This window comes from Pinus tabuliformis, chromosome 7 (assembly GCF_031772625.1).
Source record: "Pinus tabuliformis cultivar Carrire ecotype Pingquan chromosome 7, CPIR1, whole genome shotgun sequence".
Classification (NCBI taxonomy): domain Eukaryota; kingdom Viridiplantae; phylum Streptophyta; class Pinopsida; order Pinales; family Pinaceae; genus Pinus; species Pinus tabuliformis.
The window spans coordinates 982,800,957-982,945,135 of NC_142293.1; the positions used below are offsets into that span (position 1 = coordinate 982,800,957).

At 36.8% G+C, this 144,179-nt stretch overlaps 1 pseudogene; it reads right to left on the bottom strand.

The window, feature by feature from the left end:
- Positions 1 to 3,967: 3,967 nt before the first annotated feature.
- LOC149250899 (ubiquitin-conjugating enzyme E2 22-like) lies at positions 3,968 to 103,929 on the bottom strand (annotated as a pseudogene).
- Positions 103,930 to 144,179: the final 40,250 nt, after the last annotated feature.

A 144,179-nucleotide genomic window follows, 5' to 3' on the forward strand; every position in this document is an offset into this window, starting at 1 on the left:
GGATTCCAAGAAGGATCCCAAGAAGGATTCCCAGAAGGATCCCAAGAAGGTCATGATAGAACTGGAGGAAACCACTATGCTGGAGATAGAGTGCATAGTCAGCACAGAAACTACCGAGGTGGAAGAGGGTGGCAAAGACCCTTTTGTGGGCACGGAGGACCTTGAGTATTTGTTCATTATCAAGAAGCGACAAAAGTCAAGCACCAGTGGTGTGCAAAAGAAACAAAAATCATACGAGGCCACTAACGTAGATCCATTGGCCCTATATTGATGAAATTGGGGATACTGTTTGATTAGGACTAGAAGACATATGGGTGCACGTAGAAGAGAAATATCAATTCGTAATGAAAAAGGTGAAAAAATACCTTCAAGAATTGTAGGTACAAACAAGTGTCCTACAAGCAATCGTAGGTCAAGTGAGCGTGTGTCAAGCGATCAAGAAGCAAGTGAGTGTGACAACCTTACAAGTAGAAATTAACACAGACCTTCGTGCAGTGCAACTTCTGGAGGGATCATTACATATTGACACATTAGAAGATAGGTTGCACCTCCTACATATGAAGAACTTGAGCCTTAACCTTGTGACGCTCCCCATTCAGACATTGCAGGAGCTGCATCAAGGAGTCCGGATGAGCTCAGGGTCCGGGAAAAATGGGCATTACTGGTTATTAGTGAAGTCAATATTAACAACCAGTAAATGTCTAGGGAAAAGGTACAGGCACTCAAGGAAGGAGAAGAGGTCATTGTGCGTAGCCAGTAACTAGAGGAAGCAATAGTACAGGTTTTCAGTGAGCTTCCAGAGCTACAGATTCTAGAAGAGGCAGCTTCAGCCAAGAAATTACAAAAGCTGGCAACCGCAGTTAAAGAAACTAAGGTTGAGGTAGGAAAGGTGTGGTTTGAGTTGCAGCAAAAAATATTTGATCTTCAAATGAAGCTCTAGCCTACTACACCTCTAGAAGTTCGAGAGTGGCGCAAGGTTGCTATTAAAGATGATATGGAAATTATTGTTGTCGCAGTTAACAACTATAGCCAAATTTTTGAAAGTATAATGGAAATGTAGGCCTTGTTGAAGGAGGACTCACATTTGCAGAAACATGAAGCTGACATCCATGAAAATCAACTGCAGTTTGATGAGATCAGAGCAACAACGCTGACCTTAGCACCTGTGTAGAGGTTCACTAGAATAAAAGAAGGGAAATTCATATAGACTGAGATTGATGAGCTACATCGGAAGGCCTCTATAATTTCAGCAAGGATGCAACCATGGGCCAACAAAGCTATCCAACTATCACAGAAAATCCAGAGAAAATTAAATTCCATAGATGTAGAGGACGATGAGGTTAGTAGTTACAGGACCAACTACAAAAAAGTTGGTTGAATAGGTTCAGTAAATTTCCATGTAGAGTATAGTGGAACATTGAGCCTTGAATTCTAAATTCAGTGGCATCAAAGCATGTGTCAAGGATATACCATCAGAGTGAATCAGGGATGAGTCACATATTTTTGTTGGGGGCCTTTTGGGATGGGGTCCCCTGAGTCAAGTTTTGATAGGATATTGTAAAGTCTCCACATTTTGAGGAGTGGAGTGAAAGTAGCGTAGGTCACTAGGAGTCAAGGGGCTTTAGGAAGGTCAACACCCCTTAGTTTTTGTATTGTTTTGGGATCCATCCATGGTTTGCAAACTATGGTATTGTAATGGGATAAAGTATATAAAAGGGTGCCTTAACAAGTCTAAAGAGATAGATAATTCAGATGTGATATGTTTTGAGTTTGAAAAGGTACGAACTTCTTGTATTTTCTGGTGAAGGGGAAGGCTCCTGTAGCTGAGTGCGTGGAGACCTTGGTAAGTTAGGATCTGAGTGCGTGGGCCCCTACAATTGTGTGTGTAGGATCTAGAAATTTTCTATATGGAATATTGGAAGCAATTTTATGTCCAATTTACATACTTGTGTATTTTCTATATTTATGCGTAATTGAATACCATTTATTTGTATTTTTGTCTTAAGTTCTCCGTGAAGATCTGGATCTACTATTATACATTATTGTATGCATGACTAGACGTTTATGACTCTGTTTAACTGAAGGTCTCTTTAAGTTTTAGATTTCAAGGATAAGGGTTTGTGAAGGTCAAATCAGGCCTAAAACTGAAGAAACACCCTAAAAAAACATCGCATGGACTTCTAGATGAAGAAAAATACTACCTCGGGTGAGACTGTAGCTTGCGCTAAGAGGGTTGCTTCCGTAAGGGCCAGTAGTGTAGGGTTTTGTTGTTTATCACATCTAACTCTGAGCCCAGGTCTAAGCCCCCTCAAGCCAACATAGGTGTGCACACTTCTCGATATTACTTCGTAGATATGGGCACTCATAAGTGGTTCTAGGTTAGATTTCAGGTGACTCCACATTTATTAACATTTTCCATCAAGAAAGAGTAATAAATGCATGCGGTATTGTTTCCAAATTCCATCCTAATACCTTACTCATATATACAAGGAGCTAAGAAATGAAGCATAACAACTAGCAGTTCATGTTGTGAAATTTCACTAGGTTATATATCAAGAGTACATTAAAGGGTCTCTCCCTTCCATGTCCCATATTCCTATTTTGACTCTACGAATAGAAGTGAAGCTATATATTTAAGTAGCACCTCCCAAATACATGTATTATCATGATCTTTTGTTGATTATTTCAGCATAGGGGGTGTTATTTTCACTCAATAAACATCCTTTTTAGAAAAAATATGGATGAAACACTTCATGTAATGTACATCTAATATGATAGAAACTATGGAAAATATGGGACCAGTGAAAAATTACTATTTTACACTCATACATGTTAAAAATCCATATATAGGTACTCCCTCTATAAATAAGTTGATTAAGTTGTTTTCTTTAAGAAACAAGAGCCACATGGCGGAAATGTCACTGCACTTATTTTTCTTTACAGGTGTTTTTTTTTAGCATTGTGCATGGATATCCAACAAGAGCCACGTGGTGGAAATGTCACTTCTTTTTTGTATAAATGTATTTTTTGCATCTAGGTTTGTGACATACAAAAAGTTGTTCTAAATTTTTAATATGAAAGGGGAGAAATTTCATGCCTGACCATCAACCTATAGGTAACTTTGGAGACCCAAAAAAATTTGCAAAACTTGTGATGTACAATCAAGAATAATAGCATACTTGTGATCCTATATGTCACACAGTGTTATGTTCAAATATATAGCCAAAACCTTAACAACTTGAGCAATACATACTAGCTTTGGTTCTCTATGAATCAAATCAGATGAAAAAAATAACAACAGATAAAATTGATTGTGAATTTGAGGAAGAAAATCTTTTTAAATTTGAGAACAACCCACTTTTGATATCAAGTTTAAACATCCTGGTCTAATTAGTGATTATGTTTTATAATTGGAGTAGGTTCTAAGACCAAGCCTTTCAATCCTCTTAATACACATCAAAACCACATAAATGAAAAAAAGCATTATTCAACTAAACACTAATTGTTCTGAAAGGACTAAATTTCAACATTCCCAAAGAAACTCAATATTTCAGGTTGATTCAATGTTTCCATTATGGGTCTGGTTGTTCAAAGTAACAACTTAACACCAACGAAACTACTATTTCGAAAACTACATACAATCATTGAAAATTACATACCATACTAGATTTACATGGAAAAAATCTCATAAAAGAATGAAAAAATACAAAAGTATTTAAGTTGGTTCTAAAAATAATAAATATACATACCAACAGATAAATTTGTAGCAATTTCCGTTAACTATGTCTCAGGTTCCTAATTTTGGGCTCCCAAAAATTCTGAGACAAAACCTTTTCGGCTTCTAAATACATTAGACTCAATCCAGCCTCAAAGGATCAATGCATTTTAATTTCATGGAATATATTAGCTCACCTTTGTAACATGACCAGTTAAAAGACTCAAATAACCGATAAGAAGGGCTAAATTTCTATGATCTTTTAAGACTTTTCTTCCTTACATTGAGATTTTTCTTATCAACATGCACTTTGGTAGAAGATAGATCCTTTTTCTTATGAACTGTTAATGCACCAACTCCTATAGATTCTATTGAAGTGACATTTATGCTTAGATATTGAATATTATTCTCCTTAGATTTGTTGTGCATGGTACAAGTAGGGTATGAGAGATCACAAGGGTATTTTTTGGGCATTCATTTAAAGCAGTAGCCTCTGAAATTGCCACTGTACTCTTCAATTTGGGCTTCAAAGCATGAATTCTTGTATAGAGTCTACAAAATAAACCCATACCAATATATGTTATTTGTAACATAAGCACATTGTACTCTTGGAAACAAATATTTAGAAGGAAGAGAAATAAATTAGGTTATATAGTTAACTAGGCACACATGTTTGTTTGCATTTTTTATGATACCCTTTTTAGAAGAGTTGACTAGATCCACAACATGTCTCAGAAGTTTACATATTACATATTACTAATATTAATACTGGAATATGAAGATTCGTGTAGACAATTACCAAAGGCACACTTGCATAAGAAGACCCATGTAGATGATTACCAAAGGCAAACTCACATAAGAAGATCTAGGTAAACAACTACCAAAGGCATATGTGCAAATATAGGTGTGGGTGTGTGGATCTGGGCCCATTAAGAACCTCTCACACTATTATTTATGTTATTGATAAATAAAAAATTGTCACAAGGAAAACATGTGAATGAGGCTAAAGGCTAGAAAATCCAGTTAACAAGCCTAAGCTAGAAGCTATGGGATACAAGTGAAAACAAGAAAGAAGACCCTAAGAAACGGTGACCCATGAGTGTTAACCCTAGAAAAGGGAGATTTGCTACTTAGCATTAGATAGTGCAGGAAAATATAGATGGAGATGCAGTAGAATACAACCAGTGAATAAGCTAATAAATCTAATGTGTATACAAAACATAAAAGAATGAAATTAAAGGAAAATGTGAAGAATTTCCCAACCCTGCTCACTAGGGGAAATGTTAGTAGAAACTATACTTAAGGCATGGTAAACTTTACACGGGGAAATGTCCAAAATTATGTGAATAACTACAAAATTGAGATTTGAAGATCAATACTCATTTCCTGTGACAGAGGTATGTTCAAATTTTCAGTTATTTACGAGTACTCCAATCACTTTGTTAATATTGAATTTAATATCATTATACTCTTTTCTCAAATGATGAAGAGAAATATTAGGGTTAACCATATATATCCCAAAATTATATGAATAAAATGTAATCATGTAAATACTTTCCAGATATAGATGAAAAAATATAACATACTTGACATGCTTTTCATATGCTTCATAGTGTTCCATGAGCATATTCCGAGCCTATTCATCCAAAGAATACTTCGGGAATGGTTCTATAGTCAGGCATCTTATGACCTACAATAGTAATCCAAAATTTAGAAAGGGAAAGAAATTGTTATTGTTTATGGAAAAAATCATGTACTCTAGTCCTTGTAACTAAGATCCAAGAATGTATACACACTGCATGAATGTCCATTCTAGTTTAATGTTGCAGAGTTGATAAAAAGAGGAGATCAGAAAATAATACAAGCTGTGTTAATTATGCAACAAATAACAATAAAAAATATTCCAACAAATTTCTTCTTCTTCACATGAAGTCCAGTCATTTCTCACTATGTCGTGTGCATAGATCGTTTCAAATGTAACATTTTGAATACATTTTTAAATTTTACTTCTAAATACTAGAACCACAAATAGTTCATCCCTAGGTTTCTTGGTCAATTAATTATAGAAAGTTAAAAATGGCCACTAAAAAATGATCCACAAGTTGAGAAAAATCCATTGAGTTTTGTGCTCATGTGCAGCATTGGTTTTCAAATATCATTTAAGAAGTATGAAACAAGTGCAAATCCTTTAGCTCACATGTATCGAAGAAATTCCATTCAAATAGCTTATGTGCATCTTTAATTTCAAAATATATTTTAAGAAAAAAATATGCAACAAGAACAATTGTGTCCAGCCAAATGTAACACACTACAATGCTTAACAAACATTATGATAAATAAGCTAAATTAGTAATTGGATGAACACATACAAGAAGAACATGTCACAGTCCAAAGGTTGTATTCCAATCCTTCATCAGAGTGTTGACACATATCTCTCCATTTCTTGCAATATTAGGGTGGAATATTTTTGTGACAAAATACCCTGCAGTCCAAGGCAATGATTACAATTGAAATACATAAAAGTTTATTTCTCATTTTTTAGAAGACATGCATCTCCCTTATATACTTGAAGATTTAGATAAGCAGTAAGAAGAAAAATAAAAATAATGTCCTATAGGAAACTAAAAATGTAAAGTAAACATAATATCCATTTAAGAGAATGTAAATGGGATGAAGCATCATTATAAGGATAAAAAATTACCTCTAGGAGGAGAGTTTAGAAAATCAAGAGTTAGAACCAGTTTCATTTTAAAAACATCAAATTCATATGGAGTGCCAGCTACTAGAAAAAGCATCAATAAATGTAAATATAGCTCATGTTCCAAAAATATAGTATTAACCATGAAAAAAAAATGAATTTAGATGCTTTAGTAAATGCAATATGAAAAAATGATCCCTTTCTTAAGCATACAAAATACAAATATGTTACATTGTTCTGGATTATTCTTTTAGAATGTACCTGGTCCTTCAATGTCCGAAATTGTCATTGAAAAGTTGTCATCATTCACCACCACTTTTATACCTACATGAGGTGATTCATTAAGACTCTTCAAATCCTTTTCAATTTAAATTATCACCCTGGGTGGTAGGTTCTTATTTTCTCCTATAACACAAGATATATATGTATTTATGTATGAATATCCACTTCAAAATGGAAAGCATCACAAAATTTTATGCCTGACAGAAACCATATTAACTGATCATGAGCAACTCGAAATAAAACAACCTACATGCAATGTTCACCACTATCTAGGATGTCAGGGTTTTACATTCTGTAAATTCAAGACTAATCAGAACTCTTCACCTTTAATTCTAACATTAAGGAGATGAAAGGAAAAGGGACTTTCTTACAGTGTTGAAGAAACAAAAATATGCCAAAAATATATGTATTGGTAAAGACAACATAAACATTCACAATATACCAATCACTGATAGCTATTTATGTATAGGAAAATGGAAATAGAAAGCACAACAAGCACTAGTAAGAGATGAAAGGCCCCAACTATTTATTGATGTAAGGTTTTTACTTTTGAAAGGAAAAGGGACTTCCTTGCAGTAAAAAATAAACAAATTTATGCCAAAAATCTATGCATGAGGAGAAAAAGGGATAGAAACATTCATAATATGCCAATTTAGTTGTAGGAAAACCTCTACTAGAGATAATTGAGTATCTATAATGAGCTAAAAGGCCCCATCATCCATCAGCAGGGTCAATATTTCTACCATGTCCCACTGATAAAATTTCCTGAAATTCAACTTATAGCAATGGTTGAAAACATGCACTTGTTGATTTGGTATATGGAACCTCCCTATCTAGCAAGTAAGATGGAATTTCACAACTCTCATTTACCTTGAAGGCTTGAGAATGAAAACTTCATTAAGGAATGTGGAAAGAAAAAAGAACAGATAACATAGTCAAGGAATAAAGACCACTGGCCATGACAAGATAAAGGGGCCACATATTCATTTCTCTCCACATTGAACAATTATATCAGGGTGCAAAATGTGCACAATAATAACATAATTTCATGTATTATGACTTGTCACATTGATTGTGAGTTTCCACCTACTGATCTTGGAAGAAAAATAAAACTATAATCTTGCAGGTAAAATCAATTACAACAATTATTTATTAACTTTAAGGTTTCAGCATGAAAGATTCTTCACTAAAGAATATGGAACCAGGAAGCACTAAGAGAAACAAAAAACACAATCAAATGCAACTCGATTATAACAAAATAATTTTCCACCTTGAAAACATAAGGCATACTTTCCTTACCATGAAATCAGAAGCAAAACAATTTATTACAACACATATAATGCTTGTCGAAATTTTTGAAAACCCAAAAATTGGTTTTCCACATATTTGGTTGTCATTTTTACAACAAAAGTACTCTTCTCAGGTTCTCTCTGTCTTCAACTGTATGTACCAGTAGGTGATAAAAAATTGTCCAAAATTGTATCATCATTCACATACATGATCTCTTTCGAGCAGTTGATCTTGCAATCACACTTGATTTTCGATGTAAGGGAATATCTACATATTTTAGAATATATGGCAGAAATTTGTCAAATTTTGAGTCCATGCCCCCAAATAATGACAATCATATAGTCATCTAGTTAATTCATTTCTCCTCTGTTGTTATGTTTTGTTAGCAGAACCATCACTTAATGCCAACATAATCAGGAAATCTAGAACTACCAATTTTCTCATAGGGTTAGTTTCAGTGACACAGTCACAGGGATCTGCAATGTCTTTTGAAGGAATGAATCCAGAAAATTTGAACTCATGTGTACAACTTAACAAAGTGGGTGCAAGGAAGAGCTTTGAGCCTACGACCACCTAGTTAATGCAGGTGATGATTTCACAAGAGTCGAAACCATGACCTTATAGAAAACCCCAAAATAGAACCAATTAAAATTTAAAAGAAATACAATAAGTTGTGCATTCTTCTACTTGTCAGAAATCTAAAGAAAGATAAACTGAATTTATACAAGCACGGATTGTCTTTCTCGAATTTCTCCATCAATGTAAATTTACATTTGTTCATACGAATAATTGACAATACCAGTAATTCACATACTTTAAAAAGCCCTGAACACAAATTTCATAGCACATATTTACAAAGCCCTTAGAGATATGACCCACAAAAGGTATTAGGAATAAATCTCTCTTGTAGACACAAATTCACTAGATCAAATTCTAAATTAAGCAACAATCCAAAAAATCCCTCATCTACCGAATTGAATTCTAAAAGCCTCAATCAACAAAATTAACCAATTCCATGACATAAAATCCTATCCCACGTGAAACCAAGGCAAAAATGACACAAATAGAGTTGATTCAAAGTGTGACAACTTAACCAAACCCCATACCTAAACACCTTGCGAGATGCAAAACAAGATTCATCGGATCCATTGTAGCTTTCACTATGATTGTTTCTGTTGCTTCCACATGCTCCACTAACTGTAAAAAACACCCAAAAAGAACACCATTGTCGACAAGGTGAATCTTTTAATACCTTTCATGGAAGTCAGATCACATTCAAATCAATTAGAGACATTTCAATCATTGTTGCATCATTAACCTATAAACATTGGCCCGTCAATTAATTAGACCTCAAATAATAAAATCCTTTAGCAATGGCATCAAAATAGGTTTCCATGTGGGTGTGCACCAATTTTTTATAATTGATTACATAGTGGTTGTTCCAACATCACCAACAAAATATTTAGCATATGCTACAACATTTGACATGATAGAGATAAATACATCACTAACTGCGTAAATATGTGGCATAATTGATTGATAAAAAAAAATCATGTTCTATGGGAAAGGACAAATGAATAAAACACAAGGTTTTAAACTACCTGTCCATCTACTAAAAGCATATTTTTTGTGGAATTGGTAGGATTCTACCCCTCCAGACCAAAGATTATCTATGCCATTTCTTGGATCCTCATTGTACCTTTCATAGAAGAGCCCCCATCGAGGATCTTTGCAATCTAGGTCGTGTAAAAAAAAACACTCTAAGAAATCCAATGTTTACTCTCATTTTGAATAAACATTTATCAAGCACACTCAATGCAAGAGTCTTACATCAACTTAAGTGTATTCTCAGGTAAAATATAATTTAGTGGTCATGAATTTATAAGATTGAAGTAGGACATGGAAGTATGCTAGTGCCTAACTAAAGATAAGGCAAAGTGTTCAGTGTTATTAAACTGGATCATTTTACTTTTTCTTCAGGCCCTTGATCTCTCCCATGATATTTTTTTTTCCTCAACACTGGCTGGAGACTCCCAATCTTTTGAATATGAAGATTACTATCAAATTTATATTTTTTCATAGAAAAAATTGGTGAATGTCACAGTTTCAAAATTCTTAGATGGATTTTCCATAGCAATAGTGGAACATATGACAACTGAGTACACAACAAAAAAATACAGTTAATGCTTCCCGACATGAAAGTTTCTAAAAACTGTCACTCCCACTCTTGCTTCCTACTTCCAAGTAGCCTTGGGCCAAAGATATAGAAAAAATTTCAATTACAATACCTGATATGGATTGAATTATGAAGCTTACCTATGCAACTATTAAGGAGTTCAACTATCAAATGCCTGAGGTTTTACAACCTCTCGATGTAAAAATGTATCTATATCAAGGTCAATATGTCCATGGACCTCAAAAAATATGTTCTTATTCTTGATAAAATGTTCCACCAGCCAATGCAATATAATAATCTACCCAATACATGCTTTAGGTTCCAGGCCCTTGACCACAATATTTGGAAACATTCCTTTCTATCCAAACCAGGCAACTAGAAACCCTAAGCTCCTTGTGTTCAACCAACCACTCAAAATCTTTGTAAAGGAATGTTGAACACATGTGGGAAGAAATAATTCATAGCATAATAAGGCCTCATCTAGCTAGAAATGTCCATATTCTTAGCCACCATCAAGTTTGCACATGTCATCAGTAGGCTATAAACCTCTTAGAAACAAAACAAAGATCGAACATGGTCTTCTCAAAGACCTTCCTTAACAAATGTAAACAAGAGGTCTTGCTCAAGTCACGCACTCTTTAATTTGTATACCTCACAAGATCCCAAGGAGGCCTTAAAAAACCCAAATATTCCCAGCTTGTATGACTATTTCACTCATTTCTTAAGCAACAGGTTCTAACTCATTTGATGGCCTAGAAAGCATAATAAAATGAAGACAACATCATGGAATATCGACGGGCTAATGGAGCACTAAAAATATACTATGGCTAGAAGAATAGGGCACTTGTTTTGAGAGTTGAATTTTTTTACTTATAAGATGTGAAGATAAATGCTTCCAACATGAAGGTTGTTTTAAATTATATTTATATGAACTATGGTTCTTGGTTTTTTATATGTATATGAAAAGGGGGATCTTTGAAAAGATTGTTTAGCTATAAAATAACATAGATTAGCTTTATATGAGGAGAACACTTGAAGGGCTAAGGAAATGGTGGAACTGGTCAACTATGACATTTGTGGTCCATTGAGGTGACTATAAATATTTGGTGCAATGTACTTTTTTCTCTTTGTAGATGTTTCCTCTAGGAAGATGTGGGTTTACTTTCTTAAATTAAGTCAGATGCATATGTTGAATTTAAGAATATTAAGATAGAAGAAAAGAAAGCAAGTAAATTATAAATATCATTTAGTCTGAGAGTCAATGTTAATTCCACTCTAATGAATTTGTCAATTTTGTAAGGAGGAAGGTATCCAAAGACTTGTTTCTGCAACATATACACCTCAACAAATTAGGGTTGTGAGAAGGAAAAAATAGGATGATCGTTGGGATGTTGCGAAGTTCAAAACAAGTACTGAGTGAAAGGAGTGCACACTGCAATGTACCAGATCAAGAGGAATCCTACCAAATGTAGGATGGAATGTCACACCAATGGAAGCTTAGTGCACAAGAAAACTGCATGGTTGAACCTTGAAATATTTTTACTCCAGTATCATATGTTCTAATCTAATTCTCTATGATGAAATGTCAACTTAGATCCAAAATTCACCAAATTGTTGTTTGTTGAATAGAATGAAAAATTAAAGTCCTATAGCTTGTCATATATTACGTATAAGTTATAACAAGGTGATTATTTCCCACCCAAGAGGATAACCACTAGGAGAAATGTTTTCTCCTAAATTACAACTAATAGCCAACAACCCTAATATGCTTAATCTCCTCCTTTTTTCCCGTCAGAGAAACTGCAGAACGTGAACCAATCTGCATTTGGGCACCAAAATTTTCTAATGAAAACCATCCCTCTGTGTTGAATCCTCCCACCTAGATTATGGGTAGCTTCTTCATTTCCTAAGACATGAACCCAACACTTTCTTGCTAGTCCCAATATCATTTATTTTTATAGGAATAACACCTAAATCATCTGCTAATGATCTTGTTCGCCAATTTCTCTTACAGTACAGAGTTGTACCCCTTATACCCAATTGACATTTCTTGCTTGCATGCTTTTTCCTCCTAGGTAAGAGTAGTCACTTTCAAGAAACTAAATCACTAACATAAATTTCATCAAGTTCATATCTAGTTGCCAAATTGTGCAAAAAAATCTTATAAATATAACTTAGCCAATTATTGTGAAAATAATCAAATCCTGTGCAAACCACTCAAAAATTTGCATTAGTCATAACTTTCACGAAACTAAATCACTCGCATAAATTTCATCAAGTTCATATCCTCTTGACAAATTGTGTAGAACTCCCAATTCATGCAAATAATATAGTTTTTCCATATCATCCACACCCCCAGCAAATTCTTCAGTGTTTTTAGGGTGTGCATTTGAAACATCCACAAACACATTTAAAGGAGAAAATGTTATCATTTTCAACCCAAAAAGGTGCAATTAATGAGATAATTCACATGAGGTGATCCCTTGTCCCTTGGTCCACTTAATCAACCTACTTCAAACTCTCGAGATTTTTAACCTATTGTTATAAGCAGTGATCAAGAGGAAGGTAGTCACATCTCATAGGTAGAGGACCACAAAGGTGAATATTATTTGGATCTCTTTTCTCTTTTTAAAATCCTCTATGTCAAGCAATTCTAAAATTCATGTTACTTGTGAGATTTCTATGATTTATACAGCTCTAGATTTGCAGTTAGAAGAAGTTTATGACTTGATTAATCTATTTGTTGAAGTTGTAAAATATGATCAAACTAGTGATTTAGATGGTTTCCATCCAGACAATAGTGTTCTTTCTTATTCAATTGATAGTAGTTGTCCACATGAAATTTGCGATCTAACTAAATTCTCCAAATGTAGTTATCCAATTTTTCAAATTTTCAAAACTTCTAAGACTTTATGCTTCTGTAAGTCATAAGCTTATAGAAAGTAACCCTATCATGCCTAGGATCTATGGGCTTCCTAAGATTCATAAGGAAGGGGCCCCTCTTAGACCTATTTTCAATACCATAGGTGGGCCTACTTATCTCCTCGCTAAGTATTTAGCTAAGAAGCTTAAACCCTTAGTAGGTAAGTCTAGTTCCTTTGTTAAAGATTCTTTCTCTTTTGTTAATGAGTTGAAAGAAATTGAATTTGATCCTGATGATTTTATGGTAAGTTTTGATATAGTTTCTCTTTACACGAACATCCTGATTAAAGAAGCTATTGAAGTTATCAATCACATTATGGATCTTGATTCTGCTAAGCTTGTTGAGATTTGCCTTACCTTGACCTTCTTTAGTTTTGATGGTGAGTTCTATAAGAAAACGTTTGGAGTAGCGTTGGGTTCTCCCCTCTCTCTTGTGGTTTCCAACCTCTTTAGCTTCTTCTCGCTTTAAACCAAAATGTGGAAAAGATTCGTTGATGATACCTTCAACTTATGGCCCCATGGTAGGGAAAATCTAGTTTCTTTGTTTGAACATCTTAATAACCAATCCGATTCCATTAAATTCACCATGGATTGTGAGGTTAATGGATGCTTGCCCTTTCTTGATGTTCTCATTTCAAGAAAGGATGATGGTTCTTTCTCCCACCAGGTTTTTCGAAAGAAAACCCATACCGAGTAGTATCTTCATGCTAATTCTCATCACTTTCCAACCTAGAAACTAGGTGTTCTCAATACCTTAGCTACTAGGATTATTCGGGTTTCGGATGAAAACCATCTGATGGGTGAGAAAAACCATCTCTTCAATGTCTTCAAGAAGAATGGTTATAGCAAGTTGCAAGGTTTCAAAGCCTTTTTAAAAGCTAGTCGGGGACCTAATCCTAAAAAAGAGGTTAGGGTGGACTCTAATGTTCAGCTTCCCTTTATCCAAGGGACGACTGACAAAATTGCTATAATTCTTAAAAATCAAAAGAACCACTCCACCTTTAGACCTTTTAAAACCATTCATAGATCTTTAAGATCTATCAAAGACCCTATTGATCCCAAATGCATGAAAGGTGTTTATTTAATCCCATGTTCATGTGGAACCCCCTACATAGGTGAGACTGGTCATTCCATTTCACAAAGGATTCAGGAGCACGCAGCAGACCTTAAGCATTGTAGGACCTGCTCATCTACTCTAGCCGAACATGCTGAATTAACGAAGCACCATATTTTCTTAGAGGATTCTAAGGTCCTCGCGAGGGTTGATTATTTCCATCACCAAAAATTAAGAGAAGCCATTGAAATTGAAAAGAGGAAAAAAACTCTTAATAGGGATGATGGATGGAAGTTAAACAACTCGTGGATCCCTTCTCTTTGTTCTCTCCCCGGTTTTTTTTTTTTTTTTTTTTTTATTCCTTTATTTATTTGTAATTTATAAATATATTTATCTAGTTATTCCTTTATTTATTTGAAATTTATAAATATATTTTTATGTCTTTAATTATTATTATTATTACTACTACTACTACTACTACTATTATTTAATCTATCAATTTATCTAGTTATTCTTTTTTGTATTTCAAATTTATAAATATATTTTTGTCTTGATTTTTTATTATTATTCTTTTAACAAAAATTAAAGTCTAATTAAATTAATTAATGAGTTTATTTATATATATATATATATATATATATATATATATATATATATATATATATATATATATATATATATATATATATATATATATATATATATATATATATATATAAGTATGTATGTATGTATGTATGTATGTATGTATGTATGTATATGTATATGTATATGTATATGTATATGTATATGCAAATACAAATACAAATACATATACATATACATATACATATAGTTAGAATATTCTTTTAAAGTTTAAAAATTTATAATAAAATAGACTAAAATAAAATCAAAATTATTTGATTTGACTTTGATCCTGTAACATTCACTTGTTTTATTTAACCATTGGAATTTATTGTTTCATCTCTGAGATCTATAAATTTATGTGAGTTAATCTTCCCCCTCATTCTAGTCTTGATGATGAACCTTGATTTAGGTTTGAAACGCGTCGACCCTTTGTTCTCAGTGTGATTTTTCCGGAAGATATGAACAATATATCATGAATCATAGAAGCAAAAAGTCTGAGAGATAATTCCTTTTTGTTTATAATGATATAATTGTCACAGTAGTCAATTGCTAAAAACCTAGTTATAAACTATTATGCAAGTGTTATGTCAATTAGGTTTAGCTTGCTTGGTTAAGAGAAAAAATTGATATCCTACCAACCCAAATTCAAATCCTTCTTGTGACATGTTTTAGGTTCATGGGCCAATTAGGTCTGGTAAGGTACCTTCTATCTTTCTCACATAAATTCTTGTGAGAGTGAGATGAGATGTTTCCAAACAAAGGAAAGTAGAGGTGAGAATAAATGCAAATACCTCCAAAGATACTCACAGAAATTCAATAAGACAAATCATATATTCATAAATTCAATTCATTCTAAATTTATATAGTAAATGTTAATGAGTTGTAACATCGTGCACTGTAAAATAGATAACTCATTCTAGTCTTTTGGCAAGGTAATTCATCTAATGAGGACTAGTTACAGGATAATTAGGAATGTCAACATCTTTAATTGGTACAAAAGTGTAGTACATTGGTAATGTGTATTGTTGGAACATAAATTTCATAAGTTTCTCCACAAATCCAATCGGTAAAGGAAATACATTACATCATTATAGAAGATCTTTAATACAAAAGACAAAACAAACAAGTTGATAAATAGTAACATTGTCTTACTATTTTCCATTAGTGGTTTGAATTTTAGCTTTCTATCGATTGATCTCTAGAACTTCTCCAAAGATCCAGACCTCTTCATAATATTGCACCCATGTATGAGAACCTACAGTGATGTTAATGGGAGCCTCCTACATTGAGCCAAAACATGCCAATGTCAATTATGAATGAATGACTTAGAATACCTCATTTAAGATAATTCAAAACAAATCCTTAACTAACATGCTTGTAACTTGTTAACCATGCATTGAAGTCCAGTGACAACAGTCTCTAGCTAAGTCCTATAAAGATTATTTGACAATTGCAAAGGGAGTGTGATATCAATAAGGGATATTATTGAGTTTATATTCGACGATGAAAACTTCTCCAAAAAAATTATGTCCATAATTTCCTTCCAATTATAGTCATAACAATGTAGTTAAGATTAATTCAAGACATTTTTCCATTCAAAATTTGCACCTAAATAGGAGGACTTTATCACTATAAAGATGGTTATGTGGGATTATTTTTAGACAAAAGACCTTCAAAATTGTTTTTGTCAAACTTCTCTAAACGCAAACGTACTATTTTGATTAGAGTAATATAGACAAAGTTTCTTATATATGAAACAAGATATTGCCATGTTTCTGCACATTTTCATGTTCGATCAAGTTGTATATAACATATTGAAAGAGGGGAAAACTATGAAAGTTTGAGGGACCTTAACTGAATGGCCTACTAAAGAAATCTAGAAATTAAAATAAGAAATGCAACATAATGCATGTGTTGACCGTTTTCTTTCCTAAATGGATGAATCTTAACCATTTTTGTACAAATTTTATCTAAATTTGACCTGGCTGATTAAATTCATTGGTTCTTGAGATTAAGTGAATTTTGCATTTTTTTTCATATATAAAATGAAAAGTTGCATAAACTAGTTATATCAGTTTGTCAACTACACCCCTCAGTCTAAGGAAGTACAATAACTAGAAACAAATCAAATCTGTAAGAAATCAAGCTTTTGGCCTTGGTTATCCAAGAAATCAAATCTCCTCCTGCCCTTTCAAAGCTGCAAAAAAAAACAGCTTGACCAACCCATAACCACAGTCCAATGGTTCGTCAAACTTCAGTTGAAAAAATACCTACAAATGGAAACATTGAAGGAAGAGTGTGGATCCTTCACTTGCCTTGTAGCTACTCTTGCTATTCAAACATAGAATATTTTAGGAAATACATTGGAGGGATACCCTATAGACTAGAATTTGCAGAGGATGAGCATGTAACAAAAGCATAAAAGAAGTGGAGGTCCATACCTTGACTATATTTTTTTCAAAATGTCAATTATCAGTGGTTCAGTGACTCTATAAATAAATAAAAACACAAATGTTATTAGCTGGCATGCACAACTTCAAAAATATTGTACAAACTTTGGGGAAAAACAAGAGAAAGGAAGCAACCACTAGGATTTATTGGGTTCATTCTTTGTGGAAATCCCCATGGCATCCTTAGAGAGGGATGCAAGCACCTCCCAACACTGTTGCACATTCGTAGTAGAATCTAGAAACTCCAAACCAAAAAACCTTGACCAAAAACAGAGCTACAAAGAAGCCATCTTCTAGGTTAAAGAGTCTTAGTGGATTCTTGCCCAAAATTATAGAGAATACATGTTTTGTTACAACCTTAAAGGAGATTGGTGTAAGATACCAATCAGGAAATTCTCCAAAGGGTCAAGGATTTTATGAGTTTAATAGCTCTCTCCAGTGATGAATTTTTCCAAGCACAAACATATTATTGTAGGTTTATTAAATTAATTTGGTACTGAATATAAACATACAGTGACTAGCTAGCCTCATACCACTGAATGATATTTTATACCATAATCAGGAAATTGACAAGATTCACTGATAAAATTTTATAGCAATTGATGAACTGGAAATAACATGGTCTTCACATTTAACAAAGCTTGAGATACTTACTAGAGGACAAAAATAAACCTAGTCAAATATTGTCATGACACTTCAACTCAAAGATTTATTTTGTAGCGTGTATATATATATATATATATTAGTAGAGAATATTTAATGTCTTCATTCCTTCCACTACTTCGATTTGCTAATCATCAATGGATGACTGGTACCAATCTTATTTTCTTCTGTCATGGATGCAATACACTTTAGTTCAATTCCAAGACTTCCAAGAATACATTTGTCATTCTTCTTATGATGACAATGGTATGCGATGCAAATTTCCATCAATGCTTGTATGGTCTCGGTACTGGGTATTATGGAAACTTTGAATGCAAGCACAATAGGTATTGGAAAGTATGACAGGGGCATCATGAACTCCTACAATGCTCCTCTACCCCTCAAATAGATTTTCACCGAAATAGTCATCGGTGAGGAGAAAGTGATTCATCTCAAAATTGAATACATCAAGCCCTGAAAGGCGTACTTCGGGAATTTGGTATACCTCCACCTCTATGAAACGCATCCTGCAACTCTTGAATGTGTTATCGTTTTGTGATTTTGAAGATTGGAAAGACAAAGATACAAGAGATACATCAAACTACTTAGGATTCTAGGATCTAGCCCTCCTAGACTCAGAGAGGACTCTCTCTGTATATTTATGATTTAGCTTTATTTCCAATGTTTTAATGTGTTAGGCTAGATGTAATAATGAAAGAGATTTATTACTTGATTTCTTGGTTGTTTGTTTGTTTGGTTGGGATAGGTCATATCTGAATCCTTTCTATTGGGCTATGGAGTCAAAGGCTGGGTGGTAACATCAATTTTCCAGATCATTTGCAAGGCAAGCTAATTATATTTACTGGATCTAATAGTAGAATGATAAATGAGATGACAAAATAATGATATCAGTAATGATTAAAAAGCAATTAGTTATTTCTTAATCATACATCAAAGGAAAACATTTAGATTATAAACACAGATAGAAATAAGGTGCTCCAACAACATATCTTAATCTAGAATTTCTGCTTTACAATAAGACTTAATGATGCACAATGAATAAACAACAATACATTCAATCACAGAAAGGAAGACATCACCAGGTTAACATAGTTCAAGTATCTCGCAAACGGTCCTTTTATTGATGCTCCAACTCAAAATTACAATGCTCCAAAAAGAACAAATAGTTCAAATGACTTAGGTCCAACCCCTAATACTTCCAATGCATGAAGTATTTAAAAAAAACCTACAAAGATTGCCTTATACACTTGGAAATTTGTTATTAATTACGCTGAAATAAAATTGACTATTGTAACCACGAAGTGGCCATGATGATAAAACTGGGACATCTAATCATCTTTTTTAGGGATGTTGTTGCTGAGAAATCAATTTTGTTGTAGTGGATCTGCTAACATGGCTGGTGTTGACTCAAATCTACGTTGTCACTTCAATCATCCTTGTTTTTCTCCTCTTGATAATCACACAGGTCACTCCATGCTTCTTCATCTGGAATCTTCATTTTAATTAACCTCCTGTATATTTCATCAGCTTCAATGTATTTTGAAAAATTAGGTTTTACCACAAAGGCATGTTTCAGCTCATGCTCAATCTAAATCAGATTGTTGATAGCTTCCAACAATGCTTTTCCTGTTATGTTGCCTTTAATATTAGAGAGATTCACAACATCCAAGGCTATGCCTTGGAGCCTCTTGAGATAATCTTCTCTGGGCATGCATTTTTTATTGATAACAAACAAAGAAGGGAGACCTTTCTAGGTTAAAGGCTCAATTCTATTAAAAAACATGTTCATTGTTAGCTCCAAACTCTGACATTTTTCTTCTAGTTGTACATTCAGGTTCTTCTTAGTTAACACCTTTTTCACCTGAAGAATAGTTTATGTTATGTCTGCTACTCCAAACTCTTCTAGCTCATACATGTTCCTTGAATTGAGAAATTTGATTATCCTGTTGGTTGTTGCTGGCATGTCTCCCAACTCTAGATTAGTAGTTGAAATAACTTCTTTAGCTTTTTCAACTAACTCCTTCTATTCAAATATAATTTGTATGTTGGGCCAAATTTCATTCATGCCATTGATGATGTTGTTCCAAATGATCTCTTTCACCCTTCCTAGAGTGTTACCAATGGATGATTCTTTTTTAGATTTTTACAACCTTTCAATTAAGGTTCGTGCCCTCTGCGTCTCTACTAGGTGGTCACTTACAGCTTTTTTGATTTGGTCCTGTAGAACACTGACTTGGGTTTCTAATCTCTTGATTTATTCACTCTGAAGATTCATGCCTTCCATGGACCTAGCTAGTTGTTATGTACTGCATCATGTCCTTGTAGCAGCAATTGCTGAAGTGGCTATAGGAATTGTTGTAAGAGGAAGATCCTCCACAGTGGTGTTGGCCATTTGTGTTGTCTTTTCATTCTCTTGCATCATTTTCTCCATCTCTGCTTCCATTTTTTGAATTTGGAGAGATTTCTCTATTATTAACTTCATCATTTCCTCCTTTTGACTCTTTTTTTTCTCTATCTCTTTGGTCAAGGGATCACGTGTAGTGGGCATTTTGAGCTACTTCTTCATAGCTTCCATATCCATCTCCTTTTTCTTAATTATCTCTTTTGTTGCTCTTACATATGAGGGATCATACCCAATTATTACTATTAAGTCTTCCAAAGACTTAATTTTGTTGTCCTTTGACCGAGATGAAATATTTTCCATCTTTAGTTGATATTGGGCATTTGAGAAGACCACCTGGATTTTAAACATACTCATGGAAGTACTTGTTAGAGTAGAGGAAATCATTTCACATGTTTGCATTTCCAGTTGATCAATAGGATGAACATTCTTGACATCAAACTCAAAAGAGGTATGTTTGTAATCTACTAGATTTTTAGGTTCTGTTGTTTGTGTTTCCAAGAATGCCATATGTATTTTTCCATTTTTTGAATCAAAGGCTAAGAGAATTATGCCTTGAGAAGTTTCACTCTATTTCCCAAATTGAGCATAAGTGCTCTTTTTTAATATCTCATTCCTAATTTTAATATCCCTGAAAGCACCAAAGACGGTCTCCTCCTTTTCTCCAGTTACATTGTAGATGTGGAATCTTGAAGAGTCTGTTGTCTTTCTGAAACTGGAGTGGCAGGAAGAGATTGACCTCTAGTTGGGGATGAATCAGGAATATCAATGAGATTGATCACTGTTTTTGGTGGTGATTCCTTGCTTATATCCATGTGTATTCTAGCGCTTTTCCTAAATTTTAATTTGAATTCTCTCGTAGAAGTATCATTCCCTGCTGACTGATCTTCTCTTGGCCTTTTCCCAGTTGCTCCCTCTTCTTGTTCCTTGCTTTGTGTGATATTTATTTTGTCCTTTGTCTTTCCTGCTATCTTGGGGTCTGTGCACTTGAAGAAGAAATTACTTGTTCCTCAACCTCTTGTAGTGTGTCAGGCATCCACTTAATTGGGTTCATAAATTTCTTTATTTTAGGCCTATTAGTGTGAATCTAGGGTGTTGACTTTTTCTCTACCATTGTCTTAGAGATGATGCCCCATGGGTCATAGGATGAAGTAAAACTGTGGGTGAATTTCATTTCCTTCAATCTCTTGTCTGTATTCCTCACCTTCTGCCCTACTGTTGCAAATGAAAGGACCAATCTGAGATTCGATCCTAAATTGCGATTTCTTCTTTTCTACTACAAAATGTTTTTCATCTGCATTGAACATTTGTTTGATATATTCAAGTGCAATTATCCTCATGGGGATGAACTTTGGCATCTTGTAAGGGGCCAACTCACATCCATATACTCTTAGTTAAGTATAATTTTGGTACAAGTACCAATATCCTATTCTTGCTTGATCTGTCAATTGCATGATCCTTTTTGTTTCTTCACTGATTCTGGGTTTAGCAATCCCACTGAGGAGGCTCATAGCTGGATGAACAAACATTTCCACAAATGTCTTGTAGGTGAAGTTCTTTTGATCCTTCATCACTAAGGTGGTCCAGAAAATAACAGATTGGGCTTCACCTTCTTCATTCAACTTGGTCATTGTAAACTGAAACTTGTCTGCCTGAAAATAAACAAACATATATACGAGAACTAAGGAGTACTAAAACACTTCCTTTGTGATGAAATTTACAAATTTCTCATGGATGGCATCTGCTAGAAATTGACTGAAATTAAATAGGACAGAGGGATTTTATTTTGCTGATAATATGGATAGGAAACCTATAATAATTTCATCAAGCCACTGATCTGAATAATATCCTAATAAATAAGAAAAAGTAGTGACTATGTGTCTGGTTCTATTAGCGAAAATAGAGGAGGAATAAGGAGGATTATTCCTTGGCAGTGGGGTTTGCTCAGTCATAAAGAGTTCTAAGGTTTTGGCTCTTTTGGTAAAGTCTAGCCTCTGATACATCTCACTGAGGATATCATGGGAAAAGGGAGTGGTTCCTTCAATGATAGGAGCCTACATCATTTGCATAATAGACTTGGCATCAATGGTAAACAATATGTGTCATGTTGGGGCCATCACTACCCTTTGTTGTGGGTTATAGCATAAGTGGAATTTCCTAATTAATTCTGGGTAGCTATGGGTTTTAGGAAAGATATAGAAGGGTAAATTAGTGTCCCAGAGCCCTATGTCATCCACTCCATCTACGAATTTATCCTCCCACCAGCAGTAGATGTCAAATAAATCAAACTCTGAGAGTGTCTCATGTATTTTGAAGTCTCTGTCTGCAAGGGGTATGTGATCCAAATCCAGTGGTGGGTGCACCATTGGATTAAACACCTCATGTTCTTTCTTCTTTGGTGGCATGGTTGTCTTCTGCAAAAATCCTTTAAACCTATGCTGTGTCGAATTTGCAATTGAACTGCAATAGAAAGGGATGAAAAGAAATGGGAATTTAGAGAGGGAAAAAGAAAAGGGAATGAACAAGAAGTGGGATTCAAGAAGGGGAAAGTTGGATCAATGCAGAAAATGAGGCCTTCTGCAACTGTATTGTTGTATCAATGTGCTCACTGCTTTCTCTTTGTATTCCTGTATGAGTTTTTGAATTGCACTTGTAAGTAGATAGAGCACATTAGAATTTGTAAATGGAGTGAAATGGTGCATTTGTAGTTTTATTGTACTCTTGTTGGATTGGCCTAAAGTGGCGCATCTCCATTGGCTAATGGTCCAACCAAGTGAATTTTCAACGGTGGGAATGGAGGTGATAGGAGAATGGGATGGAATGGCATCGTGAGGTGGCAGGATTGGTGAATGGCCACAACGGTAACGTGGGAGGTGGTTTAGTGAAGGCAGAAACCACTTTTTGAGGGACCCTGGGAGCGGTAAGCAAAACGAGTGGGGGGGGGGTGTGAAATCCCAAGAGTGTGACACGTCAGTGGTTTGAAACCATCGATTTCGTAGAACCCCCCCCCCCCCCCCCCCCCCCCAATATTAATGTTTGGAGGTTGGGGGGGTCAAAAGTGATATGGGTCATCAGATCATATGGTGGGCATGGATATTCGATGAGAGGTGAGGGGTGGGTTATGTTTGATGTGACGGGTACGTGAGTGGTGGGGTAGGAGAATTAATAGGGGGTGGAATATTGAATATAGGGGTATAGAATAAGGTTAGGGAAAATAACATAATACCCCTTTTTAATTTCCTTTCCCGACATTAGGAAAAAACATTGAGATATGTCATAAAACTTTAAAGAACTTTTCATGTCTTTTTCCCTTTGTGATTTTTCTCAACCTACCTACCTTTATCTTTCTAATCTAACATTTTTTCTTTCTTTTTGCATTTGCAAGGTGCATTTGGATTTGCAGACCCTTACACTTTTTATTTTTATTTCTAACCTACTCTATCACTTATTTCTCCCATTGGTCTAGATTGAACAGTTGAACCAATTTCATTTCTACCTAACTACTGATTTTCCAAGCTTAAATTAATTGGAAAACCTTTATTTTCTACCCTGTCAACAGAAATTTTCTACATTCTATGGAAATGTTTAGCAGCTCATTAGTAGAAATTTTCCAGCAAGAACATTAAACATTAATATTAGCCTAGAAGAATTTCAAAAGACACAATTGATAAAGATGCTACAAAAACATCCCTCTGCATATGCATGGGAATATCCTGATATGAATGGAATTGATCCTAACATATGTATGCATAACATTTATATTCAACAAAATTTCAAACCAGTTAGACAACCTCAAAGAGGAATGAATCCCAATATGAGAGAAGTTGTTAAGGAGTAATTATAAAAGTTACTTAATGTGAATTTCATTTATCTGATATCATATAGCTAATGGATTTCACATTAAGTGATTTTTCCAAAGAAGAATAAAAAATGGAGAGTGTGCATTGAATATAGTGAACTTAATAAGGCTACTTTAAAAGGTATTTTTCTACTACCCTTCTTATATCAAATACTAGATACTTTAGCAGGGAAGAAATAGTTTTCATTTCTTGATGGTTTCAGTGGACATTTCCAAATCAAATTGGCACTAGAAATTCAAGAAGAAACAACCTTTACATCTCGATGGGGTAAATATGCTTATAGGGTAGTTCCTTTTGGGTTATGTAATGCACCTACAACATTTCAAAGAGAAGTATTAGGTATCTTTTCTAACATAATTCATGATTGTATAAGTTTACATGGATGATTTCACTGTCTATGGAAATACTTTTGAAGAAGCCCTTGAAAATCTAGAAAAAGTTCTCATTAGGTGTAAGGAAGAAAATATTTAATTAATTCATGAGAAATCTTTTATGATGTTTAATGAAGGAATTGTTTTAGGCCACCATATTTTAGGTGATGGAATTAAGGTGGATACATCCAAAGTCAAAATAATTTCTGAAATTTCAGTTCCTACTTGTCAAAGAGATGTTAGAAGCTTTCCTGGTTTTACGGGATATTATAGAAGATTCAGAGAAAACTTCACAAAAATAACCTCTCCATTTTTAAACTTCTTACAAAAGATTATGGTTTTGTTTGAAATTATGACTGCCAGAATGCATTTGAATCATTGAAGCAAAAAATCACTGAATCACCAATCTTAAGAGGACCTAATTAGTCTTTTTCTTTTCATATTTCCACTGATACTCTGGATACAACTGTAGGAGTTGTATTGGGACAAAAATATCTAACTCCTTATGCTATTTATTACACAAGTAAAAATTTGACTCCTGCGGAGTTAAATTACATCATAACAAAAAATGAGTTTTTAGCTGTTGTGCATGCCATTAATAATTTTCGACACCATATCACTAGTTATGAAACTTTCATTCATATATATCATTTTTCTATTAGATATTTAATGAATAAACCAATTAAAAATGATAGGATTACTATATGGTTGTTGTTATAGGAATTCAATATTACTATTTTGGACAGGCCAATAAAAGACATCACAGTTGCTAATTTCCTTTCTAGAATGTAGAATGATAATAATGATACTCTTGTAAATGATAATTTTCTTGATGAATATCTTTATTCAATGTCTACTCAAGCTCCTTTGTTTGCATATATTGCTAACTATTTGGATACAGGAAAGATGCCCCCATAATTATCAGCTACAGAAAAGCATAAAGTTACCAAATCTAGTGCACCTTACTCTTGGATAGAGGGAAAATTGTATCGAACTGGACCTAACTTAATCATCCAAAGAAGTGTTCGAGAAGATGAAGTACCAGATATATTGAAAGCTTCCCATGATGAACCATGTGGAGGAAAATTTTCCAATAAAATAACTTTTGGAAATAATATTGAGAGGGGGGTGAATCAGTATTATCAGATTAATAATTTTTTATTTCCCAAACACATTTATATATGCTACTTCTGTGGAGTGAACTAGTTTGTACACACTACTATGATTAGTGAAACCACCGTGTACCCAAATAACTTGTGATTTATTTAATTTATCATGTGTTGATCTATAACCATTGCATCAACAACTTATTAAACGGTGTAGTAAAAGAATAGAGTAACTATCACACATAAGTAACACACATGAGCACCAAGATTTAAGGTGGAAATCAAATGTGGGTGAAAATCACCTGTTGTCGTCATCTATGTCTTCTTTTAATAATAATAAAATATTTTAGAATCTTGTACTAGTCTAGACTCATACCAATATGCAAGAACCCACCTGCAAAAGGCTACCACCTTCTCTTGTTTTCCGGCTTCTACTGGAAGGGAGCTACAACCCCCTAGCTCTTGTACTAGCCAATGTGTTTACTAATACGTAGGCATCGGCCTATATAAGGCTACAACCTTCTCTCTTCCTCCAGGGACCATGTTTCATAAATTTTTAGACTGGATTCTCCTGGTTCACAACAATACACATGAAGGCTTCATTTCATCAAATTTTCATGCTCGACCCATCATAAACTTTGAAAGTCAAACTGCATCAACCAATAATCAGTTAATCTGAACAATCAGATAACTGTACCAAAAACATTGTGCTGAACCCAGAAATCTGCATAATCATTCAGAACCAGCTGCAACCTCAAAAATCATGCATCAGAATGTATATGCTACTTTACTGAACCCCTGCATGTATACGATACTTCCTTTAATCAAACCTGCATATACCTTTAAAACTACTAAAACATAAAACTTTTGAATCAAGTCTGTACCACCCAACAATATATTGAACATCTACTATCAATTTAAAGAGCCTTACACTAGCAGTAGTAGAGATTACCCTTCTCACTTATACAATCAATCAATTAGATATAAAACTCCTCATGCATTTAGTCTTACATTCAGATCTAAGAAGACTTCATTGGCAGACAATAGTAAAACAACAGTATTTCTCAAATAGACCAGTCATCTCTGAACAACATAGTTTCCTTTTGCATATGCTACTTGGATGAGCTGAACCAACGTGTATATGCTACTTCACCAAAGTGAACTAGCATATAGATCTGCAAATATTAACTCATAATTTTGCTGCTATTTCGGACTTCAGACCAGATCATGACATCCAAAGAATAAAATAAGTGTACACATTTAGATCTGGCCCAACCAATATCAGATCATTCAATGATAAGCCATTTCAGGTCTCATGATCCTGATCCAACATTGAATTTAAGGTTCACAAAATATTTCAGATCAAATCACCAACATAGCCCCTGCAACATAAAATATACTTCAGATAGATGTATTTCTTGCAAACCCTTTTCACTTGCACACATTGGCCTTATGATCTTCTCCTCTTTATATAGCTTTAGGATTTTCTCAATGCCTCAGCCAAAACCACTTAGGACCAGTGGTATTCTTGGGTGGAATCAAATAGTTGTTACTCCACTAAATATTGTGGGTTAATACCATGGTATTGACCCCTTGTATTCTCTACTCTTGAAATTCCTTGATTGTCCAACATGTATGCACGTTTCCTCTTGTGGGAGTGCATGTATACGTATACGCGTGTTTTTTTTTGTTGACTTGCCTGTATATGATTTTTTGACTAAGTGGACCTGCATATACACCTTAAAATGATTTTCACCATCTTTTACCTTCAACTTCTTCATTCTGATTAGTAGACTTTAGTTCCATATTCCTATTCTTCTATATTAATGCCTTGTTACATCTGAATGAATTTGTTACACTTTGGGTTTCCTTTCATCAAAACTGAATCGACTTGTGAGTGAGTTTATATCAGGGACAATGTTATCTCCTAGATTGACCTCAGGCTGAAGGGAGGTAATTCTAGGGTAACCACAAACCACGCTTAACCTGGTAGCTAGCGCTACAAGGTCGGGAGAGGGCTCTCGTTTGATGAATCTCAGTTGGAATGAATGGATTAGGTAAATATTTTAGGCTAGGTATAGTAGTTCAAAATGTTTTGATTGAATTTTATTGGTTTTTGCTGCATCAGATGGAGCTGGGTAATTTGGGTCTAGGAAATTAGGTCAAAATGCAGGGTGTTCTATGGGGAAATGTAGGTATAGGCTTTAGCACTTGAAATTAAGTGAAGTGAGGTGCCTAAAACTGGTGAGGAGCTGAGGAGGGCATGTGACAATCATGGGTCCTTCTCAAACAGCAGAAAACATAGAATACTGAAAGAATTCCCAAGGTAGAGCATTGTAAACAATGGATTCTACCTATCTATCTTGATGTCATTCAATTAGAAGTAGTGAAATAGATGATGGAATACATAAAATATGTGAAAAACTAATAACAAAAGAATAAACTATGATAAAACACCATGCCACAGGGATCCCATAAAAATAGCTACAACTCCTATTAATTTCCTTGCCAAACTTCTTACAATGATGTACAATATAGTTCAGAGCATCCAAGTAAATCCAACCTTTGCTAATGACAAATAAAATATATAATATAGACATCTAAACTACTCATCTTGACCTTCAAGGACCGAATTCATGAGAAGAGGGGCTGTTTCAACCATTTCCCAACAAAGAACTGGAATATAGGCAATCAAACAACCTGCCTCTAAAAGAGCAGAAACAGCTTCATTTGCCTCAAAACCACCTCTAACTAATGAATCTACCCTATAAAACTATTTTACCATTACATTTACATGCCATGTCATCAATTACATCAGTGAAATCATCCATGAAAAGTGATAAATCAAATTCACAATCCAAACAAGCAAAATTTAGTTCCCTCAACAAAATGGCCCTAAGCATAGCGCCATTGGCCAGAATCATAATGCTACTTTCAAGTCACCTTTGGAGGCCTTCCTGGCATCCAAATTGAGCCCATGATAGCTCATTGGAACGGCCTTAAAGTCTAGTTTTTGGAACACCTAGAATGTTTGAATTTGGAGGTCATTATCCCCCTCCAAACGTGAATCTCCCAAGACTTCTTTTGTGTGTCCAAAAAGAGGTAGAAAGGTCATTATTTGGTAGTTTTTGGACCTTTTGGTGAACCAGATCTACTCCAAAACTTTTGAAAAATTCTAGGGTGCATGTTCTCATCATTCGGAATCCAAAAATGTCAACCTTTTCTCCAATGGATGCCTCATGAAAAAGCGCAACGCAGGTGGCACTACGCTTCTTGACTAATTTTCTGTGTTAAGAATTTCAAATTTTCAAAAATGCAAAAAATCCTCAAGATTTGCCCAAATTTGGCATGGAGCACCACCATCAAGTGCTTTGGTTGGAAAACGAGGCTTCAACCAACATCTTCAACCTATCTTGCTCTTTCTTGCCCTCTAAGGCTCTCCTCAACCTAGCTTTTAACTTCCTGATCCTCACATTACAAATTTTGTTACAAGCCATGTAATGGTATGTCATGTGTCAGAGCATTTTCTTATCCCTATTGGCCTTCTCAATGAGCCCTTCAAGATGTAGGTTGACTCTTTCAAGCCAGTTTCCCCTATCTTGTTCAATTTCTTGCTCAATGGGAGTCAAAGTGAAATAAGCCTCTTTGTCACTTTGCCTCTTTATCTTCAGTAGCTCAAGTTCCATGAGGACCTGTTTATGACTTAGTTGTTTGTTTTCTATCTCTAGGTAAGTGATGACAAACTTAGCTCTCTCTAAGTTGTTTGTCAAAGCTTGTATTTGGGCATCTTTCTCTTGAATAATGACATCTTTGACATTTTCCCTCTCTTAAGTCTCTAGATCAATGATCTCAGTTTCATGCTCATTGGGCTCATCATCATGCTTCTCCAATTGAGATTCCCTTTCTTGGTCATCATCCGAGTCATGTTCTTGTACCTTTTCCTTGCCTTTGTGTTAACGGGAAAAGTGTCTACTCAGAACACCCCTATCCCACTAAGGTGTGACAGTACCTTAGAAACAAACAGAGAAAACTACTTTCGTATTCTTCTTATGAACTATAAACGAAGAGGAATAGGATGAACCAACCTGTGTCTTGCGCTAGTCCTTTGATCCAATCTCTCTCCTCTTTGACAGCTTCCAGCTACCTACTCCCTTACTTGCCCAGCTTCACCAAGTTCCTGCAAGATCACAGAAGAGGAAAACTACACAAAGACATGGATTTATATTCATAAATAACTTAGGATCAGATTTAAGCTAAACATGCAAATATAACAAAACATCATTGATACACAAGCATGTAGGAGAAACTCAAATAGTCTTATTGATATAACAAAAAGGTCCAAGAGGAGTTACAACCAATGATTCTTGATCCAGCATCAACCCCCCAGCAAAGGAATCCCCTCTTCACCTCCAACAAAGCATAAATCACCCAATACTCTGATCTCTATCTCAAAACCAACAACAATTCTTTGCAATGTACAAAATTCCAGCGTCTGGATCTCTTGGTGAGGGATCCATATATAGATGTATGCAAAGAGGATGAGTCAGCTCATGAATTGATTAGTGGCTTCTCTCTGTCAGTTCTTGCTTCCACTTGGAGACTGAGAGCCTCTTACTCATCACTGGTCGAATTCAGTGAGGCAAGTGTCATTGGAGAAGATTCTGGAAGCTTCCATTGTCTCTCCACCTCGTGGAATGACTATGCCACTTTTCATTTCCCGCTCAATGCACCCTAGTAGTGCATTCAAGTGCGTTTCAATGCACCTAGCTAGTGTATTTGGGTGCTTTGAAACGCAGCTAGCTAGTGGAGCAGCTGAAATGATCCTGATTTGACTAGTTCTGAGCAGTTTCTGGTGGAGAACTTCTAGGAGAAGCTGTAATTTGTTGATCTTGTTTCTTTAGGAGTTGGAACAACACTTTTAGAAACTTAGGATCCCTTGGTTTATGGACATTTCATGCTTAGAGCTGTAAGGCACAAAAATGTCTATAACAGTTTCCCCCTAAAGTATGAGGGCGTTTATCAGGTGAAATGCTTTATTAGGAGGATCCGAAGTTCTTTCAATGCTGGGAGGAGACCTGTAATAAGATACAATACAATACATTATCTTCATATTGTTTTCATGATCTAGCTGAGGCGGGCATTCCCATGCTCAGCTTTATAAATTCATTTTCATGTACATAGGACAGACAATCGTCTGATGGTAGACTGATGAAGTCATCATCCTTTTGGTAGGATGATTATCTGTGCTGCAATGCTGTACATTTCAATGTCTTTATTTTTCCTGAATATATATCACAGCCCGGATGGATGAGACTAGATCCGGGGTCTTCAATCTCGTCCGATCTTCACTCGAAGTACAAGTCGATCGATGTGAGAAATGTTTTGAAGTCGAACATGGAAAGACATCGCTTGATTACCAGTCAATGATGTAAACTGCTAACAAGCATGAGAGGAATCACCGATAATGATAATGACCCTCAAGGTACTGTAGTACAATTCATGTGGTGTGAATAAAGGACTTGGCGTCGAACACCACGCAAAATATTTCGGTCGAAGGTCATTGATGTATACCTGTCGCCGGAAGTGAGAAACTTGCCATTGAGGCATGCAAGCTTCAAAGTACTGAATGGGGTGTTCCTAGATCAACTTCTTGGATAATGAGCTGATGTTGACAAGAAGCGATCCGTCAAAGGAGGGCCTTGATGAATCCCACATCAATGACATAGAACGGAGCAAATGATTTTGATGGAGGTGAAAATGGATTGATGATATATGGTTCAGGATGGTGGTCATGAAAGAATGAAGTATAATGTATAGTAGTGGATGGGACACGGATGACTTCTCTTGAACATGTCGGAGACACTTATGTGATGGATTGGTAGCATTTACCCCAAATGTGGATGGCATGGCGTGACCATGGTGATGTGACCGGTGAATGAAACAACCCAACCCGACTCAGGCACGGAGTGGAAGTGTCATGTTCAAGAGCGACTTGCTACCAATAAAGATTCTTTGAGTTTCTTCCCAATTTTTCCCCACTCATTGCTAACCAGTACCTCTTTATTTTTGTCAAGCTTGAGGAGGATAACATGTGCTTGTTCTATAATTTTCCCTTCGGGCAAACCCATCGCTATGTTTTAACGAGCCTAGCGATAGTGAAACTCGTTCTCGTCTAAAGACAAGTTTGTCGCTATTAATCTTTTTAACGAGTTTAACGACAAATATAACTCGGTCCTTTTCATTTTTAGAGAGTCTGAAAAGGTACGTAAAGGTAACTCTGAAATTCCTTTTTCGTCATCTAATCCCTTAAGTCCGAAAAAGTATAAAACAATACAGAAGGGATGAATTTTCGATAGTTTTAACAAGCCGAACAAAACAAGCGCTTGATATTTTTGTGCAATAATCCCTCAGGTCCAAAAAGATTAAAATCTAGAGGAGGGATAGCACTTCCGGTCGCTTTGACGAGCTGGAAGGGAAAAACTCGGCAATCTTTTCATATTTTATGAGTCAGTTGAAAAGAGCTTAAAGAAGACTCGTCTTTTGAGGAATGAGTGATAAAATGGGTAGCAACTGATTCCAGGTAAGCGTTGGAATTTTCCAATCACGGCAGTGTCACAAGGATGGCTAGTGAAATCACTCTTCGCAGCTGTTCCTCAAAATGGGTAAACAATCAAATGGATGTGAATGATCGGCCAATGAAAAGTGGAGGTGACGGTGCAAACACGACCAAGGCTTTAATGGCTGAAATGCTTCATTCACGGTGGTTATTTACCGGGGAATAGTTCATTTTTTAATGAGCTTAAACGTGGGTGGAAACATTTGCTCATGTCTTATGTTTATTTTTTAACGAGCTTGAACTATGTGCTAAAACTGCTCGATTAATCCAGTCATATGATAAGAATGTCTCATATAAAAAATGGCAACTTTTCGAGTGTTGCTCCACATCCTTTCTTTATGCAGGTTAGGAAACGACCAATCCTACGAGTTTAAAGGGTTAGAGGTCCTATAAATTTAAAAAAATAAATAGTCGCTCTTCGCTTGCACTCCAAAAGGTTTGCATGCCCCCAGGTATAAAACAGAGTTTCAAGGTTACCTCTACTTCTTTCCGCCAAAACATTTGTTTTATCGAGAGAGGCCTACCTCTTACAGGTTACCCAAAGATTGTTCTATTTACGATGTAAACAAAACACTTCTTCGGCGATGTTTCTCGAAATAAACAAAGGTGAGTGATGATGCCCGCCAACTCACATAACTTTGACAAGAGAATCTTATTCTAGAATAACCCCTCTTCCAATCACGGACGAGGTACAGACTAGTCATATTCTCCCGCGGAAACCTACCCTATACCCGAATTTTTCCTGCCGAAGCAGACCAGGATGCATGCCCCCTGGGTTTCAGTCATATCCTTCCGAATTACTCGCGCTCATCGGGAGGACGGACTGGAGAACAAGACATTTCTTGCGTGAAAAGACCATTTAGGGATGGTATATGACTATTTGCTATGCGTGATCCGGGGAATGAAAGCTGGTCCACGAGCTTGACCACTCTTCCTTCGTGCGGAAAACACATTACTCTAAAGAGTGAGGAGACGATGGCTCCCATGCAATAAATATAGTCTCGTCCAAGGAGTAGGTTATAATCCAAGGGTCCTTGAACAACCATTACATTCATTTGAACTGTTTTCCTTCTCAATGTTATGGGCACATCGGGAAGGATCCATAAAGGTCGATTGGTTCCTTTATCAAAGCCTGTCAGATTTCTCATCTTAGGCAACAGCGATGGCGAACCAAGTGCTTTCCAAGCAATAAAGGAAAGGATACTCACACAAGCCCCCTCATCTATGATGGTACCAGCCATGACCATTCTATATATTTGAACGATAATTCAGAATGGTACACTTGCTGGTAGGCGGGGTCTTCCTAGTTGATTCCAATCGAAGGAGACAACTAGGTTTCTTGGAGGTGGGACCGAATAGACGGTCGGGTATGGCTCTGAAAAACTTCCTTCCTGCGGTAAAGGAATGGGTGGATTGCTCCCATGTTCGTCAGAGTCTGTGTTGATGAAGAGAATTTGGACGGTGTCATCCTTGTTCTCTTCAGTGACTGTATCATCCGAAGATAAAACCTCTGAAGGCAAGACCGGGTCAACTGCCGCCTCGACCTTTTGACTTTCGTCTGGTATGGATTCAGTTGGTTTATCTTCAATGATAGGCGCTTCAGCCGACCACTTGAGCAGGCCAGCTGGGTTCTCAACTAGTGACGGACTCGGCAAGAGTTTTTTATATCCAGGAGGAAGTCGTAACGGTGAAACCAGACGATCATCCAAAACTCTTTTAGCCTCGTCTAAGAAGGGACAACGATGGAGGGCATGGTCGCCTTCGCACAGTTTACAAGGAAATCTAGCTTTCCTTCTTTGTCCTGGGGCTTCACTTTCACTAGTTGACGGTGTGCTTTCAACATGTTCTCCAGAGGTTGATGACACCGGATTGTGCAAACGAGGAGACCAGTCCCTTAGTATCCGGGGGATGCAAGGACAATCTCTGTGAAAGTGGTCTCCTCTACAAATGACACATGGCGATTTAGGCCTGGTCGGTGCTGTGTGTGGATTTTCGTTAGACGACACTCGTTTTCCCCCATTTGCCTTTGGCTCCTTCTTCTTTTTTTCTTTCTTCTTCTTTTCCTTCTTCTCCTTAGGAACTTGGCTTTTAGCTTTACCAGTCCTGTCAAGCGAAGAGGAAGGAGGAGACGAAGAATTAGAGGAAGTAGAAGGCTGGTGGGTAACTCTGGACTCGTCTAATTGCTGATTCGATTGTTCAGGAATAGTGGTGTTTTGAACGACATTGGTTGAGAAGAGCCATACTGGCAAGCCAATTGTCAGTCTTGGAAGTGACAATGTGGCCATATGTGGCGTACCAACATTTCCCCAAGAGGAGAAGGGACTAGGATTTCCACCAAGGGGAATTCCTTGGTTGGTAGGCTCCATTTTCTCAACCCAAAGATCAACGTAGGAAAAGGGGATGAATATTCCGTTTAAAATAAATTTTAACACGCTTTGACAAAACTTGTTTTTTTAGTTTTAAAGAGTCGAGAAAAAACAAAAGATGACTCTAGTCTCCTTCGATTTTTAATGAGCCTGAAGTGACAAGTGCTCAGATGGACCTTTTCCGTTAAGGAGTCTGAAAAGGAACGAAAGGGACTGCTCTGGAGGTCTAGGTAGAGGGAGTACCAAACCAATCGCAAAACTGCAGAACAATTTTTACGGTACGACAGTCAATCTTCCCGAATGCTGTGTTCGGTGCATTGCGATCAGTAGGGCGGCCGACACAGCTTCCTATGGATAAAGGTTTTATCCCTATAGGGGTCTCCCAATATATACTCGACGGTACGTGGGAGCACAAGTCCGTACTGGCACTTATCGTCTCAAAGTGGATGAATCACCCAACCATCAGTGAGGACAACAGTTACCAGGCTTTACGACGCCGGAATACGTCTCTAGCCTAGACCTCTAAATGTTGTGCGTTAAGTTACAAAGCGTTGTTAAGTTCATTGAATTTATTTTAGGTTGATCTTTCTTATGAAGTTTGCCTTTTTGGTTCACCACGAGATGTAGATGTAATTCCTAAAATGCAATCTAAAGATGATAAGCAAGCTTTTATCTCTTTTCAGCAATGAAAATCCTAGCTACAAGGGGAAAAGAAAGACACAATCTTTTCTCAAAGAGCAAGGAGCACACTGTAAATGCACTTTTCCTAAATCAAGCCAAACAGACTGTCAATATGCAAATGCACATGTGCATGTATTTGTTTTTCACTTTCTTAATATTGATGCCTAAAAAGAAAGTTGTTGTACAAATTTGAATTCGTTTTCAAGTGAAAAACACAAACAAGCTTCTTTTCGAAATCAAAAGGTAGAGACGATTACGAAACTTTATGATTTTGAAATAAACACTTGTTTCAACACTAGAAATTCACAAATTGAAGCCAAAGGAAAAAGTAAAAGCATAATCAACTGTCAACAGCAAATAAACTTTCTCCTAAGATCAAAATCGACACTTACGACAGATCTAAATCAAAGGATGACAGTATGACTATTCTACTTTTGCAATGGGAAACTGTAAATGATGCAACAAACACACAAAAACAAATACAATTTCTTTTATACAACTAAGGCGGAATTAAGGCAAAGAAAAGGGGTTTTTAAACATACACACACTGATCACAGGCTGCAAAAATCAGAGATAAAACTGAAAAAATGAAGCAAAGAACCTCAGCTGCACATGGCTAGGTTGATCAGCGCACCTGTTACACAGAGAAACTGGATTGCAGCGCAGGTAGCCCTCTCGGGAACTGCGTTGAAATGCAGAATCTCTTCACAGTGCCTGCGCTGGGGCAGAAACGAGAATTATATCTGGGTTCTGGGTCACGGTTTGCAGTTTAATCTATGGTTTTTGGCCGAGTAAAAGTAATCAGTAATGCACAATCAGAGGGTGGATTTAAAGGAGGTCTAAGAGCTATCACAAAGGGTAATCAGATCATTTGTGAATCAGCTGTTCAAATCATAAACAAATCTAGTGAATGGATTGAAGTAGCATGTATCTATTTTGCATTTGATAATGGCAAATGCAGTTCGATTGCTACTTCCGTGTTTATGAAACAAACAACAAGAGAAACACAAACAAACTAACTAGACACGATCCCTAGTGGAGTCGCGATTTTGTTAACGGGAAAAGTGTCTACTCAGAACGCCCCTATCCCACTAAGGTGTGACAGTACCTTAGAAACAAACAGAGAAAACTACTTTCGTATTCTTCTTTATGAACTATAAACGAAGAGGAATAGGATGAACCAACCTGTGTCTTGCGCTAGTCCTTTGATCCAATCTCTCTCCTCTTTGACAGCTTCCAGCTACCTACTCCCTTACTTTCCCAGCTTCACCAAGTTCTTGCATGATCACAGAAGAGGAAAACTACACAATGACATGGATTTAGATTCATAAATAGCTTAGGATCAGATTTAAGCTAAACATGCAAATATAAAAAAACATCATTGATACACAAGCATGTAGGAGAAACTCAAATAGTTTTATTGATATAACAAGAAGGTCCAGGAGGAGTTACAACCAATGATTCCTGATCCAGCATCAACCCCCCAGCAAAGGAATCCCCTCTTCACCTCCAACAAAGCATAAATCACCCAATACTCTGATCTCTATCTCAAAACCAACAGCAATTCTCTGCAATGTACAAAATTCCAGCGTCTGGATCTCTTGGTGAGGGATCCATATATGGATGTATGCAAAGAGGATGAGTCAGCTCATGAATTGATTAGTGGCCTCTCTTTGTCAGTTCTTGCTTCCACTTGGAGACTGAGAGCCTCTTACTCATCACTGGTCGAATTCAGTGAGGCAAGTGTCATTGGAGAAGATTCTGGAAGCTTCCATTGTCTCTCCACCTCGTGGAATGACTCTGCCACTTGTCATTTCCCGCTCAACGCACCCTGGTAGTGCATTCAAGTGCATTGCAATGCACCTAGCCAGTGTATTTGGGTGCTTTGCAACGCAGCTAGCTAGTGGAGCAGCTGAAATGATCTTGATTTGACTAGTTCTGAGCAGTTTCTGGTGGAGAACTTCTGGGAGAAGCTATAATTTGTTGACCTTGTTTCTTTAGGAGCTGGAAAAACACTTTTAGGAACTTAGGATCCCTTGGTTTATGGACATTTCATGCTTATAGCTGTAAGGCACAAAAATGTCTATAACACTTTGCTCAGCTGCTCAACCTGTACCTGTTTTGTCGATGTAGAAGGAAAAGCCCCTTCCACACCTTGTGGAGATAACATTTGCCTATGGACTGATGAAGAAGGCAAGGTCCCTTCCACTTCCCATGGAGCAAACACTTGCCTAGTAGCTGCAAAAAACTTCCTTGACTTTCTCTGATATGTCAAGAACGTTGGTATCTCAGCGATTCTAGTCTCTTTGGCCTTCTCATCTATCTTCACCTAACCACTACTGGAAGGTCTTCCTTTTCCATGTTTGCTAGGTTTTGAAGTTATGTGCCCCTAGAGAATGTATGGAAGGAGAGAGGGGATGGGAGATGACCTTATGGGCTGGAAAATGAATGAGGGAGTAGGAATGATAAAAATTAAAGGGATGGTTTGTTTTGTTTGAGAAATTTCCCTTTAGGAAGAGGGATAAAGGGATAGGGAAAGAGTTTAGAGTTGTAGTGATAGGTGATAGGAGGAACAATGAGGGTTTAGGGTTTTAGGCATACTAGGGGCAAATTTAGGTTTTCATATTTACCATGGGAATGATGCTTAAAAGTTTTATTTGCAAACCAAAACTGAAGTAAGGGGGGTAAAATTACTTGCAATGAAGGTAAGAGAGAGAAATTTTGTATTTTCTTGAAGTTTTGAGGGTTTTTAAGCTCCCCTGCCAAAAGCACATCGCCACTGTCAAAAGCGCAATGCCAGCCTGCCAAAAGCATAGCACCACCTTCAAGACAACTTTTTACTACTTTCATAGTGTCCAAATTAGGCATGGGATAGCTCGTTGGAAATATTGTCGAGTCTACTTTCTAGAACATCTTTCTTTTGTCAATTTGGAGTTCATTTTCCTATCAAAAGTGCAATCTCCCAAGGCTGGTCAAAATGTGCAGAATGAGGCTGCCAAAATGCATAGTGTTGTTGCAGTCACTTTTTGAAGATCTTCCTCAACTCCAAATGGAGCTCATGATAGCTCATTTGAAATATCTTTGTGTCCCCTTATCATTTGACACATCATGCAAGTCATTTGGTCATTCAATATAGGAGAAAAATTGATTTTACCAAGGTCATTCCAGAGGTGCATTAACCCTCCTGAGGGAAATGATGTTTTCGACATTTCTCCCAAACCATGAAACCTGTGTAAAAACTGAAAGAGGTTTTTCTTCTTGGGTCAATGATGGACAAAAAAACCTCTCTATTTTGTCAAATTCATCTTTTCTTGCTTAGAAACACAGTTTGAAGAAAAATCGTCCCTTATGTGTGGTGAATGGCTTGTTCCTTGGAATGAATTCTCAACAAATGATGGAGACCTAATGTTTGATGATATGAAATGGCCTCATATCTTGTGATATCCCTTATGCCTCTTTTGATCAGATATCTCTGATCCCATAGCCAACCCTAGCTCAGTGGGAGAGGAATTTAGGGTTTTCGTGCTTGTTTCTCTTTTGCTTTTGTAGGTGAATTGGTGCTCATCATGACTTGATTTTTGCAGTGGCAGGTGCTTGGAAACATCATCAGATGCTTAGGAGTAGCTAGGAACCAATATTACATATGGAAACATAAAATTACATAAGAAATGAAGATAAAAACAAAATACTTTGTTTTCACCTCAAAACAAGTTTTGAGGTGAGAACTACATTAGGCTTTCAAAATGACAAATTATGGCTTTGCTAATCATTATTGGCCTCTTCATGTCTTTGTTGACCATTATTGGCATGTAACTATTGGATTTGACCATGGTGGGACCATAAAACCTAATGAGACCAAACCCTAAGACCTAATGAAATGAATTTCAAAGTGAACATGAGCCATGACCAAAATATATGAAAGAGGATCAGCAAGTACAGATCATGAGGGAAAAATTTGAAGAAAACCCTACCATCCTTGAATCCATGACCTAATGTAACTCATCAGTATGGGACTCCTACTATGAAATGCAAAAGAGTAGCTTTTGATCACTGATGACCATGTGAAGACACTGACACTAACATTGGCTCCAATGGGGATGGTAGGTCCTTGAGGTACCAAGAACACCGTAGACCTAGTAGCCTTATCCATTGGGAAAATAAGTCAAAACTTTTCAAAAATTGAATACTGACACAATTTAAACTGAGACTGACTCATGACTAGAACACAACTGACAAATTGGAAAAGATGCTCAAAATGGAGCTTATTCATTAAAACCTACTCTAACTATTTCATTCATCACATGATCAAGTGAAATGAAACAACCAATGCAACCAAGTAAGCATTCTAGCTACTATTTGAATTCTCCGCAAGTGCTTTCTTATGAACAACAAAAGAGAACTACTAAAAGGAAACTCCAATGAAAACTTGTAAACAGATTCGTTGAATAATATGGATTCTCTATCCGACTCCAAAAATACTGCATAAGGATCTTGAAATTCATGTGCACTGGGACCTAGCCCATCCAATGGATTACTTTGCTTCTCCTCATACCATGAATGCAAACATTCATCTAAGCTTTGAGACGAGACTCCTACTGAAAATGGCAAAGAAACCGGCTGTTGGATCAAGTTTGTATCAGTACTTTTTTCAAGCTCATAGTTAGCTAATGGAGAAGTACTTTGACTGTAGAAATCATCCAACACATCAGCTATTAGATCATGAAAAACTTGAAAAGATCGTTGCAACCCACTTTCTATTGGTTCTAATGAGATTGCATGATTTTCTACATCTTGCTCATTTGAAGATATACTATGCAAAATTCCCTTCAAAAAGTGAAATGATTCAAAATAGAATGGTGTGGAATCATCTTGCATCATTTGATCATATGTTCCAGCTTCCAAGTCTTCATCTGCAACTTGACAATCAATGGCATTTGGTGGCTGCAAATCTAGATATGAGAAGTCTTGAACAAGGATTTCATTGGCCTCTAGATGGTCCAGATCAAAACTTGTCAATAGTTGATTTCTGATTTCACAAAAGTTGTGTCTGATGAACTGAAACGAAGTAAAACAAAAAGGCAAAGATCCTTCACTTACTTCAAAATTTTCTACACTTTCCTCCTCACTTCCATAGCTGATATGAAATGGCTAATCACTATATTCAAGCTGTTGAAAGTGAACTTCTTACTTCCACAAACCAGTTGTTGATTTGTCTGCAAGACTAGCTTCTGTTTGGAGAACATAATCATCATCATACTGATCAAACTAAGAAAATCATCAGTATAAAACACATCATCAAGCATACATGCCATATCAATAGATCTCTCTTCTCCAAGATGATCTATAAAACAATCACTATCAGATCTATGACAATTGGGATAAGAAAGGAAATGTTTTGGATCAGCCACTTGTTCTTCTTCAATCAGCGAGCCATGGTCTTGAAAATCATACTCATTCCTTATGGTGATCTTTTGCATCATCTCTTCCACTTCACTTACCAAAATGTCGAGCTTTACCTCTAAAGATGTCAATTCTTTTGGATCTATGTTCTTCCTCTCTTCTTCCTTCAACTTTCCCCTTCTGATCAGCAAATTAGCCTCTACATCTACTACACTATTTTGCATCTCTTCAAGTGTTGCATGGTTCCTTTCCCTCAGCTGAAACTCCATTTCTGGATCAATAGCTTCTGGGTAGCGCAAAAGAGCAGATCCAGGAGGAGGTCTTATATTAACCGGCATCGAAAAATAGACTTGGTTAAACTTGGCAGAAAATTGTTGTATTGTCTCCCATGGTAGTCTTTTCAGCTGGTTATACTCCTCTAGAATCAAGAAAGGGTTTTTTTTTACCACTCACTTGTCGAGGAAAACTTTGACGAACTACTGGAAATTTGAGATGCTCACATCAGGCAGGGCTTTGAACCAACTCTTGACTTTGCTTTGCAAAGAAAGAGCAAATTTAAAGCCTAATATTGAGATATTCTTCATCAACTTCAAAAAGGTCAAGAAAAGACTCAAAACTCAGTACATGTCTCTCAGCAATGATGTTGTCACATTCACCATCAAATCTTGGTAGATATAGGTAATGACTGGTGAATGATTTCAGCCTTCCGGTGTTTGATTGTTGTCCACCATCAACAATCATATCTAAACTTGATACATTTTACTGAGGAACATAAAACTATGATCCCTAGTATGGTCGCCACTACGTTATCGCCTAGATTGATCTCACGCTGAAGGGAGGCAATTCTAGGGTAACCAAAAACCGTGCTTAACTTGGTATCTAGCCCTACCAGGTCGAGAGAGGGCTCTCTCTTGATGAATCTCAGTCGGAATGACTGTATTACTTAAAGATTTTAGGCTAGGTATAGTAGCTCAAAAGGTTTTGATTGAATTTTGTTGGTTTTCCCTGGATCAGATGGTGCTAGGCAATTTGGGTCTGGGAAATTAGGTCAGAATGTAGGGTGTTCTATAGGGCAAGGTAGGTATAGGATTTAGCACTTAAATTAAGTGAGGTGAGGTGTCTAAGACTGGTGACGAGGTAAGGAAGGCATGTGACAGTCATGGGTCCTTCTCAAATAGCAGAAAACATAGAATATTGAATGATTTCCCAAGGTAGAGCATTGCAAACAATGGATTCTACCTATCTATATTGATATCATTCAATTAGAAGTAACAAAATATATGAGGGAATACATAAAACATGTGAACAAATGATAAAAAATAAGAAACTATTCTAAAACACCATACCACAGGGATCCCATAAAAATAGCTGCAACTCCTATTAATTTCCTTGCCAAACTGCTTACAATGATGTACAATATAGTTCAAAGCATCCAAGTGAATCCAACCTTTGCTAATGACAAAGAAAATACATAATATATACATCTAAACTACTCATCCTGACCTTCAGGGGTTGAATCCATGAGAAGAGGAGTTGTTTCAACCATTTCCCAACAAAGAACTGGAATATAGGTAATCAAACAACCTGCCTGTAAAAGAGTGGAAACAATTCATTTGCCTCAAAACCACCTATAGCTAATGAATCTACCCTTTAACACTATTTTACCATTACATTTACATTCCATGTCATCAATTACATCAGTTAAATCATCCATGAAAAGAGAGAAATAAAATTCACAATCAAAACAGGCGAAATTTAGTTCCCTGAGAAAAATGGCCCTAAGCACAATGCCACTGGCCAGAAGCATAGCACTACTTTTAGGTCACTTTTGGAGGCCTTCCAAAAATCCAAATTGATCTCATGATAGCTCATTGGAATGGTATTCAAGTTTAATTTCTAGAACACCTATAATGTTTGAATTTGGAGGTAATTTCCCCTTCAAAACTTGAATCTCCCAAGATTGCTTCTATGTGTCCAAAAAGAGGTAGAAAGGTCATTGTTTGGTAGTTTTTGGACCTTTTTGTGAACCCATTCTACTCCAAAACTTCTGAAAATTTCTAGGATGGATGTCCTCATCATTTGGAATCCAAAAATGTCAACCTTTTCTCCAATGGATGCCTCAAGAAAAGGAGAAACACGCAAATTTTCTATGCTAAGAATTTCAAAATTTCAAAAATGCAAAAACTCCTCAAAATTTTCCCAAATTTGGCATGGAGCACCACCATCAAGTTCTTTGGTTGGCAAAGGAGGATACAACCAACATCTTCAACCTATCTTGCTCTTTCTTTCCCTCTAAGGCTCACCTCAACCTAGCTTTTAGCTTCCTGATCCTCACGTTACAAATTTTGTTACGAGCCATGTAATGGTATGCCATGTGTCAGAGCATTTTCTTATCCCTATTGGCCTTGTCAATGAGCCCTTCAAGATGTAGGTTGACTCTTTCAAGGCAATTTTCCCTATATTGTTCAATTTCTTGCTCAATGGGAGTCAAAATGACATGAACCTCTTTTTCACTTTGCCTCTTCATCTTCAGCAGCTCAAGTTCCATGAGGACCTGTTTATGACTTAGTTGTTTGTTTTGCTACTCTAGGTAAGTGATGACAAACTTAGCTCTCTCTAAGTTGTCTGTCAAAGCTTGTATTTGGGCTTATTTCTCTTGAATAATTACATCTTTGACATTTTCCCTCTCTTGAGCCTCTAGATCAATGATCTCAGTGTCATGCTCCTTAGGCTCATCATCATGCTTCTCCAACTAAAATTCCTTTCTTGGTCATCATCCAAGTGATCTTCTTGTACCTTTTCCTTGCGTTTGCTCAACTACTCAACCTGTACCTGTTTTGTCGATGTAGAAGGAAAACCCCCTTCCACACCTTGTGGAGATAACATTTTCCTGTGGATTGATGAAGAAGGCAAGGTCCCTTCCACTTCCCATGGAGTAAACACTTGCCTAGCAGCTCCAAACAACTTCCTTGACTTTCTCTGATATGTCAAGAACACCGATATCTGAACAGTTCTAATCTCTTTGGCCTTCTCATTTGTCTTCACCTGAGCACTACTAGAAGGTCTTCCTTGTCCATTTTTGCTAATTTTTGAAGTTATGTGCCCCTAGAGAAGGTATGGAAGGAGTAATTATGGGTGATTTAGGAGTGAGGGGATGGGAGATGACCTTATGGGCTAGAAAATAAATGAGGGAGTAGGAATGATAAAAATGAATGGGAGGTTTGTTTTGTTTGAGAAATTGCCCTTTGGGAAGAGAGATAAATGGATAGGGAAAGAGTTTAGAGTTGTAGTGATAGGTGATAAGAGGAACAATGAGGGTTTAGGGTTTTAGGCATACTAGGGGAAAATTTAGGGTTTCATATTTACCATGGGAGATGATGCTTAAAAGTTTGATTTGCAAACCAAAACTTAAGTGAGGGAGGTAAAATTTCTTGCAATGAATGTAAGAGAGATAAATTTTGAAGTTTCTTGAATTTTTATGGTTTTTAAGCTCTCCTGCCAAAAGCACAGCGCCACTACCAAAAGTGCAGTGCCACTGTCAAAAGCGCAGCGCCACCCTGCCAAAAGCGTAGCACCACCTTAAATAAAACTTTTGAATATCTTCCCTGTGTCCAAATTAGGCATGGGATAGCTCATTGGAAATGTTGTCACGTCTTCTTTCCATAACATCTTGAATGTTTCCATTTGGAGTTAATTTTTCCAATCAAAAGCTCAATCTCCCAAGACTGGTTAAAATGTGCAGAATGAGGCTGCCAAAATGCATAGTGATGTTGCAATAAACATTTGAAGGTCTTCCTCAACTTAAAATTGAGCTCATGATAGCTCATTGGAAAGATATTGGTGTCTACTTATCATTTGATTCATCATGCGAGTCATTTGGTCATTCCATCTAGGAGAAAAATTGATTTTACCAAGGTCACTCTAGAGGTGCATCAACCCTCTTAAGGTAAATGATGTTTTTGACATTTCGCCCAAACCGTGAAACCTCTGTAAAACATGAAAGAGGCTTTTCTTCTTGGGTCAATGATGGAAAAAAACCTCTCTTAGTTTTTTCAAATTCATCTTTTCGTGCTCAAAAACATAGTTTGAAGAAAAATTGTCCCTTATGTGTGGTGAATGGCTTGTTCCTTGGAATGACTTCTCGACAAATGATGGAGACATGATGTTTGTTGATATGAAATGGCCTCATATCTTTTGATATCCCTTATGACTCCTCTTCTCAAATATCTCTGATCCCATAGCCAACCCTAGCTCAGTGGGAGAGGAATTTAGGGTTTTAGTGCTTGTTTCTCTTTTGCATTTCAGGTGAATCAGTGCTCATGATGACTTGATTTTTGCAGTGGAAAGTGCCTGGAAACATCATCAGATTCTTAGGAGCATATAGGAACGAATATTACGTATGGAAACATAAAAATACATAAGAAATGAAGATGAAGATAAAACCAAAATACGTTGTTTTCACCTCAAAACAAGTTTTGAGGTGAGAACTACATTAGGCTTTCAAAATGATAAAGTTTGGCTTTCCTAATCATTATTGGCCTCCTCATGTCTTTGCTGATCATTATTGGCATGTAACTATTGGATTTGACCATGGTGGGACCCTAAAACCTAATGAGACCAAACCCTAAGACCTAATGAAATGAACTGCAAAGTGAACATGAGCCATGACTGAAATATATGAAAGAGGATCAACAAGTACAGATCATGAGGGAAAAATTTGAAGAAAACCCTACCATCAGTGAATCCATGACCTAATGGAATGCAAACTCATCAATATGGGACTCCTACTATGAAATTCAAAAGAGAAGATTTTGATCACTGATGGTCACGAGAAGACACTGACACTAATAGACAACACTTATATCATAATGCCAACAATCTCCCCCTTTAGACTTGATGGAAACCATGTTGGTGTTGATTATTGCAAGCCGTAGAAACTATTAGAGATAACAAGCAACACAAAATACTCTCGCCCTTTGACATCAAGGGAAAAGGGTGAACCACGTTATTCTCCCCCTTTGATATACATTATGTTGTCCATGCTCCCCCTGAGCACATGTTGAGTCTGCAGAGATATGTTTCAAAAGAATAACATGACTCTATAACTTAACTAAGTGAGTATGAACTTCTTATGACCAGTGACTCATACATACATCAATCACCCAACCAAGTGGGGATATGCCATATTTGACTCATCCACCCGACCGAGTGGGGATATACCAATTTTTTATACATGACAGTAATTATTACATCATCCATCCCATGCAAAGTCGGGATACAAATTACATCATATGTCCAATAGGACTCATTGAAATATAGACCATGATAGAAGAAATCATATCACACCCTAGATCTTTACATGACTTATGTAACAAATGATATAAGTATCTAAAGCCATAGCTAAACTCAACGACCATGATGCCAACAATGTTGAATGTGTGTGAGGGCTAATGCTCCCCCTGAACCTATGCTACCAATGCATTGTCAAGAAGTACCTGTTAGATAAAGCAAAATTCCAATCATAGATATATAAGTTGGTTGGTTTACTACTGGTGGTTCATCGTTAGAACTAAGACTGCATCCTGTTACCATTGGAGTACATACTGGTTTAGAATTTTCCATTCTGTACTTCTTCAAGATTTGCTTGAGATATTTGGTTTGTGAAATAAAGATACCATATTTTGTTTGTTGTACTTGTAGACCAAGAAAATAAGTAAGTTCACCAAGTAAGGAAATTTCAAATTCTTTCTTCCTTACTGAAGCAAAATTGTGACTCATGGATTCTTCATTGCTACCAAAGATGATATCATCAACATAAACAACAATAATTAGTAGTTTATCATTTTCAACCTTTGTGTATAAATTGCTATCTGCAGAACCTTTTGTGAAACCTTGTTGTTGTAGATATTTGTCAAGGCAGTAATATGAAGCCCTTGTAGCCTGTTTCAGACCATAGAGAGACTTTTTAAGCTTGCATATGAATTTTTCATCATTTCCAAGAATGAATCCTTCTGGCTGTTCAATATAAACTTATCCTTCTAAATCTCCATTAAGGAAGGCTAAGTTTACATCCATTTGATATACTTTGAATTTTAGAAAACTAGAAAGAGCAAGAAACATCCTTATGGCTTCAAGTCTGGAAAAAGGTGCAAAAGTTTCTTAAAAATATATACCTTCTTGTTGAGCATACCCTTTACGAACAAGTCTAGCCTTGTTTCTAATAACTTCTCCATTTGCATTCAGCTTGTTCTTAAATCTCCATTTTGTTCCTATAACATTTTTATCATGAGGTCTAGGAACTAAATCCTAAGTTTCATTCTTTTCAATTTGGTCAAATTCTTCATCCATGGCCTTGACCCAAAATTCATATTTGTAGGCTTCATTTACATTCTGAGGTTTGGTGGAGGATAGTAGTGTTAGATAGCTTGAGGTCCCTGTAAGAGTTATTCTTGTCTATACTCCAGCCCCCTTTTCTCCTAGAATTTGAGATTTTGGATGATTCTTCTGAACATACCTGGATGAAGTATTTTCCCTGTCTATTGTATCTTACTCTAGTGTTGCATTGGTTTCTTCTTCTATATCATTTTGATTTGACGCGGGAAAGCAATCCCCAACTTCCTCACTATCATATTCCTCTGCTGATTTCATTTTCTATGGATTTCTGCATGCTTCATCAATTACAACATCAATGCTTTCAGCAATTTTACGAAGTATTTTATTATAACATTTGTATCCTTTACTTCTAGATGAATAACCAAGAAGAATTCCTTCATCTCTCTGGGTTCAAACTTACCATGTTTTTCATCAGTAATTTTAATGAAACTTTTGCTTCCAAACACTCTAAAGTGTTTTACAGTAGGAGGCTTACTATACCAAAGTTCATATGGAGTTTGATTGCTATTTATCCAAACATTTGATTTGTTGAGAATAGTCACGACAGCAAATGTAGCTTCACCTATAAGGTTCCAGGAGTTCCAGATTCATCAAGCATTGCTCAAGCCATTTGTTGCGCTGTTATGTTCATTCTTTCCACCACGCCATTTTTCTGAGGAGTTATTGTGATAGAGAATTACCTCTTTATTCCATGTTGTTTACAAAAGTCAAATAAATCATCTGATGCGAATTCTCCCCCTCGATCAGATCTGAGACATTTTATTTTTTGATATGATTTATTTTCAACTAAAGCTTTAAAAGCTTTAAAATTTTCAAATGATTCATGTTTATGCTTTAGTGGACCTATCCAACACATCCTGGAAAAAACATCAATAAATAAAATAAATTATTCTTCTCCACGAGGTGACTTTTTCCTTGATGGTCCACATAAATCAACATGGATGAGTTCAAGAGGCTTAATTGCTAATCCTTCTTTTTCATTGAAGTGAAATCTGGTTTGCTTACTGACTTGACATGGTTTCCATATGGTATTTTCTGGGATGTTGATATCTAGAAGATCAAAAACTGCTTTGAGCCTGCATGCTTTTCTTATTTGAGAAAAGCTTAGATGTCTCAATCTTCTATGCCATAGCCAGTTTTCATCAGTTTTGCTTAGATAGGATTGTTTTTTTCCTACTTTGAGTATGTATAAGTTTTTTGGATTTCTTGTTCCTTTGATCACGGTCTTTCTTGTATCAAGCTCACGAACCACACATCTGTTTGATCGAAACACAACTTCATTTCCTTGATCACACATTTGACTGACACTCAACATGTTATGCTTTAAACCATCTACATACATGATATTTCCAGCTTTAACCTTTTCTTTGAAGAAGAAAAAACCTTTACCTTTAATGACAGCTGGTGTGTCATTTCCAAATGAAACATTCTTTTCTTTTTCTACAACATTATATGAATGAAGTTTCTCTTTATCACCTGTCATTTTTTTGGAGCATCCGCTGTCGATGTACCATTGATTGCCTTTTCCTTCTGAATACAAAGTTATGCCACATCTTTCTGATTGAGATTCCTTCTTTCTCCATATCTTGGTATTTAATGATGTTTGCTCACTTTGAAGTGATGGTTGAAATTTTCTCCTGCATTCAGATTCTTGATGACAAAAGTTGTTACAAATTGAACATTCTACTTCATTTTCAAGAGGAGAAAAGTTATTATAGGAACTTTTCTTGATTCGTGTTACACTCTTTTGATTTCATGTTTCTCTAGTCATGATGGTTTTGTAAGCAACACATTGAGCAACCTTATGCCCAAAGTTATGACATGAAAATCATTGCCAATTAAAGAAGTTTTTGTGATCATAGAATATTTTGGCATTGTTTACCTATTAGTTGAAGCTTCTACTGGTATTCATCCTTGGAGTAAATTGGGTACGATTTACCTGATGATTAATTTTAGGCCTTTGCTAACGATTGACATATTGTTCACTGGGCTTTGTTGCATCAAGATAGCTTCTGGTGTCGGCTGACAAATTCTGTGATTGAGATGATTCTTCAGTATATCTATGACCTATCTTTATCAAAGGAGAACATTGAACTTTAATGATTTCATTTAAAGTTTCATATCCTTTAGAAAATCTAAGATTAAGAGATTTTGTCTTCTCAAGTTATTTTCATAGACCCACAATTTCACATTCTAGATTTTCATTGTGTTTTTCTCTTTCACTGAGTTGGTGAGTCAACGTATTGATGATCATATTCTTTTCTTATAAACAGATTTTGAGTTTAGTAATTTCTTCAAGAAATTATTCCTCTTCTGAGGCATCCAAGAAATCGTCATTGTCATAAGCCATGAGTAGTCTATAATCTTGGTGAGTTTCATCTTCATCACTATTGGATAAGCCATCACTATCTTCATTCGTATAGTAACTCCTATTCACCACCTGTTTTCTATTTCCTTTTGCATATTCCTTTCCTTTCTCATATTTAGCTTTATGAGGACATTTGGCAGCATAATGGCTGACTCTACCACAAGCAAAGCATTTGAAACGTATCTTACCTGTGAATCTTTCGGAACCCCGTTGAAGCTTCTTAACAAAATTTACCTCATCTTCTTCTTTTGAAATTTATTTTGATTCATTATTCTCTTCCTTTTATTTTTCCTTTGCTAACGCTTTAAAAGTGGCTTCTCTCATATCCGATGGACCTCCTTTTATCATTTCAAAGGCATTTAGAATTCCATGGAGTTGAGTCACAGTAATAGTTTGAATATCCTATTTTCCTTCTATGGAAGACACTTTTAGCTCAAATTTAGAAGACAAAGATCTCAAAATTTTCTCAACTAAAGTAGCTTCCTTTATCTCTTCACCCAAAATCTTCATACAATTAACGATCTCATCTATACGTAAAAACTAACTAGCAACACTCTCATCACTATGCATCTTAAGTGTTTCATACTGAATTCTGAGAGTTTTAAGCTTAGCACATTTTACTTGAGAGTCTCCATCGTAGCTCTGGATGATTTTGTCCCATATTTCTTTGGCTGGCTTGAGCTACATGACTTTGAAAAATTATGATTCTAACAGACTTCCAAATAACATATTGACAGCTTTGGCATTGGTTTCGTATAACTTCTTACCTGCAAAGTCTATAAGAATTACTATTGGAAATTGATATCCTCCTTCCACAATTTCCCAAACATAGGCTCCAAGCAATTGTAGATAAGCTCTGGTTCTTATTTTCAAATATACTAAGTCACTCCCATTGAAGATTGGTGATCTGATGGATCCCATGCCTTCGTGATTATTCATCTTCAAAGATCTTTCCTCAAGAGATCCAGCTTCCTCTAAAGGACCTTCTCTGATACCAATTGTTGGAAATAATACTGAAAGGGGGGCGAATCAGTATTATCAAATCAATAATTTTTCATTTCCCAAACAGATTTATATATGCTACTTTTGTGAAGTAAACTAGTGTGTACACGCTAGTGTGATTAGTGAAACCAACGTATACCCAGAGAACTTGTGATTTAGATAATTTATCATGTGTTGATCTATAACCAGTGCATCAGTAACTTCTTAAACAATGCAGTAAAAAAATAGAATAACCATCACACATAAGTAACACACATGAACACCAAGATTTAAGGTGGAAACCCAATGTGGGTGAAAACAACCTGTTGTTGTCGTCTCTGTCTTCTTTTAATAATAAGAAAATCTATTTACAATCTTGTACTAGTGTAGACTCATACCAGTACACAGGTACCCACCTGTGGAAGGCTACAACCTTCTCTCATTTTCCAGCTTCTACTGGAAGGGAGATACAACCCCCTAACTCTTGTACTAGCCAATGTGTTTACTAGTATGTAGGTGTCAACCTACACAAGGCTACAACCTTCTCTCTTCCTCCAGGTACCATGTTTCATAAATTTTCAGACTGGATGCTCCCGATTCAAAAAAAATACACATGAAGGCCTCATTTCATCATATTTTCATACTGGACCCATCAGAAACTTTGAAACTCAAACTCAATCAACCAAAAATCAGTAATCTAAACAATCAGATCATTGTACCAAAAACATTGCAATGAACCCAGAAACCTACATCATCATCAATGAACCAGCTGCAACCTCAAAAATCATGCATTAGAATGCATACTCTACTTTACTAAACCCAACCTGCATGTATAGGCTACTTCCTTTAATCAAACCTGCATATACCTTTAAAACTTCTGAAACATAAATCTTTTGAATCAAGTCTGTACCAACCAGCAATATACTAAACATCTATTGACAATTTTCAAAGCCTTACAATGGCAGTAGTAGAGATTACCCTTCTCACTTATACAATCAATCAATCAAATGTCAAACTCCTCATGCATTATGTTTTACATTCAAATCTAAGAAGACTTCATTGATAGACAATAGTAAAGCAACAATATTGATCAAATAGATCAGTCATCTCTAAAAACATACTTTTCTTTTACATACGCTACTTGGATGAGCCAAACTGGCGTGTATGCACTACTTCACCAAAGAGAACCAACCTACAGATCTGCAAATATTAACTCATAACTTTGTTGCTATTTCAGACTTCGGATAAACCCAGATCATGATATTCAAAGAATAAAATAGGTGTACACAATTAGAACTGCCCAACCAATATTAGACCATTAAATGATAAGTCATTTCAGGTCTCATGATCCTGATCCAACATTGAATTCAAGGTGCAAAAAATATTTCAGATCAAATCACCAACATAGCCCCTACAACATAAACTATACTTCAAATATAAGTATTCCTTAGAAACTCTTTTCACTTGCACACACTCTCCTTATGACCTTCTCCTCCTTATATAGTTTTAGGATTTTCTCAATACCTCAGACCAAAACCACTTAGGACCTGTGGTATTATTGAGTGGTATCAAATAGTCATTACTCCACTCAATATTGTGGACTAATACCATGGTATTGACCCCTAGTATTCTATACTCTTGAAATTCCTTGATTTTCCAACCTGTATGTGCTTCTCCTCTTAACACATATTTCATTAAATTTGGAATTAATTAGTGGATTTAGAATTTCAAAAAAAAAAAAAAAATCAATTCTAGTGATGTCCTTGTATTAAAATTTTTCCAATTTTAATGAAATATATGTTTCTTGCAGGAGTGCATGTATACGTATACACGTTTTTTGTTCTGTGGACCTCCTTGTATACATTGTTTTTACTAAGTGGTCCTGCACATACATCTTAAACTTTTTTTCACCATCCTTTACCTTCAACTTCTTCATTTCAATTAGTAGACCTTAGTTCCATTTTCCTATTCTTCTGTACTAATGTCTTGTTACATCTGAATGGATCTGTTACATTGTGGGTTGCCTTTCTTCAAAACTGAACTGACCTGTGAGTGAGTTGCCATCAAGGAAAACACTTGTATCATAATGCCAACAAAAACTACTTGTAAAGTCATTATTTTGGGATATTATTGGCCTTCTCTTTTTAAATATTGTGTTGGGACACGAATATCTATCTCCTTATGCTATTTATTACATAAGTAAAAAAGTGACTACTGCGGAGTTAAATTACATCATAACAAAAAGTCAGTTTTTAGTTGTTGTGCATGCCACTAATAAGTTTCGATGCCATATCACTAGTTATGAAACTTTCATTCATACAAATCATTTTTCTATTAGATATTTACTGAATAAACCAATTAACAATGATAGGATTACTAGATAGTTCTTATTGTTACAAGAATTCAATATTATTGTTTTTGATAGGCCAAGAAAAGAGAACACACTTGCTAATTTCCTTTCTATAATGCAAAATGATAATAATGGTACTCATGTAAATGATAATTTTCCAGACGAATATATTTCTTCAATGTCTACTAAAACTCCTTGGTTTGTAGATATTGCTAACTATTTGGATACAGGAAAGTTGCCCCCATAATTATCAACTAAAGAAAAGCATAAAGTTACCAAATATAGTGCACCTTACTCTTGGATAGAGGGAAAATTGTATCAGACTTGACCTAACTTAATCATCCAAAGATGTGTTCGAGAAGATGAAGTACTAGATATATTGAAATCTTGCCATGATGAACCATGTGGAGGACACTTTGCCAATAAAATATCTACTTACAAAGTCCTTATTTTTGGATATTATTGGCCTTGTCTTGTTAAATATGCCAAGAAATGTGTCAAACGATGTGATAGCTACCAAAGAATGTGAAAACTCATTCCATCAGATGAGATCCCTCTACAACCTTAGGTACTTGTAGAGCCTTTTGAATAATGGGCTTTAGATTTCATTTGTCCAATCAATCCTCCATCTAAGCAAAAAAAATATATACTTGTTTGTACAAATTATGTTACAAAATGGGTAGAAGCTAAACCGCCTCCTTTTTCTATTGAAAATGTTTTAGCTACATTTCTTTTTGAGAATATGTTTACTTGTTTGATGTCCCAAGAGAAATTGTGATAGATTAAGGTACTCAATTCACATCCAAGTTGGTGCAAAAAATAATGGACAATTACAAGATAAAACATCAGAAGTCTACTCCATATCATCCAAAAGTCAATGGGCAAGTGAAATTTACCAATAAGGTACTTGAACCAAATCTAACCAAGACTTTGCATTTGCATAAAAGGGATTGGGAAGAAAGGCTTCTAGATGTTCTTTGGGCATACTGTTCCACATGGAGGAATACTACTAGACATCATCCTTATCAGCTTGTCTATGGGAAGCAATTTTTGCTTCCAATTGAATTCCAAGTGGAGACTTTAAAAAAAACAACAAAATTGGGTTTCGATTTATATGAAGCTCAAAAGTAAATGTTAGAACAATTGAATGAGCTAGATGAAATCCTAAAAGATTCTATCCAAAGAACCAACATAGTCCAACATCAAAGATCAAGATGGCATGAAAAAATCATCATAGTTAAGAAATCCAAGATAGGTGACTGGGCTCTTCTTTTTTACTCTAAATTCAATATCTTCAATGAAAATTTCAAACTTACTGGCTTGGTCCTTATGAGATAGATATTTTCTTTGATAATAGAGCAGTTAAAATCAAGACTATTGATGAAATCAAGATTACCTTCCTTGTTAATGGCCATAGACTAAGGATATATCACAACCCTTTGAAAAAAGAGGAATTTGTCAAATATTTACAAAATAATTATGATTTCAAGTTGGTTGAGAAAAGAAATTCTTCTCCTAATCCTACAACCAAATTGTAATTTTCTTTCATCGATTAAAAAAAAATAAGAAGTAATAAAAATAATGAGTATAGACATGAAAACAAATAATGTTGGCATGTATATATAGAAAATCTTAACTAAAAAGCAAGAATTCTTGGTGGCTTAGATTTTCACATTCCTTTTCTTTTACCACTTCCTTGTTATTTCCCTTTCTCTTCTAATAAACTTTGAGGTCTAAAAAAAAAAATAAAAAAATTAAGACCTGGTTTTCTTCATGCATCATCAAAAGAGAGTAGTGGTAATAAAGTTCCATTCCATCAACAACAAAAAAATTTCAAAATAAAAATTTTTGAATGACATTATGTAGCCTACTTCAAATTGTGTAGCTTATATCAATCTATGCATAAGAAAGCATTAGAGCACTTTAGATCTGTAGAAAAGGAAAATACATCAACTATCAAAAGAGATATGTGCCAAGGTATGCAAATAGAATGTGAGAATATATTTCATTTAAGGGAATTTAGGTTTATAAGCTCAACGAATGATTATTATACATATATTATAAAGATTGAGCAAACCTTAGATCTTGTAACACTCCCTATAATTATAGCCTTATTTTGTCATCATATCTCTATACATCACACCAAAATCTATCCATTGCATACACAATCACCTAGATTCTAACGATCCCCTAAAAAAGGATCTAAGGATCGTGGAAAATCATTTATACAAGAGGAGAAGTTTAATTATGAATTGAATACCGTCATAAGTGATCTATTTCACTTTTGCCTAACCTTTACAACCATCAAACCATTCAGACCTACTAACTACCCCACCATCACCCTTGCAAAGAGAAGTAATTCAATATTGAAACTCCTTCTTCGCCATGGGTTCCATTGTCAGATCTGAGCCCAATGGAGTTAAGTTTCTTCAAGAATATCCATGGGTCAAAGATCAATTGCAGAAAGTGGGTTGCCTTGATTTATTTGAGAAATTTGATGGACGTGAGGCATAGGTTACAAAGGCGTTTTCACGAGCATTTGATGGAGTAGAGGTGGAAATTGGATACATTATGCTGATAATTACAAAATCCATAATGGTAGAGGCAATAAGATTACCTAGAAATAGAGAGATTTAGTTCAAAAAAGGAAAATTAAAGAAAAAGAATGGAAATTATTCCTCCAAACCCCAAGTATGGATACTTCCATCTACAAAAAAAGGATACTAGTAACTACATTAAAAACCAAGTGAATAAATATGTTGCTAGTCATTAAAAAAAAAAAAAAAACTTTTGAAGGACGATATGGTACAATGTTTTTCTACCATGTTCAACTCTTAATGCACTTCATTGATGGAAATGAGTTGAATTTACCATATTTTCCACTTTGTAGTCTCAACAAAATGGTTTATAGTGTACAAAGGGATTCTAAAACCCTTGATAGTGCCTTGTATCATAATGCATTAATTAAAATTGTTATTGAAACATATTTGAGGACTAAGGGATATAATTAGCAAAGATTTTAGTCAAAAACCATTTTGTAGAGGCTCCAGAAGAGTAAGTAATAACAAAAACTTAAAGAAGTTGACACAGAAAAGTTTTAAACCCTAACCCTAAGCCTATCAATGATTAATATGGTTTGACTATCAATGAAACAAAACCGATGGAAGCTTCACCAGAGGAATAAGAGGACAATGCCCTCCTTTTTCAATTTTTGGACAAAATTAAGCAGAATAATGAGAAAAAAAGTGTTAGAAGAAAGGAATCCAGCTCAATTATTAAGTAGTATGGAGTAATGGACAAGGAACAAGGAAAAATTAGGAAGTTAGGTAACAAGATAAAGAATATCCAAAAGACAGAGGAACTAGAACTAAAGCTGAGGATGAGTAAAAACATCTGTAAGCATTTAAATATACAACCACCTCAAATATTTAGCCTCGAGGAGGAAGATCATAGTACGAATGAAGAAGTAGGAGCATCACCATTTTATCAAGCCCCAAGTCCAACCAAGAAGACTCTTGAAATTGATATTTTCCAACAACAAATCTATGACTACGTGGAAACACTGGAGCAGAGAGCACAACATAAGGTAAATTCTCCTCTACAAAGTGAATATGAATACACTTCTAATGAAAAGGGTCCCTTGATTGATGAAATTCTTCAAAAATAAAACGATATTGAAGATGCTCTCAAGCAAGATATATATGAGTTAGAAATATTAAACAAGCATCTCAAAGAAGAAAATGAGGCAATAAAAATACAAAATGAAATTTTGAGGACTCAAGATGATATTATGTTGTTGAAATTATGCCACTAGTATAACAAAAACAAGAAACTCAAGGAAAACAATAGGATTCTTAGAAACAAATTCAGAGGATAGCAAAGAAAGATCTTAATGAGGAAACCAAGACTGGCACTTAATGTTAAGAGTTGAAAAGGAGGCATTAGTTTGGATGTTCTAATCCAAGATTCATAAATAGTGTAGTGAACATATAACTTTACCAATTTTTAAGTTTTGGTGCATGAGGAAATGAAAAATCCTTAGTGTGGGAGAATGTTAAAGTCTTGAATTGTCTTATTTTTTATACCTTTTACCTTCATTTCTATCCTTTTCATGATAATTTTTTCCACATTTTTAAGTCGAAAGGTCACCTCAGATATGCTTAGACATGATAAAAGGTATCATTCATTCATGGTTTACAATCTTTTGTTTCTTTATGAAATTTGATCAAAACATCTCTATAGCTACAGAAATGGACTCATTCTATAGCTAAATAAAGATTCTGTAGCTACATCCATGGTTAGACAGGTTCCTACACGTTTGAGGAGGAATAAAGGATATACGTAGATGGAAAATGTTTGACATATGGAAATCCACCTATTACATCGATGTGGAAACTCAAAGGGTTGGAGAAATTTGATGGTCAAACCAGAAGTCAACTCTGGTTATAATACTTTAGCCTTGTGCATAATTTAAAAGAATATCGTGGCATTGTCCAGAAAATGTGGGATTGAACAAGAAAAATTTGGAATCAAATATTATGATATATCAAGTCGAGATCTTCTGATGATTTTGTTGTTCCATTAGAAAATCATGAGAAGCATGACTCCTATTCTGATTTACTTACTTAGTTGGAAAATATAAACTAGCTTCTTGGCTTATAACTTGTTAGAGTCGGTCTTGTAGCCCTCCATCAGTGATCAAAGCTCTTTGCATTTGCATAAGTAGGTGTCTCATCAGTGTCAATTTTTGCATCCCATTAGGCATGCCATAACCCTGATGGAGGAGCTGGTGTCTTTCTCCCCCTCTTGACATTGCTGGATTAAGTCATTTCAGTCCTTAGTTACTTTGAAGCTTGTCTTGAGGTCAAATTCCTAGGTTTAGGGTTTTGGTCAAGTTTGTTTACAAGGTCATGACTCTGAAGGTCAATAAGTGCCCAGCAAGCCAGAGGGATGATTTCAAAGGTGTTTCTTCGCAAATTCTATCTTGAACAGTAAATTTTCACCTTGGATTTAAAAACTCTGTTAGGTCATTTTTCAAATTTTTGTAAAAAGTGATGAAATTTCAAAAAGCTTCCAAGGACAGCATGTAACCCTGGTTCCTTTGCCAAGATCCCTCAGATGATGTCCCTGAAAAAAGTATCGAGCAAAAGCATTTAATGAGTCAATTTCAGGACAAAGGAAACCAAGAAAAGTCAATTTTATAAAGTGTCAAAGAAAAACATTATAAAGTGGGTTTGGGCATGAAATTATTTCAAATCAAAGCTATAAAGGCCCAATCTCCCTCCATCGACCCTCATTGTGCATCTAACTCACTTGCAAGAGAGATTGGGCGAGTGTTTGAGCGAATTTGAGAGCTGGACAGGCGTGCGACCCGTCAGGCAGAGGCGCGCGACCCGTCAGGCAAACTTCTCCAAATTTCAGTGTACAGCTCAGAAAAACGCAATTTGACCCTGTTTGACTTTTTGGGGTGGATTATTATGCTCTTTGATGTAATTAATGTACTTTTATGACACTTTTACTCTTATGTACCCCTTCTAGAAGATTCATTCATGAAAAAGGTGAAAATTAAATGAATGAATTGGTTTCCTAGCTTATAGAGGCAAGTTGTTTTGACTGCCTAGTTTGTAGTGCTTAGTTTAGAAGTGGTTGAAACAGCTCCTAGAAGGATGAGATCAACCCATATAGGCAAGGAAAGGTGTTAGCTTGCCTATATTATGTATTTTCTTAGTCATTTTCAGAGGTTGGAAGGTTGGACTCTTGAGGGATAAGCTATCATTGTATTATTCACTGTATCTCTGCAATTTTTGGCTAAGGAAGACCAGGGTTTTGCAGTCCTTTTTGGGATTCTTGTGGTTACATGTATTGATGGTGTGTTTCTCTATGTACTTGTAAGTGTGTTATGTGAATCATTTCCTTACTTTTCCTTCTGCATATTAAACAAATGAAGTGTTAAAGTAGAATTCATGACTGTCATGCTCTGCTTTTAAGTTTGTTTAATTTCAATGTTTTCTGTTGTTTAAGGAGAATTCAAAGTTATTTTTTGCTCTCCTTAGCTCCTCACCTGTCTTTCTCATCCATTCACCTCAATCTAAGGCATCAATACTGTATCCTATCTCGCCCCAAAGAACCCCCTGCAGAAACTGTGTCCAATCCCCGCACCCAAAATTACCATTTCCCCAATTTTCCACCAAAAACCCTAAAAACTCCAAATCAACCTTTTTGATCAGTTTACTAGCCTAAAATCAGTGTTACCCTATTGGTCATCTCACCCATTGAAAATCTTTACCGAGATAGACCGGAGAGAGCCCTCTCCTGCCCCGTAGGGCTAGCTACGAGGCTAAGTGGTTTGATGTTGCCTTGAGGTTTACCTTTCTCAGCCTGAGGTGAAATTTCAAGCGCTAACATATTGGCGACCATACTGGGGAAGAAAAAACTTGTTTGTGGATTGATGTGTTGGTTTCATAAGTCTTAGATGGAGCCTGAAGTTATGCCAGGTAGCCTTCGAAATGCTTTTGCTTTGCATTAGCGGAAGTAGATAAACGCTGCCTCAGTCAATCTCCGTGAGCTTGTGAATATGACCACTTCATTTGCATTTTACCCCAGTACATGTATCAAGTTTAGATCTGATTGTTGATGGTGGAAAACGATCAGACACTTGAAAGGCTGAAATCATTCACCTGGCGACTTCATTCACTGAAAACTCCAAAGATCAATGCTTCATGGTGACTTCACTGCAGGAAGATCAGTGGCTTTGAGATTTTCAAGATGGATCGGATCGCAAGAAGATATGCTCCCTTGAGCCGAGATCACATCCCTGGTTTTCCAAATAAAATTCCAAAGGTAGATTGGTCAAGGAATTTTCCTATATTTAATGATGATGGTAAGAAGGATGCTGCTTTACATCTAGTTAGATTTCATATGCACATTCGCAAGTTGAAGGTGGATTTTCCTGAAGATTGCTTGATGAAGATATTCTTGGCCACTCTGGAAGGTGAAGCCCAATCTTGGTATGAAAGTTTGCCGCCTTCTTGTATTTACTGTTTAAAGGGTTTTCATGCCTTGTTTATTGAAAGATATCAAGCATCTTATCCATCATTAAATTTGGTTCATGACTGTTGCAAGAATGCTTATAGTTTTATTGAAAGCCTTGAGAAATATTATGAAGATGATAATTTTATGGATGTTGATATCATGGAGGCTCTGTATGAGAATCCATTTCAGCAACATGAAGAGAACCTAGTGGATACCCATCAAGATGATCAGGAAATTTTGCAGCAGAATCAAGATCAGCAGCTTGAAGATGGCCATATGGATGAAAATGATGAAAGAGAGGGTCCTATTTCAGATCTGCCCACTAAAGAAGACAGCGTGCAGGGTAGTCAAGATTCAATTTCAGAATGTGATGCAGTCAAGTCAACTATTTCAGATCAACATTCAGATCATGATGACCAAGAATACCTTGTGCTAAATCCTAAAAAGGAGAATTTTGTTGTTGAGATCATAGACAGCGGTATGGATTCAAATGTTCTCAGTCGTGCTGCCAGTCTGTCATTAGAACCGAGTCTTCATGAGGAGGTCATTCAGTCAGCTCATGAACAACAAGAATATCAGAGCATACAGGATTACCTTTCAGATTCTTCATATGTCTCATGTGTTGAAATGTTTTTCCAAGAAGAGATCTGCTCATCCATCTGTTCAGAGTTTTTTGAAGCCCAGGAACATACTCTTTCCGAAGCACATGATGAAGGCAGATCAGAATTTGAAGCAAAGGATACCTTGTTCTTTCAAGAGGAGGTGACAATGTCAAGTCTTCATGTTTTCCAGGATCCAATGGCAGATTTGTTACAGTCAGCAGTGAAAGTGATTATTGTTGTGTTCAGTGATGAAGGAGAATATGGTCAACTATGTTTTTGGATGCCCAATGATAGGTTTGTACTGTTGACCATAAGATCAAATCAGGAGAATCAATCAAGAAGGCATCTGCTTGATTGGTTGCATTGGAATTTTGATATAGTTTGATGTATATTGTCTTGTAAGAAACACAGGTAGTTGTCATCATGATTTCAAATCTTGATGGACTGCTACCATTCAATAAGCTTTGTAAGATCTTGTTTTAGTTAAGTCAGTCATGAGTAATTTGTGAGTCAGTTTTCAGTCATGTAGATTTCATAATTGAGTCGGTTTGTGTCAAAGTTAGTTTAAATTTCAGTCAATTGTCCAAATCAATAAAGTTGTCCAACTTTGGGTCACATGTGTAAATATCGACTCCATTGCCCAATGATGATAAAGCACTGGTCTGCTCTCCCAGTGGTCTAAGGTTCTTGGTACCTCCAAGGAGCTACCATCCCCATTGGAGCCAATGTTAGAGTCGGTCTTGTAGCCCTCCATCAGTGATCAAATCTCTTTGCATTTGCATAAGTAGGTGTCTCATCAGTGTCAATTTTTGCATCCCATTATGCATGCCATAACCCTGATGGAGGAGCTGGTGTCTTTCTCCCCCTCTTGGCATTGCTGGATTAAGTCATTTCAGTCCTTAGTTACTTTCAAGCTTGTCTTGTCTTGTCTTGAGGTCAAATTCCTAGGTCTAGGGTTTTGGTCAAGTTTGTTTACAAGGTCATGTCTCTGAAGGTCAATAAGTGCCCAGCAAGCCAGAGGGATGATTTCAAAGGTGTTTCTTCGCAAATTTCTATCTTGAACAGTAAATTTTCACCTTGGATTTAAAAACTCTGTTTTTAAAGCCAAGGTCATTTTTCAAATTTTTGTAAAAAGTGATGAAATTTCAAAAAGCTTCCAAGGACAGCATGTAACCCTGGTTCCTTTGCCAAGATCCCTCAGATGATGTCCCTGCAAAAAGTATCGAGCAAAAGCATTTAATGAGTCAATTTCAGGACAAAGGAAACCAAGAAAAGTCAATTTTATAAAGTGTCAAAGAAAAACATTATAAAGTGGGTTTGGGCATGAAATTATTTCAAATCAAAGCTATAAAGGCCCAATCTCCCTCCATCAACCCTCATTGTGCATCTAACTCACTTGCAAGAGAGATTGGGCGAGTGTTTGAGCGAATTTGAGAGCTGGACAGGCACGCGACCCATTAGGCAGAGGCGCGCGACCCGTCAGGCAAACTTCTCCAAATTTCAGTGTACAGCTCAGAAAAACGCAGTTTGACCCTGTTTGACTTTTTGGGGTGGATTATTATGCTCTTTGATGTAATTAATGTACTTTTATGACACTTTTACTCTTATGTACCCCTTCTAGAAGATTCATTCATGAAAAAGGTGAAAATTAAATGAATGAATTGGTTTCCTAGCTTATAGAGGCAAGTTGTTTTGACTGCCTAGTTTGTAGTGCTTAGTTTAGAAGTGGTTGAAACAGCTCCTAGAAGGATGAGCTCGACCCCTAGAGGCAAGGAAAGGTGTTAGCTTGCCTATATTATGTATTTTCTTAGTCATTTTCAGAGGTTGGAAGGTTGGACTCTTGAGGGATAAGCTATCATTGTATTATTCACTGTATCTCTGCAATTTTTGGCTAAGGAAGACCAGGGTTTTGCAGTCCTTTTTGGGATTCTTGTGGTTACATGTATTGATGGTGTGTTTCTCTATGTACTTGTAAGTGTGTTATGTGAATCATTTCCTTACTTTTCCTTCTACATATTAAACAAATGAAGTGTTAAAGTAGAATTCATGATTGTCATGCTCTGCTTTTAAGTTTGTTTAATTTCAATGTTTTCCAGCTGTTTAAGGAGAATTCAAAGTTATTGTTTGCTCTCCTTAGCTCCTCACCTGTCTTTCTCATCCATTCACCTCAATCTAAGGCATCAATACTGTATCCTATCTCGCCCCAAAGAACCCCCTGCAGAAACTGTGTCCAATCCCTGCACCCAAAATTGCCATTTCCCCAATTTTCCACCAAAAACCCTAAAAACCCCAAATCAACCTTTTTGATCAGTTTACTAGCCTAAAATTAGTGTTACCCTATTGGTCATCTCACCCATTGAAAATCTTTACCGAGATAGACTGGAGAGAGCCCTCTCCTGCCCCGTAGGGCTAGCTACGAGGCTAAGTGGTTTGATGTTGCCTTGAGGTTTACCTTTCTCAGCCTGAGGTGAAATTTCAAGCGCTAACATAACTCTTCAAACTTTTATTCGAAAGATGATTATAAATAGCCTTGGGGTGAGGCAATGGATGTCTTAAGTTCTCCAATCATTTTCCATCTAAGACTTATTTTAATGCAATTACTTTATTCCTGTGAATAACTCATTAATTTAAGTCTTTTCATGCTTACGCTCAACAGGAGGGCCCCTTGAAGAGTTGTAAGTTGGTTTAGTTGCTGATTTATTTCATGTGTAGTCTCTTTTCCATTACAAATAATTAGATGGTGTTTATTAGTACTTTGATTTTCATGATTTGACATTGATTGGTTTGCATAGGTCAAGTGCTCACATATGATAAAAAGATAATAAATGTTTCCTTTCTTAATTTTATCATTTCAATTGTTTTGTTTTATTTTAGACTTACAAGTTAATGACCATATTGATTCTGTTAGAGTCGGTTTGGTCAGCCCTCCGTCAGAGATCAAAACTCTTTGTGCATTTCAATTTTAGGTGTCCCGCTCCATTCACTCAGCTGCATTTCACTAGGGGCATGCCATGATCTGACGGAGAAAGTCATGCTAATCATTTCCCCTCATGTCTGGCTCCTGTTGGCTCAGGTCTTTTGTCAATAATCACCAAAGTCCATGACAGTCAAGGTCTGGTCCTTTATAGGACAAAAGTCATTTTCTATGTTTGGGTCTAGGAATTCATCAATTTGGTCTTTGAAACATGTATAGTAAAGCCATGCAGGCCAGAAGGAGGCCCTTACACAGCTATGGTTCAGAGAGCTTCATCGTCATGTGGATAGACTTCGACTCTTCTTCAAAACATCGTTTTGAAGAAAAGTCAAACACTGTCATTTATGACCAAATTTTCCAAAAAATCGCCAGTTGACTTTTTCAGATGTAGTCATGGTTTCCGTGGCCAAATTCCCTGTCATACAGTCCCTGCAAAGATGTGCCGAAAATTTCATCATTTGAGCCAAAATTTCAAAGGGAAAGTGAAAATCAGTGTGTTTTAAAGTCAGTGAAAAAATGCAAAACACAACATTAGAAAAATGGGTTTTCAAGGAAGAAAAAATTAAACCCATCTCTTCCAAGGCTATATATACATGTTTTTATCCAAATCAAGGGCATTGTGCTATTTCAAGCCTTGGAGAGACATTGCAAAGGTGGAGTGAGAAATCGTGAAGTGTTTGAGTGAGTGGGTGTTGGTTTTAGAGGGCGCAGCGCACATACCCAGGAGCGCGGCGCACTCACCGGGTGCAGCACACAGAGCCAGCCCACAGTTGAAAGTTTCCACAGGCGCGGCGCATACCCAACGCGCGACGCACTGGGTTTTGCGTGCGACGCACATAGACCAGAGGCCGAAAAACATTGCCAAACCACTCCAAATTTTGGTGAATGCTATCAAATCGAGAGGTAGGCCTTACGACATCACCTTTTCGTCAAATTTTATCAATGATATGGTGTTTATAGATACGTTTGAATGTCACCAAAATGCATAAGGTCAACCATAAGAAATCACCAAGAAAATGATGGCTAGGGTTGTTAAAATGTTTTGTTAGTGCCAAGGTTTCACTCCACTCACCTTTTCCCCTCACCTATCATTTTTCCCATCTCCCCTTGATCATTTTTCCTAAAACCCTGCCCTAAATTACTAGCAAACCCTCTCCCTATCCCTCCACTATTCGGTCAACACAAAATCACTATAAGACCAGCTCATTGCGCAAGCAAGGCTGTGGAAGAGAGGTGCATGGTTGAAGAGTTGAAGAGTCAAACGATTAGGAGAAATTTAGGGTGATCTCATAGTTCGCGGTGCACACACAAAGGATCACGGCGCACTCATTGGGTGTGACCCACATAGAGCCCGTCCACAGTGTAAATCCGCCACTGGCACGACGCACTCAGAGCGTGCGACGCACTGGCCACTGCGCGCGGCGGACAGGGATATAAAGCCCAAAAACCAACTAATTCGCCCAAACGTTTTGTGGATGCTCATCAAATTTGAAAGGTAGGCAACCTACATCCACTCTTGCATCAAACTTGAAAGTAATAGCATGGTTTTAGGAGTATAAATCAAATGCAAAATTTTTTATAAAGCAAACAAAAGAAGACATAAAGAAACCATGATCCTAGGGTTTGTGCCACAATAACAGTGCTGCCAAGGTGTTTCAAACCCTACCCCATCAACACTATACCCAAAATACTCCCAAGACCCTGACAAATCTCTCCCTTTAACCCCTATTCCCATTACACCATTCCCTTCCTAATATTCCCTTTATTTTCCCCTTGGTGGCATATTGTCAAAGCAACTACCAACTTCATTGGAATCAAAGGGCAGCATAAAACTCAGGGTACAAACAGCAGTAATGGTATCCAAAGTTTCATCAGAATACGGGGAGGAGACCCACAGTGACACAGCTTCAGGAGAAAGGGCCCACATGAGACATCACCGGAGTGGCAGACATCTTATAGATGAGCCAAACACCCTCACAGAGTTGCAGGCATGTCCTCTTGCTATGTCTTGTTTCCAGCACTTAGCATGTTTTGAATTTTGTCAGAGGGTGGAAAATGTCAGAGTTCATCATGAGTTGGCTCGTCTTTTTGCACTTCACCTACATGGAGAACAGTCTATCTTGGCTGGGGTCACTTTCACATTGACACCCAAAACCATATCAGTGGCAACAGGCATACCAAACATTGGAGAGCAGTGGCATAAGAAAAAGAAGGTAGAGAGGCATCATTATGAGCCTTACATCAAAGACAGTTGTTTGAGCCACCTCACGAGAGTTTTTCCATTCAGATTTTTGAGAAATGAGTATGCCCCGCTCATGAAATTGATCATGAAGTATTTCAGTTGTGAGGGGAGGTTTTCTTGCCTTTATGCCTATCACATCAGGTTGCTCATGCACTTTACCAGGGTGCAGATGATGAACCTCACATTTTTCATCTACGGGAACATAGAGAGGATGAAGAATTTCATGCAGCACAAGACCCCTTGACAGCAGCTCAACAGTGTTTATCACTTTGCCCTTATCTGGATTTTGGTGGACCATCAGTTAAGGTTGCAGGGTATTGCTTGGGAGGAATTCATCTCCCGTGACTTCTTCAGCACTCCACAGGTGGTTTCAGAGGCAGAGCATGAGATAGGGGGCCCATCTCATCAGTATGAGCGACATGAGACTGCTACTATGGCAGTATACATCACCTATCAGAGAGGCAGTAGACCCTTATTTGCAGCAGCAAAGCGAGTGTTATCTCCACTCGAGGTGGAAGGGGCCTCGCTTCCAACATCAGCACCACAGGAGCAGGGTAAGGGTAAGGAGCCATTGCAGGAGGAAGGGCCATCAGGTGAGTGAGAGACTGAGTTTGTTCTCCTCCAGGATAATGAGACAGACGTAGAACCAACAAATGCGGAGCTTACAGAGATCATCCAGGAGCAGCAGTTAGTGATTGAGTCCTTATCCCTTGACTTGGAGAGGGCCAAGCGGAACATGAAGTACCTGGAGCAGAGAAACAAGTAGCTTGAGGAACAATAGACGATCATGGAGCTGCAAAACATTCGTGAGCATCGCCAAGCTGCTCAAAGAAGAAGGGTTGCGCTCACAACTTTGGAGCAAGCAATCAATGAAGATTGGGAGGCCAACCTTGAGAGGGTCAACATGCATTTGGAGAGGCTGTTGGACAAGGTTGACCAGGACCTTGCTCTACTGAGACATATGGCTTTCCATTACAGGGTGCAAAACATGAGTGCACAGGGAACTTGAAGGCAAAATTGAGGAAAGCAACAAGCAGGGCAAAAAGGGAAAAGAGCATGATCGGCTTCAGATCTTGGCTGAGGCTTCCTTGGCCCATCATAACACCCCGTAGAGATCCTCCAACCCAAATTTCAAAAAATTTGGGTAAATTTTGGTCACTTGGTAATTTTTTGGGTAAAAAACAGGGATTTTCTCCCTGTGTGCCGCGCCACTGGCGCGACGCTAAAATTATAGAGCTCCAAATGAGGAATGGCTTGCATTTTTGGATTCAGCATGGAAAATCACAACTACTAGTGTCTGGGCAAGAAATTTTGACAAGATCTGAGTCTCCTAAAGGTCAAAAAACACCCAAAAATGGCCTCTCTGCCACTTTGTTGACACACAGAAAGCAGTCTTGGGAGAATGGAGATTTGGAGGGGCAAATGAGCACCAAATTTGAAAATTCCAATTGGGTTAGAAAGTAGACAGGATTGGCTTTCCAGCAAAACCACTTGGGAACATTTTGGACACCTACAAGTGCACCAAAACAGGCCCCAAAGTAGCGCAATGCACAAAGAAAATAGCGCGGCGCACAGAGGAAAAATTGCCCAATTTTCTTCCGTTTCACGAAATTTCGGTTTGCGACTTCTCCAAGTGAGCCCGCTCATCTACACTTCAGTTTTTTGGCACCAAAGGCAGAATTTAAAGAGTTTTTTCTCCAGATTGGCTTCTATCCAAGTGGCGAAGGAAGGCAAACGGTCACCCAAAGCCAAATGTCATGTTTGTAGCGCTGCACCTATAACTGATGGTTGGCTTTCCATCTCCATTTTGCAGTGATTCGAGTAACTTCCCAACCCTTGGGCATTCTATCTCTTCCTCACACATTCTATATCTTGTATGCAAGTTATTGGTAAAAGGTTGGTTGGCTTGTAACTTCTGGGAGACTGTGGGAAAGAAACTTTGTTTCTTCACTGTGTATTTTTGACAGAAAATTAATGAAAGGCAGCGGCTCTGTTTCATGAGATTCTTGTGGTTGTGAGTGTACCAAATGTGTCTCTTATGTTTTCATTTGTATTTCGTTATGTTTCATAATTCAATTCATGTTCATTTCCAATGAAATTTTCTGAGTGAGATTAGGTAGAATTCAATTTTATTTCTCTGCCTGTGGGAAAATTTCATGTTCATTGCTTTTCTTCTGTTGAAAAGGATTCATGTCACTATGCCCTTTTCACTTTCTTCAACAATCTATTCATGCTGCGGTACCTCAAACTAAATTGTTACATTTTCCGCCTACCTTGCCTCTTGGAATAATCTGTGCCTTTGTATTAAATTCTTTGTTCTTTGCTGAGCGTTGGTCCCATACCATCCTGGAAGCTCGGTCATTCATGAAAATTGTTTCCCGAATTCCTATTCACTTACTAGCCTAAGGTAAATATTTCATTGTAAGTCATCTCAGACCGTTTCGATTATCTATTCATTGAGTGTGACTTGGAGAGAGCCCTCTCCTGCTCTGGTAGGGCTAGCTACCAGACTGAGCGTGGTTTGTGGTTACCCTAATTTTTGCCTTCCTTCAACCTAAGGCAGATTTAGGTGCTAAGATAGTGGCGACTCCACTAGGGACAAACTAAAATCAAATCCCCTTGTTTCATAATAATTCTAAGCTTCCGGATGATGAGCTTGTGATTGGAAAGGCTGAGTAAGTTGGTTGTGTCCTGTGATTTTTCTCAATAGCACGCTAGCTTCGAGACGATATACCAGAGCCAATCCAGACCCGGATCCTCCTCATATCTACGAAAACCCCAATTTGATCCCAAGACTCCTTCGTCAAGAAAGCACCATAACTCCTGTGTTTAAATCCCATTCATGTCCCAACATTTTTGAGTATCCTGAAGAGCTTGAGTTTGATGAACGATTTGAGATATCATTGTTTGAGTCTATATCCGAAAGGGATGTTGACTACACTGTCCCTAATCCGTAATTTCTTGTAGACTTGGAAACAGAAAGAGCTAATAGGTTAATTTATAATTACATTGCAACACAGCCCCAAAATCCAACTTCAAGCCCCTTGCAAACTGTGCACACTCCTCCAACACCTCCAAGGCCAAATACACCAAGAATGATGGCTGCCCGTTTTGCTCCCCTTGTTCTGCCCCAAGTTCTAGATGACATGCCAACGGATTATCAAAGTAAAATCCTGTTTTTTGAAGGTGCTCCTAACAACATTACTGCTCAACAACATGTAGACAAAATGGCAGACTTCTCATGAGATCGATGCAGAGAACGTGGCAATGAGGCTCTTTGTACAGACATTTGCAGGTGATGTGAGGAAATGGTTCAGAGGTTTGCTGGCAGCAAGTATCACTACTTTGGCTGAACTACAAAGAAAATTTCTGAACCGGTGGGAAGTGAAAAAGAATCCCCTTCAAATTCTGGCCGAATATGAACAAATCAAATGGAACGTTGGTGGGTCGATTCAAGACTATTGTGTTAGATTTAATGCAGTCTATAACGAAATTCCAGATCATCTAAAGCCACCTGTGGGACTGGCAATGATGAAGTTTCCATATGGTTTTGATGCTGACATGGCATACCAATTAAGAGAGATGGAACCAGCCACAATGGAAGATATGCAGAAAATCACGGTCAGCGTTGAAGCAAATCTATTGTCCAAAAGAGCTAAAGCAAAAGCGGAAAAGAAAATCACTGTAAAAGAAGAGTCTTCTTCCATGGACCAACTACTCAAAAAGGTAGAGTAGATGCTTGAAAGGGTAAAAATTGACAAGCCTGAGCCACAAGTTAGGAATCCTAACTTCCGTGGCCAGCAGCAGCCACAATACAGAATAAGACAGAGAGATCAGTGAACTCAAGAGCAGACAGCGCAACAGCCGGTACAAACACCTTTGCAGCAAAATTTTGTGCATGGACTGGAGTCAGATGAGGACGGGAATGTAATAGGTGAAGAAACCCACCTATTTACTCCAGATGGGCTACATACTTACATTACCGAAGAAGAAGAATGTGTAGTGAATTCAGCTGCACACCAAGACATAGATTTTATTCTAGCTAGCAACACTGTTTTGGAAGAAGAATCAGAAGAATATCAAAGGGGATATATGAATGCTTTGTTTGCACAACAACAGTGATATTCACTTAGAAACAGAGATGTGCCAACCAAACCAATTCAGAAAAAGAAGGAGGTTGAAGCAGCAAATAACGATTCATCAGCTACACAAAGAAAAGGAAAGGAGGCAGTTGGTCCGGAGAGCAGCAAGTCAAAATTAGCAGAAAAATCACAGCAGCAAGCTACATCAAGAGAAAAGGAAAAGAAAGAGATCCCAGTCAAAGAGGTAGAAACGACTCCTGCTTTTAGCTTAGAGAATGAGATTTATAAGTTAAAGGTATCCATCCCCTTGACTGAAATAATGAAGAACAACAGTTATAGAGGACAGATTTCTAAAATGTTAAATTTGGACCCAATGTCCAACATGGTAAATGTAGAAGATGATCAGCCTGAAATGATTTTTGGACCAGCATCAAATGGTGAGTCTCCCGATAGCGATGTGCCACCCTTCTATATCAGTTTACGATTGCATGATTTTGTGTTACACAACGCCATGTTCGATTCTAGAGCTTTTCACAATCTCATGCCCAAGGCTATCATGGATAAGCTTGGTCTGGACATCACCCGGCAATATCATGATCTCTATTCATTCAATTCCAGCAGAGTAAGATGTATAGGACTCATCAAAGACTTGGTTGTGAGTTTGGATTAGCTTCCTATGAAAAATGTTTTGATGGATGTGGTGGTAGCAAATATTCCTCCAAGGTTTGGCATGCTTCTTTCCAGGTCTTGGGTAGTGAAATTGAAAGGGACACTACAGCTGGATTTCTCCTATGCAACAATCTCGGTGTTTGGACAAATGAGGAAGTTATATCTGGAACAAAAAATGAAATATATGATCACAAGCAAGGAGAAACCTATAAATCATCCTATTAACTATGTACATACAGATTTAGAGTCTTTTGTTTTGTTTTCAGATAGTTTAAATGAGATAGATAGTTAGATAGTATAAGCAGATGACATTCCGAAAATAACATAAAATTTTAGAGAAATTTTGAAGAAAGAAAGACAAGAAAAGTAGGAAAATGTTGGGCAATCAGTTGAAAGTAATGGATAGCAAGAAGACAAGGCATGGCAAACAGATTTCCAGCACTTACAAGAGGAGGAAGAAGGCTTGTGGACCATGGATTTCAATGGAGCAGTAGGAAATGATGGCACTGGAATTGGAATTTGGGTACGCAGTCCTTTCTCCGCCCCAAATAAAGTGCCTAGCAGTGTGAGGGTTTTCTCTTACAAGCTGGCCTTTGAGTGTTCAAACAATGAAGCTGAGTATGAAGCTCTGATTGCGGGCCTGAAGATTCTTAGAAAGCTGAATGCAAATAGGATTTCGGTATATGGCAACTCCGAAATGGTAATAAATCAGGTAAGATGTGAGTATCAAGCTAAACATCCTAGGATGCGGGCCTATCGTAATGTAGTTTTAGACATCTTGAAGTTATTTCAGAATACACCTTGACATGTGTGCCTCGTATACAAAACAGTATTGTTGATGCTCTTGCCAAGGCAGCAAGCAGTTTGAAGATCCCCATGAACTCCAACAATAAATTTGAAATCCATGTCAAGCATCGTCCAACCATTCCAGACAATCAGCGATATTGGAAAGTATTTCAAGATGATGAGGAGATTAAGGATTTTCTGCTAAACAAAGGCAAGTTCAAAGAAACCTCCATTGATGTAGAAAATGACGAAGGCAAAAGGATGGTACAGATGAAGTGCAGATCAATGAAATGGATGTATTATAGCTGAAGAATAACATCATTCCTAAAGGCTTGATACCTCTGGAGGAACTTTTTGATCAGGATGATGTAGCCCACAAGCCAACATTGCAACCAACAGAGAAGGGTGTAGAAGAGGTCAACATCGGTACAACTGCCAATCCAAAGTTGGTAAAATTGTCTAAAGCATTACCGCCAAAGATCAAGGACAAATACATTAGTTTGATGGCTTCGTTTGCATATGTGTTTGCTTGGGACTATTCTGATTTAAAGACCTATGATACCAATATTATTCAGCACACGATACCCATCAAGCCCAATTAAAAACCATTTAGACAGAAGCTGAGAAGGATAAATCCAAAGTTGCTGCCATCTATCGAAAAGGAGGTAAACATGTTGTACAAGTCTGGTATCATTGTGCCCATCAAATTTTCAGATTGGATATCTAACTTAGTGCCTGTACGCAAGAAGACTGGTGAGATCCGCCTATGCATTGATTTCAGAAATCTAAATAAAGTCTCATTGAAGGACAACTATCCACTGCCCAAGATGGACCATATATTCAGCGAGTAGTGGGGGCATCTCGTATGTCACTACTTGATGGTTATTCCGGATATAACCAAATTTTTGTCCATGAAGATGATAGGGACAAGACAACGTTCACCACTCCATGGGGAACCTTTCACTATGCCAAAATGCCCTTCGGTTTAAATAATGCAGGTGCCACATTTTAGCGGGCAATGGACTTGGCTTTTGAAAATGAGAAGGATGTGTTTTTGGTGGTGTACCTGGATTATTTGACGGTATTTTCCAAATTTGATGAAGAGCACATGCATCATCTAAAAATTGTCTTTTAAAAGTGCAGGAAATATGGTCTATCGCTGAATCCTAAGAAGAGATTGTTCGCCATGGAGGAAGGCAAATTACTTGGGCACATCATTTCAAAGGATGGCATTCGTATAGACCCAGCCCGTGTGCAAGCAATTCAGCAAATCAATCTGCCTAGGAACAAAAAAGAGATACAATCATTCAATGGTAAAATGAATTTTCTGCATCGCTTTGTGCGTAATCTTGCAGAACACTTAAGAGAAATGACCAACATGCTTAAGAAGGACAGCCATGTGAAATGGACAGAGGAGGCTGTAAAATCTTTCAACTTGATCAAATTGGCCCTTTCTTCAGCTCCAATTCCAGTCAACCCGAACTACACTCAGGATTTCATATTGTTTTCATTTTCTTCTGAGCACACTATGGCAACGGTATTATTGCAGAAGAGAGATTACCATGAAAGACCCATTGCATTCTTCAACAAGGCTATAAGGGATGCATCTTTAAAGTACAACATCATTGAGAAGCAAGCCTTGGCATTGGCGAAGGCAATGAAGGATTTCCGGGTATATATCCTACATTCTCACATTCTGGCCTATGTTCCTAATACTGTTGTAAATGATTTTTTAGTGCAGACTGATCTGGGAGGAAGAAGAGGCAAATGGATTGCAGCCTTGCTGGAATATGATGTGGAAATAAAGCCCACAAAGCTGGTCAAAGGACAGGGGTTGGCGAAGCTAATGGTCGAACCAAACTTGCATGCCTTGGACATAAATCTGATCACTGCCATGTCCGATGAGAATGAGTAAATATCATCCATTCAGGTATCTGAAATGTTTTCTTTGTCCCCATGGTATTCAGATATAATATATGTGCTGAAAAATCTATCACCATTGCCCGGCATGACTAGAAACAAATCGAGAACACTCAAATTGAAGGCTGCCAAGTTTTGTATTTTGAATTCTTCACTGTATTGGAAAGATCCCTGTGGCATTTTGTTAAATTGTTTGGTGGAAGAGGAGGCAAAGAAAATAATGGAGGATTTCCATGGAGGAGAGTGTGGTGGTCACCTTTTTTGGAAGTCAACAATGAACAAAATTTTGAGAGCAGGGCACTACTAGCCTACTTTGTTTGCTGATGTGTATAAGATGGTCAAGCGCTGTCATAAATGTTAGATTTTCAAAGGAAAACAGAAATTACAGCCTTTGCCACTTAAGCCTATTGAGGTGAGCGCTCCTTTCCAGCAGTGGGGGTTGGATTTCATTGGGGAAATTCATCCCGCCTCTTCCGGAAAACATAGATGGATTCTTACGGCGACAGACTATTTCACAAAATGGATTGAGGCAGCTCCCACCAGACAAGGTATAGACACAGTAATCATTTCAAATCTTGAAAATAATATCTTGTCTCGCTTTGGTTTTCCAAACAAATTAATCACCGGATAATGAAACAGCTTTCAAATCAAAGAGGATGGTAGAATTTTGTCATAAATATCACATCATTTTGGGTCATTCAACTGTCTATCATCCTCAAGGCAATGGATTGGTGGAATCTTCGAATAAATCATTGGTCAACATCATCAAGAAGCTGCTAGAAATAAATAAAAAGAGCTGGAATAAGAGGTTGGTCCATGCGGTTTGGGCAGATTGGATCAGTCATAAAAAGTCCATTGGTATGTCACCGTTTGAGCTTGTTTATGGAGTTGACATAGTATTTCCCGCCTCTCTTACTGCCCGGTAGTCAGACTTCTTCAGGAGGCCGGCAGTGAAGAAGATCCCATTCATAGAAGGTTGAATCAAATGATCCACTTGCAGCAAGCAAGAGAAGAAGTTTTCAAGAACACATCCAAATTACAGGAGAAATATAGAAAATATATGACAGAAAAGAAAAAGCAGATAAATTTCAGTTAGATGATGTGGTGCTGAAGTGGGATGCAAGGAATGAAGAGAAAGGCAAACACGGAAAGTTCGAAAATCTTTGGAAAGGCCCTTTCAAGATTGCAGCATATAGGGGTCAGAATGCCTTTCTTCTGAAGGAAATGAACGAGGAAGATTGTCTAGGAGGGCCGAGCAATGGTCGGATGCTCAAGTGGTATCACTGCTGATTTATTAACGCTGCTTCCACTGTCACTGTAAATACCATTTTTATTTCAGTTAGGTTTCAGTCTGTAAAGTGAGTTTTTGAGTTATTTCAATGTCAAGTTTAAGTCAATTTCTCAAGTGGTCATTTCAGTTTCATAAATAAGTTAGAGTCCTGTGCCGTTTATCAAAATGATGACTCCACAGCCCAATGGAAAAAAGGCACTGTCTAGCTCCTCCATAGGTCTGCTGTTCATGGCACCTCCAAGGAGCTACCATCCCCCATTGGAGCCAATGTTAGAGTCGGTCTGGTCAGCCCTCCGTCAGAGATCAAAAATATTTGTGCATTTCAATTTTAGGTGTCCCACTCCATTCACTCAGCTACATTTCGCTAGGGGCATGCCATGATTTGATGGAGAAAGTCATGCTAATCATTTCCCCTCATGTCTAGCTCCTGCTGGCTCAGGTCTTTTCTCAATAATCACCAAAGTCCATGATAGTCAAGGTCTGGTCCTTTACAGGACAAAAGTCATTTTCTATGTTTGGGTCTAGGAATTCATCAATTTTGTCTTTGAAACATGTATAGTAAAGCCATGCAGGCCAGAGGGAGGCCCTTACACAGCTATGGTTCAGAGAGCTTCATCGTCATGTGGATAGACTGCGACTCTTCTTCAAAAATTTGTTTTGAAGAAAAGTCAAACAGTGTCATTTATGACCAAATTTTCCAAAAGACCGCCAATTGACATTTTCAGATGTAGTCATGGTTTCCGTGGCCAAATTCCCTGTCATACAATCCCTGCAAAGATGCGCCGAAAATTTCATCATTTGAGCCAAAATTTGAAAGGGAAAGTGAAAATCAGTGTGTTTTAAAGTCAGTGAAAAAGTGCAAAACACAACATTAGAAAAATGGGTTTTCAAGGAAGCAAAAATTAAAACCATCTCTTCCAAGGCTATATATACATGTTTTTATCCAAATCAAGGGCATTGTGCTATTACAAGCCTTGGAGAGACATTGCAAAGGTGGAGTGTGAAATCGTGAAGCGTTTGAGTGAGTGGGAGCTGGTTTTAGAGGGCGCGGCGCACATACCCAGGAGCGCAGTGCACTCACTGGGCGCGGCGCACACAGAGCCAGCCCATAGTTGAAAGTTTCCACAGGCGTAGTGCATACCCAGCGCATTGCGCACTGGGTTTTTCGCGCGGTGCACACAGACCAGGGGCCGAAAAACATTGCCAAACCACTCCAAATTTTGGTGAATGCTATCAAATCGAGAGGTAGGCCTTACGACATCACCTGTTCGTCAAATTTTATCAATGATATGGTGTTTATAGAGATGTTTGAATGTCACCAAAATGAATAAGGTCAACCATAAGAAATCACCAAGAAAATGATGGCTAGGGTTGTTAAAATGTGTTGTTAGTGCCAAGGTTTCACTCCACTCACCTTTTCCCCTCACCTATCATTTTTCCCATCTCCCCTTGATCAGTTTTCCTAAAACCCCTGCCCTAAATTACTACCAACCCTCTCCCTACCCCTCCACTATTTGGTCAACACAAAATCACCATAAGACCAGCTCATTGTGCAAGCAAGGCGGTGGAAGAGAGGTGCATGGTCGAAGAGTTGAAGAGTCAAACGATTAGGAGCAATTTAGGGTGATCTCAGAGCGCGCAGTGCACACACAAAGGAGCGTGGCACACTCATTGGGTGCGACGCACACAGAGCCCGTCCACAGTGTAAATCCACCACTGGCGCGGCGCACTGGGCACTGCGCACGACGCACAGGGATATAAAGCCCAGAAACCATCTAATTCGCCCAAAACTTTTGTGGATGCTTATCAAATTTGAAAGGTGGGCAACCTACCTCCACTCTTGCATCAAACTTGAAAGGAATAGCATGGTTTTAGGAGTATAAATCAAATGCAAAATTTTTTATAAAGCAAACAAAAGAAGACACAAAGAAACCATGATCCTAGGGTTTGTTCTACAGTAACAGTGCTACCAAGGTGTTTCAAACCCTACCCCATCAACACTATACCCAAAATACTCCCAAGTCCCTGAAAAATCTCTCCCTTTAACCCCTATTCCCATTACATCATTTTTGGGTCCCTATAATACTAGTGATTACCCCATTACTATTGTAGTTATACCCCTTATTTATATTGTTGTGCCCCTATTACCCCCATAGTGTTATTTTTGTGCCCCTTAGAATCCCTCTATTGTTATTTTTGTGGCTTTATATTATTATTGTTAGGTCGGCTGGATTATATTGTGACTCCTTAGACTCCTATATATAGAAAGGAGGTTTTGTCATTTGTATCATCCAAGAATTGTTCATTTATGTAATGTAAAGGAGGTTGCCCCCTCGAAGAGGCTGAATTCTAAGGCGTGGATTTATCTTTTCTAGCTTTTCTTGAGCTGGTTTCATAACATTTGGTATCAGAGCTTTGGATTCTAGGGTTTCGCTGCTCCAAACAGGTCATCGTGGAATTTTCACTATAACTTTTTTCTGTGACGTTTCAAAAGTCGCAAAAAAAACCCCATTTGAGAAGAATTGGCGCTGAACCTTGGGTCCGAATTTCAGAGCTTTTTGCGTGATATTTTCGGAGATATGATCTGAGGAAGTTGGCCTTTTTGCAGACTCCTGAATTACATTCAAAACAGGTGACCTGGGGAAAATCGTCATAACTCTATCTCTGAGGATCGGATTGAAATTTCATAAAACGGTACAAAAAGAGGACGGACTGTAGTTTCTTGTATGTGTGTTTCAGATTCAAAGGTTGAAACAGTGACTCGTGGCACGTCGTACAAGTTCGCTCTACTGAACCAGTCTAAAAGCAAGTCACTGTGGGAGATTTCACATAACTCTTCCTTGGAGAATCCAATTTGGCTCAGACTTGTGGCATTCGAAAGAGGACGCAGAAGGCTACTGCAGGTAGCAATTTTAGAACTGGATGATTCGAAATTACAGAGATACATCAGATTCAATATCAGCCTTCTATAAAGTGAAAAAAAGGTGTGTAGTTTTTTTTTATAATTTTTGGTGTAAGCTTGGTTTAACGGAATTCAAAGGGCATAGTAAAGCATTATTATCGGTAATTGATGCCCCGAAGAAAGAAAATGCAAACACCTAGTAAGGAACCTGAAAGCTCTAGCATGACTCATGAAGAAGAGAAGAAATGCTACATGATATATCAAAATTACAAGAACAAGTGCAACAAATGTCACGCTCACAAAAGCTAACAGAAGCTAAGATAAGTGGCGTGGAATCTAAGATAAAGGGCATGGAAGCTAAGATGGATGATTTGAAGACAGATTTGAAGAGAGACATGGCAGATTTGAAGATAGATTTGAAGACAGATATGGAAGAATTGAAGAAGTTGCTACAAGAAAGTGTCACTAATGGTGAAAAGGTAGTAAAGGAAACTCATGATGAGAACAAAAGAAATGTTAATCATGATACCATAGACGCTAATGTTGGATCGAAGACTCACCATGTTCCAAAAATCGATGTGAGGAAGTTTGATGGCAAGGATCCCGCCACATGGATATTACAGATGGAGCAATTCTTCGATCTCAATAATGTGCAAAACACAAAAAAGGTACGTATGGCAACTTTATATTTGGAGTCAAATCAATTTGTATGGTATCAATGGCTTTGTTCTCATAAACAATTTATCACTTGGGCAATTTTTACGGAAGAATTGATAGCACATTATGAGGATACAAAAAGCAACACTTTTTTTAGCCAATTGATAAGTCTCAAACAAAAGGGTTCAATAATGGAGCACATTGAGGAGTTCCAAAAATTGAACATAAGGGTAAAAGATATTCCAGAGGAGCATAGGATTGATGTGTTCATAGGGTCTTTAAAGGATAATATCCAACATGATGTGCGCCTTTGGGAACCTGATTCATTAGAGAAGGCATTTAGGTTAGCAAGAAAAATGGAAAGCAAAATTATGGCAACTAGGAAGCATACCATTCACAACTATAAAGACGGAAGTGTTGTTGCCCATAGTCTTCCACAACCTACAAGGTTGACACCACAACAATTGGAAGAAAAAAGAGCAAAAGGGCTTTGTTACAATTGTGATAGCAAATACACAAAAGGTCATAAGTGTGCTGAGAAGAAATTATTCTACATAGATTGTGAAGAGGAAGAAGAAAAGGAGCAAGAAAGGTCAAAAGAAGAGGATATATTCCAGGAACAAAGCCTATATGAAGAACAAATAAATCCGACCATATCTTGTAATGCATTGGTGGGAATTACCACTCCTCAAACCATCAAGATAGAAGGACAAATCAAGAAGAAAAAGGTAATAGTGTTGATTGATTCAGGAAGCACCCACAATTTTATTCATTGTAGGGTAGCAAAAGAATTGAATTGCTTCCTATATCCAGCACCAGAGTGTCAAGTGATGATTGCAAATGGAGGAACAATAAATTGTTCTGGGAAGTGCCATAATATCAAGCTATCCATGGGAGAATATGTATTGACTAGCCCAATGCTTTCCATTCCAATGGGAGGTGCTGATGTTGTACTAGGAGTCCAATGGCTACAATCCTTGGGTACAATAGCTTTTAATTTTCAAGAACTTTTCATGAAATTTTCTGTGGAAGGAAAGGAAGTTGAATTAAGGGGTATTGCAGGGAAACCAGGAAAGATAATCAGCTCTAATGGCATGACAAAGCTTCTAAAAAAGGAGAAAAGAGGTTTAATTGCACAATTATGTTCGCTAGATGTTTCCACATTGGAATCATCTATTTCTCCAGATCTCCAAAAAGTCCTGGACAATCATTCCAAGGTATTTGAGACTCCCAAAGGTCTCCCACCTATGCGTGATCATGATCATGCTATTCATCTGATTCCAGGAAGTGTTCCTCCAAACATCAGGCCGTACAGATATCCATATGTCCAAAAAAGTGAAATTGAACGTATGGTTGCAGAAATGCTAGAGGCTGGTATAATTCAACCGAGTCAAAGTTCTTTCTCAGCTCCAGTAGTATTGGTGCACAAGAAGGATGGATCATGGCGCATGTGTCCAGATTATAGGGAGCTCAACAAGCTCACTATTAAAGATAAGTTCCCCATTCCTGTCATTGATGAATTACTGGATGAATTGCATGGATCAATTTACTTCACCAAGTTGGATCTTCATTCGAGATATCATCAAATCAGAATGAAGATTGAAGACATTCCGAAAATGGCATTTAGAACTCATGAGGGTCATTATGAATTTTTGGTCATGCCTTTTGGCCTTACCAATGCACCTTCAACATTTCAAGGTTTGATGAATTCAATTTTCAAACCATTCCTTAGAAAATTTGTGTTAGTATTTTTTGATGATATACTAATCTACAACAAGTCTTGGAAGGAGCATGTTGAACATGTTGACAAGGTGCTACAACTATTGGAGGAGAAACAATTATATGCAAAAAGATCCAAATGTTTCTTTGGAGTCCAGGAGGTGGAATATTTGGGTCATATTGTATCTCATGAAGGAGTTAAGGTAGACCCTAGCAAAATTAAAGCCATTAAGGAATGGAAAATTCCCACATCCATAAAGCATCTGCGAGGATTTCTTGGGTTGACAGGGTATTATCGCAAGTTCGTTAAGAATTATGGGAGAATAGCAGCACCTCTAACAACATTATTGAAGAAAGATTCATTTTCATGGACTCCGGAAGCAACAAAGGCCTTTAAACATCTTAAAGAGGCAATGTGCCAAGCACCGGTCTTAGCTACACCGGACTTCACAAAAACCTTTATTGTGGAATGTGATGCTTCAGGAAATGGAATTGGTGCTGTTTTAATGCAAGATGAAAGACCCATTGCTTTTGAAAGTCGTCCAATCAAGGGAAAGTTTTTAAGCAAAGCTATTTATGAGAAGGAAATGTTGGCAATACTCCATGCACTTAAGAAATGGCGACCCTACCTAATGGAAAGACACTTCAAGGTAAAAATGGATCATGATAGCCTTAAATACTTCTTAGAACAAAGATTATCCTCTAAAGAGCAACAAAAGTGGGTCACAAAGATGTTGGGTTATGACTTTGAAATCATCTACAAAAAAGGGAAGCAAAATGTGGTGGCAGATGCACTCTCAAGAAAGGATGAGGATATGGAAGCATTGTTGTGTGCCATTTCTATTATCCAACCAGATTGGATAAACGAAGCAAAGGAGGAATGGAAGAATGACGAAGAAGTGTGGGCACTTATTCGAAAGCTACAACAAGATTCCAGTACTTCTCATACATTTAGCTGGAAAAATGATTCGTTATGGTACAAAGATCGCTTATACCTCTGTAAGAATTCCCAGCTAAAACAAAAGATTCTTATGGAATTGCACACTTCTCCCTTAGGAGGGCACTCGGGATTTTTAAAAACTTACCACAGGGTTAAGAAGGAATTTTTTTGGGATGGCCTTAAATCAGATATTCAAAAGTTTGTGGCAGAATGTTTGGTTTTCCAACAAAATAAAGTTGAAACAATTAAGACACCGGGTCTATTACAACCTTTATCCATTCCAAGCCAATGTTGGGAGGAGGTTTCAATGGATTTTATCACAGGTTTACCCAAGTCTGAGGGAAAGAGTGTCATCATGGTGGTAGTTGACAGACTTACCAAGTATGCACACTTTTGTGCATTATCACATCCATTTAAAGCCAGTACAGTTTCTACTGCATTTATGGAAACAGTTCAAAAGCTACATGGAAACCCAAAGATTATTGTAAGTGACAGAGATCCCATTTTCACTGGAAATTTTTGGACAGAATTATTTTCTTGTCTTGGTACTCAGTTAGCTCATAGCTCATCTTATCATCCTCAATCTGATGGGCAAACTGAGATAGTAAACAAATGTTTGGAAGGATATCTTCGTTGCTTTGTATCTGATAAACAGACACAATGGGTCAAATGGTTGCCTCTGGCTGAATGGTGGTATAACACTTCCTTCCATACAGCAACAAAAATGACCCCATTTATGGCACTTTATGGGTACCAACCACCATCAATCACATCATATTTAAGAGAAAATTCTAAGGTTCAGGCAGTGGAACATCACATCGAACATCAACAACAAGTCCTCCAACTCTTAAAGGATAACCTCGTGTTGGCACAAAATAGAATGAAACAACAGGCAGATCAACATCGCAGTGAAAGAAGTTTTGATGTAGGTGATTGGGTATTCCTACGGCTACAACCATATAAGCAAATGTCCCTAAAGCAAGCTAAGAAGGATAATAAATTATCACCAAAGTATTATGGTTCGTACAAGGTGTTGGAAAAGATTGGTACTATGGCATACAAATTGGAGCTTCCTGCAGCTTCTCGATTGCACCTAGTTTTCCATGTTTCATGTTTAAAGAAGGTTATAGGTGACAAGCTCCCAGTTCAAACAATATTTCCAGAACTTGACGAGGAAGGAAAAATTATATTGGAACCGGAAGCAGTCACAGAAAAAAAAACTCGACAGCTACGAAATCGATCAATTTCAGAGTATCTTATCAAGTGGAAGAACTTATCCACTGAAGATTCCACATGGGAGGATGAGAATTTTATGCATAAGTATCCAGAACTGCTCAAGCATTGAGGACAACACTTTTTTGAAGGAGAGGGGCATGTTGGGTCCCTATAATACTAGTGATTACCCCATTACTATTGTAGTTATACCCCTTATTTATATTGTTGTGCCCCTAATACCCCCATATTGTTATTTCTGTGCCCCTTAGAATCCCTCTATTGTTATTTTTGTGGCTTTATATTATTATTGTTAGGTCAACTGGATTATATTGTGACTCCTTAGACTCCTATATATAGAAAGGAGGTTTTGTCATTTGTATCATCCAAGAATTGTTCATTTATGTAATGTAAAGGAGGTTGCCCCCTCGAAGAGGCTGAATTCTAAGGCGTGGATTTATCTTTTCTATCTTTTCTTGAGCTGGTTTCATAACAATCATTCCCTTCCTAATATTCCCTGTTTTATTGTCCCCTTGGGGGCAGATTGTCAGAGCAACTACCAGCTTCATTGGAATCAAAGGGCAGCATAAAACTCAGGGTACAAACAACAGTAATGGCATCCGAAGTTTCATCAGAATACGAGGAGGAGACCCACAGTGACACAACTTCAGGAGAAAGGGCCCACAGGAGACATCACCGGAGTGGCAGACATCTTAGAGATGAGCCAAACACCCTCACCGAGTTGCAGGCATGCCCTCTTGCTATGTCTTGTTTCCAGCACTTAGCATGTTTTGAATTTTGTCAGAGGGTGGCAAATGTCAGAGTTCATCATGAGTTGGCTCGTCTTTTTTCACTTCAGCTACATGGAGAACAATCTATCTTGGCTGGGGTCACTTTCACATTGACACCCGAAACCATATCAGTGGCAACAGGCATACCAAACATTGGAGAGTAGTGGCATAAGAAAAAGAAGGTAGAGAGGCATCATTATGAGCCTTACATCAAAGACAGCTGTTTGAGCCACCTCACGAGAGTTTTTCCATTCAGATTTTTGAGAGATGAGTATGCCCCGCTCATGAAATTGATCATGAAGTATTTCAGTTGTGAGGGGAGGTTTTCTCGCCTTTATGCCTATCACATCAGGTTGCTCATGCACTTTACCAGGGTGCGGATGATGAACCTCCCATTTTTCATCTGCGGGAACATAGAGAGGATGAAGAATTTCATGCAGCACAAGACCCCTTGACAGCAGCTCAACAGTGTTTATCACTTTGCCCTTATCTGGATTTTGGTGGACCATCAGTTGGGATTGCAGGGTATTTCTTGGGAGGACTTCATCTCCCGTGACTTCTTCAGTGCTCCACAGGTGGTTTCAGAGGCAGAGCATGAGATAGGGGGCCCATCTCATCAGTATGAGCGACATGAGACTGCTACTATGGCAGTATACATCACCTATCAGAGAGGCAATAGACCCTTATTTGAAGCAGCAAAGCGAGTGTTATCTCCATTATGGGTGGAAGGGGCCTCGCTTCCAACATCAGCATCACAGGAGAAGGGTAAGGGTAAGGAGCCAGTGCATGAGGAAGGGCAATTAGGTGAGCGAGAGACCGAGTTTGTTCTCCTCCAGGATGATGAGACAGATGCAGAACCAACAAATGCTAAGCTTACAAAGATCATCCAGGAGCAACAGTCAGTGATTGAGTCCTTATCCCTTGACTTGGAGAGGGCCAAGTGGAACATGAAGTACCTAGAGTAGAGAAACAAGCAGCTTGAGGACCAACAGACGATCATGGAGCTGCAAAACATTCGTGAGCATCGCCAAGCTGCTCAAAGAAGAAGGGTTGCGCTCACATATTTGGAGCAAGCAATCAATGAGGATTGGGAGACCAACCTTGAGAGGGTCAACATGCATTTGGAGAGGCTACCGAAAAAGGCCGACCAGGACCTTGCTCTATTGAGACATATGGCTTTCCGTTACAGGGTGCAAAACATGAGTGCACATGGAACTTGAAGGCAAAATTGAGGAAAGCAACAAGAAGGGCAAAAAGGGAAAAGGAGCAAGATCAGCTTCGGATCTTGGCTGAGGCTTCCTTGGCCCATCATAATACCCCATAGAGATCCTCCAGCCCAAATTTCAAAAAATTTGGGTAAATTTTGGTCACTTGGTAATTTTTTGGGTAAAAAACAGGGATTTTCTCCCTGTGCATTGCGCCACTGGCGCGACGCTAAACTTCTAGAGCTCCAAATGAGGAATGGCTTCCATTTTTGGATTCAACATGGAAAATCATGACTACTGGTGTCCGGGCAAGAAATTTTGACAAGATCTGAGTCTCCTAAAGGTCAAAAAACACCAAAAAAATGGCCTCTCTGCCACTTTGTTGACACACAGAAAGAAGTCTTGGGAGAATGGAGATTTGGAGGGGAAAATGAGCACCAAATTTGAAAATTCTAGCTGGGTTAGAAAGTTAACAGGACAGGCTTTCCAGAAAGCCCACTTGGGAACATTTTGGACACCTTCAAGTGCCCCAAAACAGGCCCCAAAGTAGCGCAACGCATAGAGGAAAAATTGCCCAATTTGCTTCCGTTTCGCGAAATTTCGGTTCGCGACTTCTCCAAGTGGGCCCGCTCATCTACACTTCAGTTTTTTGGCACCAAAGGTGGCATTTAAAGACTTTTTTCTCCAGATTGGCTTCTATCCAAGTCGAGAAGGAAGGAAAATGGTCACCCAAAGCCAAATGTCATGTTTGTAGCGCTGCACCTGTAGCTGATGGTTGGCTCTCCATCTCCATTTCGAAATGATTCGAGTAACTCCCCAACCCTTGGGCGTTCTATCTCTTCCTCACACATTCTATATATTGTATGCAAGTTATTTGCAAAGGATTGGTTGGCTTGTAACTTCTGGGAGACTGTGGGAAAGAAACTTTTTTTCTTCACTGTGTATTTTTGATAGAGAATTAATGAAAGGCAGTGGCTCTGTTTCATGATATTCTTATGGTTGTGAGTGTAGCAAATGTGTCTCTCATGTTTTCATATGTATTTCGTTATGTTTCATAATTCAATTCATGTTCATTTCCAGTGAAATTTTCTGAGTGAGATTAGGTAGAATTCAATTTTATTGCTCTGCCTATGGGAAAATTTCATGTTCAGTGTTTTTCTTCTGTTGAAAATGATTCATGTCACTATGCCCTTTTCACTTTCTTCAGCAATTTATTCATGCCGCAGTACCTCAAACTAAATTGTTACATTTTCCGCCTACCTTGCCTCACGGAATAATTTGTGCCTTTGTATTAAATTCTCTGTTCTTTGCTGAGCGTTGGTCCCATACCATCCCAGAAGCTCGGTCATTCATGAAAATTGTTTCCCGCATTCCTATTCACTTACTAGCCTAAGGTAAATATTTCATTGTAAGTCATCTCAGATTGTTTCCGATTATCTATTCACTGAGTGTGACTCGGAGAGAGCCCTCTCCTGCTCTGGTAGGGCTAGCTACCAGACTGAGCGTGGTTTGTGGTTACCCTAATCTTTTCCTTCCTTCAGCGTAAGGCAAATTTATGTGCTAATAGATTCCATTCACAACTACCCACACTAGTAGTTCCTCAGTGTTGTATTTTATATCATCACTTTCAATTTATGTTTCTTAATACAATTCAAAATCTGGGAAATTTGTAAAGAACTTACATTAAAGATTTATTTCCATTGAATAGAGTAAAGACTTCAAGTATAGAAATAGGCATAGCATTTCAATTCATTGCAGTAGAATAGGGTTTCAATTTTGTTCATTAGAATAATATTTCAATTCAGTTCAATAGAATAAAATTTTAATTCTTGTCAAGTAAAGTAATTTTAAATTCAACTTAGTAACATAAAACTTTCAAATGGTTTCACCTTTATGATTAGTTTTCTTTATAAAGAACAATTTTGATGGAAAAGAACATGTGCATAGGAATGCTATGATTTAATCTTGTTGATCAGAATCACACTTTGCTTCAATAGATTTAAAACTACATTTCAGTGTCATCTTTTAATAAAAATTAGAATTTCTAACATATATTGTGTACATGCACTTCATAAGTACATGAACCTTGGTTGATAATTAATGAATCAATTTAATCACCAATAAAATTACCCAACAACCTCTTTGACCCTTTCCTTGGTGTCAAACTCACAAGTTCTTACAGCTACCAAGTATGCTAATTGTAGAATTTTGTGGTCTATATTTGCTACCTTGTTTTCCTTTCCCTTAATATGTTTTATTTCAAAATCCAATTCACTAATTAAAGCCAATCATCTAGCTTGGATAGAATGTAACTTAGGATGATCAAACAAATATATCAACCCTTTGTGATTTGACATCAATTCATATATTTTTCCAAGAAAGTAGTGTCTCCACATCATTAAGGCATGAACAATGGGTGCCAACTCCTAGCCATGAGTGACATATTTATTCTCATGCTTTTTTAATTTCCTTAACCCATAGCCAATAAAATTCCCATATTACATAAGGAATCCACCTATTCCTTCCTTACACATATTTATCCAGAGTATGAAGTACATTTCTCGATATGCTATCCACAAAATAGGTGCATGTGTGATCAATATATTGATTTTTAAAATCTTCTTGTGCACTCTAATGTCCATTGAAATTTGACTCCTTTCCTTTGTAGGGGTGTGATTGGATTCCAAATATTTGAAAAATATTGAATGAATCATCGATAATATCTATCCAATCCCACAAAGGATATAACCTTCATGGTATTTTGACAAGTGGGACACTCTACTATAGCCTTAATCTTTTCAAGATCCACAACCACTCCTCCTCTTGAAATGACATGTCACAAATATTTTACATGTGATTAGAAGAAGTCGAATTTGTTGAGTTTGGAATATATATTTTGTTCCCTCGGTGACTGCAACACTTCAGTTTTTCTTCATGTTCTTCCTTGGTTTTTGAGTAAATCAAGGTATCATTCAAAAAAACCAATCAAATCCTATCCAAATATGAGCTGTGGATGTTTTTCATGATGCACATAAATGTGATCAATCCATTTGTGAGACCAAATGGCACTACCACAAACTCGTAGTGTCCATATATCATCCTGAACATTGTTTTCTGTATGCCTTTGTCTTTAATTCATACTTTATGATAACCCAATCTCAAATCTATTTTAGAGAACACTGCAATCTATCTTAGTTGATCAAATAGATGATCAATTCTGGTAAACATATATTTATCTTTCACTATATATTTATTTAGCTATTGATCTTCAATGCATAGCTACAACATGCCTTCCTTATTCTTTACAAACAATAATGGGGCTCCCCAAGGTGATACATTGGGTCTGATATACCCCTTTTTCAACATATCCTACAGTTGCAACTATAGTTCTACCAATTTTTGCATGCTCATATGATATGGAGCTTTTGAAATTGGTGTTGCGCCATGAATCAATTTAATGGAGAATTGAACTTCTTTCTTTTGTTGTAATCCTAGCAATACTTCGAGGAATACATCATTGTATTGCTTCAAGAGAGGGTGATCTTCAATTCTAATTTTTTTATTTTTTTTTGTCACATTGATTACTTATATCATGACCATGGAACATGCCTTCTGGTTGCATTTATTTACTTACAATGCTAAAATTTATCTACCTAATACATGCTTTCTCTTTCCTTGTAGCATCTCTTCCTTGCCTTCATCATTGAGGCACTTTAGTAACTTATTATATTAGTGCACCTTGGTTCAGTGGGCTACTAGCCCATCCATGCTAAATAAAGTGCCATATTATCCCAACGTTAGTATGTTGAGGGTAGTTTTTGAGGCCATCTTGCCTAACTTGAGTGGTCATGATTCCACAAATTATATTAGCCGATTTTTTTCTCTAGTGGCGGGTTGGAGCAGCCACAACTTTGCATGGAGCTTTCTTTGAAAATTCTATATATCTACAACAATTGGGCTAATATAGCTAAAACTAGAACCAATATCAATTAAATTGAAATAGGCTAGTTGATAGGCATACCTTCCATCACAGTCACCAAGGCTTGATGATCTTCTTACCTATTCTCCAATCTCACGTAAATTTGAGCTATTCTATGAGATACATCTTTCACCATCACTGCTTCTTGGAAATTATACAACTTCTTGCAATTTTTTTGTTCGAGAGGACAATCGCTCTACTTTTTGTTCTCTCCACATCCCCAACTTTGTAACAACCTTCCCTTGGACTCCTCAATCTCTTCTCTCAATGATTTAGCAGGCTGGTCTCTACTGGTAACAATGAAATGCTGGTCTCTACCGGTAACAATGAAATTCCATTGGAATTCACCCTTGTAAAGAGTGGTGAACTTAACAATTTTCCCTCCTTTCTTATGTCCTAAGAAATTTGGTGCTTTTCTTTTGAAACTGCTTCTATCCTTCTTGTTCTAGTCTAATCGGAATCCAACCCTATGCTTATAATGATCATATAAATACTTATCTTTTATGATGGTTCCTCCAGTGCCCTTGGCTCATTGGGCTCAATCCTATCTTGATAGGAATGTAGTAACTCGCATAGGTATCTCTATATATTCACCTTATTGTCCTTAATATATGGAAAATACCTCAATATATCCAAAAATATTTTGGTACACGCATCCAAGGTAATATTACCTAGCTTATATTCATGTAACTCTTTAATTTTGTTGTCATACTACCTCTCAGACAAGTACTTCTCACAAAAAGGTTTTTTAAATGTCCTCCATGATAGTTCATTTTATCTAATTCCCTTAACATTTCTCAAGTATTCCCACCATATATCAAAATTCCCCTTCAAGTTGAAAATAGCCATTCTAGTTGTTTTTAGACTAATCACGGATGTTGAAGTATTTCTTCATTCCCAATACCTAGGTTTCTACCTCTTCAACTTTCTTTATTTCTCCATAAAAGGTAGGGGTATTTGCGTTCTTAAACTATTTAGGCATTGAGCTCTTCTCACTTCTCCTTTGTTGGTGGTGGATTCTAGTTGCAACACTAGACAAATGGTCATGGATTCTTGCCTCTCTTTAAATAGTGTTGAGTGAGATTTCTCCTCTCAATGTGTCTTCACTTGCCTATGCCTTTTTGTTGACTTTCTCCCTTCTACCATATTTGTTTCCAATTCTTTATTTTAGACCTCCAATGGGCATTACTTAGATTTGTGCCTACCTAGATACTTGGAACCAAGCTCATGTTGATTTTATATTTGCATATCTAATCAGATATGCAAAATCAATGCATTCACCTCTTCTTGCCTTTCTTGTTCTCTTATGACCTTTTTATGATTATCTACCATGCAACCTCTCAATTCATCACTTAAATGTTTAAGGGTATCCATCTAATCAGGAGAATTTTCCTTTAACCTCTTCCCAATTAAGTCCTCTTCTTAGTTATGATGGGATCTATCCATGGTGTACTATACCATTTTTCAGTTCATTCCTCTATTTATTTTTTGAATTAGTGTCTTCTTATGTGCTATCATAGACACAGATTTTTTAGCTAAATCTTGCATGAATATAGTAATGTATCACATTGGTCTGTTAAAATTAAGAATGCTAATATTATGATGTTCACAAATCAAAACCATGTCAATTATACATGTTAGAGAAAAAAACATATTAATATTCTATCAAGGTTATAAATCACATCAAGTATAAACCAAAAATTAGCATATTCAATGATTAAATTGTCATATTAAATTCTATCATTTGTGCATGAGCCTCTTCAATTCCAGTGTTGAAACTTTGTTCTTATACCACTATGTGACCACCTCCCACCCCTTGATGCCATCTTAGGTTGTGGGAGTGCTACTTTTTTATTTTAACCCAACCTCCAAGATTTATTATGAAGATAAAGTTAGCCAAAAATGTCATTTTTTCAGGTATACATAATTTAATTATGATACCACATTTTGATCAACTTACTGAGAGATTTCCAGTGATATAAATTTATCTCAATCTAAGTCCCATATCAAATGTTATGATTTTTAGAAGTTTTTTCTTATTAAAGGAATCTATGTTATCACAAGGGAACCACATCGGCTCCATCTAGCCTTGGTGGCACAAACACATCATCACTTCATGGTCCTTGCCAAAGCGACCACTATTGGACATGCCCACCATCTACAAACTAACATGATACACAAATTAGTTGTGGGAGGTTTGCTAATGGGAAGGGTTTCCACATTGGAATCATGGTGAGACTTGGATGGAAACCACTTCAACCAAACCAACAATATTGTGGGCCCTTACCGGTGGTATCAAATATGAGAAAGAGGGGGCTCCATAATTTTTCACAACTATTTATCAGATATGGGAGGATTGGAACTAATCCCAACTATAACCACCCTTCCCTTTAAACGATGATCAAGAAGGAGAGTTAGAAAATTATATATTATAGAGCAATGGAACACATAAAATATTGCAGAAATATAAACATAGAAAACACATAAAACAAGAGACACAAATATACGTGGTTCACCCAATTTGGGCTACGTCCATGGAGAAACAACCACTCCTTCCTTTTATATTATCCAACAAAATGAAGAGATATAACCTACATAAGATCTATTGTAATTCCCTCTTCACTCTCACATAATCTCCTCTCTCTTTCTCGCTCAGAATACACATCTACAAAGCCGCAATGAAATTCCCTCATATATAGCAAGGGGTTGCCTTCTAGGGGAAAAAGCCTTAAATTAAACATAAATTCTCCCATTAAAAACCCTAGCAGCACACATAAATAGGAGGCATTTCCACCACATTAAGAAACGGGGTCCAATGTGATACCTCTGAATAAAGAAGATAATCAGGCTCCACACCCAACACGGAGTACCCCTCAATCGATATCAATTGTTGATCTCGATCACATAGAGATTTCACCCACTTAACTCATAGAAAGTTTAACACAAATTCCATGGGTGAAAAGGTGATACCATTGTACAAACCCACGGTTAAAATTTCATGTAATGAAGTTAATAAAGGTAAAATAAGACCAACATCATGGGACATGTATTCCAACTTGAATGTTGGGAAGATCATCCTAGTGGGCATCACTTGTTGTTTATTATGGCTAAGGGGAAATTGGAATTTTATTTATGAAAATAAAGGAAAATGGGAGAAAAGGGAGGTGAAATATCACATATTTCATGTGAGGAGGAAATTGAAGGAAAATTGAAGAAATTAGAGGCATCAATGATAAAACTGATTCAGAGCATGAGTTTAGGGCCTTTTCTCATTTTTGTTTTGGAATTAGTATCAAAGAGGAGAAGGGCACCAAGAGGACAAGGAAAGAAATAAATCAAAGGAAGGATAAGGATAACAAAGGAAAGTAAAGGAAGGACAAGGAGGGAAAAGGAAAGAAAAGGAAATAAAAGGAAAGAAAGGATCAAGCAATGAAAGGTTGGATCAAGTGACTTCAACAGGAATACTTGTAGGTAATAGGTTTCATGTATGATTTCCTAGCTAGTTTTGGCATGCATGGTATATGCATGTCAGTATTTGGTTCATTTTTTGTCCTTGGAATGGGTTTTGTCAAGTTTCAACAGTGGTTTTAGCCTTACCTTTCCATTTCTGGATAGCCATAGTGTGATGGGATTCATTCTTGGTTGAGCTTTGGATTGTCGAAAGGTTTTAGATCTAGGTGTGGTAGTCCTAGGAAAATTCCAAGGGTTTGGGGTGGAGATGGTTTTCTCCTGGAATCCCTCAATAGGTGGGTGGAGAAAGGAAATTCCTCAAGGGATGGTGAAAGAATTATAAGGCATCCAAGCTGTTTGGTTTTGTGATCTTGGGACTGCTTTAGGTGAGAACAGGGTAGCGTGAGGGTGGAGGTGGTTTAACCTATGGATTCCCTTATTTCTTTATGCATTGGTTTATCCAATGAGATCCACATTCATGCTTGGAATATGGCACGAGGGTGATTGATTTGAAAGATTTCATTTAGCCCAATCTATGGTTTGGTGGTACTTGGAAGCCCTTGACTTGGTTTCTTTCTCATATGTCAATAAGAGCTAAGTTCTTCATTGTATTTTATGACTAAATATACTTTTTATTATGTGGCTTTAATGTTTTCTCTATCATTTTTATTTGTTTGGTTATATGTTGGTTATAAGTATGGTTTTATGACAGATCCAAGTGTTGGCTTATTGGGGCCTAACCTAGGTTCAGAGTTAATTAGCCAAACAAATCCCTGTACTACTGGCCCTTTTAGCAATAGTCTGTGGAGCGTGGACTAGGGTCTCACCCAAAATAGTATGGGGGGGTGTTGGAACCAAGTTTCTGCACCCTTGAGATGTCTGAGAGGTTGAACTGGTCCAACTGTTAGTCCCTTTATGCAGGTTTCTTTGCGCACTTTCGGGGCCTTCATACCCTGATATACTTGCCTTCATGCAGCCCTAACTAGGGGTTATGGGGCTTCCGCACTGCTGGAGCAGTGCTCTGCGATATTCCCCTAAGTCGCACCTGAGATCTTACTTATCTTCCTATTCCACCCAATTATCTTCATGTAAATGGATGTCTTACATTATATTTAGTTATACAACACATTCATATGAGTTCGTGAAGAAAATAAACAGTAAACTTGCAATTTGTACCCAATCATACATTAAAACACGAAAATATACACAGAAATATGGTAAACTTATCTTTATTAATTCTTCCAATGGTTACAGACTTGACCTACCCCGCACACTTAGCTGCAGGGTTTTGAACACTCAGCTGTGGACTACTAGGCCTCTACGCACTCAACTACAGAGCCTTTTCCTACTCTACAACCCAAAGACACACTTTAAACTTCGACTCAATCTCTTGGACTCATCATGCTTCCATTCTATTAGCTATGTTTTAGGTTCTCTCTTCTACACTTAGAGCCTCGCTAGACTATTTATACAATCCCATGGTCCGCGGACCATGGGTAGGTCTATCAAGCTAACATTGTATTACAAAAACAAGGGTAGACAACCCTGTGACTTTATTATGACTTCGCACTCCGCGCCCATAATTCATAGAGCTTTTATAAAGGACTTGGTAAAAACATGGGCTTTAAGCCCCAAAACATGCCTTGGGGGGATTCCATACCCAACACCAAGTGATGGTTATTATAATGTTTGATTAATAAATGAAAGGTTATTGAATGAAATACCTAATAGATGTTATTACAGATATTGTGAGAGGGAATTTGTCCTTCTTGGTAAACCTCAGATAATTTTTAGATCTCTATGTTCAAATATGCATTCATGACCTATAGATCTTATGTTATCAATGTTTTTGGAGGAATTACTATCATGGTTAGACTAGGCTAGGTTAAGTCCTTGATCAAGATTTGTGTTAAAGGTTTTGTCTCTATGTTATTTATCATTTCTGGGAGTTTCATTAAGTTCTGGGTAGAGGTCTTGATCCTAACCTTGAAAAAGTGGCTCGAATGTCAGGGTCACTAGCACAAAATTGGGTGAAAAAGACTGCAGTCACTGGGAGGTGGGCCTGTGGCAGCAACTAGATGGTTCCAATCACATGGAGGCCTTGGCCTAGAGGAACTGCTCCGAGATGGTTAAGATCTGGGGGAACTGTTCCGGGCATAAAAGGATCAGGAGAGATACCAGCAAAAGGAAATGGTCCCTAAGGAGTAGTACCAGAAGGCTGGGTTGAGTTGGGAACAGTGGGTTGTAGAGGGGCTTGCTACTATGAAGGCATACTAAATCATTTGTGGGTGTCCCGTGATGCTTCGAGCATGAAAACACTGGATGAGATTGGCTCAAAAGGAGTAGGTGGTGGACCATAATAAGCACTAATAAAAGTAGAATCATTGTAGATACCAGGAGAGACATTGATGAGGTATGAGACAGTCTTATTTTCAGTCATGAATCAGATGTTGGACTAAGGTGAATTATAGGATTTTGGATCATAGTATGTCAATTGATTGACAGGTACGATATTTTCATTATGGAGAAATAACATCTTAAGGTGAACAACATATGCGATGACTGACATAACATAGGTATAACTATGACCCAAAAGGATGTTATAGTCTAAGGGAGCATCAATGACTTCAATGTTAATAGAGATAGTCTTATTGGAAACAATGATACAATAGTTGCAATATAAGCCAAGGGGTTGTGAGGGATGACCATCCCAAGCACAAAGAGTGATGGTGGATTGGCACAGGTCTAGTGAACTAAGTCACTTCAAAACAATAGAAATCATCACATAGGTGGAGGCGCCTTCGTCTATAATACACTGTTGAATAGTGGCATTTTGAATGGAGACTGGTATTTCAAATGAAATGGATGAAGGTAGGGAAGGATTTTCCGACTTGCCAATGTGAAAGACAATAATATGATCACCTTGGGGATCCACAACACCCAAAATAGAGAGTATATCTTTCCATTGGGATGGGCACATTTGGACAACTTCCAACATTGACATGGTAGTAGGAGATTGTGAAAATTCATTTACTATGTTATAGGTATGGGCAGCTTTAGTGGAAGCAGTGTTTCAATGTAATGGACCTTTTGGGATATTGGGAATAACCTCTACCTTAGGCAGAGGGATCTGTAAGGTACCGTTGGATGACAACATAGTCTCAATGGAAACTTGGGGTTCGAAATCGGTCACTGATTTAGCGGGTGGTTTGTCATATTGGTGCAGTCAAGTCTGGAGATTGACTTGAGTAGAATTAAACTCTTCAGAATTCATCATAAGAATTTGATGACCATGGTGAACAGATGGTGGAACTGGCAGAGATTCCTGACCTTGTGTAGGTTGGAAAGCAAGATATCCTTGGTGAGGAAAAGGATTAATAAGCACCATCAATTGAGATGAAGCAAGAGGGGGAGGAGGAGTGATGGGTTGTAGTCCCTGAGAAGCAATTTCTTGAGCTCCCATACTTGATGCATATTAGGTAAAAGGGGACACTCATGAATATAATGGCCATATATTTCGTAACAGGCACAAGGTTTTTTTGTACGAAGACCCTTATTTTTCTTGGGTTGTTTTCCTAGTTGCAGGGTTGGGGGATTAGTTCGGGGTCCATGAGGTGCATTGAGTTGTGGACCCTGGCTACCTTGATTACCTTAATATTTTTGGTTCTAATTACCTTTCCCCTTGTTCATTTTCTTGGGGTCAGGGGGATTGGTCTCGCTTTGTTGAGCATACACTTGACCTTGTGGAGGAGGTTGTTTTTGTGGACAAGGTGGATTAGGCATGGGGGGCTAGGGTGCTGGTGTTGGAGGGGAGAGAGTGTTAGGTGGTGCATATGGATAATAATGAGATGTGGAAATGTTGGGATAAATAGGTGGTGCAATAACTAGCCCTGACATCTGGTGATGCGAATGGGATATGTGTGTCACGTGCTAGGACCTGGATAAGAGTTTCCATGTGGAAGATTGGGTGAGGGATAAATGTAAAATGAATTGGTCCCTCCCTAAGGTTGAAAATAACTCATCGAAGGTGGAGCATATGGTTGAGGGTGTGAAATGGTTTCAACTATTCCATTTGCGACATAAAGTGCCCTCGGTGCATTAGCAGCACCAGTCTGAGGCATATTAGGGATGACAATATAGAAATAATCTGATTAGGCATAGATAAGATCCAATTTTAAGTCTACTTGGAGCACATATTCCTCAGACTGGGGGAAGTGTGATGTGACATCTTTAGCAGTGGGGGACAAAAGTAATCTAAGGAACCAATCCATATAGATGTGGTCTCCAAATTTAGGAGCTCTATAAATGCTCCTCCTTCTACACAATTCCTAAAAATGGTCGGATAGGTGAGTGGTAGAAGTTTGACAAAAAGAAGTCAATAGTTTGATATCCGTGTAATAATAGAGCGGTAACTAGAAATAGGTAAGAAAATCTTTGGAAAAAGTTGAAAAATTGGAATGAGCAGCTCTCCGTTTATCGACATACCACTTAGTAGTAGCTCTAGTAAGAGTACCTTGGAAGAGATGAAGATGAATGGAGTCTTCAGGGATATAATTGGATGAACACCACATATAGAATGATTGAACATGATTAGTGGGATCTTATCCAAGATTAACTTCAAACATTGGGTTGTCTAAAGGGAGTTTAGTAGGCATAGCTGGACAATTAGGATCGTGGAGAAGAGGATCCTTGATGAGTTGGTTGAAATCAGGGAGACTTAAACTAGCCATAAAAGGAAGCAATGGAGGAGGAGTGACCACACCGATGGGGGTTCCGTTGGTGGGGCTACCCTGGTTGGTACTTGGTTTACCGCCTTAGTTTCTCACACCCATGTTAGTGCCTGAAATGGTGGTGCTATGGGGTTGAGAAGACGCAGAAAAAAAACAATAACTGGATGAATCAGTAGAATCAGAGTCAGAATGATGACTCGATGGAGGACTGGGAGGATGTACTCTAACTCGACGGGGAGGAATAATATGTCCTAACTAGAACTAAAGGTGAAGGCCTCGAAGTCTCCATCACAAACACCTAAGGGGCACAATTATGTGAAGACAATGGCAACTCTAAGGACTAAAGGGTGATGATAGGAATAAAATAGCAACAAATAACAAGCCAACACCTAGTGTAGTGATGCCGAGTGTAAACTAACTATATTAATGATGTTACTCTAATACAAGAAAACATGTCCTATCAAAGAAAAATACCTCTAGCCTATAGGTGGTCTAAATCCTCAAAAAATCCTAAATATATTGTTTTATATGGCCTTCCAAAGAACTTCTTACTTGACAGAATCTCATCCCCACAAGAAGATTTGTCTAGAGAATGGTAGGGTAGAGAGTCAATCCTATAGGAGGTGTTTCCTAAGATTGGTCACTATGGTTACCTTTGTCCCATGGGGATGGTCGAGTCTTGAGCTTCTTCGTAGTCAAGAAATGCGTGAGATTCCCTGCCACATGTTGGGTAACCTTGAGGAGAACTGCTCATATGATGACCTAGCCTAACCCCCTCTGAATTGGGTTTATGATGTATTCTCTCTTTGGACATGGGATAGTGCATGATTTCAAGCTTGCTATTGTGTTAACTTCTATGTCTCAATGAAAGTGATCAATGGGTGTTATTGGAAGTTTATCCCACCGATCCTAAAGGTAAATTACAAAGATTATTTTTCCCTGGTGCCCAAGTGGACTTAATCTATGTAGTTTGAATTATTAAGGTGTAGTGTTTCAATTCTTGGATTGGTGCAGTTAATCAAGCTCATGTTCGCTTAGGGTGTGAGTGTGAAAATAATGTGTCAAGTGGATGAGTTAATTGAGCATGTTTTATGATGCCATGTGCTACTGAAAATAAAGTGTTGAAATATTGTAAATAATGTTGAAAATGACAGAAAAATAAACAACCAATCAAGCACACAAAACCCCACCCAAAAAGGCTATCAAGCAGCTAAGCAAGAGAGGGAAAACAAGCTACTCAAAGACACATAAAATTCCTAAAATACCTAATGTCAAAGGGACTGAGATCTAGAGGCACTAATCTATTATAAATGGTGTAGACAAACAATAAAAATTAGAGGTGAAAAATGTTGCAAAGGATAGGTGTGAAGCTCCAAAACCTAGGATGCTCAAGGGGATCCTAAGGGGGAAAAGGAAAAACCCAAACTCTAAAGGGAGAAAAGGTAAAATAAACCTATCCAAAATTGCTAAAAAGTAATGGATCAGACTCTGAAAATCAATGGCTAAAAATGTTGAAACCATAAACTCCTCACTGAGCCAGTCTCTTCCTAACAATGTGGAGGTGTACTTAAACTCTGGGGGACTTTTTCCTTCCTAAAAGAGAAAAAATAAGAGAATATAAGCCTAGGGGAGACTAAAAACAAAGATTAATTAATCTTCCCAGTCTACACAGAGAACTCTTGGAAAATCTGAAAATTTTCTGAAACATTTCCATAAAAAATTCAAAACGCATGTACTGACCTGAAACAATGGAAAATGCAGTTTTTGGGCTAAAAATTGGTTTCTGGAATGCAGATCTAGGGGTGAAAAGTGTGATTTTCTCTCAGGACTCTCAATCATCATATCTCACATAGATTTTGTCATCTCCTACTCGATTAGTACTTGTGACATACGGAAAGAACAAGAAAACCACCAGAATCTGAAAATTTGACAAAAAAGGAAATAATACTATAAATAGAAATTGAGAGGTTAAAAATAGTTGTAGAAAACCATGAAATTTACTAAATCTTTAGTCACCCAAGAATGTTGTTATTACACCAGTGGAGTCGTCATTTGTTGACAACAAATGTAGCTTAAATCCCGACTGGAGTCATCATTTGTTAGCGTAAAATTTCTTGGAAGGTTTTCCAAAAACACTTCACTTAAGTCACTATGTGACACGTGACCCTAACAACAATTTGTGGCCACTTACACTACATATATGTGATAAAACATGGAAAACCCACAACAAAAATAACATATACGATCCAAAACAGCAAACAAGAATATAGATATCTAATGCAATAACCCAAATGGAAACACTTTAAAATGAATAAATATTTTATTGATAACACTTGGTGAAGGCGATATAAAACAGGGACTGCAAAGCCCCCTCTGTGGGATGGGTCCTTTGGTTTCCTTGATGCTTCAATAATTGATCTTCTCTCTCAATATGTGAAAAAACCTGAACAATGTGGAGAACTCAAATGAGAGCTCAAAAGAAAAGAGACGATATTGGTGATGATGATAATGATCATGGTGAAGAACGAATGGAAAACCATCCTATTTATAACAAAGTATTGAGTTAATCTCAAAAATGGATAATAATAAAATTATATTGACCAAATTAAGATCTAATCTCTAGGAATACTTTATTATATTTTTTGGAGAGGGAAAAGATATTTAAAATGGTAAAATATCTTTATTATAAATAATTAACAAATAAATTATTTATTAATTATTTCGCTAGGATTAAGAATGGTGTGAAATTGAAATAATCATTAAAAATTGATTTAACAACTATTCCAATAATGGAAATAATGAATAGTAAATAAATAGTGATTTATTTAATTATTCCTAGGAGATTTAGTCAAATGTCACAAGGAATATTGATCAAACAATGATTTAATGATTATTCATAGAGAAAATTAAATAAATAATTATTTATTCAATTATTCTCATGGGGTTTTTTTATTTTAGTCAGAAAATAATTTAATAAAAATGTTAACTAAATTATTTCCCACGGTGAAAGTGATTTTACTATGGTGAAATTAATCTTACATGGTGTATTTCGATCTGCCTAGTTAGAAATAGCCAGGTGTTTATTTTTTTGGTGATAACATATTGCCTTTATTTACCCATAAAAATCATGAGGGAAATATTTTAAAATCACCATTCATACCTTCAAATAACCTAAACAATATATATAAAACCATTTAAACCCTAATCTTGCACGCAACTAGATGCACCAATATGTTACGAGTAGACCATGGAGAGAGTTTATTGCATATCCTATTAAGCTCTTTTACAGAATTTGGTTACAAAACAATCTTGTGACCTTGCTTGAGATATGGTGTTGAGTTGTAAGCTACCATAGCATTCATAATGATATATAGCCCTAATACTGAAAATAAAAATGGTAGAAACATAGTCAAGCTACATTATGAGGTGGTAAATCGAATTCAAATGATCACTGGCACAAGCTACTTTTGATCATATTCTTGGTAACTTTCGACCTATCGTGGAAAACACACATAAAATATTAGTTGGCATTCATGCAAGAAAAATATTCAAAAAGTGGTTTCCTTCCATTGCAACCTATAAATGTTGTTACAAGTGTTAGATATTTTGACAGGCGTCCATATGCTATGGTGAATATGTATTACTTAATTTTTAATATTAAATTTATTGTTTTAAAATAAATAATAATGTGTGACTTTATATATATATATATATATTAATTATTTAGTGTATTTTAATTTATTCACTAATTTAATTTTAATATATTCAAAAAAATTGGATACGTTTCCTACATTTCTTTTACACCCGATATGTTAAAATTGATAAGTTATTTTGTTAAGATAAACTATGTTGATAAGTTATTTAGTTATTGACAAATAAATTTAATTTCTAATGCAATTTAGCTAGAGATCCCAAATGAAGAATTGCCGTGGAAATCATCCCAGTCCATTGCCATGGAAGCAACGTTTTCCAGGTTGCATCTGCTGCACTTGAAGAAGAATATCATAAATCCCAACAGTGCAATATTAGGGTAAAAGGAATATTGGTAACCATTTGTTTGAATCCATCGGGTACCACATTAGAAAGAAAAACATTGAAGAATCGTTGTCCTTTGCAATAGAGAAAAACATTCACCTTATATGCAATGAAATATATTCAAGATCGGTATTCCTACCTCTTAATTTCGTAACTATTGTAGAAGCTCTAGAGGCTAGTGGAAGGCCAAATGAATTAGACCGAATCCATATTGTGTATAGCTTTTCTAAATACCTCAACCTTCTAGGGTACAAAGTTGGTGCAATATACTCTTATAACAATACCATCATAATTATTTCTAGAAGAATGTCAAGTTTCAACTTAGTGTCTGGAAAGAAAAAAAATATGGTTGCATATTCGACCTTATAACCATGATACCTAAGTGAGAAAATTAGGACAACCTTCAACCAAAGAAGATTGGTACATAGTTGACCTTATAGCCATGATACATTATTTGACTTTATAACCATGATACCTATGCCAACAAAATAGGACAGCCTTCAACCATATTAGAAAATGATCTTTTATAAATAAATTAATTTGAATGCGTGAGAATTTCATGCGAAAAATTCACCAAATAATCTTATTTTTAAAAATTAAACAAAGCGATGTCCATGGGTCTTGGATAGATGGTGATCTGGTGCTCTGTTAAGGTACTCATTGATGTGAAGTTATTGGTTCAATTCCCCGCCCCGATTGGGGTGATATATTGGACATGATGAAGATGTAGTCCTGCCAAGCTTACAAACAAACAAAAAATCAACAAAGAAATTCAATTGTTAGAATTATATTTACCATAATAAACGTATAGCAAAGCTTAATTAATTCAAGTTTCTCTTCCATGTCTAAGACATGCATTGAAGTTGTATCAATAGGTTACTGAAATGCTCAACCAACTTTGTAGATGTGTTGGAGCTTGTGACTAAGAAAAGGAGTGACAACGTTCCTTGTTTTGTTCTTTTCCATATCAAACCTATCACAAATGTTAATTAATTAAAATTGGTTTACCACATCTAAGAGAAGGATTGAAGTTGTATTAGTAGGTTACTGAAATGTTGAACCAACGTTGGAGATGCATTGGAGCTTAGGAGTAAGAAAATGAGTGATAATGTTCCTCATTTTGTGGTTAACATCATTCATGGTGTTGATCCATGCACATTATGACATTGGAGACAATAGATTTGGAACAACTATCCTCACCTTCACCATTCATATTATCCAAATACTTCAATACCATTATAACTAGGTTATTTATTCAAACCTTCCCAATTTTACTCTTACTCCAACCCTAATTATTAGTATGAAGTTTCTTAGCAAGTGTACCAAATATGCTTCACTTAAGTTTCTAGTGACAAGAAACCATAACAACAAAAATGATTGTTAAGGTATTATTTAAACCTACAAAACAAGTGTTAAAACCCTGTAACAAATGATGCAAATCGAAAGATACATACAACAACAAGATAACAGTGTAACAACCCAATGGAAATAAGATAAAATAAATATCTATTTAGTAAATTGTTAAAGTAATTGACAAATAAAAAATGATTTATTAATTACTTTATGGTGATTAAGTCAAATTTGAATTAGAAACAATTATTAAATAATGATTTAATATTTATTTTGAGAGAATATTAAATAAATAATTATTTATTTAATTATTCTCATAGGATTTTCTCAGATTTTAACGAGAAAAAATTTAGGAAAATGGTTCACTAAATTATTTCCTAAGGTGAAAGTGGGTTTTAATGTTTAAAAACCCGTCCTACATGGTGTATTTTGATCAACCTAGTAAGAAATGGCTAGGTGATCATCTTTTGGGTGATAACAGTATTCATTATATATTTTTAAAACTATTAAAAAATAATGGTTATCCCAGCTTTTTCATTACATAATTTAACAATTATTTCTCAATAACCCTTTTTATTATAACCATTTTTATCATATTCTTTAAATTTTGAAACGTATGTCTATTTACATTATGAAATGTATGTATGGATATCATGGATGTGTTGGAAACCTTGAGTACCACTGAGAGGGGGTGTGAATCAGTAGTGTGATATATATACAATTTTTACCAATTTTAACTTCTCAAATGGATCACACATGTTATTGCAGCATATCATAATATATTAGCAGTCAATGCATGTGACTAAATAATAAACATATAACCATGTAAGCAGCTAAAACTAGAAAAACCATGAGAAAATTAATGAACAACAAATCAAAGCACAAGCGCGTCATCACACATGAGACACAAGATATCAGTGGAAACCCTTTCAGGATAAACATCACCCTTGTTGTTGTTACGTTACTCTAAATCTCTATTATGTCAAGCAATTGGTATTTTACGTAGATAGCTAACTCCCATCAGCCTCCCATCAGCCAATATACTTGACCTCATATATTATAAGCTGACCCCCATCATCCAAAAGACTCAATTCTATTGATTAGCTCAAAAGGCTATGTTCTCACACGGATCTATAGACAACCATCTACTGAAAGCCACCATGATCAATGATCCTCATCCAACTCCATTTGGACTATCCAACTTTAATTCGATGGAGAAACTATTCCTTTTCACCAATGATATGGAATCACTACTCCACTCTCATGAAGACACTTCTCCTCTACTCTATGTGGGTGTCGTTTCATATATTTTCAGATTGGATCTCAACACTCTCTACTCAACTTGATTCATCTCTTCAATATGATCTCAGCAACAATACTCTCTACAACAACTGATCAAAAACACCACAAAAAAACATGCAATCTACTTAAGAAAATAGTAACCACAATACAATAATCAAATATGCATAGTATAATCACCAGTAGAAAAACTCACAACCATCATCAATGCTCTCAACACAATCTCTACTCCAACAACTATAAATCTGATATATTCTGCAACATGCTTCAAATCTACTCATTTTGTGGCAATCTTCACTCATACACTGATGTATCTCCACACTCTATTATGTATAAAGCATTCTCCTCTTCTGTAGCTCTTTCAACCACACTCTCACTCGCTACTACATTGAACAAACTATCACTCAGCTCCAAAGTGAAGAATATAAAACAAGCAGAGTGAATTGCAATTTTGGACTAGGTTCAAGAGTGTGAAAAGTTGACAAAATCCAACCACTATCAGTACTACTTGTGCACTAAATGTGTTCACACTTACTAGAGTACTTTCTCAACCAATTTCAACCTTATATCATTAAATTAAAATATTCCCTAAACATACAATTCAAAATAATTTGGAAGTGCGTGAGGAATGTGGAGAAAATTTCATTCTAAGCCTCAACCACACCAACATATCTAGCATATTTCAGTTGTAACCACACTCACAAACCTATCATATTTCAGTTGGATCCTTCCAACCGCATGCATGATCCTATCTCCCATCAGTTGGGGAAGAGCATAAGAAAAAACACAAAAACATGTGCTCAGAAACTCTGCCACCTAAATGGTCACCTTCTCTAGCTCCTGTACATGCCTCCAACCCACTCCTAAGAATTACGAAACTTCTATAAATATATCAAACATGTTTTCTAATTACCACTACCAAGTTCAGTTGAAGGCCTACAATCAAGAGTTGACATTAATTCCAACAATTCCTCTACTTTCCTCTGGTACCTACACAAGCTGCAATACATTTGTAACACACTAAAGCGTAGCTCCATCATCATCATCAGACCATCACACTGTTGCAAAACTTCATCCTCCAGTTCCTGCACTAGGTCATGAACAAGAAAATAAATAGCACTAACACATAAGGAACCATTAACATGAAGCACATGTCCATCACCTGTAGCAGCATCTCCAATGCCTCCAATCAATTCATAACAAGGCATCATAAAGTTTAAATCAATGCAATATGAAGCCAACACAAGGTTGAAATCAATGCCAACACACCAAAATTTCTTTGTGAACACCATACTTCTATCAATATACATCATCAAAAAGTTGACATCACAAGGTTTACATCAAAGCCAACATAACCATCTCAATGCCAATTCAACCAGCTGCATCCATACTACAAGAATGGAATCAATACAACAACTAGGCTACTTAGGGTTGACATCAATGCCAACATGAGATAGCTACCAACATGAAACCAATGCCAAACATTATCTAGCTTGAACCATGAACACCATAATGCCAACGATCTCTCCCTTTGGCATTGATGGAAACCACACACAATCTCCAGACCAATCACTTCTTTTATCACTCCTGCTTTGACATCAATGGAAAAGGGTCAACTCCATCTAATAATGCATCCAAATCAGAAGCACAAATACTCGAGCATTTGATGTGTACATGGTTGAATAGTAGTGAAAATAAACAAGCATCTATGCCTCTCACATCAGTAGCAAGAAATAAATAAACCAATCAACATTTAGAGTAGTATATCCAACAAAACAACCTCTATAAGTAGTAAAAATATGCACATAAATAAATCATACAAGCAACAATGAGCAACATCAAATAAACAGCAATATGTAGCAACATCCACATGAGGCACCAACCAACAGTCTTCATAGAAACCATATATTAGCAACATCGATATCCAACATCAACCTCTCTTCTCATAACAAGAGGCCAAGAACCCCAACAACAAAGTATAGCATGAGGTACACCATAAACACCTCCAAGCAGACCATAATGCCAACAATGATGGTTGAAGTAAACCAGAGTGAATAGATGCTTCCCTTGAGCACATGCCATCTCCAAGCTATAATGATCGCTTCCATTGCAAACAATGCTTCCTTTCCACAAATAGAAGCACCATATGGACCAAGACTCCACATGACTATGGCTATATGACATATAACAATGAAAATACATGGTTGTAGCAATGACATTAGACCTCATACAATGACTCATACAATGACCTCATGACTCATGACTAGATGACCCAATGATACATAAAATACAAGTACATGGATTCATGAGCATTTTACATGGATATATCAATAAATACATGGCTTCTATAATCATCTCCTATGGACCAACAACTCAAATACACTACATATTATGGATGTTACAAAATCATTAGCCCATATATGTGACTACAAAATAAACTCATGATATTTCTCCATAACATGCCTATAACCAATATGACTCATCTCACTAATGATTTGACTTCAACCAACATAAAATGATGATTTAATAACAAATAAATGGATGTAATGATAATCATATAATAGATCATACATAGATGGTCCATTTCTCATGTCATCTCTATGAATCTTGTGTCAATATCTCATTCTATTCATGGTTGTACAACTTTTCAACCAACTACCAATGAAGAACAAAGGCATATATGTGGCTAAAAAATGTATCGATTTCACTTGAGGAAACATGTATATAAATGTTTCAAATAATTAAGTAAAAATAATTAAGATGATGTCAAATAAACATGTAAAACTCATAGCATGGATAGCTCCCCCTAAGCTCAATATACCTCCAATTGGCAGGATGATCCTGCTGATCTGAAAATTCATAAGACTAAAGTGAACTCATCATACATTGTTGCACCAAATTGTACTCATCAAAATATCACACTGCTACCATACACTTCCCCTGAGGTTTTTCACTTTTCATAAATTTTGCAGTCATATAAAAATATGCATGATGTAACCATGGACTACAGAGGAGGATGCTCTTCACTATTTGAAGAACGATTGATCCTTCTTTCTCCACACAGCCTTTGAATGCTTATTTTCTTCCTTCACTAGTTTTTTGCTACCTCTACTCTGTTTCAATTACTCTTAACCACTTTTCCTTGAATAATGGGCCATCATGTAGTCTCTTACCATATGGTAAAAATTATGTCATGTATAGGACTCCACATTGCCAAGATATGAAGCAAAAGAAGAAAATATCTTGTTGCTCATTCCAGATCTATACCTTGTATGCAATGTCGTTATCCTCCATTGGTTAGATATGCAATCAATTTCCTTGTGGCCAAAAAAGTTACATGAGCAACAATAACCATAAAAAGAATGATTATACCTGATGGCCAATCTCCTTGGTTGTCTATACCGCTGCAAGATCTGACAATTAAATCTATACATTCTTCTCCTGCAGTTAGCTACAACATGTCCAACTTGTGACAATTGTAACACTCTACCTTATGCATCAAAGAAATGAAGGGACTTTGATTCCTATGAAATCTTACAGATTTGTTACCATTCACTCTTAGAGTAAAGGGTCTTCTAAATGTAGGTGCTCCTTGAGGTTTTTCTCTCTATTTTTGTTGGCTCTGCTTCTTGTTTCCTTTGTTTCTGGTATTTCCACTGGTATTGTTCGCTACAGGCTTCTTTGGTTCTTCCTTGTTATTTTTCCCTACATGCAAAATAGACTCACCCTTTTGAAATCCAAGACCATATTTATCAAATGGTGATCTCTGGATCTCAAGAAAATTTCCCAAGGCTATGGTTCTCTCCTCCATCTTTAGTTGTTTTCTCAAGGACATCACTTCAACTTCTATTCTCTCACACTCATCTTACTGCTCTTTATAATTCTTCCTCATGCCTTCCTCAACTCTTTTTGATTCTTCCAATTTAATATTTAAGATGACAATCTGCTACTTGACCTTGGCATCCTTATAGTCACAGATATGAAATATTGTTTCTTGATCCTTTCATGTAGTTGTTAGTCTACTATTTTCATCTCTAAGAACCTTAATATTATTCTCATCTTCACTGGTCACATCAGCATGATCAAAATCTGAATCATCAAAATTGTAACTCCAAAGAAAATCATTACCATCTATACCTTTGGACTCATTTTGTTGCAATACCTTTGGTTCTTTATCTTCTAATTTTTTCACATTATTAGCTAAACCATTTGCACTAGGAAGATGAGACTTTTGTGACTAAGCTTCTTGATTTTGAAGATCTTTATTCTTGTTCTTATTCTTGTTTCTCTTTTTCTCATTTTCCTTATTGTTGTTGGTACCATCTCAAAATATGGATTCTAGCTTGTCCTACATTTCTTTAATGTATTTCAAACCTACTAGCTTCTTCAAATCATCATCAAGAATATTTCAATCGATTATGTATAATTCTTGAGCATCCTGCTACAAAATTTTAGGTGTGTTGGATCCTTGCCACATCCTTCATTTATTAGTCTCCAAAGGTTAGGTCCACAATATAATCATTGATGTTTAACATTCTTATTCCATACCTTGAAATTTGTGGCAGTGAGGACAGACCCTCCTTGAGAAGTCATTTTGAAAAAAACTCAAATTTTCTACCAACAAACCCCAGATCTACTCTCCAACAATCAAGTTGCAACCAAGAGCCCTGCTCTGATACCAATTATTGGAAAATTTTATCACTACTGAGAGGAGGGGTGAATCATTAGTTTGATCTATATAAAACATTTACCAACTTTAACTCCTCAACCGAATCACACATGTTATTGTAGCATCTCAAAATATTTTAGAAGCTAATGGATGTGGCTAAAAAATAAACATATAACTATGTAAGAAACAAAACCAAAACAACCATGAGAGCAATAATGAAAAACAAATCAAAGAACAAACACATCATCACACGTAAGACACAAGATATCTAGTGGAAACCCTTCCGAGAGAAAAACCACCCTTGCCGGTGTTGCACTACTTGAATCTATATTATGTCAAGAAATTGGTATTTTACATAGATAGCTAACTCCCATCAACTAGGAGACTTGACCTCATATACTATCAGCTAATCCCCATCATACAAGAGACACAATTCTATTGATTATATCAAAAGACTATGTTCTCATGCATATCTATGGACAACCATCTACTGAAATCCACCACGACCAATGATCATTGCCCAACTCCAATTGGACTATCCAACTTTGATTCGATGGAGAAAATGTTCCTTTCGCCAATTTTACAAAATCACTGCTCCCCTCTCAGGAATTCACTACTCCTATACTCTGTGCAGGCCTCATTTCATATATTTTCAGACTGGATCCAAAGACTCACTACTGAACTTGATTCAAATCTGCAATACGATCGTAGCAGCAAGACTCTCCGCAACAATAATAAAAAACGCCACCAAAAAAACATGCTCTCTACTCAATAGAATAGTGGACACAATACATTCATCAAATCTAGACAATAAAATCACCAACATCAAAACTCTTAGTGATCAACAATTCTCTCAACACAATATTTTCTTAAGAAACTATAAACCTGATCTATTCTGCAACATGCTTCAGATCTACTCATTTTGCAGCAATTTGCATGCATACACTGATGTATTTTTTCACTCTAGTGCATCTAAAGCATTCTCCTTCTCTGTAGCTCTCTCAACCACACTCTCACTTACTACTACACTGAACAAACCATCACTCGACTCCAAAGAAAAGAATATAAAACATGCAAGGCAAATTTCACTTTAGGACTAGGATCAAGAGTGCGCAAAGTTGAGAAAATATAACCACTATCACCACTATTTGTGCACTAAATGAATTCACACTTAATGGAGGATGTTCTCAACCAATTTTGACCTTATATCATTAATTTAGAATCCTCCCTAGACAAAAAAGTACAAATAATAAGGAAGTGTGCGAGGATTGTGGAGGAAATTTCATTCTAAGCCACAACTGCACCCACAAAATGAACATATTTATGTTGTAACAACACTCACAATCCTGTTAGATTTTTGTTGGAGTATTTCAATGACATGCATGAGCTTTTCTCCTAGAGGTTGGGGAAAAGCATAAGGAAAAACACAAAACCTCTGCTCAAAAACTATACCACTTGAATGGTCACCTTCTCTATCTCTTGCACATGCCTCCAAACCACTGCTAAGCATTGTGACACTTCTACAAATAGATCAAATAGGTATTCCAAGTGCCACTACCAGTTAAATTGAAGGTCAACAATCAAGGGTTGAAATGACTTCCAACAAGTCCTCTACTCTTCTCTAGTACCTCCACAAGATGCAACACATATGTAACACAATAAAACACATCTTCTTCATCATCATCAGGCCATCACACTGCTACACCAACTCATCTTATAGTTCCTACACTAGGTTCCTGCGCTAGGTCATGAATAAGAACATAACACCACTAGAACATGACGAACCATTAACATGAAGCACATATCCATCACATGTAGCAACATCTCGAATGCCTCCAATCAATGCTAACAAGGCATCACAAAGTTGACGTCAATGCACTGTGAAGCCAACATAAGGTTGACATCAATGCTAACACATGCCAACTCAAGACAACTCCTCCATGAAACCATACTTCCAACAAGAAACATATTCTAAAGGTTGACATCATAAGGCTGACATCGATTCCAACTCAACCAACTGCAACCATATTATAAGAATGGCATCAATACAACAACCATACTACAAGAATGGCATCAATACAAGAACTACGCTACATAGGGTTGAAATCAATGCCAACATGAGCTAGCTACCAACATGTAACCAATTCCAAACATCATTTAGTTGGAACCATGAACACCAAAATGCCAACAACTTGAATAAATGGCAACATGGAGGAATAAATTATACAATTTCATGCTCTAGAGTGGCTTGATTATATGACTCCCCACTAATATTATCCTTGTATCCCCATGTGCTAGTTGTTATTTATTGAAGAGAAATTGATTTGATACTATCATGTTACTTTATGCATCTTTTGACTTAAGGCTATGCTAAACTGAATTCAAGATTCTTTAACATGAACAGTAGTTTTAATGCCGAGACGAGCAACTTAAGTCACTGTATAGAGTTGATAGTCTAAAATGGCATTATTTATTTATGAGATGATGAAAAATTGCATACACAGAGAAATTTATGGTATAACAATAGTAATCAGCCATCTTATACTTCCATTCCCATGTGGTAGCTTCTGTGTTCAGCATCATCTCCTATTCATATCAACCATGTTAATAGTAACACAATATAATACTAGATATATTATATACATGTGGTGGTTAAAATAAAGGGGAGAGATTCCAGAGTTGGTTGGCTTGCTTGTTCCATTTCCAGAGAAAAATACGAGTTCCAAATTTGAAGCCTCCTCTCCTCCTATCACAGTGGATTTCCTCCTCTCCTCCTATCACAGTGGAATGCATCCAAGTTAAGGACAATTTTTTTATCCATCCTTATCGTATGATACACACATCCCATGTCCTCACTCTCACTCCACAGTATGTTCTCATCATAAGTGGAGGGGCCCTCATACTGAGTGAGCAGCACCTCCTGACATTCAGCAATGGCATGGCGAAGAGCTTGACCAGTGGCTTTGTTCACCAAAGAAAAGTTAGTATGGCCCACTTGGTCCCTCACTTGGTTACCCAAACTTTCTCCCTTCACCCCATATATATATATATATATATATATATATATATATATATATATATATAAACATGAATCAAGAAAATATATATTAACAGAGTCTTTGCATGAATTTAATGAATATGAGTGTGAGGTTTTCTAAAGTAGTTTTCTAGAAATACTTTGAAGTCCCACATAATAAGGCATGTCCCATAGAGTAAGGTTGAGTGCTTGAGGAGATAGAAACTAATCCATTTAGTTTTTGTTTCATTGAGAATTGCAATGAAATCATGTTCACTATGAATTTCCAACACTCTAGCTTTTATTTGGTTTTATTTTCATTCATTGAATTGCAAGAATGAACTTGTTTCATTGACAACTACGAACACACAACCATAATTCACTTACAATTTCAAACACACAGGTATTTACCTTACCCTAACCAACCTTCAGGGATAGATTAAAGAAATGATCATCATCACTAGTATACCTCAATAATACAAATAATATTAAATTCAAGATACAGTCATAAATATTTAATTCAAGTATTTTTTGTTTGATTTCATTGGCAGAGAATTTTTGCTTCACAACTTCCCTTGTTTTCCTTTCAATTTACAGAGATGTCGTGGCTCATTAATCCTTTTATTTGGTAATATAAATATGCTTCTTTTTTCTAGGAATAAACCTTCCATAAAATCCAAAACCATTCATTAATTAACTGGAATTTCCTCCTTTTAAATATAAATCAAATTTAAGTAATCTCTACTATAATTTATAAAATAAATAAAATTGACTAATAATAAAGGGATAACCTAACAAACTAATTATGGAAACTTGGGACTAGTTAACAAGTGTAAATATAATGGGTGTAATAAACCTTTACATAAATGTAAATGCATGGTAATATGAGTGTGAATATTTGTAATTCTAATTTTATGAGTATTTACATTGGGATTGATCGCTCTTAAAATTTCTCAAAATATTTAAGTGTGAGTCACATAATCTACCTTGAAATAATATCAGAATTATTCATAACCCAATGCCCTTCCTCCTGTAAAAATGATCATACTAATAACCAAGGGGAATTTAAACCTAAAAGGTATACATCTCACAGAAAAAAATGAACTCAAGAGTCAATGAATCAAACAATTATAAACATATCCAAACAATATGAAATAAAGCAACCAAATATTATTAATCAAATTAGCTACAATCAAAGAATCATTCTAATGGAACATTGTTGTAGACACATTTTGAAAACAAACATCATCAATCCTTATATAAGATAAGTTTTCAGAGAGAAATAATCTTGAAGTTTTATTGTGGTTTTTATTTATCTGTCAAGTAGGTTGATAATATTGTGTTGATTTAGGTTTAATTGATTTAAGAGTAAATAAAAGCATTTTAAGTTATCCATCATAATGCATTAGGGTCGTTTTCTTATTCCAACTAAATCACTTAAACAAAATATATCATTACAAACTAAGAAGTGGAAAATCTCATCACAATCAATCATTTAATCAAAGTAATGAAATTTACAAAATGATGGTGTTCTTCAAATGTTATTATTTAACCTTTATGACCACTGATTCACATAAAGCTAAGTGTATATTCTAGTTGGGGTTTGTTCTCATGCTAATAATGTGATTATAATTACCATGTGAAACATTTTGGTCATTTAATGTTTTTCTATGTTAACATTAGGAAGAAGAAAAATCATTTGCAAGAATCATTTTGTCATGAAAGTAAGACCTTTTGTAAAAATTGGTGATTCGCTTAAATTGGAGGTGCTGGTAGATTTCCAAGTAGTAGTCTGAGAAAAAGACCTGATACTGAGAATGTCAATAATTTCATCATCTTACAAAATTTATTCCCTCGGTAACATCTATTTATTAGATCGGGGTGTAGCTGGGAGTGAAGAAATGATCTTGTTTTACCAAGGTCCTAGTAACCTAATAGAAAAAAAAAAACAAAAGTGATGGGAGGTATGTTACAGGCCATTTTGTCTCATCTATTCAATAGGATTGAAAACTATATCAATCAACATCCTTGAAAACTTGTTCATGATCCCTTCACAAAGACCTAAGCATCACTTCTAAAATATGTTTGAGTTTCTGCGAAAAATTGCACAAAAACACTATTTTTAGCCCTAGTGCAAATTGCCTGCTTGGTCACCTATGTTCAGTACATGTTTCATGTTTTGGCACCAGATTTGGTCAGCACATATTTCTTCCTTTTGCAGGTGCATTGGTTCTAGAAATTTGGGAAAAACAAAAATATCTCTGAAGTTTCCTCTTCTAGAATCTTCCAAGATGGTTTTAACTATTTACCATTGATAGATAGCTTGAACTCCTATCTAATCCTACTCTAATGAACCTATCTCTTATCCCTTAAGCTCATCCTCCCATCATATGTGGATCTCAAGCCTAGAATGGTAAATCCTAAACTACCACTCTTACCCTATATATTTATTGGCCTCCATAGCCTCAAGGTTGGCTTTTGGAGATTGACAATGCCCTCATGTTGCTGCCTTGAGACTAAAGGAGTCACCATATTCATGATTTATGGTTGATGTTGAGGTGTGTTTTGTGGTAAAGAAGGATAAGTCAACTTGGGGAGACATATACAAAGTCAAACATCTATTTATGCTTGTAAATTTTCTCCTATATTTGTTAATACAAAAAGTATCTTGTTTACCTATATTTGGTGTGTTATGTTTTCACTCGTGTATTTCAATGCCATGTTGACTCATTGAATAGATATTTTAGATTACGCTACATGGATGTTATGGATCCTTTGATTTTTTAATAATGTGTGTAGATTTTAATTATAGCACTCGGAGCTAGAATTGGAGCTTACAAACTAGGAGGAAATGAAATCTTACTCCAGATTCTAAGTAGGATTCTTTCCCATTTTCTAATTTCTCTAAGGGAAAATTGATCTTTTTTGTCTTCTGTTGTTCTACATCATACCAATATATCTAGGGAATTCACCTTTGTCCATAATAGTCAAAAACTTTCATAAAAATTTGGTAACCATGCTAGGGAGTGATTCTTCCCTAAGTGGTTTCCTTGACCTTAGCATATTTTTGACCTCTTAAAATGATCTTGATTTACTCACTTAGACATTGATTGACCTTAGGAAAACACATTTTGAGCTTTCTTTTATTTTTTGTGTTGTTCTTTGGCTGAAATAGCCCCAACGCATTCCTTGATCTAGAGACAGAGCGCTTCAACGCACTTCCTCCCCTTTGTACCTATGTTGCAGTGCACTTGTGTATGTTTTGCAACTCCATTGATTCTTAGAAGATGAAAATAATTGCTTTTCTCTTCCTTTCTCTCTAATTTTCTTTGGTCCAACAAGTTTTCCTTATGTATATGATTTTGTCCTATTTTATGAAAAGCCTACATTATGTTTTATTTTGGTTTCAGAAGCCTTTGATAAGAATTTCTTTGTCTTGTCAATTAGTTATTTTCCAACAAAATTGCTTAATCATTGATTGGTTTGAAGAAATTGATATTAAAGTGATAATTTTGAGTGATTTATCTATTAGAAAATTATATATTACAATCAATGGAACATAAAATATTGCAGAAATATAAACACAGAAAATGCATAAAACAAGAGAGACATAGATATACGTGGTTCACCCAGTTTGGGCTATGCCCACGGAGAAACAACCACTCCTTCCTTTTATATTATCCAACAAACTAAAGAGATACAACCTACAGCAGATCCGCTGTAACATCCTCTTCGCTCTCAATCTCCTCTCTCTTCCTCACTTAGAATATAGATATACATAGACGCAATACAATTCCCTCATATATAGTGAGGAGTTGCCTTCTAGGGAAAAAAAACCCTAAATTAAACATAACTTCTACCGTCAGATCATCTGCCTAATGAATAGCCTAGATTGACTAGAAATTACTAGACTTTTACAAGGCATTTTTACATCTATTTTTAGCTTTGGGAGCACTGCACCTGCACCCCCGCCGGGGGATAGTTGGCCCCCAAACCCCTAGCCGGGGGGGACTAGCCCCCTTGGACCCCCGCGGGGGGGACAAGCCCCCCACCACACCCCCCACGTGGAGAGGTGTACAGTCTCCCTCAGGTATACATCCGGTTGAATTCTTTGAATACAGAAGATAATCGGGCTCCACACCCAACAATATCCCAATTGGAGACTGATTATAGCAACTCCACCACTGCTTCATTTGCTAGATAATGACTCCACTTTGGACCTGACTGTTTCTCATCTTCTTCATCATACTTGAAGACCAATTGAAACTGAGCAGATTCTCAGTTTCTCCCTGGTTACAACTTTTGTTAACATATCTGCAGGATTCTGGCTAGTGTGTATCTTTTCCAACTTCAACTATCCATCTTCCAATGTTGACCATATGAAATAGTACTTGAACTATATATGTTTAGTCTTGGAATGAAATGCAGAGTTCTTTGCAAGATGTATCGCACTTTGGCTGTCACTGTATAACTTGCCCAACTCCAGCTTTTTACCCAATTCATCCAGAAACCTTTGTAACCAAATAATTTCTTTACTAGCCTCTACAGTAGCAATATACTCTGCTTCTGTTGTTGAAAGTGCAACAACACTTTGGATTTTTGAAACCCAACTGAAATTTTTCCACCCACAGTAAACACATACCCTGTTGTGCTCCTCCTGTTATCTCTATCACCCGCCATATCTGCATCAAGATATCCCTATAAAGAAATGTTTTAACCACCAAAGCATAATGCTTGATCTGTGGTACCTCTCAAATACCTAAGAATCCACTTCACCACCATCCAATGTTCTTTTCCTGGATTTTTCATATCACTACTTACAACTCCCACTGCATGTGCAATATTAGGCCTTGTGCAAACCATTGCATCCATTAAGCTTCCAACTGCTGATGCATATGGAACTTTACACATATGAGCCATTCCTTCCCAAGTCTTGGGACACTCCCCCTTACTTAATTTGAAATGGCTAGTTAAAGGTATACTAATTGGTTTTGCATTCTGCATATTAAACCTTTTCAGCACCTTTTCTATGTACTCACTTTGAGACAATGTTAATTTGTGATTCTTCTTGTCTCTAGTTATTCTCATACCAAGGATTTGTTTTGTAGCACCAAATCCTTCATTGCAAATGAGTTTGCCAATTTCCTTTTGAGCACATTTATTTCCTGCATGTTAGAACCTGCAACAAGCATGTCATCTACATACAATAACAATATAATATAGCTGCCATCATTTTGCCTTTTGAGATAAACACAATGATCACTGTGACATCTAGTATAACCTTATTCAGACATAAACCTGTCAAATATTAGATACCATTGCCTTGGAGCCTGTTTTAAGACATACAAGCTCTTCTTCAACCTGCACACTATTTTCTCCTTCCCTTTTACCTCATATCCTTATGGCTGCTTCATATATATCTCTTCCTCCAAATTTCCATGGAGAAAGGCTGTCTTTACATCTAACTGCTCAAGATGCAAATATTCAACTACTATTATACTTCAAATAGTTTTGATTGAAGTCATTTTAACAACAGGAGAAAATATTTCATCAAAATCAATACCTTTCTTTTCTACAAACCCCTTCACCACAAGTCTAGCTTTGTACCTCTGTTTTCCTCCATCTTCTTCCTTCAACTTGTAAACCCATTTATTTTGCAATGTTGTTTTACCTGCAGGAAACTTGACCAAGTCCCAAGTTTGGTTATGTGTTAAGGAGTCCATCTCTTCTTTCATGGCTTGCTCCCACTTCTTCCTGGTTTTTACCTGCACTACTTCTTCATAACATTTTGGTTCACCATAATCAATCAACAATACATAATATAATGAAGGAGAGTATTGTTCAGGGGGTCTACTTATCCTAGTAGATCTTCTAACACCACTTTCAAGTGTTTGAGGTGCTTGTTGCTGTTGTGGTTGTTGTTCTAGCTGTTGATCATTATGATTTTCAGGCACCATCACTTTTCCTGTGATATCGTCAATCACTATGTGTTCTTTGTTTTCTTTTTCCTATTTCTTTTCCTACAATTGATTCTTATACAAGACCTTTTCATTGAATATTACATCTCTGCTCCTAATGATTTTGTGATTTTCATAACCATATAAGCAATAAACAAAAATATTAACACCATATCCAATAAAGGTACATTTCTTTGATTTTGCCTCAAGCTTTGTTCTATTTTCTTTATTAATGTGGACAAAGGCTTCGCAACCAAAAGTGTTTAAAAATGAGTAGTTTACCCTTTTACTTGTCCATGCCTCCTCTGGAATACCACCATCCAAGGACCTTGAAGGCCCTCTGTTTATTAGATAAACAACAATGTCTACAGCATCTACCCAAAATTGTAAAGGCAATCCTGCATGCAATCTCATGCACATTGCACGCTCCATGATTGTCCTGTTCATCCTTTCTGACACACCATTTTATTTTGGTGTTCCTGGAACTGTCTTCTCTCTATGAATTCCATTCTCTGAACAATACCTATCAAACTCTTTGCTGCAACATTCACCTCCATTATCTAATCTGAGACACTTCAACCTTTTCCTTGTCTCATTTTCAACCAAAGCTTTCCATTTCTTGAAAGCATAAAATACATCAGATTTATTACGAATACGATAAATCTAGGTTTTTCAGGTTGCATCATTAATAAATGTAACATAAAAATGAGAGCCACCAAGAGATTATACCTGAGAAAATCCCCATACATCTGTATGCACAAGCTCTAATTTTTTGCTCTTCTTTTCTTTCCCATCTCTAAGGAATCTGACTCTCTTATGTTTTCCATAAACACAATTCTCACAGAATTTTAAATCAACATGCTTCAAACCTGGCAACAAATTTCTTGAGTGAAGAATCTGCATCCCCTTCTCACTCATGTGCCCAAGCCTATGATGCCAAAATGTCATATCTTCTCCTGTAGAGGTTAAAGCATTAATAGAATTAGAAATACCATTACATAAATACAATTTACCAACCTTTCCTCCTTTCGCTATTACCAAGGATCCCTTAGTGACATTCCAGGTTTTATATGTGAAAGTACTTACGAAAACTTCACCTCCCAACTGCCCTGTTAAAATCAGATTTTTCTTTAGATCTGGAACATGAATACCTCCTTCAATAGCCATTGATTTCAATTCTGTTGTTTTATGAAAATTGTACCCATTCCAACGATTTTACAGGGTTTATCATCACCTAATTGAACCAGTCCAAAATCTCCTTGAGCATAATCATGAAAATGTTTCTTATCAGGTGTGGCATGGAATGAGGCCCTTGAATCTACCACCCAGGCATCAATAATATTTTCTAATGAAAGAATCAAAGCATCTTGCAACACATCACTTGTTACATTTGCTTCATGATTAGTTTCTTGTTGCACGTCTCCTTCTTTTCCCTTCTGAGACTTGCAATCTTTCTTCAGGTGTCCTTTCTTCCCACATTTCTAGCACACTATCCCTGATCTGGACTTGGATTTGCCTTTTCTTGACTTACTATGATATCTTGGGATCTTTCCTCTTTCCATTTTTCTTCCCCTAGTCTCTGCAGTCAAAGCATTTCCTAATGTCTCACCAGAGCTTTTCCATCGCATTTCCTCGCTAAGGATTGCACCGACAACAACATCAAACTTTAAAGTACTAGATCCAGAGACAAAGTTACTAATGGCCATGACTAAGCCATTCCAAATTTCTGGCAATGAGCACAGAAATAACAGAGCCCTAACTTCATCATCAAAATTTACCCCTACATAACTTAATTTACTTGTAACTGTATTAAAATCATTTAAATGGTTTGCAACAGATCCACCTTCTAACATCTTCATATTAAATAAACGCTTCATAAGAAATACCTTATTTGAGGCCGGGGGTTTTTCATATAGTTTGGCCAATGACGACATTAAACCCTTTGTTGTCGTTTCCTTTGAGATATTAAATTCTACTGATGTCATTAGGCATAGCCGTATTGCTCCAAGTGCCTTTCTGTTGAGAATATCCCATTCTGTGTCTATCATACTCGTCAACTTCTTTGTCTTTCCACTCAATGGTAGGTATAGATCTCTCTGATACAGATAATCTTCCATCTGCATCTTCCACAGTTGGTAGTTTTGGCCATTTAATTTTTTGACCCTAAACCTACCATCTTCCGCCATTGCTCCCACTCGAACCAGGAACCCTTCTCTCCTGTGAGTTAATCAGCTAAATAGACCTTCGGCTCTGATACTATTTGTTAGAAAATTATTTATTACAGATCAATGGAACACATAAAATATTGCAGAAATATAAACACAGAAAATGCATAAAACAAGAGAGACACAAATATACGTGGTTCACCCAGTTTGGGCTACGTCCACGGAGAAACAACTAGTCCTTCCTTTTATACTATCCAGCAAACTAAAGAGATACAACCTACAGCAAATTTGTTGTAACACCCTCTTCACTCTCAATCTCCTCTCTCTTCCTCACTCATAATACAGATATACATAGACGCAATACAATTCCCTCATATATAGTGAGGGGTTGCCTTCTAGGGAAAAAAAACCCTAAATTAAACATAACTTCTACCGTCAGATAGTATTCCTAATGAATGGCCCAGATTGACTAGAAATTACTAGAATTTTATAAGGAAATTTTACATCTATTTTTAGCTTTGGGGGTGTTGCGCCTGAACCCCTGCAGGGGGACCGCTGGCCCCCGGACCCCCCAGCTAGGGGGGGATTGGACCCCCATGGGGGGGACAAGTCCCCCCCGCGTGGAGGGGTGTACAGTATTCCTGGGGTATACATCCAGCTGAAACCTTTGAATATAGAAGATAATTAGGCTCCACACCCAACATTATCTTATCATTGATCTAGCAGCATCTTAGTTTTCGTTGCATTCAAAAATTAAGAAGAAATAAAAGAAAAAAATTTCATTATTTGCATTTATGGTTTTGAGTGAAATTTGGAAATTGGAACTATTGCATTAGGGAAATCTAGTTACAAAACTTTGTTTGCTGCATTTTGTGTGTTACATTACTCTTTATTTCATTCCTCCCCTAGATATATTTTCATTGAAAAGAATAGGTTTCCTATTACCATGATCGATTACATTACAGGGATTTTGGTGAGCCTTGAAAACGAAAACTTAATTACAGATAAAATCTAAAATTTATTTAATCAATCCTAAGGAGAATTCGGAACATTAATGAAAACATCTAAAGGTCTAGGCTAGAGACGTGTTCTGGTGCCTTTAAACATAGGAGTTCTCATTTTTTGTTAGCATTACATTTTGGGGGTGATATCTCGCTCCATGTAAGTGTAGAGGATCATTCTCCATGTGTCATAGGGCATATCAGATGGCACTCCATGCATGAAATGTATATGGGAATGCTCTCATTGAAAACATTTACAGATGAGAAAACACTACTACAAACTATGCTTCCACATACCTTCAAGTATATTTTGGAAGTCCCCACTAGGTTGTTATCATGCCATAGCTAATTGAGTCAGGTGCCTTACACACTATGATACACCGAACACAAGATTCGGGGAGATTACATGCCCGTACATAAATTGTTGGTTCACCAAGGTGGTATATTGCAGTTCAAAGTGACTTGGTAAACCCTTTTTCCTAGTTATCTTTTTTATTTATTTATTTTTGTTTCTAATTTCTTAAATTTATTAACCATCATGGAAGAAAACCCCAAAAACCTTGTATTTTTCATAGGATGCAAATATTTCCTCCTCTTTCTCCAAAGAAAACTCCTAGTTATAAAAATAACAAAAAGACAAAAAATATCAAATCAGGTACTTTGGAAGTTACCAATTTTGGACCTAAATCTGAAATTGACCAACCAGAATTATCTCTTCTTGTGAGTATTGAACCCAAGATCACTTCTCTACTAGCTGGTGAGTATGACACAGTCGGAACATAAACAATTGAAACTTTATTACATGAGGTTATTGAACCTGAAGTTTTTGAATCGGACACATTGCAACCTAAGGTTATACAACCTAAGGAACCTCAATTAACTAAACCTATTACTTCAGGTCCTTCCTCTTCTCTTCCTTTGTCCTTGACCCAACTGAAATCTTGGACCCAATGGTGAATAACTTCCACCTGGTCTTCTGAGTAATTAGGAAACTCCTCAAGAAGAGTATTGAACTTCTTATCTGTTATATACCTAGGGGGATAATATGGGGTACCAAGGGTGGTACCCAAGGTAATAATGTAATGGGATGGGCCATAGTAATAAATAAGGTGGTTAACCCATGTCATGTAAGGGACCACAAGTAGTTAATAATAATGTAATGGGCCCATGGTATTAGTTGATGGTATGAGGGAACCATGGTAATGACCCATGGTATTGCATGTATGAGACCTATATAGAGGCTAGAGACTCCACAGGGAGAGATATGAAGATGAAGAGAAGTATTATTGTATGAACAGGCATATGGCTTGTGGAGTGCTCTCCTTCCTTAAGGAGTGAATGTATGGTGTTGCCCTACCATAAGGGTTTTGATAATAAAGAAGCATTTTATCTATATTTGATCTTGTGATTCTTGGGTTTATTTCTATTCTCTTATATTTCTGGGTTAGATCTACAACAAGTGGTATCAGAGATACAACAATTGGTATCAGAGTTACAACAATTGGTATCAGAGCTACAACAAGTGGTATCAGAGCTATTTCATATCAGATCTATAATATTTCTAGGTTAGATCTACAACATTATCCTATTCATTTAAGAGGGATTCATATCTATAAAGTCCCTACTCCTCATACTTTGATACAAGATCCTTTTTCTAATTCTTCTCTTTTCAACTCACCTTTCAGTTTCCCTCGACAATCCTCTTTGGGAAATTTAACCATGACTGAGTCTGTTATGGTTTTCTAGCCCGCATATACCACTATGAGCGAGACAACCAATATTGTTGCTACTTCCATGTTTGCAACATGACCAAAAACACATTTATATGGTGGACCATTTGTTTCGCTTGGTTACCAATCATTATTTGGTACCTTTTCTAGTGCAACATCAGTCCATGGACTTCACCTTTGTCATCCTCTTATGGAATGCCGTCTGGTACTTCTTTGATGAGCACCACACAATCTACTCCACCTCCTCCATCCTAACCTTCAGTGGAGCAGCAATATGGTTCATATGTCAGTGGATATGGATATCTACAACAACCCACTCCACCATACACTAGGTACCCTCCTCCAAGAGGGAATTTGCCTCCATATTCCCCTTATCTTATAGTAGGAGGGAAACGTTTTGTTGGAGTATTCCAATATCCTGATCAAATACCACAAGATGGCACTCTAGCCTATTCAAGTCCCCCATTTACAGGAATGGTTTCCAACCCTTGGCATCCTACATTTCTTGTACAACTTGGCTCGTATGTAAATCAAATTCAAACTTCTCAACCTATTCCACCTACATCCCAAGTTCCTACTTACCAATTTATTTCTCAACTTGTTCAAGACTTATCTCAACTAATTCAAGCTATATAGGATGCACCTCTAACTCAACCTATTCCACCAATATTTGGTACCTCCCAAGTCCCACTTAACCATCCTTTTCAAGGTGCCTTACAACCTCCATTGCTTCATCAAGATTTTCCTCAAATACAAGTGAATCAACCTGTACATGGAATTTCATAGGCACAAACAATCCAACCTTACGTAGGGATGAGGCAAAACTCCTTAGGGAAACCATACCAAGGTATTCCTAAAATTCCTTAGCAAGGTCAAAAATTTCAAACCCTGCCATTTTAACCCTTCAAAGGTTATCGTGGAACTAGGAAGTAGGGTTACCTTAATCTAGGTACCAAAATCCTCCTTATCTAGGAGGACATATAGCTATTTCTAAATCCATTCCATCTTACCCAGGATACCCTCCACTAAATTTTAATATACACTTATCATTTGCAGAAACCCTTGCATTTTAAGATCTAACTTGGCTTACAAATGATCCCATTTTTCACTCTCCTAGGTGGTTGGTCATTCCTACAAAATTGTTGAGCGATATCCCAAACTTTAATGGAAATCCTAGAGAAGACATGTCTACACATGTTATGACATATCATTTACGGTGTTCGTTGAACTCTTTAAATGATTATTCTATCCATTTACATATTTTCTAGCAAACACTTATTGGTACGACAGTAAAGTGGTATATTGAATTTCCATGAGATTCATTCAAAAATTTTATTGCCTTAGAAATCACGTTCTTAACCGAATTTCATTTTCCCATTCGTTATGAAACTAGAACCCAAATTTTGACCAATTTCAAATAGTCTGACTTCACCACATTTGTGATCATATTCACCAGTGGTGACTTCACTGTAATTTGGTCAAAACCTTCATTCCTAATCAATTATTAGTTGAATGGTTCACTAAGTCTTTGTTAGCACCCAAAATTGAAGACATTGATAAAGGCAGAGTTGTTACCAAAGAGAAAGTTATTTCTCTTGCTTGATACCTTGATCTCATTTACACTCAATCCAGCAAACTCTACGATAAAATACCTAATGCTCTAAGACCTCAAAAAAAAAATTCCCCCACCTCCTGGTAAAGAATAGCATGTTGCTAATGGTGTGATTAGTTTTTCTAGCCAACAATCAGTGAGTAAACTATATGGTTCTTCTCCTTCCGTGGTTGCTCAAAACCCATCCTTCACTACTCTTGCAACTACTACTTCCAAGATTAATGTTTTCCAATCCATGAAAGGAAAATATCAACAACTAGGAAGCAAGAAGAAAGGAAAAGGAAAAAAGAAGAAAGATCATCCCCCGCGCGACAAAAAAAATAAGCAATCTCCTTACAAAATGTGGAAACCTTGTTATCCTTGCTTAATCTGTAATGAGGAACATTTTACTGAGGAATGTTGACGTTGGGTGGAAGTAAATCAATTCCTTAATTTAGTTTCCACACTTGTTGTGTTAATAGATCCCTTTCATAATCAGGAGACAAGCATGGTTACTCGAGATCCAACTTCCTCTTCCTCGATTATGATGCTTTCATCCACCAAACACAAAAATGAAGTTATGGTGGCTACAATAAATAAGGAATATGATAACATGAATCCCTTAGTTGTTAAGGCTACTAATAAACCTTCCATTTCCACCTCATACACTTCATATCCTTCTCCAAATGTGGTACCAACTGAATTAACTATTAGACCTCCCAAGGGAATTATTCAAAAATCAACATTCAATCCTCGTGTGAGAGCTACACAGACCTATAACATAGTTAAGGATTTGGCTCAAGCTCCTTCAACTATGTCAACTCGAGGTTTTGCTAAATTTTCCCACCTAGAAGAAGGCTTTACTTGATATAATTAAGGGCATCGATCCTTTGGATTCTAGTCTGCTAGTCATTAATCATCATAATCATACACCCAAACTTCCACCACAACTAGATTTTATGATTTAGGTTGTTGTTAGAAGTAAGACCATCCATTGGAAAATTTTGAACAAAAGAGCTTTGACATGAATCATGTCCCTTTCTTATTGGAAGGCTATTGGTTCTCCTCAACTCAAACAGTCACCCACTACTCTCAAAACCTTTGATGGAATAGGCTTCATGCCTTACGAAGTTTTGAATTCATTACAAGTGGAACTAGCAAGCAAAAGAGTGTCAGTAGAAGTTGAAGTTATAAACAAACCATTAGATTATAACCTTTTACTGGGCCATACATGGATTTATGCCATGGTCATTGTCATTTCAACTTGTTTTAGAATGACTTCTTTCCCTCACCAGAGGGGTATTGTGGCCATTAATTACCAATAATTCTCAAGTTACTAGAAGCATCCCTCTTGTGGTGGAATGCCCACATTCTTATCAACATGTCAGAGTTGGAATGCTTAAAGATTCCACTTTGATGGGAACTTTTTCCCTTCCTCCTCTTGACAACCTGAACCCAGTTTCCTTTATCAACATTATCTCTTATTGTACTATTAAATATGATCCTTATATAGTACTAAATACTTTTAATATTGATACATTTTGTGACCACGTGCCAGTCTGTCCTCTTGAGCTCGAATATGAATCTATCTATTCAGCCTGTTCGGCACATTCTGATTTCTCCTCCTTGATAAATTGCATTGATCATTCCCGATATTATGGTTCATCTTCTAATCCTTTCTCTAGTACATTATGTACTGATGAAATCATCATGGAATTCATGATTTCAGATGATGCATCCTGGGACGATAATCATCATCGTTCCTCCTTACTCGATACCTCTAAGGATAATCTTGGTGATATTTATTCACCCAATATCATTGACGTATCTATGAATTCCCTATCTATTCATGACATTGATTCTGAAAATAATGTATCAAATATTGAAGAGATTGTTCCTCTTGATATTTTAATTAAATCTGGAATTGTCAAAAATGTGCATATTGCGACATCTTTCTCTCCCGACAAGATCAAGATCTCTAAAGCCTTTTTCTAGGAATTTTGAGACATTTTTGCCAGGTCATATGAAGAGATGTCAGGTATTGATCCAAATATTGGTGTACATGAGACAAAAACATATCGATATGTTAAGCTAGTTCAACAGCGCTTATCTTTAGCCCATCCTAAGAAAGTTGTTTCTATTAAAGAAGAGGTTGAAAAAAAATTACGTACTAGTTTCATTTACCCAGTTCCTCTTACTAATTGGGTCTTGAACATTTTTTTATGTAACAAAAAATCACACTTTCCAGATGCAAGGATTGGCATATCATCCTTTATACAACTTTTTGGACATTTCAAACCTCTATTTGGACTATAACTAGATTCACACTCTTTCAATTAATGTATGGCCTAGAGGAAATCCTTCCCATCGAATGTGAGATTCCATCATTAAAACTTCTTGTTGATCTTCTCCCCACCACTTCCATAGAAGAATAGTGTCTCTTGCATCTAGCACACTTAGATGAAACCTGATACAATGACGCGATGGCCAATGAGGTCCATAAGAAACACGTTAAATCAAAATATGACAAGAATGTTAAACCTTGTGCCTTCTCAGAAGGTGACCGGGTCCTGTTATATGGTCAGGAAGACAACAATTTAGGGGCTGGAAATTTTGAGCCGATGTCACTAGGCCCATATATAGTTAAATGTGTTCTTGCAAAAGGGGCTTATGAGCTTATTAATTTTGATGGAATTCCATTGGCGCAGCACAAAAATGGGTTGTACCTCAAAAAATACTATGCTTAAATCATTTTTATATAGTCACTGTGTACATACTGTGTATAGGTGTGTTGACTGTGTTTGCAATGTGTTCCCTTTGGTAGTTCATACCATCTTTGTTACTCTTGTTTTGCATTTTTTTTTCATATGTCAATGTTCCTTTAGCCATATGTTGGTTATATTGATGGTGCTAGCCATAGTACTCAGAACCTTTCCTCCACAACATGAGCTATTTTTGCTCTGAATGGTGAGTTAGTGAGTTTATAAAGGATTTGTATTGGTCGCTCTACCATTAACATCACTGAGTATAACATGGTGATCAAGCTATTGTCTAATGTTGTTTCTCATGGCATCTATCGTATGGTAGTCATATTTGAATCACAACTTGTAGTACTACATTTGAACAACGTCTATTTAGTAAGATGTCCAATTATGCTTCGTATGTTTTTAAGGATTCTCCTTCTGGAAAGACATTTGATTGCATCCAATATCAAGACATTCCTAGAAGTATAAACACATTAATTGGTGCATTAGAAAATCATGTTTTAGATAGACATTTGTAGCATATGTAAATAAAATTCAATCCACATCATACAAGGATTGAACAAGATAATAGATAAAATATGAAACACCAATAGGTAGATAAATGTATATAAAGTTTGGTTTTACAAAAAGTTGTGTCTAAGAAACATATGGCCATGTGACCTATCATATCAAAAATACATGTAGTCAAAATATGGATCTAAGGCCTCCTAATAAACCATTTGTTAGGAAAAATACTAAGAAGGGGGGTGAATCAATATTTTACACACTTTCAATTTCAATCTCTTATTCTAAATATTATTCACAGTTGTTGGAAATGAAACTAGTGTATGTCCACAAATGTTACTATAGAAACCCGTCTATATCTAGATAACTTATCTGATCATCTGTACAACATTAATCAATGCATTATTATTCCATTATTCATTAATTAAATAGTAAGTATGAGTAGTTAAGAAGAAGATAAAACATCAACACACAACCATATGAACACCGATAGTTTTAGGTGGAAACCCAATGTTGGAGAAAACCATTGTTTTTGTCATATTTGTCTTCTTCTTTTATTAAAAATAATATTCTTACAATCTTGTACTAGCGTAGAATTTATCCAATACACAGGATCCTACTTGCAGAAGGCTACAACCTTCTCTCATTTTCCAGCTCCTACTGGAAGGGAGCTACAACCCCTTTTGTGAAGACTTTTATCCTCATCTCTTTATGGATCACTTTTCAAAATGTTTCAAACTGGATCCACTTTTAACAACTATGAAATCAACTAATCAAATACTGGATCATCAAATATTCTAATGTAACCAATGCAACTTGATCAATTCAGAATAAACCATACCAATGCATAGTCACTCATTAATATACCAAGTCAAACATTGTTACTCATCACAGAAACCAATTTCTACAACTACAAACCCTAATAAACATGCATCATATTGTATATGCTACTATTATTGATCATACTTGTGTATGTATGTGCTTCTCCTAAAGAATACCGTGTACAGATCTCAAAATATTGATAACTGAATCTGAACCACTGTGTCACCGAATCAATAACCCAAAGAGATACTAAAACCAATCATAAATCACTGGACCAAATACAAATTATCACACAGTTGTATCCTCGCATAGTCAAGTTCTACTTCATAATTAATTCAGCCCAAATGGTACTGTCAAACATAGATTATTGTAAGAGATACTCCATCAACAGAAAGCAATAAACATAATAGAACAAATCAACTATTATCATCAGCTCATCCTGCAAAATCCTATTAGATGTACATGACTCTTTTAATGCACTCATGGGTATGTATGCACCTTTCATACTTGACACATGCGTAAAGATCTATCCATACTGCAGAAAATATATGCGACTATTCAGAAGAATATCCGCATATGTATGCAAAATTTTAGAGGAAAACCAACAGATAGATCTGAAATCACTGAGACATGTTTTTATTGAAATCATAAAATACACTTTTCACCCCTTATTGTCTCATATTGTTGTTAGAGTATCATTAACACCATAGCTCTATCACAGTTAGATATTTTTAATAACCAAATAAAACAAGTACATATTATACCATACTTCAAAATTTTCGTACCTGTGTCCTTTCCCTGCTTCTTGGTGCATACTTGTTTTAGATCAAATCATTCATAGAAGCCACAAAAATTTCACACCTAACACTTTGATCTCCATCTCCTTATATAGCTTAGGCCTTAGCCAATACCTTAGGCCAATCCCTTATTAATGTCGATGGTATTCTTTGACAAGATCAAATATCCATTGTGCTCATTACTATGGGCCAATATTATGGTAAATACCCCTAGTATTGACAATATCATGGTGGGGAAACTATACACGACTTTTATTTACCATACCTACGTATTTATGTGTCCTTTATTCACTAGACCATGTATACCTTCGAAACTTCACTTTTATTATTCTTTTGTCTCTAAACTAATATTCCTTTATCTATATCACCTATAGCATTTGCATAACCATCATTTTGACAACTCTATCAAGTATTTTTCCATCAAGGACAACACATTAGTCATAACACCAACATAAGTCTCGATGGTGATCATAGTAATAGACAATCGCGTGGGAAATATTGCACAACAATTGACTAATGTGGTTTGGAACCCCAATGATGTAACATTGCAGTCTCATAGGGATCTCAATTGATCTTGGTCTCTGGTATTTTATGGGTCAACCCCTCAACATGATGCTCAAACTTTGTAAGAGTCTCATCTGCGTCGAGATCTTACATCTCCTCCTCTTCTCTTGCATCATCGTTAAAGGTAGGATGAGCCTATTGGTTGAACATTTCCAACATCTACATGTTAAATCAATAGTTAATCTTGGATACATAAAAACATAATAACAAAAAATTGTAAAACCCAAAATAAAAAAACATTCAAAATTATTTTGTTTTACCTATGTTACCCATTGCTCACCTTCAAGTAGCACGACTTCTGGGTCTCCATGAAAATCAGCTTCAGCATATGGATAGCCATCAATCATGATGAAATGCATATGCAACCCTCGAAAGAAAAAGACAGTGAAACTCATGGAAGAATGACCCACATGTCGAGACATGAGATCTACTCATTGCCTCATCCATCGAGCCCTGGGATCTGGAAGATCAAGAGAAATATGCTGAGGACAAAATAGTGGAATCCTCTCTAAGGAAAATGATACCAAGATGGAACCGTATCCAAAAAAAATCAGTCACCCATTCTTTGCTTTATTGATTTTTTCCTTCATATTCGCTAACACCCCCTCACTCCAATTGAACAAGGTTGGTTCTATTCATTCTAATGCATATTTCATTTGGGATCTATTATCGAAATGAAAAGTAGCACTACCAAACAATCTATCTATGATGGAAAGGATTGTCGTAAGAGGAAATCATACCACAACCGTAATATCTATCTTCCCATATTTTGTTGGCTAGGAATGAGGACTACATTGTGCAATAATGTAACTTTTTACAGTCTCACTGACCCTTCACATGCCAAATAACAAGGACCTCCCCTCTTCAATAAACCTATCAAGAAATAAATATTCTCTACTTGTATACTAAGGATATGTGCACCAATCCTAAAAGATTATGCATGAATATCCTATGCCTTAACTAGATATTCCAATAATTCCAACTAGGCTCTCATGCCAGGAATCCAAAAGAACTTGATAAGTCCAGAATTTTGCAAAGCCTCAACAGTTGTTGGATCATTATCAGCACAAAGGTCATGGGTCTCATGTTCTCTTTCTCGCAAAATCAAATCCATTTTTTCTCCGGTAGATACTTGCAATACAACAAGAAATCTTTAGAACAAATGCCATGCAAAATATTGAGGAAAATATGAGTTGAAATCATAAAACCCTTTTTTGAAATGTGCCCAACACACCCTGTCTTAAGAGGATATAGTGTTGTAGCACGCCCTCTCTTCTTTGGGAGGTGCATGAATTTCTCTTCCCAATGTTAATTCATAAGGCCTAGCACACCTTTTAACATTGAGAGGGTGTGTTGGAGCTAGGGTGAAAATCTAAAGCCCAAATGTACTTAAAACTTAAAAAAAATAAAAATCATGAAATAAAGAAGAAACCGTGAAAGGAAAGAGAAAGGTAACATATCCTATCTAGAACTGGTGACATTCGAGATGGTCCACCGAATTTCCCACAACAATTCACTAAGTTTGGGGGGAAAATGCACTCAGAGCACACTCTAAAGAGGTAAAAATGAAAATGGTAAAAATGAATTTATTTTTGCCTATTTATGGTCAATTTTATTACTATTTTATTATTTTTACCTAATTTTACCATATCGCATATATTTTCAATCGTTTTGTGGTGTTCTAAGCAAGTTAAAAGTTGTTTTAAGGATTTAATGACATTTTTTAGTTGAAAGAGGTCATTTTGATAAAAGAGCATACTTTGATCACACTTTTTAGGCTTTGTAAATTCACAAAAAAGGAACCCACTAGAGTCCTCTTTCAGCTCTTTTCTGACTCCCTAAATATGAAAAGATTTTCAAGCACTTGTCTTTTCAAACTCATTAAAGTAAATGAAAAGGCATCTACTCAGTATAAGTTTACCCCTTTTCCAGAATGAGATACACTATTTACAAAAAAGGAATCCCTTAGTCCAACATGATTAAGAGGTTCTTCTAGGCATCATTTTCTGCCTTTTCGAACTCAAGAAACAATTTTATAAAAAGGAACATTTGCATTTTTTTCGCCTCTTTTTCAAACTCTGTAAACATGAAAAAGGAGTTGATTTACACCTTTGTTGGACTTAGAAAATCCAAACAATGGTAGACTCATCAAGCATGATGACACTGAACCTCTCCTTCTCCATGTTAGTTAAAAATACTCAAAATAATTCATACAAAGGATGAACTTATAGATCAAGCATATGTTATCCTCCTCAAGGTGTCAAAAATAAAGAGGTAAAGACTAGAAATGGTTGGGGAAATTAAGAAAAAAATATTTCACCTATTAATGGTAGTGAATCGCTCTTGAACATGACAACCTTTCACCTCATCTCCATGAATGTTAGGTTGGGAATCTGACTCTCTTTTGTTTTCCATAAACACAATTCTCACAGAATTTTAAATCAACATGCTTCAAACTTGGCAACAAATTTCTTGAGTGAAGAATCTACATCCCCTTCTCACTCATGTGCTCGAGCCTATGATGCCACAATGTCATATCTTCTCCTGTAGAGGTTAAAGCATTAACAGAATTAGAAATACCATTGCATAAATACAATGTACCAACCTTTCCTCCTTTCGCTATTATCAGGGATCCTATAGTGACCTTCCAAGTTTTATCTATGAAAGTAGTTACGCAACCTTCACCTCCCAACTGCCCTATTGAAATCAGATTTTTCTTCATATCTAGAACATGCCTTACCTCCTTCAATATCCATTGATTTCCATTTTGTTGTTTTATGAAAATTGTACCCATTCCAATGATTTTACACGGTTTATCATCACCCAATCTAACCTGTCCAAAATCTCCTTGAACATAATCATGAAAATGTTTCTTATCAAGTGTGGCATGGAATGAGGCCCCTGAATCTACCACCAAGGCATCAATAATATTTTCTAATGAAAGAATCAAACCATCTTGCAACACATCACCTGTTACATTTGCTTCATGATTAGTTTCTTGTTGCGCGTCTCCTTATTTTCCCTTCTGAGACTGGCAATTTTTCTTGAGGTGTCCTTTCTTCCCTCATTTCCAGCACACTATCCCTGATCTGGAATTGGATCTGCCTTTTCTTGACTCATTGCAATATCCTGGGCTCTTTCCTCTTTCCATTTTTCTTCCCCTAGTCTCTACAGTCAAAGCATTACCTGATGTCACACCAGAGCTTTTTTGTCGCATTTCCTCGCTAAGGATTGCACCGACAACATTATCAAACTTTAAAGTACTAGATCCAGAGACAGAGTTACTAATGGCCATAACTATACCATTCCAACTTTTAGGTAATGAGCACAGAAATAACAAAGCCCTAACTTCATCATCAAAATTTACCCCTACAGAACTTAACTGACTTGTAACTGTATTAAAATCATTTAAATGATCAGTAATAGATCCACCTTCTGACATCTTCATATTAAATAAATGCTTCATAAGGAATACCTTATTTGAGGCCAAGGGTTTTTCATATAGTTTGGCCAATGTTGACATTAAACCCTCTGTTGTCGTTTCCTTTGAAATATTAAAGGCTACCGACGCCGCTAGGCACAGCCATATTGTTCCAAGTGCCTTTCTGTCGAGAATATTTCATTCTATGTCTGTCATACTCGTCGACTTCTTTGTCTTTCCGCTCAATGGTAGGTATAGATCTCTCTGATACAGATAATCTTCCATCTGCATCTTCCACAGCTGGTAGTTTTGGCCGTTAAATTTTTCAACCCTAAACCTACCATCTTCCGCCATTACTCCCACTCGAACCAAGAATCCTTCTCTCCTGTGAGTTTATCAGCCAAATAGACCTTCGGCTCTGATACCAGTTGTTAGAAAATTATATATTATAGAGTAATGGAACACATAAAATATTGCAGAAATATAAACATAGAAAAAAGCATAAAACAAGAGAGACACAGATATACGTGGTTCACCCAAATTAGGCTACGTCCACGGAGAAATAGCTAGTCCTTCTCTTATTATATTATCCAGCAAACTGAAGAGACACAACCTGAAACAGATCCGGTGTAACTCCCTCTTCACTCTCAATCTCCTCTCTTTTCCTCACTCCAAATAAAGATATACATAGACGCAATACAATTCCCTCATATATAGTGACGGGTTGCCTTCTAGGGAAAAAAACCCTAAATTAAACATAACTTCTACCATCAGATCATCCGCCTAATGAACAGTCCCTGAACCCCCGTCGGGGGACCACTGGCCCCCGGACACCCCAGCCAGGGGGGATTAGCCCCCCAGCACCCCCCCCATGCGTGGAGGGGGGTACAGTATTCTTGCGGTATACATCCGGCTAAGACCTTTGAATACAAAAGATAATCATGCTCCACAACCAACATCGAAGAGGTTAATTTTGAATTTGTTTATCTATATTTTTATCTTTTTGTGATTTGGTTTCATAACATTTGGTATCAGAGTTTTGGATTCTAGGGTTTCATTGCTCCAAATAGGTCATCGTGGAAGTTTTGCTATAATGTTTTCGCTACAAAGTTTAAGAAGCTAAAAAAAAACCCATTCGATACGAAATAGTTCTGAACCTCGGGTCTGAACTTTAGATCTGTCTTGCTATATTTTCGGACATATGATCTGAGGAAGTTACGGTTTTTGCAAGCTCCAAAATTTCATTTCAAACAGGTCATCGTGGCATGTTCGCTATAATTATTTTTGTACGAAGTTTCGGACTCTGAAATTAAAAACCATTTGAGCCTAAATCTTAGTTAAGTTTGGGCCTGAATTTCAGATCTTGTTTTACTATATTTTCAGATATAAAGTCCAAGACATTTAGGGTTTTTGTAGGCTCCCGAATTACATCCCAAATAGGTGACCATGGGAAAATCGTCATAACTTTCTCTTTCAGAATTATATTTAAATTTCATAGGAAGTTACAGAAACAGGATGGACTGTACATTTTTTATATTGTTTTCAGGTCCGACATTCGAAATAGTGACACATGGCACTTCGTACAATTTCTCTCTACTGAAAAAGTATATAGTAAGGTCATCTTGGGAGATTGGGCATATCTCTTTCTTGGAGAATCCAATTTCGATCAAACTGGTGGCATTAGAAAGAGGATGCAGAGGGCTACTGCAGTTCACAATTTCAGACATTGGAGATCTTAAATTGCAGAGATACAACAAATTCAAGATCAAGCTACCAAAAGAAAGAAACAAAATTACTCGAATCAAGAAAATAAAAACACATTGTAATAAAAATTGTATGGATGATTTGAAGAATGCGATTGAAGCTAAGATAAATAATTTTATGTGTGTCATGGAAGCAAATTTGAAGAAAGGAATGGAATATTTGAATAAATACGTGGAAGGTTTGAAGGAAGATGGGACAAAACTATTACAAGAAATGCCTCCTAACGACGAAAAGGTAGTAGAGGAAACTCATGATGAGAAAAAAATAAATGTTAATCATGATTTCATAGAATCTAACATTGGATTGAAGACCCACCATATTCCAAAGATTGATATGAGGAAGTTTCATGGCAAGGATCCCATAACATGCACTACATATGGATAAATATTTTTATCTACATGATGTGCAATTGTTACAAAAGGTACGTATTGCATCTTTATATTTAGAAACAAATCAATTTTTATGGTATAAAGGGCTTTATTCTCGTAAACCACTTGTCACCTGGTCAATTTTCACAAAGGAAATGATAGCACATTATGAGGATACAAAGAGAAATGTATTTTTTAGCCAATTGATAAATTTCAAACAAAAGGGTTCAATGATGGACCATATTGAGGACTTCCAAAAATTAAATATAACAGTAAAAGATATTGTATAGCAGCATAGGATTGATGTGTTCATAGGGACTTTAGAGGATAACATCCAACATGAGGTTCACCTCTGGGAACCTGATTTATTATAGAAGGCATTCAGGTTGGCAAGAAAAATGGAAAGAAAAATTATGGCAACAAGGAAGCCTACCACTCACAACTACAAATATGGAAATGTTGTTTCTCCTAGCCCTTCACCACCTACAAGGTTTACACCACAAAAATTGGAACAAAAAAGAGAAAAATGGCTTTGTTACAATTGTGATAGAAAATACACTAAAGGTCATAAGTATGTTGAGAAGAAATTAATTTACATAGATGGGGAAGAGGAGCAAGAAAAGGAATAAGAAACGTAAAAATATGAGGATATACACCAGGAACCAATCCCATAGAAACAAGAAATGAATCTCACCATAGCTTGTAATGCATTGACAAGAATTACCACTCCTCAAACTCTTAAGATAAAAGGGCATATCAAGAAGAAAAAGGTAATAGTGTTGATTGATTCGGGTAGTACCTGTTATCACTCTAGGAAACTCTCCTAGGTTGTAGATTGGAGATACTTGGTCACATGTAATCTTCAATATTGTTCTTTGAACTATTGGAATAAATGATGTTTTGGATCAAGTTAGATAATCATTTCAACTCTATTCTCACTCAAGACACACATGAACACCCTCAGAAACACAAGGTTTTAGACCTCAAATGCTCAATATTTTGTAGATTTCATGGATAGATGGATAATACTAACAATACCAGTAGATTGCATACATGAACATATACGAATGGCGAGCTACAGGCAGAAAGCGAACTTATTGACTATACTGGAAGATGCATATATAATAACACATATAAATGGCTAGCTACAGGCATCAAAGAAGCTTGCTAATCTAATATATCAAAGCAGAGATAAGATAATAGTTATCTGGCCTTACACACACAAAAAACCGGAACAAATTGTTCAAGTGCAAGTGTAGAACAGCATAAAGGGAATGAACATTGAACATCTAATGGAAAAATAAGCTTATATTTCTTAGAATGAAGATGAGAAGCTTGAATAAATAGAGGAGGAATAATCTCCAAAAATTGAACCCTTGTTACATCTAGTTTTCTGCCTTTTATAAGCCCTTTAAAATGCTCCTGAGCTCTCTAGAAGGCTCAAAGTCTTAAAATTGTCTGATCTGTCCCTTAACCATTTGATTCCCTCAATAGGTAGGCATGGCTCAGAGGTTTTTCTCTTTCTGACAAAGGAATAACCGCATTTAGATATTTTGGGTGTGCTGGCAGGGAGCTCTCTCTTGACAGAGATGCCCACAATCTCTTCTATTAATTTCAGCTATGTTGCACTATTATGCTCCATGATGTATTTGATTCGGGTTGTGTTATGTTGTAGATTCCCATGATATTTTTGTTTCGGGCTATTTTGGCATGCTCTGTTGTGCTATAGATGCCTCTCGGCCTCGATTTCGATTCAAACTATTTAATAATGAGCGTTTTATGTTTTACATAGAAACCACTTGTAATGTTGTAAACTCCCACCATTGTTTGTTTCTTTTGGACTTTAAAAGTCCTCAAAAATGATTTATTGACCCATCGGTTCCACCCTTTGGGTCGCTATCACCTATCACAGATGACCCGGTCCCTTTGTTCTCTTCGTATTTTTGCAATATGGCAAAAACCTTAAAAAAACATAAAAAAACGGCCTTTGTGGACCTAAAAACATATATACATATATTTCACCTCTAAAACACATCGGGTTCGGACTTCATCGCTATCAGCGCTGCCAAGGTTCTTGTATATTTCATTAAATAACGAAATATATGAAGAATTCATTACAAAATGCTTGGGCACGGCATTGAAATATTATGGAATATCATTCACAATGTCATCGAGTCTAGCCTTATCATATCACATATAGGAATATGTAAATGCCCCACCCCTTTGGTCAACACCGATGTGATAATGCGATGTAATCTGATGGAAATCACATATCGCTATATGTAAAGGCCTCGCCCCTTTGGTCTTCTCTATCTGCGATCCGTCAATGTGATTTGGGCCATTGATCCACATATGCGATTGACGATCCTTGTTCAATTGATGATCGCCATCGCCATTGCCCCATGGTCTGCGCTGATTTGCCTCCACCGATGCAACCCACTGATTAGGTCTGGGTTGTTGATCGGCCAAATCTTACAGCTACTGTGCCTTCTCACTTTAAGCCTGTGGTTTTGGAATTTTAATGGTTTTCAAGTGTTTCCTACCTTCCGATAGTGTATTTCCTCCCATTTAAGGGCTTTCCTCCTTCGACCATTTTGATTTCGAACGACCCTTAAGAGGATTTTGAAGAATTGTGCAGCACACTTGGATCCTTTGGGGTAATTCTTAAGCAAGTTTGGAGACTTTTATGACATATAGGGATCCATTTTTGGGTCATTTGCCTCCAAGGCTAGCATTGGCTCCTTCTAGGGATGACAACCTCCCTCTGAGGTTTCAAGAACTACAAATCAATGCCTTTCCTGTAAAAACAAAATTTAAATATTCCTTCTAGTGTTCCATTAGGCATGGAGTCTTTTTAGAATAGAAATAAAAACTGAAAGAAAACATATTTACAATACAAAGAATTTAAGGCCTTAAATGAAATAGAGTTTCAAGAACCACCCATTTACCAGGCTACCAAATGCATCTTCTCCTTCCAGATTGTGTAGAATGAATGCATTGTTGTGCCAAACTTGAGCAATGACAAAAGGACCTCTCCACAAGGAGTCAAACTTGCCATGATTACCTCTCTTTTCTTTAAATGTATCCCATTTAAGCACCCAATCACCAACTTGGAACTTGTCTGCTTTTGCCTTCTTGTCAAAAGTTTCTTTGATTTCCTTCTAATGAGCCTTTGATTTCTCAACCAGCTGCTCTCTTATCTAATGTAGTTCAACCAGGTTATTCATTCTTCTTACCATATCATTCTCTTCATCTTTTTCTTCTTGCAAGAACTTAGCCACAGGGAGGATGAGCTGGATGGGGAAAACAGCATCAGCACCATAAACCAGTTTGAATGGAGAATTACCTATGGACTTTTTGATGGTAACTCAGTCAACCCATAGTGCAAACTTTAGCTTGGAATCCCAGCTCTTTTTGTTGTCCTCTAACAGCTTTTTGATTACCCTTACCAAGCTCTTGTTAGATGATTCTGCTAGGCCATTGCCTTGAGGATAATATGAGGTAGAATGCACCACTTGAATGTCCATGGATTCAGTCATGTCCATCAATTCTTTTGCCTTGAATGCTGCTGCATTATCAGTGACTAGTTTGGTTGGTCAACCAAATCTAGTAAATATATTCTCATTCAAGAACTTTATGACAACTTGATGACTGGCATTCTTAGTGGGTATAGCCTCAATCCACTTGGTAAAATAATCAGTGGCTACTAAGATCCATTTGTGTTGGCCACTGGAATGTGGGTTGATCTCACCTATAAAGTCCAAGCCCCACTGCTGGAAGGGACCATTGACATGTATTGGCTTTAAGGGCAGAGATTTTAGCTGTTTTCTTCCTGCAAACCTCTGACATTTGTCACAAGATTTTACAAAAGAAAACACATCAGAGAACATAGTAGGCCAATAATATCTAGCCCTTAAGATTTTGTGAGCTATGGTTTTCCAATAATGATGCCCTCCATAGATGCTAGAATGAAATTGGTGTATGACCTCCAGAGATTGTTCTTTATCTAGACACCTCGAGAGGATTCCTGATGGATCTTTCCATTAAAGTAGATTTTTACTAATGTAAAATTTGGCTGATCTGAGTTTAATGGCACGAGCTTGACTTGAGCTAAGTCCTAGAGGGACTTCTAGCTTTTGCAAAAAATGAACTATGATGTAATACCATTCACATGTGACTAGATTTTCAGCCAAAGACTAATCCTATTTTTTCTCTTCTGTTGCTCCCTCTGCCTGCTCATAATCTAAATTTAGACACATGGAATTTATATCTAACAAGCTGCAATTTTCCTCAGCCATAATTTTAGCCAAGCCCTGGCCTTTGACGAGCTTAGTGGGCTTCACTTCTATGTTAAACTCTATGAATTTTGCAATCCATTTATCTCTCTTCCCATCAATATCTGGCTGAGTTAATACATCCTTTACTGAGGTTGAAGGTACATATGCAACTACTTTGGAATGCAGAATATAAATTCTGAATGCCTTTAAAGACTTTATGAGAGCATAAGCTTGTTTTTTGATAAGGCCATACCTTAGTTTAGAATCCCTTAAAGTTTTGCTGAAAAATGCCACAGGGTGCTCTATGCCTTCATCATTTTTTTGCAACAAAATTGCTGCAAGTGTATCATAAGAGGCAAAAGAGAAGATACAAAACTCCTTAGTGTAATCTGGGCTGATTAGAGTGGGAGCTTCCATGATAGCTTGCTTGATGGCCTCAAAAGAGCTTCTTGAAGCATCTGTCCATTTTATTTCTGCTCCTTTCTTCAGCATGGAAGTGATGTGCTTTACAAGCTCTGCAAAGTTTTGAATGAACCTCCTAACGAAGTTAATCTTACCCAAGAAGGATTGAATGTCCCTTTTTGACCTTGGGATGGACAATGTCTAAATGGCTTGAACCCTGGCTAGATCAATCTTCACACCTTCAGTAGAAACAATATTTCCCAGAAGTTTGCCTTCTTCTAGAGCAAATTGTGACTTCTTTGGGTTGACTAAAATTCCAAACTGTCTACACTTTAGGAAGACCTTCTTCAAATTTTGTACATGGTATTTGCGGCTGCTAGAGAAGACTGTTATGTCATCAAGATAAATAAGGACAAACTTGTCCTTCTCTCCCACAAGGCTATGTCCATGGCCCTCTCGAAAGTAGCCCCAGCATTCATTAGTCCGAAAGGCATCTTTGAGTACATGAAACTGCCCCAAGGAGTAGTGAAGGTGGTATTTTCCTGATCTTCAGGTTGTACAACAAACTGATTGTAACTTGAAAATCCATCAAAGAAAGACATGGTTCTAGCCCCTGAAACTCTTTGCAGCAAGTGTTCCATCTGGGGCAGGGGATAGCTATCTTTTTTAGAGCACTAGTTCAAATTTCTGAAGTCGACACTAAGTCTGATTTCTCCATTTTTCTTTCTTACCACCACAAGGTTGGTTGTCCACTTTGAATAACTTAGGGGGACTATGATTTTGGCATCGAATAGTTTCTTGATTTCTTTCTCAATCAAAGGCAATAAGAGAGTGTTGATAGGTCTTAATTTTTGCCTAAAAGGTATGGTGTTCTTTTCCAATGGGATCTTATGCTGAATGATGTCTACATCATATGTTTTAAGATCAATGTATTCCCAAGAAAAAATTTCAGTGAATTGCTTCATGAGGGTGCAATACTCAGAATTCTGGGCAGAGGATAGATGCGTGGATAGATTTACATTTTTTGGATGGGCTGGGCTACCTATATTATGTTTACGGATGGCAGACTCATTCTCTATTTTGGCCACCTTATAGGGCACGTCATTATGATTAAAAAGCCTCTCTAGAGGCACTAATCCTTTTGGTATGTAGTTGTTGGGCATCTAGACAATTCTTCTTTGGACGATCTTGCTTTTTAGCTTGGGCTAGATGCATTCTTCCATGGTTTCGTTTTCCTGATTGATGCGTGTTTCAAAAAATTCCCCAATGACTTGCAAAAACCTATTAATTTCCTCATCATCTTCAAAAACCCTCCAATATTTGACATTGTCAGGTAGAGACGGTCTGTATTTTACCTTAACTTCATATGTCAATTTAGGAGGCAACGGAGGAATAAACATGCTGGTAGAGACAACAAGGGAATCGACAAGCTGGTTCCTCATTCTTGGAATATAAGAAATGTTGAAATTGCTGAAAGAGTCCTTGAGCCTCCATACTCATCTCTGTATGCCTTCAGCCTTGGATGCTTAGCTTGGAACGTTTTATTTACTTGTTGAATAATGAGGTCTACCTCTCCAAGCACTTTCAGGCCTTTGATACCCATTTCTTTAGCAGCGCTTAAGCCCAGAATTAAAGCTTTGTATTCCACGATGTTATTTGTGACCTGAAAGGTTAATTTGAAAGATAAATGAATGTATTCCTGTATTGGGGACACAAGGACCACACCTGCCCTTGCAACTTCTTTATAGCAAACCCCATCAAAAAACATATCCCAAATTTGTGGGTTTCCTTCCTTAGCGATTTGGAAAACTAGTTTCTTGAGCTGCGTGGAGGCCAACTAAGATTCTTCAATATGAAAGATACAAGCTCCAAAATCAGTGTCAATAGCATATATGGGATGATTGGTGGGATTCTTTTCATTGCTAATTATATAAGCCAATTGCGCCTCTCTATATAATCTCTTACTCTCACCTCTAAAAACTGGGACAGTAGCATAGGACAGATCATTTTGTAATGATCCACCTAGTCTCTTGATCCAACCTCAAGTAACATGCCAAACTTGGGAGTTACATCTGCTACCAAAATGTCTATCACTGTGATTTTTATAAGAAGCTGAGACAAAGTGCTAGGTCCTTGATTAACCTTAGACATTTCACTTTTCTAGAGTCAAAAGAAAATAGGTCATGATAAGGCTTAGTGATGTCAAGATCCAAATCATCCATGACAACCTTGGGCATTAGATTATGGCTGGCTCCAGTGTCCAAAAGGCAGTTGTGAAGGATTTTATCATGAACAGTTAGAGATACATAGAATGATGGGGAGTTGTCTTCATAGTTTTCAACCATTGGGCTAAGGATAACAGATGGATTGTCATCCTGCATATTTACATAGTCAGTGGAGGCTTCGATGGATTTAGGTTCAAGGACCTCGAGGATGGATCTTTTGAAGGACTCATTCTTCACTAGTTCAATTAGAGGCATAGGTATTATTAGCTTCTGAATTTTTGATTGAAAACTGAAAGGAGAAGGGGACTTGTCGAGGCCTCTTACCTCATGAGCTGGAGCTTTGAGGATGATGGGATCAACTGCCAATTGTTTTTGCTTATTAGCTTGCGGTACTGTAGGGACAACAACTCTTTAAACAAGATTTTCCTCGACATTATTTATCTTTGACCTTAAATTATATCTTTGCTGATCTACAACTTGTATAATAGCTTCACCATCCCATTCCTGGTTGATATGGTCATTGCATAATGACTTTTCATATGCAGCTGAGGTCAAAAAGGAAGCATTGCCTTTGTCTTCTAGACAGTGGATCTCATCATCTTCTTCGAACTGGTCTTCTTCCATGAATGCATTTTGAAAAGGAGCCTTCACCCTTTGGTCTTCATTTGCATTTTTGTTTCTTTGCAAAATCTGCAACTGCTTATTCGTTCTTCTATATGGATTTGGATTTGGATTTCTTGGGGCAAAGGTATTAGGCATTCTCCCTTTCCCCTATTGTTGCTCAAACTTCAATTTATAGATTTCATAGGCCAATGACTCGATCATTTTGGTCATTTTATCTATCTTAGTATCAGAGGATGATGAAGACTCGTCCCTTTGTCTTCTTCTATCAACATTTCCCTTGAGTTTCTCTGCAACCATGATGTTTGATTACACTTCAAAGGTTGCATCTTGTATGTCAACCAAAGTAGCACATCACCTCTCTCTCAATAGTAGGCAGAAATCAAAATCAAAAGCACTGGCATAGATGTGTTTAGTAGAGGTAGCAGTGGGTTTTACTTCAGCTGGAATCTTGTTGTACATACGATTAAACCTTTTATTGAAATCAGACAGCAACTCACCATTTTATCTCTTTAAGTTTCCAAAATCAGTTTGGTAATAGAGGAGGTCCTTTTTATCCCCCCAATGCTTTAGGAATGTATCATCTAAAGCTACAATATATTCTATATATTTGGGGGTTAGTTCTCTGAGCCACTTTCTAACCTCTCCATCTAGGCTTTGGACAAAGACTCTCATCCACACATCATATTTACTAATGTCCATATTATCAGCATAGCTATAGAATGACTCAAGATGTTCTTCAGCAGTAACACCTTCAGTCCCATTGAACTTAGGCATATATTTATGATATTCTCCAGTAGGCATGGCATTCAAAAGAGTGGGGAGTATTAGAGGTCGATACCTAGCAGCTATGATTCTTTCCATTTTGGTAGGTGCTTGTGGACCTGCCATAGCTGTGGTAGCTAAAGGAGTACCAACAATCTGAATGATAAAGGGCTGAGGATTGACTAACAGGACTAAAGGAGTATGATGGATAGGAGCTGAGGTTTCCTTTGGGCTTAATGCAAAAGGAGAACCTAAAGAATAAGGAGCTTTATGAATCTCTGAGATTTTTTCTTCACTGCTAGTATTAGATGCTATAATCTCAACATGTATTTGTTCTATTACAAGCCTTTCTTGTAGAGACATAGGAGATTGTTTAGGTTTACCTGAACCTGATGCTCCTTTCTGCAATACCTTTCTCTCTTTGGTGATTTTTTAGGATTAGGTACTGGGTCAGTTTGTAGCTTTTAAGGATTTCTCTGAGTGTACCTCACAAACTGAGCCAGAACTATGAAGTGGAGTCACCAAGAGGTTCGGGCTCTAGTAGAGTCGCCAGATAGATGATTACAACCAAAAATGTGCCCAGACATTGTCTATCATCAAAGTTGGATCTGCGTCATTTCCCAGGGAAGCTGAGCTTCAGTTTTCTCTCCCCAGCAGCGACGCCAATTATGTTATCACTCTAGGAAACTCTCCTAGGTTGTAGATCGGAGATACCTGGTAACATGTAATCTTCAATATTGTTCTCTGAACTATTGGAATAAATGATGGTTTGGATCAAGTTAGATAACCATTTCAGCTCTATTCTCACTCAAGACATGCATGAACAGCCTCAACAACATAAGGCTTTAAACCACAAATGCTCAATAGTTTGTAGATTTAATGGATAGATGGAGAATACTAACAGTACCAGTAAATTGCATACATGAACATATACGAATGGCTACCTACAGGCAGAAAACGAACTTACTAACTATATTGGCATATGCATATATAATAACACATATAAATGGCTATCTATAGGTAGAAAAGAAGCTTTATAATCTAATATATCAAAGCAGAGATAAGATGACAGTTATCTGGCCTTACACACACAAAAAACCTGAACAAACTGTTCAAGTGCAAACGTAGAACACCATAAAGGGAATGAACATTGAACATCTAATGGAAAAAGAAGCTTATATTTCTTAGAATGAAAATGAGAAGCTTGAATAAACAGAGGAGGAACAATCTCCAAAAGTTGAACCCTTGCTACATCTAGTTTTCTGCCTTTTATATGCCCTTTATAATGCTCCTGAGCTCTCTAGAAGGCTCGAAGTCTTAACATTGTCTGATCTATCCATTAACCATTTGATTCCATCAATAGGTAGGCATGTCTTGGAGGTTTTACTCTTTCTGACAGAGGAATAACTGCATTTCAGATATTTTGGATGCGTTGGAAGGGAGCTCTCTCTTGACAGAGATGCCCACAATCTCTTCTGTTGATTTCAGTTGTGTCGCGCTATGTTGCTCCATGATGTATCTGATTTGGGCTATGTTGTGCTATAGATGCCCATGATATTTCTGTTTCGGGCTAGTTGGGCATGATTTGTTGCACTATAGATGCCTCTGAGCCTCAGTTTCCCTTCAAAGTGTTTAATAATGAGTTTTTTCTATTTTACACAGAAACCACTTGTAATGTTGTAAACTCTCGCCAATATTTGTTCCTTTAGGACTTTAAAAGTCCTCAAAAATGATTTATTTACCCATCGGGTCTGCCCGATCCCTTTTTTCTCTTCGTATTTTTGCAATATGGCGAAAACCTTAAAAAAACATGAAAAACCGACCTTTGTGGACCTGAAAACATATATATATCACCTCTGAAACACATCAGGTCTCTGAAACACATCAGGTCCGAACTTCATTGCTATTGATTCTACCAAGGTTTCTATGTATTTCGTTAAATAACAAAATATATGAAGAATGCATTACAAAATGCTTGGGTGCGAACTTGAAATATTATGGAATATCATTCACAATGTCATCGAGTCCGGCCTTATCACATCGCACATAGGAATATGTAAAGGCCCCTCCCCGTTGGTCTTCCCAATCAGCAATCTTTCGATGTGATTTGGGCCGCTA